We start from the raw sequence: 121896 nt of genomic DNA on the forward strand, positions 1-121896 counted from the left end.
TGACCACAATCGTTCTCAATTTTCCGGAAGTTATAGTCGACATCCGTATTCTCGTGGTATCTCTATTTCCGCGGTATTTCGATCGCGCCCCCTTAGTGTTGTTAACCTGTCAGATTTGGGGACCCAATTTCTTTCGCTGTAAGTCAACAATATTTATAGTGATAATGAGCAATATTTTAGCAAGTTGTGATAGTTATCCCTGAGAAATACGTTTTTTTCCACCTAGCTAGACAATATTCATATTCAATTTTTCAGTATTTCAGCTTTTATGCCCCCCTTCAAAGAAGAGGGGGTAAATTGTTTTGCTCATGTAGGTAGGTCGGTCCGTCCGTCCGTTCACCAGATGGTTTCCGGATGATAACTCAAGAACGCTTATGCCAAGGATCATGAAACTTCATAGGTTCATTGATCATGAGTGGCAGATGACCCCTATTGATTTTCAGGTCACTATGTCAAACGTCAAGGTCACAGTGACTCAAAATAGTAAAATGGTCTTCGGATGATAATTCAAGAACGCTTATGCCTAGGATCATGAAACTGCATAGGTACATTGATCATGACTCGCAGATGACTCCTATTGATTTTCAGGTCAATAGGTCAAAGATCAAGGTCACAGTGACTCGAAATAGAAAAATGGTTTCCGGATGATAACTCAAGAATGCTTATGCCTAGGATCATGAAACTTCATAGGTACATTGATCATGACTGGCAGTTGACCCCTATTGATTTTCAGGTTACTATGTCAAAGGTCAAGGTCACAGTGACTCGAAACAGTAAAATGGTTTCCTGATGATAACTCAAGAATAATAAGGCCTAGGATCATGAAACTTCATAGGTATACTGATCATGACTGGCAGATGACCCCTGTTGATTTTCAGGTCACTAGGTCAAAGGTCAATGTCACAGTGACAAAAAAAGTATTCACACAATGGCTGCCGCTACAACTGACAGCCCATATGGGGGGCATGCATGTTTTACAAACAGCCCTTGTTACAACTTGTTTCACATCGTCTGCTCGCATTTTCCCGATCTCATTAATATGCAAAATTTACAAGCTCCGCCGACTTGGGTTTCACAACACATTTTAAAGATTAGGCATGAAACCACTTACTGTGGATTGAACCTGAATGAGCATAAGGGTTGGGTCTTAAAGGTGTGACGATCAATTATTTATGATGACTTATGCATGTAGGCAAAGTTTTCCACCACAACTAATAGACTTTCCTGATGTGAAGTTGATCACATTGGGACAATGAGATGTTTATAAACATTGGGTGCATCTTATACACTGTACACATGTTAAAATGCTCAGAAGAGGAAGCCCCATTTAGGTGAATGCATTGTCCAGAGGAGTAGAAGTATGACTGTTGTGCAATTCAAACGATTGTTAAACTGCTTATGTTCATTTTAAAGGGGCCTTTTCACAGATTTTGGCATTTTTTAACTTATTCATTAAATGCTTTATATTGATAAATGTAAACATTGGATCGTAAAAGCTCCAGTAAAAAATCAAGAATAAAATTTAAAAAAGGAAAAGAACATTGCCCGGAGCAGGTTTCGAACCGGTGACCCCTGGTGTCCTGCCAGAGTCCTGAAGTAAAAACGCTTTAGCCTACTGAGCTATTCCGCCGAGTACACATACTTGATGTATTTTATACCTTATATAAGCAATCTTCGTAGTTTCACAAAATTTAACGACAAAAACAGAACTCTCCAAATTATTCAATCGTTTCGCGTTGCAACGCTTTATAATTTTTAGGTTTTAAAATCGTCAAAAGATGCATATAATGGCTATATTAGACCATGGTAAATGTTCAGTATTACTGTTTACTCACAAATATCATAACTAAAACGAAAATTTGCGAATCTGAAACAACTTTTTTCAATTTTGTCAATTTACCAAAGCGTGAAAAGATCCCTTTAAATCAAATTTAATCTTTAATAATTAATGTTACAATTATTGAAAGTTAAGCTTCTATCTAGATATTATGTTTTAACTGTGATTTAGTGACCTAAAGCCTGTTGACCTAAGAGAATATGAATATGGCATCTCGTACGCATCAGTGAACAGAATGGTGTATTAACTGTTTGACACGAAATAAAACATTATATGAATTCAATTTAGATGGATATCAGCAGAAAAGTTGCTTATCTTCGCAAAGGAGTCCATAATTGATAAATTAAGTATTTATTTCAACTTTAATTTTTATTTGAACGTTAAGTACCCTGAGAATACGGATGACACATGTGCACTCTGAGGATTACTCCATAACTTGAAATGTGGGGTATGCGTGTATTTGACATCCATTCGGGACAGAGGCATGTGTAAATTGTGTACACATCGAGTACTGTTTTAATTCAACCAATCATCAATTAAGTCGAAATTTAGATTGATGCAATATTTTCTGAAAATCAGACGAAAACGAAAGTAAATTTATGTGAAACATCAATGTGTGTCGGTCAGCACGCAATTTGTTTTATATAGAAAATTGGTGTTTTGACAAGTTTTTCTCTCGAAAGTTCTCTCAAAAGCACATTATTATTAACGTGTAATCCGGTTTCAAATTGTGACTGCAAAAATTCCCTATAGAACACAACTCTTTGATAATCACATAATTACAACGTGCAACATCATTAATAAAACCTGTGCCTCAAAATCTGCAGCCTGTTTTATACACTTAAAAATTGCGTCAGTTTGAAATCAAAAATCATGTGAGTGTCTATATTGAGGTTGATATTAAGGCCAATTTCAAGAGAATGTAAGCTTTAAGCTTGTAAAATTAGCATCATTTGACCATTACAAAAGGCATCAATCTATTCTTTTGAATTGGAGCAATGTTAGCACTGTCAATAGATCATTGATGATTTTGTTTTATAGAGGATAGAATGTGCTGATGTTAAGCAATGACCTGTGTTTGCTGGATTTGTAACAGGTCGTTGCTCTATGGGTATTGTTTGTAAATGGATTGACTTTAAAATATGGGCAACATTAATTTCTCCTTGCTCTATGAAGTCACCCTCTTTACAGAACCCTTAGTATGAGTATAGATAAAAAGGGCTAAAATAGCACGTAAAGGCTTTTCATTGACTTCTCCATGTTGGCATTAATAATTTTGCAATGGTTTGATTTCATGTATTCCTTTTATAATAAGACTTGTGTCATGAAAAAAGTGACCTTATGAATATACATCAGGCTTAGCTTCAGACCAGCCTGCAGGAGCTGATTGCATATGGCTGATGACCAATTGTTGCATGAGACAGAATGTAAAATACTTACTTAAGGTAACAAAAATAAGTCCCCTTAGAATGTTCCTAGATTGCTTAAAAAAAGCCGCTTTATTTCAAACATAATCTGCCATGTTTGTATGTTTGATATCAATCAATATTTCCTAAGCACTTAAATAATTGTATTTAATGTTTGTCTTTTCAGAGGATCATGCTAGTAGTTCAGTGTCTGGTTTGCAGACCGATTCATCAAAGTCTGATTTGCAAGACACTGAGTCAAGATCTACCGACTCCCCTTTTGTTGAGGATGATTTCCCTGAAGATGCTTTCATCGATACTGATGAAGAGAAAAACACAACACCTTTACCACCTCAAGACATAAAACCTGAACAGAAATTACTGGAAGAAGAATCTGTAGCAAGTATACCGACAACTATACACTGTGAAGCTCAAAACAATATTTCTGAGAATAAATCAAAGACTGAGTATTCCAAGGAGGAATCCATACCAACTGAAGATGGTGCTGGTATTGGCATGAATGCGGGTTGGAACTCAAACAAGGAAGGTGCTGCTGTTGCTAGCGGCAGTAACTCCTCAGAGAGTGTGTACCACGTAAAATGGGTGTTCTTTAAAAATGCTCAAAAGCCTATTATCACACAGAATGAAAATGGTCCTTGCCCTTTGCTGGCCATTATGAACGTGTTACTACTCAAGGACTGTGTGAAATTAGCCCCTCACACCGAGTTTGTGTCCGCTAATCAGCTGATGACCTACCTTGGGGACTGTGTGCTAAGTCATGTTCCAGGAGAAGAGGTAAGTTAGGAGAGCCTTTTAGCATTAGGTTAGTATAATACATTTTCATTTTTAGTTAATATTTTCAGTTTATTGATTTTCAGGCAATAAGCAGTATTTTGGAGTTCTGGTATGTATTTATGAATACTGGGAATTGTACATACATTGTAGCATCTGATCTGAGTTGTTAATTGGCTGATTAACAATTATTATTATTTCTGTTCTCACAAAATTTTACAAATCAGTTTGCTTGTGAAAGAAATAATCTTTGCAGTGTTATTTTTTCAACATTTTGGGAACAGGCCAGGACCCTTAATGGATTTGGAAAAATTGCTTTTGTTTTGACTAAAAATGGGGCATTGATGTTGCTGTTGTTGTTTTTTTGATTACAAATACTTTAAAATCCAGATTTAACATGTTTTAAATAATATATTTAGTTAGATACAATGCAAAAAAGGTGGATACGAAAACGAACTTAATATTGATTAAAACTTATTTATTAAGAGGGTCAATTCCAGGCATTCATTTGGGAAAATATATTTCTTTTTTGAGATTGGCGATGAGCCGAATTTGATCCCGAAATTGACTTTAAAAAACACAATTTCTTGGTTCTCTAATAATAATTTTACTGATGTATGTTTTGAATGGGAATTCTTGTTTTACTTGTTATGTCATTTTGCATGTTAGCATTTGTGATGTTTCAGTAGAGAGAAGGAAATCTACTGGTTCCGTTGGTTTTGTGTTTATATTTTTTTTAAAGTGTAATGCAGAAGAAGTTTAGCAGCCACATTTACCTTCTACAACTCCTTTTATAATTGTGTCTATGTACAATTAGCTTTTAGTGTAATCTTACCAATACCAAGAAAAGTGTGGTTGTTTTATCAAACAAATATTAGTTAGAATGTACATTGAAACAATAAGAGGTATGTTGTTGGAAACCCTAACTAAATACATGTGCATAAAATATTTTCCTGTGAAGTTATGACATTTACTGACTCAAGTGTGTATATACACTTTTAACGTCCCCATTTTATTTTCATTTTCGTTTAAACCAGCACACAAATACGAATTAAGAAATAAATTATACTGAGAATATTCATATAATTTATCATAAAAAGTGTATTAATAAATTGTAAATGGTATTATAAATAAACTGTTCTTAGGACTATTGTAATAGTGAAGTGTTTGCTGTTATTTATGGCAGAACAAAAAAGTGTGCCTATGTCTAATATCACATCTTTACTTGTTCACTTGTACAAAAACAGTGTTCATGTCATTTTGTAAGAATGGGTTTTCAACATTACTGTACAAATGGATGGGTTTTCAACATTACCGTACAAATGGAAATTATTTTCCATTGTATAAAACTAAATGTTCGTACATGTTTTGGTTCATAACTTATGTTTATTTTTCCTATATTTTATTTATATCCATTTTATCTGTCTTTAATAAGAGTAAGATCATATATACCTGCTTGAGGATAGACTTCTGAGGACATCATACAGAAGTTTTATGTAGATTGTTTGCATGTTGAGTGATACATGGTTAAATGGGAGCTCTGTTCATTGTCCAATTCTAAATTTGCTGAAGCATGCTATTCTTCAAGATTGTCTATTGATGATGTGGGTTTAAAAATTGTTCTTACAGACTTTTAATCATCATTTAATTATTTCTTTGTCCAAGTAAGCACAAAAATTAAGTAACATGTGGGTAGTGATTGCCTTAGTAAAATAAAAGGTTTTCTTATCAATACAAAAATTTATTTGTATTCTTCTTTTAAAAAGCACTTAAATGTTATTTTTATGGTCATTTATAAGTCATGGTACAGTTTATCGATATAATCAGTATTTCCGAAATACCATCGGTCCTCTGATGTTTCTGATAATTTGGAAAATTAAATCATGAAATGATTCTTATATTTCAGAACCTTGTTTCCAGTAATAAAATTATGGCAAAATTTGGAATTCCATAAGCTCTTTTCTGAAAAGTTTCAAGGCTAGAGCCAATATTTTTACATTTGATAATTTCTGACATCCAAATCTCCCACAATATATAATAATGTCATATTTAGAAGGGTTTGCAACAATGCGCCTTTTCCAAATACTCCTCACTTGTAGGGTGTATCCACGCCATCACGTCTCAACTTTGAGCAGAACATGGGAGATGCAATGGCGGTCATGTACAAACTGCAGACAGGCTTGGATGTCAATGTTAAATTCACTGGGTAGGTAGATGTTGTGGGACTTTGTGGTCAATAACATGTGATAATAATTATTAATAATTCTTAGATCCATAATCCATAAGATATTTAATGAAATTATGAATGGGGCAACTTAATTAATGGTGCAAATGAATGGTATTTTAAGCTAAAGGGGACATTTCATGTTTTGGAAAATTGACAAAATTGAAAAATGTGTTTCAGATTCTCAAATTTTCATTTAAGTTATGATATTTGTGAGGAACAGTAATACTGAACATTTACCATGCTCTAAGATGGCCATAATATGCATCTTTTGACAATTTAAAAACCTGAAAATTATAAAGCGTTGCAACGCAAAACAATTAAATAATTTGGAAAGTTCTATTGTTTTCATTTCATTTTGTGAAACTACGAGGATTGCTTATATATATAAAATACATCCTAAATTGCATGAGCAGGGATGGCTGAGTGGTCTAAGTGGTAGACTTTTTCATCAAGACCCCTGAAGTGGTTCGAGCCCTGTTAAGGGTTACTTTTTACTGGGGTATTCTTTAATTTTTACTGGAGCTTTTTAGATCCAAGGTTTACATGTATCGATATAAAGCATTTAATGACAAACTTCAAAACATGCCAAAATCTGTGAAAAGGCCCCTTTAAGTTAACCACTAAACAAAATGTCCAAGCTGTAACTTGGACATTCATAAAGCAATTTACAAATAACCTGCAACAAGTGACTACAATAAGGATACCTAGTGTTGCGTTTATAATGGTATCATAACCTCAATGGTCAAGGAAACGCTTTGAGGTCAAAAGTCAAATTTTGCTGTAAACAGCTTTTTTGTGACAAGGCAGAGTTTTCAGTGAATTTTAAAGACAAAAGTTGAATGTGGGTTCAACTGAGCGCTATGGGCAAATGATTGTCTTGTTTTCCCTTTCTTATTTTCAAATATATGCAATGCAGTCAATATTTTGCTGTTACTATGCGCACATTTTCCAGGGTGCGAGACTTTGAGTACACCCCAGAATACATCATATTCGACCTGCTGCAAATCCCGCTGTACCACGGCTGGCTGGTAGATCCACAGAACCATCTGGACAACACGGCCGTGGGCAAGTTCAGCTACAATCAGCTTGTAGAGAGAATCATCACATTGAAGACGTCAGAGGATCCCGAGCTGGTCCAACAGGGTACGCACAGAGAAATGCATGACAAAATATACGCTTTTCTCTTTGAAAAAGGGGTTCAACCTTTGTGCCTAAAGTGTTGTCCTAGATAAGCTTCTGCAGACTGCACAGGCTAATTAGGGACAATAATTTCTGCCTAAATTGGATATTTTCTTAGAAGAGATTTCCTTTCAACAAAACATACCATAAAAGCAGAAAGAGTGGTTCCTGTGCTTATCTGGGTTGACACTTTACCCCTCATGCATTGACCCTTTCCCACTCAGAGGCAAAGTGAAAATGGCTATGTGCAAACAGCATAAAACCAGAACAGCCTGCGAGTAACTGTTTGCTGCTCATCCATATCTAAGGGTTGGAAATGAAGCTGTTAAAACTTGAATCTAGTAACAAAGGTCTTTAATTAAATTTCACTTTCTTAGGGACTACAAACACGTCAAAATACGAATCTAAGTGGGAAAGGGTTAAAACCAGTGTCTTCAGAACGGGGCTCAGGTTGTTGTAAAAGACAATCTATTTAGTAATATCACACATTACTTAACTCAAATAATAGAATGTTATTAATTAAATGTTTAACTCAGTTCATCAAGGATTCTCTAAGCATAACATAACCATGAATGCATTTATTTAATTAGAATGAAATTAAGTATTCACTGTATCCAACCAAATGCTGAGCTGTTTTTAATTCATTTGCTTATGTGTTTATAATGTATATTGTTTTACAATATTAGTGGTTTATTGTGTGTTCATGATTTGTATAAAAGAATAATTGAAGAAATAGTATGAAAAAAACATATTTTTACATGACCATAATGTATCTAAAAGTGATATTATGGGCATTTTTCACTGTTGAATTGAGCTGAAAAGAATTAACAGGTCAAAACAGTTAGTTAAAATGTGGTTACTGACCAATTATCTGCAACTCATCTGACTACCAGTTGTTTATTAAAATATATTTTATATTCAATATAATTTACGTGACTGGTGAGTAAGCCGAAATGATCCGTAAAACAAAATTGTGTTTTTGTGTCGTATGAATGAATCTGCAGTATCACATCGTACATGCATGATCAGTTGTCAAACGAAAGTACGGTTGATATTCAAATGCATTAATTTTCTCTTTCCGGGATATTGTTATAGTATGTTGATGCTGCATTAACAAATATAAGTGTATATGAAGTGAAAACACCAAAAATAAACAACAGTTGCGATAGACACCTATAAACTGTTAGATGCCCATAATATCACTTTAAATTTTATTTTAAGAAATTGTACATTTTATATGTCTGAAAAAAAATCTTGTGTTATCTTGCTTATTATCCCAGTCGAATTTTTTTTCGGAGGGGATTATAGTAATTGGTCCCGTCTGTCCGTCCATCTGTCCGTCCGTCCGAAACTTTGTCTGGAGCATAACTCCAAATCTATTCAATGGATTAACTTTAAACTTAGAATATAAACAGATGGCAACTAGGAAAAGTGCACTGACCAAGAACCATAACTCTATCTACCTTAGTTTTTGAATTATCTCCCCTTTTATATCACTTTAAAGTAAGTTTTTGTCCGGAGCATAACTCTAAATCTACTAAAGGTATTACTGGAAACTTGACATATAAACAGATGGCAACTAGGAGAAGTGCAGTGACCAAGAACCATAACTCTATCTACCTTAGTTTTTGAATTATCTCCCCTTTTATATAATTTTAAAGTAAATTTTTTGTCCGGAGCATAATTCTAAATCTCCACTCAATAACTTAACTTTGGTAGATGCACTGCACTGACATTTTGTATGTATGCAGCTAACATGCTTACCTAGTCCTCACCTAGTCCAGGATAACATCTATAGAAGTGGGATCAAGGTCAAAGTATATCACAGGCCCATCAATGTGTATGTTTGATGCAGGCATTTCTTTTAGAATGTGTGACCGATAAAAAATACTCAAAATTGATAAGATTCTTTGCTATAACTCTTCATTTGAAATTCTTCCTTTTGAAAAACACAAACAAACTGCAATACTATAAGACTCAATTATACAATCACTACAAGATGAATATTGGATATGAGTAGTTGTATGCAGATTGCATTTTCAATGTTCATACAGCTATGTGGCTTTATATATTGTTATCCTTTCTAGCTCACATGGAAACAAGATTTTGAGCTGATGTTGAGTGTTGAAAAATAAAATAATAGGTATACACAAAACATCAACAAAATGATATCATTATACTGGAGAAATCCAGCTGAATGCATGTGGGAGTTGGGTCGCAGATTAGCCTGTACAGTCTACATAGGCTAACTAGGGACAATACTTTCTGCCTGGACTGGAAGTGCATTTTGAAAGGACTTCCTTTAAATGAAAAATGCCATTAAAGTGAAAAATGTTGTCTCGGATAAGCCTGTGCAAACTGTTCAGGCTAAGATGGGACAACACTTTACTAAGCTGGGTTTTCCCAGAGCCCAGCTAAAACATTTATATATTTTCCACCCATGTCTTTTAACCATTTCCCACTCAGAGGCAAAGTGAAAATGGCTATTTGCAAACAGCTTAAAACCAGAACAGCCTGAGAGTAACTCTCAGTCTGTTCAGGTTTTATGCTGTTTGCTGCCCATCAGTATCCAAGTTTTGGAGATGAAGCCTTAAAAACTTTAATCTAGTTACAAGGGTCTTTAATTATATACCGGTAAACCTTTCTAAAGGACTACTAATGCGTAATAATACGTATCTAAGTGGTAAAGGGATAATAGAATATAACATTTTCCACCCATGTCTTATAATAGAATACAACATTTTCCACCCATGTCTTATAATAGAATACAACATTTTCCACCCATGTCTTATAATAGAATACAACATTTTCATATGGTTCTTGTAATTGTAGCGTTGGTAGCCGAGCAGTTTCTAGAGAGCTCTGCGTCCCAGCTCACATACCACGGCCTGTCAGAGCTGGCCACACAGCTCAAGTGTGATGAGCTGGCGGTCCTCTTCAGGAATAACCACTTCACCACACTTTACAGGAGCAAGGTGAGGGCACAGGGGACTTTAAGAATAAAACTACTCATGCTTTGGTGAATAAATACGTATTAGTTAAATGTTGATTGTTTTCTCATCTGGTACAGATTTGTTTTTGTCAGTGCTGTATTCTAAGTCAAAGTCTTGGACTAATTTTACAATGGCTTTTTGTGTTTAAAAATGAAAAGTTAAATTTTCTTTCAGTGTGCGTGTAGCAAGACATCAAACTTACAAGTGATATGTGTCAAAATTTTGTTTAGTAATCTTCAGACATCAACAAACTAAATGAATGTTTCCGATTTTTATAAGTAACACTAATCCCTTCATACATTTTGCAAAAAGGGTAAAATTACATCCATCAACAGTAATGAAAACTTTTAAAGTTATGTACAGAACTTATAATATTTGGCTCAAGAATTTTATGCCAGATAAAAGCTTACGAAGAAAATCGTCTGCTTTCTAATATTAAAGCATAATAGAGTACCATATACTGAATTGTTTTTTAATTTTTTTTTAATTCTTAATATAATGAATAAAATACATTGTGTTTTTTTATTTTTTTAATTCTTAATATAATGAATAAAATACATTGTAGATCAACAGTAACTTTATAATAAAAATTCTCAAATAATTAATGAGTATGTATTACATATATAAATGTTGTTTTTTTTGTCACTCATACGGCTAAGAACACTTCCAAAACTAAGGCCAGAAGTAGAGTTTGTATTGGTGACAATATCCCTGTAGAGCAAGCACCTGACCTGGGTGTCGTGTCGTACTGGCCTTTATATTCCATATCTGGAAAAAAATCAACAAATTAAGTAGCGATATTTATCCACTTAATAATAGGCTTTACCGCATATTCTTGTTTGAAATATTTGGCATTTGTGTGCAGTGATAAATTGCATATTAAGGATGTTTCAAAATATTTTATCTTTTCAAATACAAGTTGAAGTCTGATACAGATAAGATGGAGAAATATTTAAAGAACTGAAAGTGCGGAAGTTTACTTCTTAAAATTAGCTTTCAAAGATGTATATAAACTCCTGGTCTTTTATTTTATCAACACATAACACATATATAAAAAGACAGTCAAGAATGCTGAGTAAGAAAAGATAAAGGGATATATTATGCATGGTGTGCTGCTAAGTTCAGTCAGACTTTTATTTGAAATTTTATTTTATTCAGATGTAATCACAATATTTATAAATAAGATTATTTTATTTTTTGAAAGTACAGTGTGTATTCACAAGTTTTTCATAGCTTCTGCAGGGTAACATAATAGTCAGAAGATTTGAAATCACGCTTATAAGGTTGCAGCATACACTGCAACTCCAATATATCGCGGTTGAAGGGGTCCAAAGATCGGACTGTGATAAATCCGGCGCGGGATATAAATGGTAAGGTTATGTATGCATGTATATGTATGCATTAGCATCGTTATGCAATCTCAAAACACGCTATTTACCTACCTTATTCAATTATGTGTTATATCCATATATTATTCATTAGTATAACACAAAACATTATTCCTTGTGAGTATTTTCAAATGCATATAATTAAATTTGTAATCCGAAAAACATTGCCGAGTTGTATTGTTCAAGAAAGCATGCACAAATTAGACCCATGTACAAAATGACGTCATTTATTCTCAGGAAAAGCATGGGTTTTAATAGTAGTGCATTTTGACAAACTGAGGGATCTTTACCTTTAAATTAAAAGCAAGTAGTTTACACTGTATCTAACGCACACAGATTGTTGAGATAGGTCAGTATTGACTTGTGACATTTACAGTTATAATTGTGTACACCTTCATGTGTGCACTGGTGCGTTTCAGCAGTTCAAAGCAAATTCAATACAGAATGGTAACACCCGAAATGACCTGTGATGTTTGACAAGAGGGGCTATTGTTTATCGCAGTGCACAGGTGTTAAAGTGATGAACAATGTAAGCAAACAATCTGGTCAAAACTGGATTATGAATGTAAGATTAAAGTTGGTGAAAAAAGAGAAAAATACTAGCTTGAAACGGATTTTAATTCATCAAATTCTCAGATTAAAACATTTTATTTGGGGATTATGCTCGTCAGATTTTTGAGAGCCATAGCCGATTCGCGATATATTTGACAACGCGATATAACGGACCGTGATATATTGGAGTTGCAGTGTACTACTTTTTCCTCTGGAAAATTCCCTGTCTCTGCATTTCAACCACCAAGTTTACATACTTCCCCCTATGAGCGGACAGTTGTGTGGCTTGCCAGTGTAGTACTGCACGATGTCTGTCTGATACAGAGTGGTCTCCCCCTCACTGAACCTGCACTGGGTCTGGAACTGCATGGTGCACGTGTTGATATCCCCAAAGTGCCTGCAGACAGAAATATTTCAGAAATAACATTAATATCTGTAACCTGAATTGTTTTCTATGTTTTGGTTAGTTTTTTTTTCCCCCGAAGGAGGGCATATAGTAATCGGACCGTTTGTCCGTTCGTCTGTCCGTCACACTTTGCATTTAGGTTTCAAAAAATGCTCATAACTTCTATGTTGCTTCAGATAGCAATTTCATATTTGGCATGCATGTGTAAATGGACAAGGCCTTTCCATACGCACACAAATTTTGACCCCTGTGACCTTGACCTTGAACTAAGGGTCTGCGTTTAGGTTTCGAAATCTGCGATTAGGTTTTGAAAAATGCTCATAACTTCTATCAAGCGTTTATAAGGGGCATAAGTCATCCTATGGTGACAGCTCATGTTTCATGTAGGTTTTGCAGGATATTATGCAGGCCATTACAGTTTACTTAGGGAGGTGTGATTCATTAGATTAAATCACTGTCAGTACAGATGTAAATATATGTATATATTCATCAAAGTAGTCTTTAAATATTTTCATGTGTCAAGGTAATGCAAAGATTAATAGTATAATAGTGGTGAGCTTTATTTACACAATGCCTTTATGCATTCAAAAGCAGGGACAGGGTGCAATTGAACTGCACTGGCATATACAATATATAACTTAAAACTTCCTACCAGTAAATATGGTTTTCACCAGGTTTTGTAAACAAGGAGTCAAAATTGTTTTGAAATTTGATAACTTAAACAATATTTTGCATCATAATAGGTTGATCAGAATTATTTTGTTAAATGTTCTGAAAATATTGGGTTCCTGTTTATGAATGTAAAGAGTACTCTAAAACATATAATAATTTATAAGTATGTTCATACATCAAAATGATACTAAGCACATTATTTGCTTTAACTTAAATTTGAATAAGTGAATAAATTAATTTACTTGCATGCATAAAAAAGCACAATTTAGATACTATTGAAATCCCTGTTTTAATCTAATAAATGTCAATACCCTAAATCACTGTTGCTAAACTGTTTGTGGATCCTAAGGTATGGCCCTACCTGCAGATGTCCTGGTACTGCCTGTTGTGATTTGCTGTCCACAGTTTGCTCCACGCCTCAGAGCAGTGAGCCTGACAGGCGCTGTAACATTGGCCACCACTGCCTTTTGTCCAGCCTATAATGTCATAGTTTGTTTAGTTGAATTTGTTGCAGTTTTCAAAAGTATTTCAGTAAAGTAATGACATGCAGTTGAGCCACTTATGCTCAATAGATCATTGGAAGCCTGGGTACTACTAAAAAGTACCCGGGGCACTCGTTAAGTATACTACAATGCATCCTGGATAAAAGCACTCAGCAATTATAAGATTGTAACTGCTGCCCTAAATCTGATGTGGGAAAACATTACGCAACAAAATTCCCTTTGAAAAACAGTTTCCTCAACTATAACATGTTATTTTGAGTATGACGTTCAATAATATAGAAGCCATTTAACAGAATATTCATATAAATATGAACCTAATTAATGTGAAAAAAATGAGCCCACAACATCCAATAAAGCTTAAGTAATGTCGGTATGTTTTCGTATATTTTCCTCACCCAGGGTATATTGTAGAATACTGATGAGTACCCGGTGTACTTTAAAGTAGTACCTGAGCTGACACTGACCAATCGAGCCCTACTAATAATTTTCTTGGAAAACTGATAAACCTTTACTTATAAGAAAATTGTATGTGGACAATCTTGAATTAGATAAAGAGTAACAATAGCTGTTTCAATGAATGTATAACCAACCCTTTTACAAGTTATATGGTCATAGGGTTAATCCAGCCCGCAATATAATATCAAGGCCTCTACTGAACGAGGTAGCGGAAACTTTTTGAGGGATCAGCTTTCACTCTGCTTAGGGCTATAATACAACTATTCTGATATGGGTGAAACATGTTTTTCTGATCTTATTGTGGTGCTCTTACATGACACTTGTATAGAAACACATTTTTCTATAGACATTTAGAATAATTTGCTGGACTCAATGTTTCAAAAGGAATTCCTGAGTGCACAAGTCAAACGATTAAAAAAGTTCTGTTTCTGAGTGCAGAATTGTCAAAAAAATTTCTTATTCTAAATGTATTAAATGTGACATTTGTTAGAATGGAAATAATTTGTCTTTATTGTTTTATATTTGCAAATAAACCACTCTTCTATGAATTACCACATTTGTATCAGATATTGTTAATACAAGAGCATCGCAAAGCGGGTGCCAATGATCGGCTGCGGGTGCAGTTTTGAATTAATGAAAGCTTGTCAGAAGTTTTATATTAGAAGTCACAGTGACCTTGACCTTTGACCTAGTGACCCAAAAAGTGGTCTGGCACGTAGAACTTATCAAGGTGCAGCTACATTTGAAGTTTCAAAGTTGTAGGTGGAAGCACTTAATGTTAAGGTTTTAGCACGGCAGACAATGAGATGGCTATGACACTGCCTCTGAAAACAGCCGAGCTAATAAACAAATGAAGATGTGTTTAATTATTTTAATTACATATGTTTTGTGTCACTTTGAAATCATCAAGTAAAATCAATATAATTTTGGTTTAAAAGAGTTATTGCATGAAGTTATTAGTTCTATACCGGTTTCACTGGAGGGGACTGTATACTTAAGCCCTGGTCTGTCTGTCTGATCTTATAAAAAATAATCTGGATCTTGCATGTATTAAAAAAATGCTAAAGATGGGTTGATGCAATTTGGTATGTGGATAAAATGCCATAATGCAAATATGCATGTTATTTTTTTTTTTCTAATAAAATATTGTGTTTAATATAGTTACAGAAATAATTGAAAACTCAAACCAAGATCAAACAAGAAATAAAAAAGTACTGAAAGTTTGTTTCTTTAACCCTTTCAGTGCGGGAACCGAATTTTAAAGGCCTTTGCAAACAGTTTGGATCCAGATGAGACGCAACAGAACGTGGCGTCTCATCAGGATCCAAACTGTTTGCTATTCTGATAGTATTCTTTGAAAAAAATAGAAGAAAATGCTCATTTTAGAAATTCTGCAGACGACATTTTAGCAGACGACAAATTTCCCAGCATGCAAAGGTTTAAGATTCCTATGTAGATCCTGTTCTTACTCAGTCAACATTAACTAGGTAGTGAAGTATGTGTATTGTTGTTTGCAAAGCTATTGTTTACATGAATGTTCAAGTGATTATTTAAAGCTACATGTAGTTTGAATGTGGCTTGTTTGGATACCATCATTGTGCAGTCAACACTAAGCATCCCAGATTAACTTACTGCCGCTGGGGGCATTTTTTTTTTATAGATTGGATAACAAAATCAATGGCAGTATGTATGGTGTCATTTATTTGCTCATTATTTTCACAGATTGTGAAAGTGTGCATATTGAAAAAAATAAACCTGAAATATGTTACACTACAATTCGGACTTGATAATAAGTTCATGATACTGTAGCAAATTTAATTGATCAGTTAGCAATTTGGTTTTATTTTAATGCCTTGTTTCTTTGTAAATCTTTAATGCCACTTGAAAAAGTCACTCCATATCATTTTTAGTTCTAGGTAATAAAATATAATAGAAATACTTGCCAATTATTTCATGCATGCTTTCCAATCAAAAATACTTGCCATTAAAAGACATTTATTCTTATTTCTACCCTTTATTCTTATTTCTACCCTTTTATAGGCAAATATTACTTCTTTATGAAATTAACAGCTTACCGGTACTAGTATTTACCTATTTGAATTCCGGATAATAGCAAAGTCAGTTGAAACCAAACAAAAGTTTCCTCCATTATTGTTGATAAAATTGAGTACTTTCTTGTGCTCAGTATTCACTTTGTTTCTTCCGTGTACATCAGCTGAAAGCTGGAGATTCATTTATGTCACTCATGTATCTTTAACAGCACTCAACCTCATTTACTAAAATCTGAAACACTTTGGTATTTTCATGAGAATATTTTTTTGGAAAAAATACCTGCTTCTTCACTTTAACAAGATGTATAAATCAACACAATGCAATCTGAATACTTCATAAATCTCTAAAATGTAAATGTTTACATGCACTTCCCTCTAATCTTAGAAATAAAAGCGCATTAAAGATCCCATCTCAAGATGATTTGTTGACAATAAAGGAAACAAGTACTTCAAACATTGTTAGTTTGCTGTTAAGTCACTTATTGCTGGCTAATTTAATTGGTACAACAGCAGTGTTGATGATGGTATGATAAAATTGTTCACAATTAAGGCCAAACCAGGAAAAACGATTACGTTTCCTGTGATCTAGTTTTTAATGCAGTCATATTGTTGTTTGCTCTCTTTAGAACAACTGGCTTTTTAAAAGCTTTTGTAACCTTTAACATTTGGCTGTACCTTATTAATTATATATGTCACAATTATTGTTGTGGCCATTTTAGGATTGGGTCAAGAAACATTGACATGTGGAATTTCACTTCATAAAATCATCAAATTAGGAAAGGAACATTCATTTTTAATATTTATGCCCCCCTTCAAAGAAGAAAGGGTATATAGTTTCGCTCATGTCGATCTGTTGGTCCGTCCGTCCACCAGATGGTTTCCGGATGATAACTCAAGAACGCTTAGGCCTAGGATTATGAAACTTCATAGGTACATTGATCATGACTGGCAGATGACCCCTATTGATTTTGAGGTCACTAGGTAAAGGTCAAGGTCACAGTGACTCCAAATAGTACAATGGTTTCCGGATGATAATTCAAGAATGCTTAGGTTTAGGATCATGAAACTTCATAGGTACATTGATCATGACTGGCAGATGACCCCTATTGATTTTCAGGTCACTAGGTCAAAGGTTAAGGTCACAGTGACTCGAAATAGTAAAATGGTGTCCGGATGATAACTCAAGAATGCTTATGCCTAGGATCATGAAACTTCATAGGTACATTGATCATGACTGGCAGATGACCCCTATTGATTTTCCTGTCACTAGGTCAAAGGTCAAGGTCACAGTGACTTGAAACAGTAAAGTGGTTTTGGATGATAACTCAAGAATACTTACGACTAGGATCATGAAACTTCATAGGTACATTGCTCATGACTGGCAGCTGACCCCTATCAGGGGTGTGATTTTTCCGCAAATCCGCGGATCGGGTTTTCCCGGGGGTCACTTCTGAGATTCACGTAAATTCGTTAAAAAATTGTGTGGGAGGAGTGGGTACCACCGATTCCGCGGACGTATTTCATAAGCGGCCCAAAATATCCGCGGGCTGCAAAATCTCTCCGCATTTTACACTGGTAGATTCTGCCTTAGCATTTTCAAAAAGAGCGATATAATTGGCTGTCGTTTCCCAATCTTCCAATTAAAATCGGTTTCTTAAAATAAGTTTGGTATTTCCAAGCAGATTCGCTTCGAAATTTAAGATTGTTGAAATGACAAATAGCAATCGAATTAACAACTGACATCATATAGTTGGATAGGAATAACTCAATGTGTTTTTCAACGAAAAAGACTATGTTTTAGATACAAGCAACACATATTTTGTTTAGAAATGTGCACAGTGAATTTGTGTCACGGAAACAACAAGTGTTTGCAAATTGGAGTTCAGTCTACTTGCGAAGTAAAACAATTTAGAAGAGTATCGTTCGAACATGGAAATAGACAAACATGATTTGATTTACATGTTAGTGGATCTTTGTATAATCAGATTCATATGCATATTCTGCTTTATTATGCCCCCCTTCGAAGAAGAGTAGGTATATTGTTTTGCTCATAGTCTGTATGTCCGTCCACCAGATGGTTTCCGGATGATAACTCAAGAACGCTTAGGCCTAGGATCATGAAACTTTATAGGTACATTGATCATGACTTGCAGATGACCCCTATTGACTTTGAGGTCACTAGGTCAAGGTCACGGTGACCCGAAATAGTAAAATGGTTTCCGGATGATATCTCAAGAACGCTTATGCCTAGGATCATGAAACTTGATAGGTAGATTGATCAGGACTCGCAGATGACTCCTATTGATTTTCAGGTCAAAGGTCAAGGTAACGGTGACCTGAAATAGTGAAATGGTTTCCGGATGATAACTCAAAAACGTTTATGCCTAGGATCATGAAACTTCATAGGTAGATTGATAATGACTGGCAGATGACCCCTATCAATTTTCAGGTCACTAGGTCAAAGGTCACTGTGACCCAAAATAGTAAAATGGTTTCCGGATGATAACTCAAGAACGCTTATGCCTAGGATCATGAAACTTCATAGGTAGATTGATAATGACTGGCAGATGACCCCTATTGATTTTCAGGTCACTAGGTCAAAGGTCAAGGTCACGGTGACCCGAAATAGTAAAATGGTTTCCGGATTATAACTCAAGAATGCTTATGCCTAGGATCATGAAACTTGATAGGTAGATTGATCATGACTCGCAGTTCACCCCTATTGATTTTCAGGTCACTATATCGAAGGCCAAGGTCACCGTGACCTGAAATAGTAAAATGGTTTCCGGATAATAACTCAAGAACGCTTATGGCTACAATCATGAAACTTTATAGGTACATTGATCATGGCTCGCAGATGACCCCTATTGATTTTGAGGTCACTAGGTCAAAGGTGAAGGTCATGGTGACCCAAAATAGTAAAATGGTTTCCGGATGATAAGTCAAGAACGCTTATGGCTAGATCATGAAACTTCATAGGTGCATTGATCATGACTCGCAGTTGACCCCTATTGATTTTTAGGTCAATTGGTCAAAGGTCAAGGTCACAGTGACAAAAAACATTCTCACAATAGCTTTCACTACAACGGAGAGCCCATATGGGGGGCATGCATGTTTTACAAACAGCCCTTGTTATGTTTGTCACGCTGTTCAGAAAACTGAAATAGCATTGAACTGTTGTTGCAATAAAACAACTCCCAGCTATTGACCCTCTGGGTCGCTGGGAGTTGCAAATGAAAACCCGATTTTCAATAGAAACTCGCCGCCGGGCGGCAGTTTAATCGGAAATATTAGCCATATGAACTATTTTCTGGCATAAATAAACACAAATAGACCGTAAATATATCCATAATGCGCAAATAAAAACAACTTGCATGATATGTTATGCTTGCATAATATTGATATTAATCCAAAGTTTGAAACACGTCAACTGTTCTTTAAATGTATATGTTTTTGCATTGGACAAAGCCGAGTATTCCAAGTAATTCCGAATTCGAAAAATATGCTATAGACTATCTCCGAAATCCTCGGCGAGATAGATCTCGTGTCTAATCTACTAATTGTAATATACCAACTATCTCCGGAACATCCTTAAGATAGATCGAATCGGCAATTCAAAACTTCGGCTTTCGGTTTGATAACGGTTTTTGTATAAAGTTTTTGTTTTGAGTATTTCTCCACAATTCACTCGCAAATTGATATGGGTAATAACAGGTATTGTGTTTGTAACGATGTATTAGGTTGATTGAACTCGATTGTATAGACATACGTGAGACATAATTTTTTACATGAAAAAATGGGTTAACAAGAAGAACTCTGAGCTGTACGTATGTACTTATAAAAGCTCAGAGCATTCAAGAAGAACTACATTGAACTGAAGATGTGAAATGCAAGATATTGAACGGTAAACAAGTAAAATATATTAATTTAACTCAGTTTAATACATCATTAACACAAGAAGAACACTCAAGTGTGTTTGTGTATTTGTTTATATTAAGTCCATTTACTGTAATTCAATACATTGAAAAACTGCAGCTATTGATCACAATAAATGCTGTTTACTTTGCATCCTTAGTATGTTAAATGTGAAGTTTAACAGGTTTTTAAAGAAATATTGTTATGAAATTCAAGAAGTTGTTTATTTTAATGTCTGTTTGAAGGTTTGTCATTGTGTTATGCGCGCCATTGGCGTAGTCAAAATCAGTTGAAAGAATTTTACTCCCCACTGACTTTGCCTCAATCACGCCCCTGCCTATAGATTTTTAGGTCACTAGGTCAAAGGTCTGCCTAGGATCATGAAACTTTATAGGTACATTGATCATGACTGGCAGATTACCCCTATTGATTTTCAGGTCACTAGGTCAAAGGTCAAGGTCACAGTGACTTGAAACAGTAAAATGGTTTCCAGATGATAACTCAAGAATGCTTACGCCTAGGATCATGAAACTTAAAAGGAACATTGATCATGACTGGCAGATTACCCCTATTGATTTTCAGGTCACTAGGTCAAAGGTCAAGGTCACAGTGACTTGAAACAGTAAAATGGTTTCCTGATGATAACTGAAGAATAATTAGGCCTAGTATCATGAAACTTCATAGGTACATTGATCATGACTGTCAGATGATCCCTATTGATTTTCAGGTCACTAGGTCAAAGGTCAAGGTCACAGTGACAAAAAATGTAATCACACAATGGCTGCCACTGCAACTGACAGCACATATGGGGGCATGCATGTTTTACAAACGGCCCTTGTTATTTAACCTGTTCAATTGTTTAAAATTAATAAAACTACCGGTCATGCTGTTTTTCAAATATATTGAGTCTCATAATGATTTTGTGTTTTACATTAAACCTGGTTTTGTTAGTGTCAATATTAATTATTTTCTTGTCTATGTATTTCACATATATTTCCATTAGATTTGCTTCTGTGACTCATTTTAGGTTAAATGTTAAAGAAAGAAAGAACAGCAAGCACACAGATATTTTTGTTTGGTGTTAAAACTATGTTGTCCAGGAATGTTTCCATCCACATTAATTCTCCAATCTTCATTAAACTTAGTTCAAGTTGGTTAAAAACATGGCTGTTTGTAGGCGTGACATTTTTATTTATATGGATTTAGTAAACCTTGTTTACACTCTAGAGGCCACATTTATTGTCCAATCCTCATGAAACTTGGTCAGAAGATTTGTCCTAATATTATCTCGGATGAGTTATTAAATGGTTCTGGTTGGTTGAAAAACATTGCCGTAATGGGGCGGGGCAATTTTCCTGTTATGGCTATAGTAAAACATTGTTAACACCGTAGAGGCCAGATTAATTGTCCGATCATCATAACACTTGGTAAGAAGATTTGTCCCAATGAGATCTTGGATAAGTTAAAAAATGGTTCCAGTTGGTTGAAAAACATGGGCACTAGGGGCTGGGGCTTTTTTCCTAATATGGCTATAGTAGAACCTTGTTAACATTCTGGAAGCCACATCATTTGTCTGATCAACATGAAACTTGGTCAGAAGATTTGTGTAAATAATATCTTACATGAGTTCAAAAATGGTTCCAGTTAGTTGAAAAACATGGCCGCCAGGGGGCAGGGAATTTTTCCTTATTTTCCTGTAGAGGCCACATTTTTTGTCCGATCATCATGAAACTTGGTCAGAAGATTTGTTCCATTGATATCTTGGACAGGTTAAAAAATGGTTCTAGTTGGTTGAAAAAATGGCCGCCAGGGGGCGGGGTATGTTTCCTTATATGGCTATAGTAACAACTTGTTAACACTTTAAAACTCACATTTATAGTCCAATCTTCTTGAAACTTGGTGAGAACATTTGTTCAAACAATGTCTTGGACAAGTTAAAAAATGGGTCTGGTCTATTGAAAAACATGGGCGCCAGAGGGCGGGGAATTTTTACTAATAAGGCTATAGTAAAACCTTGTTAACACTCTAGAGGCCGTATTTTTTCTCTGATCTTCATGAAACTTCAGAAGATTTGTCTCATTCAAATCTTGGATGAGTTCAAAAGTTGTTCCAGTTGGTTGAAAAACATGGCTGCCTGGGGGCGGTGCATCTTTCTTTATTTCCTTATTCCATATAAGGAAAAATTCACCGCCCCATTCAACCAACTGGAACAATTCTTGATTTCATCTAAGATATCATTGAGACAAATCTTCTGACCAAGTTTTATGAAGATCGGACAATAAATGAGGGCAATAACTATAGTAAAACCTTGTTGACACTCTAGAGGCCACTTCAATGGTCCGATCTGCCAGGGGACGGTGCATTTTTCCTAATATGGCTATAATATAGGGCTGTAGTAAAACCTTTTAACACTCTAGAGGCCATATTCATCATCCAATCTTCATGAACCTTGGTCAAAAGATTTGTCCCAATGATATCTTGGACAAGTATGCAAAAAGATTCCGGTTTGTTGAAAAACATCAGGGGGCAGGGCATTTTCCCAAATATGGCTATAGTAAAAACTTGCAAACACTCTTAAAGTCACTCATATTATCCAATCTTCATGATTCTTGGTCTGAATATTTGTTTTAATGATATCTTGGATGTGTATGAAAATGCTTGTGGTCTGTTGAAAAACGTGGCTACATTAGCCTTTACAGACAGGGCAAACTTATCTGTGACAACTCTTAATGTACAGGCATTTAACCACCTTTTCACAGAGCAGATCTCAAATCAATACACTTGAGGCATGTTTGCACTTACTTAAAAAGCTTCAGTAAGTTATTTCCATAAAGTGATCAACAGACTAACTTATGCAAATGAAACAATTTTTAGCCACTTTTCTCAAACTTTAAGCATTTAATGACATCTGTGATAGGCTGGGGGCGCCCTGACACACTAACTTAATTGACCTATCCAAATGGGACAGTGAATGACTACAGACATGGCTTCCACTGGGGGGCATATGGATTAATTGAAAGCAGTATCTCATATCTTATGAATATCCACCTATTTCTACAATACATAAACCAACTCATGGAAAATGTTCTCTATGAGTGAGATTTTAGATTGTTTAAGATACGGGGGCTTTAGCTTTAACTAGCCGTGGTTGAAAATAGTTCACAATTAATTTTGATTGCTAATTAAAATAATGAATTGAAGAGAATCTGCTTTTGTTACTGCAATGTTCTGTCTAGCTATTTTCAACAGCTGTACGTTTATGTATGATTTCCAGGATGAACTCTTACAACTAGTCACAGATCAAGGCTTTCTGCACGAGGCCAACGTGGTCTGGGAGACGCTAAGTAACGTGGAGGGGGACTGTCACTTTGTGGACTCAAACTTCAGAACGTACACAAAACCTGAACCCCCTCCCCTGCAAATGGAACCTTCAAGTGTGCTATTGAACAGCGAGGAACAAATAGATCAAGAGTGAGTCATTGGATAGTCTTTGCAAGGAAAGCTTATTATATTGACAATACATGTATTGTAAAAGAACACTCGTGAATTAATTCTCCTCACGCCTGTACAGTATAGTGAATGTAATTCTTACTAGCAATTATCAATTGTTTGTTGAAAGCGAGGTTAAACTCAATTTTATGAAGTTTAAGTTATACAGTATATAACTAAGATTTATTCTATATATTTTGCAATAATTTAAGATGCCCTTTTTCTAATATCGGTCGATCAGTACACCAGTTTTGTTTTCATAGTCTAGACTAATACAAAACTGTTGTTTCATCATACGTTACACAATTTAATTTAAATGTCTATCAATATAGTATATTTTCCAAATATGACAATTGTCTCAATTACTCTAGGAATTAGTAGAGTTACCTGACTTGTTTGATGAAAAATGTCCCTTTTAGAGCTTTCAGCTTATAGGGGTATTCCACTACGACCCGATTTCCCACGATTTGTCCCGATTTCCAATATTTTGAGGTCGGGGACATTCGTAGCTCAATCGGCGAAGGTCCTTACTCATTCGTAGCTAGTCGTGAGCCGATCGTAAGTGATTCCTGCAACTCGTGAGCTCCCGAAAAATCATGGCCAGATTTTAAACATGTTTTAAATTTGGCCAGGACCTCCAAGACTGAATTTAATCGCAGTTGACTCATAACAGCGTCGTAGTGCGTTCTTGGGCGTAGTAATGGAATTGTAGGTAAATCGTGACTCAATCGGGAAATCAGTGATCACGTGATCTGTCTACGAATCAGCTACGACTGTGTCAAAACTCTCACACGTTCACCCTGAAGAAGTTGCGAGTCTGCTAAGATTCTCGTGATTTAGTTACGAAACAGTTACGATTTTAGGAGAATGGGTGTGGTAAATAAACAGAGCTTCTCGGTTTTTTCATTCATTCAGTTGGTAGGGCTTTGTATGAATAACAGGTAATTTGCCTATAATCAAAAATGGCAAGAAAAGGGGGAAGATAAGAAGAATACAATCAATATACCAATACTACAGCTGCTCTTTGTCGAACTTCCATTTTTGATTTGGCGCCAAAAAAAGGAACGGAGGCCTTCTTACACATGTACATGTACACAGAAGAATGTAGGTCACATGGTAAAGAATGATCAATATCAATAGGTTTGGGTGCCTAATTAATGGGTGCGTTCGGTAAGGTCCTAGCCTTACTGAATCGTAGACTGTCACGAGTCTTCCCTATCCAATAAATGTGATAAATCGTAGCGAATCGTGGGCTTGTTTTCGTAGTGGAATAGGGCCATTAGTCCATCTATTAGTATCCAAATTTGGTTTTAAAACATTGCAGTAAGCATCAAATAATATTCTTATGTCATCACTGCTAAAGTTAATGTCTTTTCGTTCTTATTGTTTATTTCTTACAATTATTTGTTTTGAAGTTATCTGGTGGCACTATCACTGCAGCAAGAACAACAACAACAGACCTGGAGTGCTCCAGTATCTAACATGACCGAGTAAGGAATTTCCTGTTTTTAGCGAGGCTGTTTTCGGAGAAAACCCGAGCTTTTATCATAGCCAGCTTGTCGTGTCGTCCGCCAGCGTCGTGCTAAAACCTTAACATTGGCTCTAAAATCAAAGTACTTCCACCTACAACTTTGAAACTTCATATGTAGATGCACCTTGATGAGTTCTACATGTCACACCCATTTTTGGGTCACTAGGTCAAAGGTCAACGTCACTGTGACCTCTAAAGAAAAAAAAAATCTGACAAGCTTTCGCAGCCGAGCGTGGCACCCGTTATGCGGTGCTCTTGTTTGTTTATATATAATCATTTCTTGTGGGTTTACTTAGTTCATGTTAATGCCTGAGGCACAAATGATCCGGTCAACGGTCGATGTGTCCGGTCTCCAGGCATCACAAAGACTGGACACATTGCTGCTGTCCGATAAGTGACAAAGTTTAATACCTCAGTCACAAATAGACAACGATCACCGTCTGATCAGCAGACAACATATTTTTCCGTTCGTCCGGCGTGCTCTTGGTCGATGATGGCATGGACACCGGGTCATTTGGTAGCATCAAACACTTGTAGATTATTCTTTGATCTCACAATTTTTTAACTCATCTATTTTTGGAAAAAAAATTATGAGCTAATGTCATTACCTAAGCATCGGTGTCTGGTTAAGTTTTGTGTTTAGGTGCTTTTTTCTCATAAAGTATAAAAGCTATTGCATTCAAACTTGGTACACTTACGTACTTTCATGAGGGAACCGGCAGGCAAAGTTAGATAACTCTTGCTGGCATTTTGACAGAATTATGTGCCCTTTTTATACTTAAAAAATTGAAAATTTGGTTAAGTTTTGTGTTTAGGTCCACTGTTTTCCTAAAGAATCAAAGCTATTGCATTCAAACTTGGTACACTTACTAACTTTCATGAGGGAACCGGCAGGCAAAGTTAGATAACTCTTGCTGGCATTTTGATAGAATTATGTGCCCTTTTTATACTTAAAAAATTGAAAATTTTGTTAAGTTTTGTGTTTAGGTCCACTGTTTTCCTAAAGAATCAAAGCTATTGCTTTCATACATGCAACACTTACTAACTATCATAAGGGGACTGTGCAGGCAAAGTTATGTAACTCTGACTGGCATTTTGACAGAATTATGGCCCCTTTATACTTAGAAAATTGAAAATTTCGTTAAGTTTTGGTTTTGGTCCACTTTACTCCTAAAGTATCATAGCTTTTGCTTTCAGACTTGGAACACTCGCTAACTATCATAAGGGGACTGTACAGGACAAGTTGCATAACTCTGGTTGGCATTTTGACAGATATATGGCCCTTTTTTTTACTTAGTAACTTTGAATTTTGGTTAAATTTTATGTTTAGATCGACTTTACTTCTAAAGTATCAAAGTTATTGCTTTCAAACTTCAAATACTTTCACGTTAACCATGTTAATTTACTAACACTCTTTTTGCATTTGTAGATTGAAATATACATAAATATATTTGGAGAATTTTCTTTTTACTGATGTAAAATTCAACATTAGTAATAATAAACAATATCTTTTTTTCATTACATTCATTACACTGAGTCATTTTGTTAAAATATGCTACCCCCATTGCTTTACAGATTCATTATTATACCTTCCATTTTTTGGAAAATGGGCATACACTTAGATGTAGTCCTTGTAAACAATTAAATTATTTCTAAACAAACATGACTTTAAACAATCGTGATAAAATTGAATTAAATTCAAACTTTCTAAACTGTGTCTTAATTCATGTTTATACAATAAAACAAGGGTACTTGCGTTGCCACGTAGCCTCTTCTTTCACTTACATATGTGTATACAAGCAAATACATTGAGATAAAAGTGTTTCTTTTATCATCCTATCTGACAAATAAACATTTTTAATTGATTTAAATGATGCATGCATGAGTTTATGTACAAAGCGTCATCCTACAGACAAAATTGTTGCTCGTTTTAAGCTTTGTGAAAGCGTCTTTTTGCACATATTGGTGGAAAATTAAAAAGTTGTTCCCATCATTCAACACACATACCCATACATGTAACATGTGGAGCACTTTTTATGGGCAATGATTGACTTAGTCCATGCTTAAATGTGTTGTAGTGAAGAATTTGCAAAGCAGCTGCAGTTAGAAGAAGAAGAGAGGGCAGCCATGGAGGACCAGCGTGGTCAAGTGAGCAGAGATCCACCGCCAGCCAATCAGCAACAGCAGCGTCGCAACCATGGAAACAGGAGAGACGACAGAGACAGAGATGATAAAGGAAAGAAATCAGATGTAAGATGATTTATATTAGTTATTGAAACACTTTGAAAATTAATATTTATACCCAATGTTCCTAAAACTTACTAAGTACTTATTAATTATTTCTCAGCCTAGTTACAAACATGATACTTTCTGAGAACATTTGTGATACTGAGAGTTCCAAAATGGTGTTTGCCTGTTGAAAAACATGGCTACCAAAGGGTGGTGCAGTTCTCCATATATGGCTAGATTGAAACCATGTGAACACTCGTAAAGGCACATTTCTTTGCCCAATAGTGATGAAACTTGCTCAGAACATTTAATCAAAGGATATTTCGGTCAAGTTTGTAAATGTTGGTCTGTTGAAAGACATGACTGCCAGAGATAGATAATTTTGTATTACTATTATATGGTGATAGTGAAATCTTCTGAACACTAGAGCTGCAACGATACGATCCGATTCATCGAAAATCGATTCGAAATGCTTCGATTCGATTACGATACCAAACCTACCATATTCGATTTGATTCTTTAACATATATACATATATATACATAGATACGTAAAGCGCTGTATTTTGACAATTGATACAGGAAGGTGTAGGTTTTATCTTTACCTGTAATTACGACGCGCGCGATTGGTTGCTTATTACTTTAGTCATCCAATCAATAAGCCCGTTACGGTCTACTTTCGGAAAAGCATCAAAATGGCTGAACAAGTTGTTGCCAACAAATTGAAATTATCAGATGCGCCTAAGAAGCTAAAATCAAAAGTGTGGCAGTATTTTGGGTTTCGGGATGGTAACCCTACCAATAAAGCAAAGTGTAAACTGTGCTTCACGGATGTGGCGTACGCTATGTCCGGCTCAACCACTTATCTTATTTAATGTAATATGTCAAACGCAAACATAACGTTGATTTAGCAAGACAAAGAGGTCGCACAAGTGCAACTACTCAAGTCGCCAGCCAGAAAAGTAGTTCTATTTCTGTTGGAGTTTTGTTAAGTTTATTAGAGAATGTGATTTGTCCTACAGGTAACAGGTGATGCTGTCATGGCACAGTGGTAGACATGCTTATAGCGGTTTTGGGTAAAAGTGTAATAGTGATAGTACTACCATTCAACTGATTTCAGATACGTTCTTATGATTATTTATTTATTTTTTATATTATTGTGTAATAGAAAAAATCGGTATCGGAGTGTCTGAAATCGAAATCGAATCGAGCTGTTGGTGAATCGTTGCAGCTCTACTGAACACAAGATGTCACAGCTGTTTATTCAAAGCTCCTAACATTTATTTTAATGATATCTTGGCAGAGTTTAAAAATGACTCTTGTCAGTAAAAAAAAACAGCTGCCAGGAGGGGGGGGGGGGTGATTTCCTTTATTTGGCCTTAGTGAAAGCATCTTAACTTTTAAGAAGTCTCATTTTTTTTCATAATGAAACTTTCCAATAACATTTATTCTATTTATATCTGAGTTTACTTTGGAAAAGCTATAGTAAACCTTGTGAACTCTTTTGAGGTCACAGTTTTTTTTGTCCAATTAAAATACTAGTTGCAGAGAACATTTGTTCAAATACCATTATTATGTAGGTGGAGTAAGAAAACAGTTTTGTTCCTTTCAATAATCACGGTGCCTATACCACATGACTTTTTCGAATCTGTGTTGGGAGAATAAAGCGCGACCCAGTTAACATTTTTAAGGATCTCTTATTAAATATTTCACAATTTTTAATGGGATAAAGTGCAGAGCCCGCTCATTCGTAATAGTTTTCTATAGGTATCATGATTTTTTTAAACAAATAAGTATTTTTTTCAGTTAAGTGCAACCGCGCGTTTAAACGGTTAGAAAAATGTCGGATCAGTGTGGGGACTTCATATTACAAACGCGCTGTTGCACTTTACTGAAAAAATACTGATTTGTTTTAACATATAATGATACCTATAGGAAACTCTCACAAATTAGCGGGCTCTCCACTTTATCCCATTAAAAATGAAGAAATATTTAACAAGACATCATTAAAAATGTTGACTGGGTCGTGCTTTATTCTCCCAACATAGATCTTAAAAAGTTACGTGGTATAGGCACCCTGATAATTGGGTATCCTGTGGTTAGGTAGCAGTTTTTCTAATATACCTACAGATATATATTACAAGCTGGGAACAGTCAAGGTCAGTTTGGTCTCAGGTACAACATTGAAACTAAAGATATAAATTAAGGTTCAATTCAAAAATGGAATCTGCCATTATAGAAGATAAATCCACCACCTGTCTATTTCAGTGCTGTTTATTATGACATCAATGCCTTGACATGCTGTGATCATTGAACCGTGCAATACACAAGATATAGAAGACCAGAACACAAACCTTTTGTGGACATTTGAGTGAACCAGGTTTTCCCACACAATTCTGATGCATAAATAACCTGGGTGCAACTTCCTGTGTTAAAGACCTAGTATAAGGAATATCTGGGCCCTGCAGTCTTTTGTCTCAGCTGTCTGAGAAAAAGAGAGCTGCATCATGCAAAAAATGGGTCATGTGCCATATGCTGCCAGTGTAGCTTCAGACCAGCATGCCAAATCGTGCAGTCTGGTCCGGAGCTACCCTGTCCCCTACAATCACACAGTAGGGTTTTGTGTTGTTTATACTATAAGAAGGGCAAGTCATTACGTGTTTGTCACACTATTAATTGCAGAGTTATGTACCATTGACCATAGGCAAACAATTCAATAAATCAATGTGAAGCTTTTTGTCTTTTTGTTTAATAATTTTGACGAAGTGAACTTCAGACTTGTGTGATAAATTTGTCTAATAGTCAAGTTAATCACCTGCTAGAAATGAAAAATTGCAGTTTTTTTGTCATCTTAAATAAATGTTCTAGTTATTTTTACTGTGTGCTCACTGAATGTTAAAAACAACACATGATTTCATATTGAACATTTAATACAAGAATTCCAGATCACCAGTACTTATTTATCACTGTATTGCAATTATTTACAGGAGTTTATTATGAATGGAAACTGTTACAATGTTTTGGGTGTGACTGGCATTTTTATTTCTGATTTTCCAATGTAAATACATGGTTGTGTATCAGCATGTTACTAATCAAGAGTAAAACAGTGTCACTGGGATGTGTCATTCTTCACTTCCTTACTTGGAATACCTGACAATAATTGCTCACACGGACAATCGCTCTTACGCTAATTTTGACAAGGCCGACATTCGCTCCTACCTTGTTTTGACAACCCGGTCAGTCGCTCCTACATGATTTTGACATCCCGGACAATCACTCTTACATAATTTTGACAACCGGGACAGTTGCTCCTACATTATTTTGACAACGCGGACACTTGTTTCTACGTAATTCCTATCAGGACCATTCTATCCTAAATTACATGTATTGGAATAAGTGCCAATTTTCGAATGGAATAAAATATAATATATATATATGTTTTTCTGGTTTTATTTCAGAATACATTAGGCACAAACAAACCGTTTAAATAATATGCCAACAGCAAAGAATAATATTTATAAAAAAAATAATCAATAATTGATATTACCACAATGGTAGTATCAATCGATAATGACAACTTTGACATCTATAATCATAATGTGTGAACCGTGCATTACGATTACAAACTGGCATCACATTAAAATTAATTAAGATAACAATAAGTAAACAATTGGTTAGGTCCTTGTAGTCACATTTGACCCATTAAAATATGACATTTGAATATTTCTGAATTGGCATTTCTATGATCATTAAAATTTACAAAAAGAAATTTTCGTGAGCATGAATGAGCATAACAACATACAAATTAGTTTAATATGTCTACTTACACCAAGATCTGTAATTAGCGAACAGTTGCAGGAATCATAGCAACTTTTACTGCATACACATCATATTGTACACTTAGAAGTGTATTTCTTGTAGTACCAGTGACCCTCAAAGCATAACACAGGCAGACCGCGTTTTTGTTCATTAGGATTTCCATGTTGGAAGTTAAATTCAAAGTGAGGGACATTACTATATAAACACATTGTTTTTCACAGTTTGTTAAATACAATTAAATTAAAGAATCAGCAAACCTTAACCTATTTATTGAATTAGTTAATTAATTAACATCACATTGATCGGCACATGTTGAATCAGCTAACTGTTAACATTTTAGGTAAATTGAATGTCGGCTAATTATAGGTGTTAACCTTTGATGGTCAAAATTATGTAGGAGCGACAAAAATCACTTTGTTTGTTGTCATAAACAGCACATGCTTATATGTATTTGTTGCACTGTAAAAGATATTCAAAGTTAATAATGAATTTGCTATAATTGCAGCAATAGTATCACTGTGTGATAATGATGGGGTGTTCACAGCATATTGTAGAGTTCCAACATGTTCAGTTATTTCTGTTAGCACTGCCCAATGTTCAATATTGCCCTATCATCATTTATATGTTACAGTTATATCAGTATGATTGTCGTGTTGTGAAGTTCATTTTCATACAAATTCACTTTTGGCCTTTTTTTTGTCATTACATTTTTCTCTGCAAGAGAACCGCTTCACAATTTTAACCCTTTCAGTGCGGGAACCGAATTTTGAAGGCCTTTGCAAACAGTTTGGATCCAGATGAGACGCCACAGAACGTGGCGTCTCATCAGGATCCAAACTGTTTGCTATTCTGATAGTATTCTTTAAAAAAAAATCCCAAGAAAATGCTAATTTTAGAAATTCAGCAGACTACATTTTAGCAGAAGACAAATTACCCAGCATGCAAAGGGTTAAGGCGAGTCAGTGTTTCATGCATGTTTTGATGTTTTTTCATGCTTGCATAAAACTATAAAGATAAAGCTTGAGATCTTGTTAAATGAAACACTGACAGTGAAAACTCATGAATAGTTTATCTGCATGTTACTTTTTAGCTCACCTGATTACTCAGGTGAGCTTTTGTGACCGGTCTTTGTCCGTCGTATGTCTGTCCGTCCGCCCATCCGTTCGTTAACATTTGCTCGTAAACACTCTAGAGGCCACATTTCTTGTCCAATCTTCATGAAACTTTGTCAGAAGCATTGTCCCAATGAAATCTCGGTCGAGTTCAAAACTGGGTCGTGCCCGGTCAAAATCTAGGTCACTAGGTCAAAAAAAAGAGAAACCTTGTAAACACTGTAGAAGTCACATTTCATGCCAAATCTTCATGTAACTTTGTCAAAATGTTTGTCTTGATGATATCTTGGTTGAGTTCAAAAGTGGTTCCGGTCCGTTGAAAAACATGGCTGCCAGTGGGTGGGGCAGTTTTCCCAATTTGGCTATAGAGAAACCTTGTAAACACTCTAGAAGTCACAATTTTTGCCCAATCATCATGAAAGTTGGTCAAAACATTGGTTTTATTGATATCTCGGACAAGTTCCAAAATGGTCCAGATCGGTGAAAAAACATCGCCGCCAGTGGGCGGGGCATTTTTCTCTATATGCATATAGTGAAAACATGTGAACACTCTAGAAGTAACATTTTTGGCCCAATTTTCATGAAATTTATTCTAGATGTTTGCCTTAATGATATGTTGGTTGAGTTCAAAAGTGGTTCCTGTCCGTTGAACAACATGGCCGCAAGTGGGCGGGGCAGTTTTCCCTATTTGGCTATAGAGAAACCTTGTAAACACTCTAGAAGTCACAATTTTTACCCAATCATTATGAAAGTTGGTCAAAACATTGGTTTTATTGATATCTCAGACGAGTTCGAAAATGGTCCAGTTCGGTGAAAAAACACTAGGTCAAGGTCACGGTGACCCCAAACAGAAAATTGGTTTCCGGATGATAACTCATGACGCTTATGCTAAGAATCATGAAACTTCATTGGTACATTGATCATGACTCGCAGATGACCCCTATTGATTTTCAGGTCACTAGGTCAAAGGTCAAGGTCATGATGACCCGAAATAGTAAAATGGTTTCCGGATGATAACTCAAAAACGCTTATGCCTAGGATCATGAAACTTCATAGGTACATTGATCATGACTCGCAGATGACCCCTTTTGATTTTCAAGTCACTAAGTCAAAGGTCAAGGTCACGGTGATCCAAAATAGTAAAATGGTTTCCGGATGATTACTCAAGAACGCTTATGCCTAGGATCATGAAACTTTATAGGTACATTGATCATGACTTGCAGATGACCCCTATTGATTTTCAGGTCAAAGGTCAAGGTCTCGGTGACTCAACTTGATAAATTGTTTCTGGATGATAACTCAAGAACGCTTAGGCCTAGTATCATGAAACTTCATAGGTACATTGATCATGACTTGCAGATGACCCCTATTGACTTTCAGGTCACTAGGTCAAAGTCACAGTGACTTGACACAGTTAAATCGTGTCCGGATGATAACTCAAGAACGCTTAGTCCTAGTATCATGAAACTTCATTGGTACATTGATCATGACTCGCAGATGACCCCTATTGATTTTCAGGTCACTAGGTCAAAGGTCAAGGTCACAGTGCCAAAAGACGTATTCACACAATGGCTGCCACTACAACTGACAGCCCATGGGGGGCATGCATGTTTTACAAACAGCCCTTGTTATTTTTGTAAGCAATTAAGTTTGATGTTTGGTAAGTGAGGTTAACTCAAAATATAGGTAACCAGGTCAAATCTTACAAAAACAATTACACTCCAAACGCCAGAGTTTTGGTTCAATAATGATGAAACTTGTCCAGGATGTTTGTCTGGACAATATCTAGATCAAGTTTGACATTTGGTAAAGATTGAATGAACCGACTCCTCTCAGGTGAGCGAACTAGGCCCATCTTGGCCCTCCTGTTTCATTTGTAATGATTCACCCGTTTCTGAGTTATAAGCCCTTGAATTTAGCTGAGTAAGCAGTGCATGGGTATATACCCACTTTGATACGTATTTTGAAGCATTTGTGGTCCCTCAGAAAGATAAATTTAATTTAAGACATTTCTTAGTAGATTCAAGTTATAAAAGGCTTCATTTCCAACCCTTAGATACTGATGAGCAGCAAACAGCATAAACATTACCCCAGAACTAACACATTGATCTTCAATGTTGTTTAATGTAATTTTTATAAATGCATGTAAAATGTAACCTAGGTGGTGGTTTATATAATTATTGGAATACATTAAACTTAATTCTGTTGAAATGAATTTTTGAAAAAAGTTCAGACTTGTATATAATTCGGGCACTGATCTTTGAGGTTGCTGTTTTCTACATTAAGTGGTGCATGTATGTTGCACGTTGCCAGTGGTCTGATTTTGCTTAATAAATCCATGTGAGGATTGGTATTTTCTACTATGTGTTTATATATATTTAAGTATTATCACGTATGGATTATTTTGTGTTCATCCAAATGATCGCTAAAAATATAGGTTATAATATGATGTGGGTTATATCACAAAGTATTCTTACAGGCTGCTCTGTTTTAACCAGTAGGTGTAACACATTAGGTCTCTGATGTCTGCTTTGTTCCTATTCACATTCCTCCTGTTGTACGAGCTCTTTATAATACCACTTTTGTCAGAGTAGAAACATAATGTGATATCTCTACCTGTTGATTTGCTTCTGTTATGTGTCTTGTATGTGTGTATTATACACAATTTAATGTTTCTTGATTTATTTAAAAGTAAATAAAAATGTTATGGTAACAAGTGTTGTTAACTCTATTCATGTATAAATATTAATACATGTATACTCTATTGTACTGAGATGCAATACCACCAAATATCAGTGCTTAAAATTTAAAATAGAACAATTCTATCAAACCATGTTTCCATTATTTCTGAAAAGAAAACACACTGTCAATCAAATCTCATGTTCTGCCATCAATCAAGTACTTTGTTTACATGTTATTATTGTGCCACATCCTCCATACTTGAAGCAGGATTAGGAACTGGACATGTTCTGTCTCTGGGAATACCAGACTTAATGCATGTGCTTTAAGTATCTCCGGCTAGTAGCCTGTACAGTCCGCGGGCCGAGATGGGATGTCATTTAGTATCTCCGGCTAGTAGCCAGTACAGTCCTCGGGCCGAGATGGGATGTCATTTAGTATCTCCGGCTAGTAGCCAGTACAGTCCTCGGGCCGAGATGGGATGTCATTTAGTATCTCCGGCTAGTAGCCTGTACAGTCCTCGGGCCGAGATGGGATGTCATTTAGTATCTCCGGCTAGTAGCCAGTACAGTCCTCGGGCCGAGATGGGATGTCATTTAGTATCTCCGGCTATTAGCCTGTACAGTCCTCGGGCCGAGATGGGATGTCATTTAGTATCTCCGGTTAGTAGCCTGTACAGTCCTCGGGCCGAGATGGGATGTCATTTAGTATCTCCGGCTAGTAGCCTGTACAGTCCTCGGGCCTAGATGGGATGTCATTTAGTATCTCCGGCTAGTAGCCTGTACAGTCCTCGGGCCGAGATGGGATGTCATTTAGTATCTCCGGCTAGTAGCCTGTACAGTCCTCGGGCCTAGATGGGATGTCATTTAGTATCTCCGGCTAGTAGCCTGTACAGTCCGCGGGTCGAGATGGGATGTCATTTAGTATCTCCGGCTAGTAGCCTGTACAGTCCTGGGGCCTAGATGGGATGTCATTTAGTATCTCCGGCTAGTAGCCTGTACAGTCCTCGGGCCGAGATGGGATGTCATTTAGTATCTCCGGCTAGTAGCCTGTACAGTCCTCGGGCCTAGATGGGATGTCATTTAGTATCTCCGGCTAGTAGCCTGTACAGTCCTGGGGCCTAGATGGGATGTCATTTAGTATCTCCGGCTAGTAGCCTGTACAGTCCTCGGGCCGAGATGGGATGTCATTTAGTATCTCCGGCTAGTAGCCTGTACAGTCCTCGGGCCTAGATGGGATGTCATTTAGTATCTCCGGCTAGTAGCCTGTACAGTCCTCGGGCCTAGATGGGATGTCATTAAGTATCTCCGGCTATTAGCCTGTACAGTCCTCGGGCCTAGATGGGATGTCATTTAGTATCTCCGGCTAGTAGCCTGTACAGTCCTGGGGCCTAGATGGGATGTCATTTAGTATAAGCGGCTATTAGCCTGTACAGTCCTCGGGCCTAGATGGGATGTCATTTAGTATAAGCGGCTATTAGCCTGTACAGTCCTCGGGCCTAGATGGGATGTCATTTAGTATAAGCGGCTATTAGCCTGTACAGTCCTCGGGCCTAGATGGGATGTCATTTAGTATCTCTGGCTAGTAGCCTGTACAGTCCTCGGGCCGAGATGGGATGTCATTTAGTATCTCCGGCTAGTAGCCTGTACAGTCCTCGGGCCTAGATGGGATGTCATTTAGTATCTCCGGCTAGTAGCCTGTACAGTCCTCGGGCCGAGATGGGATGTCATTTAGTATCTCCGGCTAGTAGCCTGTACAGTCCTCGGGCCGAGATGGGATGTCATTTAGTATCTCCGGCTAGTAGCCTGTACAGTCCTCGGGCCTAGATGGGATGTCATTTAGTATCTCCGGCTAGTAGCCTGTACAGTCCTCGGGCCGAGATGGGATGTCATTTAGTATCTCCGGCTAGTAGCCTGTACAGTCCTCGGGCCTAGATGGGATGTCATTTAGTATCTCCGGCAAGTAGCCTGTACAGTCCTCTGGCCTAGATGGGATGTCATTTAGTATCTCCGGCTAGTAGCCTGTACAGTCCTCGGGCCGAGATGGGATGTCATTTAGTATCTCTGGCTAGTAGCCTGTACAGTCCTCGGGCCTAGATGGGATGTCATTTAGTATCTCCGGCTAGTAGCCTGTACAGTCCTGGGGCCTAGATGGGATGTCATTTAGTATCTCCGGCTAGTAGCCTGTACAGTCCTCGGGCCTAGATGGGATGTCATTTAGTATCTCCGGCTAGTAGCCTGTACAGTCCTCGGGCCTAGATGGGATGTCATTTAGTATCTCCGGCTATTAGCCTGTACAGTCCTCGGGCCTAGATGGGATGTCATTTAGTATCTCCGGCTAGTAGCCTGTACAGTCCTCGGGCCGAGATGGGATGTCATTTAGTATCTCCGGCTAGTAGCCTGTACAGTCCTCGGGCCTAGATGGGATGTCATTTAGTATCTCCGGCTAGTAGCCTGTACAGTCCTCGGGCCTAGATGGCATGTCATTTAGTATCTCCGGCTAGTAGCCTGTACAGTCCTCGGGCCTAGATGGGATGTCATTTAGTATCTCCGGCTAGTAGCCTGTACAGTCCTGGGGCCTAGATGGGATGTCATTTAGTATCTCCGGCTAGTAGCCTGTACAGTCCTCGGGCCTAGATGGGATGTCATTCAGTATCTCCGGCTAGTAGCCTGTACAGTCCTCGGGCCTAGATGGGATGTCATTTAGTATCTCCAGCAAGTAGCCTGTACAGTCCTCGGGCCTAGATGGGATGTCATTTAGTATCTCCGGCTAGTAGCCTGTACAGTCCTCGGGCCTAGATGGGATGTCATTTAGTATCTCTGGCTAGTAGCCTGTACAGTCCTCGGGCCTAGATGGGATGTCATTTAGTATCTCCGGCTAGTAGCCGGTACAGTCCTCGGGCCTAGATGGGATGTCATTTAGTATCTCCGGCTAGTAGCCTGTACAGTCCTCGGGCCTAGATGGGATGTCATTTAGTATAAGCGGCTATTAGCCTGTACAGTCCTCGGGCCTAGATGGGATGTTATTTAGTATCTCCGGCTAGTAGCCTGTACAGTCCTCGGGCTTTGATGGGATGTCATTTAGTATCTCCGGCTAGTAGCCTGTACAGTCCTCGTGCCTAGATGGGATGTCATTTAGTATCTCCGGCTAGTAGCCTGTACAGTCCTCGGGCCTAGATGGGATGTCATTTAGTATCTCCGGCTAGTAGCCTGTACAGTCCTCGGGCCTAGATGGGATGTCATTTAGTATCTCCGGCTAGTAGCCTGTACAGTCCTCGGGCTTTGATGGGATGTCATTTAGTATCTCCGGCTAGTAGCCTGTACAGTCCTCGTGCCTAGATGGGATGTCATTTAGTATCTCCGGCTAGTAGCCTGTACAGTCCTCGGGCCTAGATGGGATGTCATTTAGTATCTCCGGCTAGTAGCCTGTACAGTCCTCGGGCCTAGATGGGATGTCATTTAGTATAAGCGGCTATTAGCCTGTACAGTCCTCGGGCCTAGATGGGATATCATTTAGTATCTCTGGCTAGTAGCCTGTACAGTCCTCGTGCCTAGATGGGATGTCATTTAGTATCTCTGGCTAGTAGCCTGTACAGTCCTCGGGCCTAGATGGGATGTCATTTAGTATCTCCGGCTAGTAGCCTGTACAGTCCTCGGGCCTAGATGGGATGTCATTTAGTATCTCCGGCTAGTAGCCTGTACAGTCCTGGGGCCTAGATGGGATGTCATTTAGTATAAGCGACTATTAGCCTGTACAGTCCTGGGGCCTAGATGGGATGTCATTTAGTATCTCCGGCTATTAGCCTGTACAGTCCTGGGGCCTAGATGGGATATCATTTAGTATCTCTGGCTAGTAGCCTGTACAGTCCTCGGGCCTAGATGGGATATCATTTAGTATCTCTGGCTAGTAGCCTGTACAGTCCTCGTGCCTAGATGGGATGTCATTTAGTATCTCCGGCTAGTAGCCTGTACAGTCCTGGGGCCTAGATGGGATGTCATTTAGTATCTCCGGCTATTAGCCTGTACAGTCCTCGGGCCTAGATGGGATGTCATTTAGTATAAGCAGCTATTAGCCTGTACAGTCCTCGGGCCTAGATGGGATGTCATTTAGTATAAGCGGCTATTAGCCTGTACAGTCCTCGGGCCTAGATGGGATGTCATTTAGTATAAGCGGCTATTAGCCTGTACAGTCCTCGGGCCTAGATGGGATGTCATTTAGTATAAGCGGCTATTAGCCTGTACAGTCCTGGGGCCTAGATGGGATGTCATTTAGTATAAGCGGCTATTAGCCTGTACAGTCCTCGGGCCTAGATGGGATGTCATTTAGTATAAGCGGCTATTAGCCTGTACAGTCCTCGGGCCTAGATGGGATGTCATTTAGTATAAGCGGCTATTAGCCTGTACAGTCCTCGGGCCTAGATGAGATGTCATTTAGTATAAGCGGCTATTAGCCTGTACAGTCCTCGGGCCTAGATGGGATGTCATTTAGTATAAGCGGATATTAGCCTGTATAGTCCTGGGGCCTAGATGGGATGTCATTTAGTATAAGCGGCTATTAGCCTGTACAGTCCTCGGGCCTAGATGGGATGTCATTTAGTATAAGCGGCTATTAGCCTGTACAGTCCTCGAGCCTAGATGGGATGTCATTTAGTATAAGCGGCTATTAGCCTGTACAGTCCTCGGGCCTAGATGGGATGTCATTTAGTATCTCCGGCTATTAGCCTGTACAGTCCTCGGGCCGAGATGGGATGTCATTTAGTATCTCCGGCTATTAGCCTGTACAGTCCTCGGGCCTAGATGGGATGTCATTTAGTATAAGCGGCTATTAGCCTGTACAGTCCTCGGGCCTAGATGGGATGTCATTTAGTATCTCCGGCTATTAGCCTGTACAGTCCTCGGGCCGAGATGGGATGTCATTTAGTATCTCCGGCTATTAGCCTGTACAGTCCTCGGGCCTAGATGGGATGTCATTTAGTATAAGTGGCTATTAGCCTGTACAGTCCTCGGGCCTAGAAGGGATGTCATTTAGTATAAGTGGCTATTAGCCTGTACAGTCCTCGGGCCTAGATGGGATGTCATTTAGTATAAGTGGCTATTAGCCTGTACAGTCCTCGGGCCTAGAAGGGATGTCATTTAGTATAAGTGGCTATTAGCCTGTACAGGCCCGGGCCTAGATGGGATGTCATTTAGTATCTCCGGCTAGTAGCCTGTACAGTCCTCGGGCCGAGATGGGATGTCATTTAGTATCTCCGGCTATTAGCCTGTACAGTCCTCGGGCCTAGAAGGGATGTCATTTAGTACAAGTGGCTATTAGCCTGTACAGGCCCGGGCCTAGATGGGATGTCATTTAGTATCTCCGGCTATTAGCCTGTACAGTCCTCGGGCCTAGATGGGATGTCATTTAGTATCTCTGTCTATTAGCCTGTACAGTCCTCAGGCCTAGATGGGATGTCATTTAGTATCTCTGGCTAGTAGCCTGTACAGTCCTCGGGCCTAGATGGAATGTCATTTAGTATCTTGGGCTAGTAGCCTGTACAGTCCTCGGGCCTAGATGGGATGTCATTCAGAAGAGACTTCTTTGAAACAAAAAAAATCCATAAAAGCAGAATCTGTTATCCCTGAAGAGCATGTGCAGACATGTGCATTTAGCCCTGTTTTCCCATAACATGGCTCATATTTCAGATCTAAAGACTAAACTTTATATACATAAACTTAATTTAATACTTGCATGCAATAACTCAAATTGAAATTTGCTTCTGTTCCTTGTTCAATCCTAGTAAAATCTTCATAATATGTTATGAAACAGTATGTGTTTACTTGTACCAGTGTTGTTGTATTTTCACCTTTTGGAGAAATGTGGCCGAACCTTAAGATGGATGATTTACAGAAAAAATTTTTTTTTTATTTTTGTTGGTAAACTTTATGTTTATATTCTAATTTATTATAAAACATATTAAAAAACCTTCCTAAAATTCTTGATTATATTAAGCTGGTTTAAGAAAGTAGTTTGGAAAAATAAAACAATGACTAAAGTATTGTCAATTTTTTCATTTAAATAATGTCTTTTCGGATTAAAGCTGACATTTAGAAGGGAATGTAAAGTTATTAGAGGGGGAAAATAAACTTTTTCAGCCTAAGAATGGGTACCAAATTTGTACCAAATAATACTTGAACGAATTACTGAGTTCATTATATATGTTTGATCGTTCATAAAAATATGATAAATATAATAACAGCATTGAATTTAAGGCACATAAATGCAACCAAAATGTTAAAGATGTCAACTAAATCAACCTTCATTTGCTGATTACATATTTATACCCGTAGATACACATTTAATTAGATATTTTGGAGGCAAAATCCACGAGAATAATGCCAGCATTACCAGCAGACATGCTTGATGTAACCAAAGACTGAAACGTTTAAAAGTTGCAGATGTTAAATGTAATAGTTATCATTAAAACAAGCCCCACTTGACCATATACTAGTATATGGGCCCTGCACTGTGACAAAGGTGTTCAATGCATGTGCAAAGTGTCGTCCCAGATAAGCCTGTGCATTTAGCAGAGGCTAATATCAGGGACGACACTTTCCGCCTAATTTGGACTTGTTGCTAAAAAGAGACTTTAAGTAAACAAACAATACCATAAAAGCAGAAAGTGTCGTCCCTGATTAGCTTGTGTAGACTACACAGGCTAATCTGGGACGACACTTTACGCACATGCATTAAACCCCCTTTCCACAGAGCACCACCCATATTAAAGATATAAATACCTATAATAAATGGTCATGAGATAATGTGCACTCAATCTATTTCCCTGACAACCAAGCCCTGAATAGCCTTCTACTTATCTTTCATGTACAATGGAACTGATCTGATGTGAAATTATGAAAGAATATTCCTACATCATAAGCAAGTAAAAGGATTTCTTATTTTAATGGAATGTTGATTGTTCTTTATGTGTAATGATATAAAGAAAATTATAATGAAAAATCTTTTTGAAATAAAAGAATGCATTGAATCCATTTAAACCTGATTAATATTCACCATTTATGATAAACGGTTTTACCCGTTACCACATAATTTTGATAATGATGATAAATTGTATCATCATTATCAAAATCATGTGATAACAGGTAAAATTTCCAGTTGATAACTATCAAATATTGCAGAATTTCTTATTAATAATAACTATCAAAATTATTAAATTTTTTAGTTTGCAAGTATCACATAGGGTAAAATGATGTTCCTGCAACATTTTTATAATTTAAAATCAGTTGTTCAACTACGAAAAGTATGACTATCACATACAACTTTTAATAATTGATACTTTTTTTACCTTATTACAAAATCCTAAAAGACCTGTATTCAAAAATCCCCTTAAGACATAAAAAGTAAAATCCTCAAATTCATAAAATCTACAGTCATTTTGGCTACATGTTCAGGTATTTCTTTACTGAATTGTTTTGATCAGGCTCATCTTACTGAAATGATTAATTTGTAACTGTTAGTTACAAACAAAGGATTTCAAATAAAGAATTTGATCTTAATTTGTCAATTGAGCACAAATTATGTTAAGATTTTCTCTCATGAGAGTAAAGAATACCTGACAGAATCAGTTTTTCTCTCATTTTCAGCAAATTTAATAGGTGCCCATTACATACAACATTTAACAGGGATTTTCTTAGACCATAATTAATCCTGCTTTTCCCTCTCCTCCTCTTCTTCATGAGCCTGTTCGACAGCATCACGAGCGTCCTTGCTCAAGTTCTCATAGTGGTTCGCACAGAGGAAAAACCCAAACAATAAGTTCACATTATCAGCCAACAAACGTGCCTGGTTCCAATAAGACATGCCCCTGTAGGTCCAGAACGAAAACTTTATGTCAACAAGAACCATAAAGACAATAAGCACAAAAGTTACTGCCAGAGAAATGTCTTTGAGAAAATATCCTGAAATGAAGCACAAACCAGCGCAGGCAAAAACAAGTGTGAGGGCGTAACGAGCATAGTTCCCTCCTGGTATCAAGTCCATAATGGCTTTCTTGTCTTCGTAGCTTTCATTGAACAAGTAGGCCTGAGCACAGAGGTAGACAGCAATACAGAGTTCTCCAATGCGTTGCATCAGGGCGGATGTTCTGTCACTTTTTATGAAGGCATACAAGATGAATATTCCAAGACATCCTAGATGTCGACTACTTATTCGGTTCTGAAATTAATCATAGAAACAGTTACAGCTCATTTATATACTGGTATTACTGTATATGAGTAGCATCAAAAATCTCATCAAAATAATTTGATGTAACACCACATCAAGATTAAGAGCAACTGGTACTTGATACAATAGTTGTATTAAATATATAATAAGTTCACAAAGTATTCCTCAGTGGTCAAAGTGCAGTGTTCAGCTGTGACTAAAAGACCAGAAGTACTTTATCTTGCATAATTACAACTTTCTTAACGCATGGTAGATATTAACAGCTAAACTACTGCAGAGTCATTTTTATGAGTGTGAAACAAATGTTTGTGGTATTTGTTGGTAAACCAATCCACAAATTTATGATCACGCGAACAATTATTTCCAATGACCAATTTACTATTGACATAATAGATATGGGCGGTGCTCAGTGAAAAAGGGGTTTAATGCATGTGCATAAAGTGTCACTAAAAACACTTTCCGCTTGTATAATATTTTTTGCTTTAAGAAAGTCTCTTTTTAGCAAAAATTCAGTTTAGGCAGAAAGTGCTGTCCCTAATGAACCTGTGCAGACTGCATTAAACCTTTCAGTGCGGGAACCGAATTTTAAAGGCCTTTGCAAACAGTTTGGATCCAGATGAGACGCCACAGAACGTGGCGTCTCATCAGGATCCAAACTGTTTGCTATTCTGATAGTATTCTTTGAAAAAAATAGAAGAAAATGCTAATTTTAGAAATTCTGCAGACAACATTTAAGCAGACGACAAATTTCCCAGCATGCAAAGGGTTAAACCCCCTTTTCAAAAATTGCAGCTCATATCATCCAACTGAATCCTTACACTGAGTGTATTTCAATCCAAATAAAAGTGGGTTACACTACATACTGGGCTTACACTTGACAATCCCACCGAACGCAAATACAATACAGCTGTATCAATACCTGTAACTGCATTTAGGTTGATATGTAAGGTTGAGCGCCAATTGTCAACACTCGTTATGCCCGGTGTGTATTGTGCTTTCAGAAATATTATATTTTTATCAGCTACCATGCAGTAGATCAAAGACAACACATGACCACATAAGTGTCACCTCATAAAAAGAGTATATGTGAATTTAGTAAAGAGAACTAAAACATATTGATTTATAACAATAGGGTGTTTTGATTTAACAATAAAATAACTATTTAATTGGCATTTCATAAAAAGAACTTGCATCCGTTATTACATGGATACATCTTATTAACAATTACAACTTGAAGACTGATGCAAATTCTAATTTGTTCATTTTTTTAAACAAATCAGAAATCCACGAATCCATTTTTCCACAAACTGTCTTTTTTTAACCGTAAAATTTTCATGAAAATGGATACAAATTATTTTGCAGTATTTCTTGGGTATGACTTCATGCTTTAAATTATTTTGAAAAACATAATTTAAAAGCTACAAGAACAGTACAAAAGCACACCTCATAATTATCATTCCCTACACTGCGACCTTAAATATTAAAACAGTATTAAATAAACACTTAACAGTCACTTACTCGCACATGTCTTGAGTAGTTGAACTGTGTGTTGAAGTAAGCATTAGCAGACAGGTAGATGAGCACAAGGCAATACAACAAAGATGCATATTTCACTCTAATCTTTGCTGACATCATCATCCCAGACAGGAGACATAGGCCACACACTGCGTAGATGATGTAAGGATGCATTGGAGGGTATCTGAAGAAATCGTACATTAATAATAACATCATGATGCATGCAATAATAAATTTTAAAATAACAGATATAGCCTTGTTCTGAGAAAACTGGGCTTTATGCATGTGCGTAAAGTTTCATCCCAGTATTGCCTGTGACTTCCGCACAGGCTAATTAGGAACGACACTTTCTGCCTTAACTTGATTTTCGGTAAGGAGGGACTTCCTTGAAACTAAAAATACCATAAAAGCGGAAAGTGTCGTCCCTGATTAGCCTCTGCAAACTGCACAGGCTAATCTGGGACGACACCATTAAGCCCAGTTTCCTCAGAACTTGGCTCTTTTTTTATCAAATGCAATTGAACTTGGTAGCACCTTGTTCTATTCTTTAAGCAGCTTGGGATGTTTTGTAACTGGGCTACATTGGCACACATCATGATAAAAACAAAGAAGGATGAAAGTAAAGAAGGAACTTTGTGGTAGATGAAGAAATTAATAATTGAAAGGACAGCAGAGGTGTAAGAAGCACATTTGATCTTCTTAATAAGGTAGCTTTCCAAGGGACTTGGTATTGAGTCTATCTAAGGCTCAGGAGGTTTCAATTCAATTACCATTAGGGCTACGATTTTTCTAGCTTGATTTTATTAGTTCCCAAATAATATATAACCAATTATATCACTATGATATCTAACCTCCGCGCAGAGATTTGACTGGAACCAGCACAGCAGGATCAAATCCCTGCCTTCATAACCAACGACATGATGATAGCCAAGACTTGTTACAATAGTTTTCCCGTTGTTATTTTTACTTTTATTTAATTTAGTGTTTTTTTTATATGCCCATAAACATATACACTATTTAAAAAAAAAACAAAAAAAAACTAATACTACTTTTCATAATATAATGCTTAAACAAGACAAAAAATGTCCTGCCAAATCTGGTAGGATTTTCTAGAGATGGCAGAGATTGTAGGTGAGAGCATGGAACAATAACTCTGTGTGGTGATTGTACTAGTAACCAATTTGTTCGTCGTCAGAATGAAAATAACTTTATAAGTTATTGCTTTGTGGTGACTATTATTGCAATAATAATTTGGTGCTTAAAAACCAGAGCTTCAAATAATGGGGTATCATGCATAAATGTTCAAAATAAACAAAAATGATTTTTAAACTAAAATATTTATCTATCTATCTTTCAATACTGTCGGACTCCCCTCGCGGGTATTACTGGCAGGTGCGTGTCAGTGCAAGATAAAAGGGTTTTAAAAGCATTGAAAGGGAAACTTCAAAGCATGAAAGTGAGGTGAAGATAAAAGTGTGATAGTGTTAAACAAGAAGAAACATATTTATAGGTTAAAAGTTGGTAAAAACACTGTTTTGTGCATTTAGGGACGACTGCATAATATATATAATAATATTAAATTATGTATTTTGTTTTAACTTAAATAAATTTCGAGACAAAACATTCGATTTATGAGCATACAACAGAAAACTATTTTACACAACATACGCACACGATCTTAATAATTAAGTTATTTATCACAGGTTAATTGACGAGATCATGACTGTGAATTGTGTACAAAAAAGTGGGCGGGGCGATGCAAACACAGAGGTTTCAAGCGATATACCACACCCAAATGGCAAAATAAAGGTCCAGGTTAAACAACAACATACTTCTCCATCTTCAATGCCCTCTCGGCGAGCAGCATTAGTAGCGTGATCATCTGAACGAAAGGAAATTTTCCCAAAACAAACTCGGGGATAACCGAACCGGCTTTTGACCACCAGGAGGTCGCCATGTTGGTTAATACAAGCTCCGGATTTTGCCAAATGTCGGAAAATCGGAGACCAAAACTCACTTTCGGTTTCTGTAAAGACTTTGGTACGTCTGTCGCACTGAAAATGTTAACAATTTTGCTTGAAATAAGGTCATAATTACTTTATCTAAATTCACTTCAGCAGTCATTTTGTGGGGCTAATTTTATTTTATGCTTTCCGGTGGTTTATAGAGAACTATCAGTGAAATAAAACGGGTATTTCATTGTTTTAGGCAGTGAAAAATAACAGTGAAAAATATCGATATTTTTCACTGTTTTGCTGTGAAATGACGTCATTTTTCCGACGAAGTGAAGTCATAAATCCAGCGAAATTATCCAGTTAAACTCTTTTACAATGTAAATAAACGGTGAAATAAGCATAAAATAAAAATAAAATTTGTTGGATTGGACGGAATATCGATTTTAATTTTCGTTGATTTTGAGCGTTATAGAGGCTTTAAAGGGATCTTTTCACGCTTTGGTAAATTGACAAAATTGAAAAAAGTTGTTTCAGATTTGCAAATTTTCGTTTTAGTTATGATATTTGTGAGGAAACAGTAATACTGAACATTTACCATGGTCTAATAGAGCCATTATATGCATCTTTTGACGATTTTAAAACCTAAAAATTATAAAGCGTTGCAACGCGAAACGATTGAATAATTTGGTGAGTTCTGTTTTTGTCGTTAAATTTTGTGAAACTACGAAGATTGCTTACATAAGGTTTAAAATACGCTCAGCATGTGTATTCGGCGGAATAGCTCAGTAGGCTAAAGCGTTTTTACTTCAGGACTCTGGCAGGACTCCAGGGGTCACTGGTTCGAAACCTGGTCCGGGCAATGTTCTTTTCCTTTTTTTAATTTTATTCTTGATTTTTTACTGGAGCTTTTACGATCCAATGTTTACATTTATCGATATAAAGCATTTAATGAATAAGTTAAAAAATGCCAAAATCTGTGAAAAGGCCCCTTTAAGCATGGTACTAAGCGATTTTTAACCAATTCCTTCATGAAAAGCGTTAATTTGTTTCTTTTACCAATTTGAAAGATGAATTTCCATTTAATGAACCAATATTTTAACATTTGTATTTAGCGGTTTTAAATTTATTTCACTTATTTAAACATAACGTATACATTTCATCTAGGAAAATAATTTTGAGAGTCGTATTTTTACATAACTGTGAACAAGTAATATAAATATGCATCAAAAACTCTGCAAAATGTAATAATAAATCTTTAAATCAAAATATTTTCAACAAAATGATTCATTAGATTAAATAAATTTTCATAAAGAACGTGCACTTATTTCTGCTATTTAAATATATTATTAAATAGAACAGTTGTACATTTTGTAACATATTTTATAATGACAAAATATTGTATTTACCCCTTTGTATGTGCCTCTTTTTTTCCTGTCATTTTTGTGATGTACAAACTTCTGGACTCAATACACTATTATACTTAAACATATAGATAGCTCACGGAAGTAGATCACGGAAATTATACTACTTTACAATTACATAACCCCGGGCAAAACATCAATGACAAATGTGATATTAATATGACATGCACAAAGTGAAGCTGGGTTAATTGATTTAAGGACCGATAGTTCCTATTTATTTACAGTTTTGAACACAACTGTGTTCATAAGATATTTGATGCAACATGTACTAACATTTAATTAATGATTATTGAAATAAAAAAGCTCATAAAATAAAGGCACAAGACTGTAACTATATTTAACATTACAAATCTATTGGAAAGAATGTATGAAAACTATAAAGAACATTCGCTATTGAAATATAAAAACCTATTCTTACTTTTCGTCTGTTTTTCAAACACAGATGATGATGCGATCATTAGCATTTTTATGCAAAAACACTCAATATACTAGCTATATCAAGCTTGTTCATGTATTTGTTTATTTTTCTTACAACAGAAGTTATAGTAAAATGTACTAGTTTGATCATGGTTGCTTTAATAGTAATATATATTATCTTTTGATTTTTTGTTGTTTTTTTTAATTGCTCTTTTTAAAATAATTATACATACATAAAATTTATATTACTTATAGAAGTATTGTATGAATGTTTGTTCGATATGACAGTATTGTATAACTTGTGTACGATATTCTTTGTGTCAAAACAAGGGGAAACTTGAGGGAAAGCATGGCTCTTATCTTTTGGTTGTTTGCCCTGCTGTCCCTCTCGACTGATTATCATAGACAGGATCAATTTATTTTACAATTAAATCTATTTTTTAAACCAATACAATACTTAATAATTGATTGTGGTAAAGTTTTTTTTACAAGAACTGGAAATACACTTATGGATTGTGTTCATTATGAGCTAATGTTAAGCAACTGGCCCGTATTTCCACCTCCGGCTGATTTTTATCACCATCCTTACCGTTTTAGTTTATTGTGATTCAAATAACAGGAGCTTCTCTGTGTTTTGCGTACATCAAAACGGAAATCGTTCGACAATACATTTAAAGGGGCCTTTTCACAGATTTTGTCATTTTTTTAACTTATTCATTAAATGCTTTATATTGATAAATGGAAACATTGGATCATAAAAGCTCCAGTAAAAAATCAAGAAAAAAAATAAAAAAAGGAAAAGAACATTGCCCAGAGCAGGTTTCGAACCAGTGACCCCTGGAGTCCTGCTAGAGTCCTGAAGTAAAAACGCTCTAGCCTACTGAGCTATTCCGCCGAGTACATATTCATGACGTATTTTATACCTTATATAAGCAATCTTCGTAGTTTCACAAAATTTAACGACAAAAACAGAACTCTCCAAATTATTCAATCGTTTCGCGTTGCAACGCTTTATAATTTTTAGGTTTTAAAATCGTCAAAAGATGCATATAATGGCTATAATAGAGCATGGTTAATGTTCAGTATTATTGTTTCCTCACAAATATCATAACTAAAACGAAAACTTACGAATCTGAAACAACTTTTTTCAATTTTGTCAATTTACCAAAGCGTGAAAAGATCCCTTTAATACATCTGAAAGAACTGTGTAATTCAGCATGCGAAAAAACATAACGTGCACTACCTTTAACACAAAGACCCGACGAATTTGATTTTTTATTACACTACATTAAATGCAATTGATAATAAATAACATGCATGGAAAAGAGTTACATTTGAAGATAATTGGTAAACTAAGTGGAATATATTGGTACATAACCAGTAAGACAACATTTTGGATGCGATAAACGGCAACATAGGCAGAATATTTGTACGAAAAATCTGTGAATGATTCGACTAAGTGCAATCTGAGAAACGTGCAAAAACGTGTGTAGCAAATACGTTTATGTAAAGAATACATAAAATCAACAACTTTGGATAATTCCATATAACATAAACTGAGTAAATGAACACATCTATTTCCAAAGGAATTCCATGCTTTTTATTAGTCTTTATTTAATCAAACTCGGTTCAGCACACCATGACAGACGAACTGAAAGATGCAGACATGTCACCGCTTGATTTTGTAACAGAAGAAGAACATATCTTCAAAAATGCTGTATCTTGGTGTTTTTAAGATTAACCAATCTACTATGTACATGGCACATGAAGAAAAAAACAAGTATTATAAATACCAGGTTGGATATCCATTTAAAGACTGCTATAAGTAATGAACACATTATATATTTAATTATCCAACCCCAAATGTGTACCGTACTGTCGGCACGTCTGGAAATCGTTCATGAACGCCTTGATGGGCTGCCCTTATTTACCAGTTTGCTGTTTTGACTTCAATTATGTATCGAAGAGCATTGTGCTAAAATTTACCATTTGCAATGAGATTTTTAATATCGTCATGCCAAAATGGGTCTTTTTCCATATGCGCTCATCAACAGCCTGGTTAGAAGATACATAATGAGACCATAACACATTGAGTGATTTTATAGCGAACAGCATAGCCTCTGACCAGACTGCGCAAATGCACCGGTTGGGCTTAAGATACGCTGGCCGAAACGCATAGGACCCATTTTCGCATGACGCGGCTTTGAAAGTGTGATTTAAATGTGTCGAAAGAAAACTGCGTGTAAATAAAATATAAACATACGAAATATTTCGATGCTGAAGAAATACACTCATAATTTTAAGGCATGTGAGGACACATATGATGTGCACTCCCGTAGCGTAATTGTTATCTTTTTACACGAATGTGTGGTTTGACAGTGATAACAAACATTTCGTGCGGTGAATACCGGTATGCGACTTGCAACTGAAATAAACACAATAGTTAAACTTTAGTTGTTAATTTTTAATTATTAAGAAACGTAAATGTCAAACTTTATTTTAAAATCAGCATTTACGCCGACTACCTTTTTAAAAGATATTTCTTGTTATATTTAGTTGTTTTTTATATTCGGTTTTTGCGCTTATAAAGTATTGTGTTGTTGTCTATAGTATAACTGAAGTTATTGGTGAACTCATGTTCAATGTTTTATAAATTGAGAACTGTGAATATAAACAAACTTAACCTTCTGCTATTGCGTTGTAAGCACCCGTGAATACAAAAATTGCCGCTATCTGTTGAGAACAAACGAACGTTTCCCAGACATATAAAATTTAATCCCGCTGTAGTAGCATGCACTATAAACGAGGTTACGCAACAGTCCCACTATACTTGCTTATCAGCAGTATTTTTATTTCCCCGCATCTATTAATAGCCTCAGATTATGAATGACCTGTGCTGAGCAAAAATACTATTTAGACGCAGCAGATGGTGGACTATTTTAATCATTCATAAACATTCTCTTCCGCGATACGTATAATACAAATATTGTTAATTGATTTTTTTCTATATACGCTCCGTTGAAAAATATTCCATTTAACACGATATTCACATTATGTTTCCATTTGTGAATGAATATAGTTGAAGAACTCAAACCTCTTACATAAATTATGCAACACTCTCTCGCGCGGCAGATGCGGCAGTTATCAGGTTTAGGGTAGGAAAGAGCGAACTGACTTAAAACGCGTGGTATAAACTAACCTTATTTGTTCGCAAGCGAACAACTGAAAAACGGCATATTGAGATCTACGGGTGAACATAGATATGAGCATCTCTCTGACAAAACGAGGCTTTATGCATATGCGTCAAGTTTTATACCAGAGACGCCTATGTGAACTTCACAGGCTAACCCGGGACGATATTTTTTGCACATTCATTGAACCTCGTTTTCTCAGAGCAAAGTTCATATAGTATGAGACATAAAAACTGAACGGCAATTACTTATAATAGAGATAATCGAACAAGAGAGAAATATTGTCTGACATTTTCAATTGATACGGTATGTCTTCTTAAAATGATTTCATCCTTTTTAACCATCATGTCAATGGAAAATCTGTACTTACTGAACACATTAATTACAATTGACGGCACAGTATCTGATCACAACGAGATAATGGGTTTGTGCTGAACACATGGGCAATAAAACCACAGATCTATCAATAAACAAGATTATTAGTTAACACATTGATTAAGCGAAGAGTGTCAAACTGTGTGCAAACAATTAAATAAAAAATATACTGTAATCAAGAACATTTATTTCTTGCATAAACACTATAACGGGAATTACATATTACTGCTTATTCTGACAGTTCATATTGTGTTGACAATATTATTACGTCGCCGAATTTCAATAAAGAATGATTGATTGATAAAATCAGATGCGGCGTTGCATGGCACTTTTAGCAATGGATACACGTTCAGCCTCGTTTTGGAATCCTGTGAGTCACGTGACTTCGCAATCTTACCAATTTTGGCTTAAAGTGAAAAGGGCCTATTGGCTGACCTGCCCCTGTGACATTTAAGGCGAGCTGTACTACGATAGTATACCGTAACACGCAGTAGACTATTTTCATAAGGCAGACTCTTTCTCGGAGCGGATGCGGGTTGAGTGTGGTTTAGTGAACGGTAGTACCCAGCATACCAATTTTCGAAACACGACTACTAACCTTAGTTGTTCTAGCGAGCTGTTCGAGCACATTTCATCTAAATATTTATAATTGAGTTAACAGAAAATGATACCATTGCAAAGCACTGATACCTGAAGGGTTATGCCTAAGCATAAAAAATCTTGTAAATATCTATTTTTTCATCTAACATATCCGCGAACAAAAAGGCAGATATACAGAATCCGACCTAAACTCAGAAATAAAACTTTTTCGATTGCCTCTTACGGTTTTACATATATACGTAGTGCTTACATTAAATGACAACATTTATTAACAAAATGCATAAATGTGCATAAATGTGCTAATGTCTTGGTGAACTTAGTTGCAGAAATTAAGTGTAAATAAAAAATACATGTACTAAATCAACGAAGTTATCAAGCAATATGTGGTAAACTCATTACAAGAATATGTACCTACCCAATGCAAATTTCTTGCGTAAATCGAAACAAAAGAACACTCTTTATCACAAACAATACTCATATTATATCAAATCGTATCCTTCAAAAAGAGGCTTACATCATAAAAAAGACCTACGTGACACCTCAACCGGTATTCCCGAGTTCTGCTGTTTTGCGCTGTCTTCCGTCACACTCTTCAGTTAATAACATGATAGTTTAACATATGTCTACCTTGTACCATACATTCTAAATCTAGGTATGACCACATTATAAACAAATGTATTCAATTTTTACAAATGTGAATCAAACGCTGTAGGCATTGCAGTTGTTCGCTCTTTGACCGTTTTTAATATGACTTACATTCACAGGACATAAGTTCGACTGTTGAACGAATGATATTGAACGGTTAAAATATGCAAATACCAATTTAATGTACATGTACTTGTAATCATCTACAATGGTGAGATTTAAAAAGGAGTGAAATGACATTTATTTACAATATCTCATTATTTTAATCAGGATTCACACAAACTCCACACATGATTACAAAGATGAAATAAGAAATTCAACGTATATATAAGAGTGTGCCATGCTATATATTATCAGTGGATTATCTATTACCATAAAGGGCATTTATAGCGATAACGCGTTCAAAAAGGTACATAGTGCTCCTTTAAAGTGTATATGTAATTCAGATGTTTATTTACAGATCATCGCTTAGTCTTCACGACTACACCATGTGCAGACTTGCCCATTAGACCTTTCAAGGAAAAATATTTAAGTTTAAGCCAAAGGTGAAATTTACCTCGGCTGCTCGGGTATTCGCAAACGAAATAATTTTAATCCAAATATACGAGTGTACGGTAGCCAATGAGGCCTTGATGTGCACTGGTAGAAAATAAAAAGACCAGTCATGCCTGGTTGTCATTTAAGGGAAAAGGTTTCTCGGCATAGGTAGTGCTGACATTTAAAAAAAACATTCTTCTCGTCCCCCGCGCGCTGCGTCGCTTTCACCCCACAAGCCGTCGACCCGAAACCTAGCACGGTTTCCCCAGCACGTTGAGAAACCTGTTGAGTTCGTTAAAACTTGTATAATATAAAGATGTATTTTTAATTAATACATGCAAATTATATCAATCTCATATTCTGCCGAATAATAACGGCAAAAACAACTTGTTAAGTATACCAACAGCAATGTTGGCATGGTCAATAGGCAATGGTTTCTTACCTATTTTCAAAATTCGTTACGGTAGTATATGTGCTACGAACAAAGACCATTCAATTTACATCTATATTGATATGTCATTGGCTACGAAGTATCCGGGTTTCGGACTATATACTAAAATGTACCATGAAGTATAGTCGGATGGCTCACAGTGTATTTTTTTATCCGGTATAAATTATAGTATACTTAAAAATACACGACGTATGTAATGCACAGGGCGAAAAGCCCTCCGCTCACATCAAAATGACGGTAGATTTCATTTTCTAGTGGAATGTATCACCCCCCCCCCCCCCCCGAGAAATGTTTTAATATAGTTTCTTATTTTGAACAATCGGCGAATTAGAAGTCAGCACCAATGCTTTATATCTCAACAGACATCAAACCAGAACGCTTAATTAATGTGCCTACGTCTCAACATAAATCAACTGTCCGAAAATTAAACATGCTTTGTGGTAAAGCAAAGACCTATAGAATACATGTATACTATAGGTCTTTCGGTAAAATATGTTGATTTATTTAAAGAGAACATTGCCCAATTACAATCGTGATACATCGGCTATCTCGAAGTTCTCCGCATATTTAAGCGGTAAATCGTCTGCTGATCCAGAGTGTACCCAATTGTTGAGTATAATGGAATCCGGGTCCGTTCGCCCTAATTTCTGTTCGCCCTAAATCCTGTTCGCCCTAAAACCTGTTCGCCCTGGGTTCGTTCGCCCTAAATTTTATTATCAAAGCAGGGAAGCAATAAATATAACGAAAATTGTTATCTTTTTAACATTTTAATATATAAATGACAATTTAAGCTACAAACTTGCCTACATGTGTGAAAAAACAAGAAGGCGCTCTTTAACGTGTAAGGGTGTTTGTAACAAAGCCGTCGAATGCCAGTAATTTTCTCTTATTGTTTATTATATTAAATATTGAAAACTTGATGTTACACCTTTACATTAATCAATACATATGTACATGAAAAAAATACAGTGAACAGAACAACAATACAGAATATAGTATAATACAATGAACACATTATGCAACACATTTACATTATATTAATTAATGAAAACTTTACGTTACACCTTTACATTAATCAATACATATGTACATGAAACAAATACAGTGAACAGAACAACAATACAGAATATAGTATAATACAATGAACACATTATGCAACACATTTACATTGTGCTAGACACCAGCAATCGGCCGCCTCTTTTACTGCCGTTCTCAAGCATGGTGAAAGTTATAGGAACTTCTTCTGTCACTGTGTCCGGCAATTCAGGCTCTGCAAGTGCTGTCTCTGTCGGTTCCATTGTCACGTCGATATTGTCACGTCGCGTTATGTTGAATGTCCCATCCAACGGTTCTGGTTCTAGATCAGCGGCGGCAGATGATTCATTTATAGATGTCGAGTTGTCCAACGGCTCGAGATCAGCGGCGACGGTGTTGGTGAGAGCTGTTTCATCTTCATCCGCATCGGTGTCTGTGGTTTCCGGCCAGTGTCTTTCCTCACACTGTCTGCATATGAAATGCAACCCATCATTCCGTTGGGCCTGACGATAGGCCTCATTCGAAATTCCTTCAAAAACAAACAACAATATTGAATTAGTTATTTAAAAACGTAAATTATTTATATATCATTCACGTTCCAAACGACAGACGGTGGTTATATATTGCTGAATGAAAGAACCATAAACAACGCAAGAAGTTACACTCAAATTCTCATAATCTTAATGACTATATTACACATATTAATGTACAAATAATTTATAAATTTAAGATATACATCTAGATAATTACATCTATTATGGATCAAAGGATATTAGCGCTTAACGCTAATTCGCATAAGTCGAAGAATGGTAGCATTTAATGCTAATTGAAAATGAAATACGATAGAGACAACATTCACTAAGACCGTAATGGACAGAATGATTAATTATTAAGAACTAAATAATTTATCGTACGTAAATGAAGATCCCGTTACCAGTTACATTAGATGGAAATAATGAAATCCTCAAGGAACATTAAAATATATAGAAAAAGTACGTACGATATGTTTTTATTATATGCAATTGACAAATTAAATTAAACTAACCAGTTCCACATAGCCGATGCTACCACCGTTCACAAACGTCGCATGTAATCGCATGTTGTCTTGGTCGTACCTCCAAATTGCACGAAATGCACAACACATTATCCATTTTTGAAATAATAGAACCAGACATTTGAGCTCCATTTTATATACTGTGATAATTCACAGTTAGGTTATTCCGAACATATCAAACAAAAATGTGTTACCGAAATATAAAAGACGGCGCTCTTTAACTTGCAAGCGTATTTGTAACAAAGGCCAGTAATATTCCCTAATTGCTTATTATATTAATTAATGATGAAATCTAAGGTACAAACTTGCTTACATGTGTGAAAAATCAAAACGGCGCTCTTTAACTCGTAAGCGTGTTTGTAACAAAGGCCAGTTATTTTCACTAATTGCTTACTATATTAATTAATGAAAACTTAACGTTCAAACTTGCTTATATGTGTGTACAATCAACTGTTCATACCCCGATATGCACATGATAATATAGGGCGAACGGACCCAGGGCGAACGGACCCAGGGCGAACGTGTAACTAGGGCGAACGGACCCGATACCAGTATAATGTAACCTTTTGATTTCCCATGATTCATTGTTTGTGTACATCATGGCGGCCAAAATGAAACAATGTCGGTACATGTCTGACAGAATAATGTTTTTTGAGATTTTTTGTTTCCTTTTCCATGTATCTATAGTTTTTGCAGCGACAACAACAGAACCACCAGCAAACGTTACTAACGCAACTATACCTGCAACTACCACGGTCGCGCCTATCACTACTACAGCGGCCGTGGTTCCCAACCAAGCTAGAACTGTCATTGGGGAAACTGGTCGGTGCAGTTTGCGTAACTTTTTTGTGTATTTTTCAACTGTTCCTTCGTAGAAAAGAACTAATCAAAATCGAAAAAATCTCTAAACTTTTGTAATACTTAAATTTATAATTAAACCAACACGTGTATTACCCATTGGCCAAGTCACTTTAACACAACCAATATGTCATATAACAACATTTTTCATCATTTTGACAAAAAAAATCTGATATAATTTATACATACAAGGTAGGTATCTCTTGACAAAGGAAAATCACCTACATCAACATGTTTAAGCCATTAAGTGCCTAAATGGCGGTCGATTTTCTTAAACTATGTTCCATTTTGTTGAGAAAGGTTGCCTCGTGACGAAAAATGACCACGAACGGCTGCTTGCCAACATAAACTACAAGAAAACACTTCTTTAACTCGTAGAAATGCTAGGTCGTTATAGTTGCGTTAAACTATGATTTTAATGAATGTTTGCTCCAGTACTGTACGCATTTAAATGATGCTATGGTTGTATATTAATTATTTATGTTCTCAAGAGATTTCCGAATACTCTGGCATTTAAAATGACTCCAGGTATGGCATACCTGAAAGACATTGCATATTTTCAAGCTTATATATTATATTGATCAATTATGACACTCATTTGTTACGCTGTTTTCAGTAACTGTTTTCGGATATATTTATTTGTGTCATAGTTTGAATTAGGGTTCTTGGAATAAAGGACTTATATACAAATTAATAAAATAGAATTGTTTATGTATTATCTATATCTATTTCTTACTGACGTATTGAATACACACTTTTTTCGAAGTGTTCAGTGTTTTCGGATGTACATTTTACTGTTTTCCAATATGAAACACTGAATGCCGTTAATTTTTATTTTAAAATAATTTTGATTAAAACGTTTTAACATATTTATTAGCATATCTTTTAATTTCTATTCTTTTTCGATCCAGACATAGTAAAAAGCAATGATTTCGTCTTCATATTCAATGTTTTCATATATTTAAAAACTGTTTTCGGTAAATGTTACTGTTTTCGTGAAAACAGTTCTGTTTTTGTTATCTAGTCATACAGACTTAAATGTACCCTGGGTACTCTTAAGTATACTTAAATTTTGATGGCTAGCGTCACGCGCACCTGCTCAGTTTAGCATGTCCATCTGTTTTATTCTTGAATTAACAACAAAAACTGCATTTAAATAGGCAATATTTTGACAAAATACTGGCTAGACTTAGCTCCCTATAGTAATATGTATCATGTTCAATGGTTCACAAAATATCAGCCCTTCTGGTTCGTTGCTAACATTTGTTACTTTGTGCATGTGATTGTTCTAAGAATAGTATTTTAATGGAAAAAACGAAACTCTTGCTCATGTTATTCTTAAAGTATTTTGACATTTTATATAAAAATAAGCAGCCTATAACATTGATTCTATTAATCCATAACAGGATTTTTGACAAAAAGCTTCCTGGGCCTTCCTTCGGTGTTGCTTATTTTACAATCAGGAGTGTGATTTTTTCACCTCCTTTCAGCTGATTTTCTTCTTTTCAATGTGAATATTATTTTACAAATAGGTATTAACTTTACAGATTCATGTACAAATGAAGAGTGTAATTGAACCATGTCAGGGGGTGGCACATTTTCCTCCCCTGAGGTGGTTTTCAAATCACAGACATCCCGGTACAATTTAATCCAGCATGTAAGATGTAAAAAATTACGCTTGGAACTTATTAGCTTCCTTTAATAAATAACATGAAGGAGAAGTCCGCTTCGCAGTCTTTTAAGAACTTTACCATCATTTAACACAGCAGCAAACCATCTTAATGTAAGGGCTGATCTCTTAACCAGCATAAATTTATGTCCTCTGCTTATAATTGTGTTGCAGATCTTAAGATAAAAGCAAAACTCGTTGAAAGTTTGAACACGGTTATCCCTAAGTGTAACATTACGCACACAAAACGCACATTTGGGGCATTATTGAGTTGATATAATAATCGAAATTTGTACCAGGTTTCATACATTCTTGGATAGGCGGCCACCTGAATCAACATTTCTATAGCCTCGGGCTATCAAATCCGGCCACAAATATTTGCTTACCTTATGTGTCAATCTTCGGTCATTTCCGTATGTATTTGTTATGTGTCCGTTGCATACCTCATATTTATGTTGCAGACACGTGACTCAATAAACGGCCAATCAGAATTGTACAGGTAGACACGTGACTTTACACGGCCAAACAGAATTGAAACAAAACAATGATCAAAGCTTTCCTTGTTTATATCTCTATTGATAGAACAGCCTTGCTTGGGAAGTCGAATATAGCAGACGTATTATTGCTTGCTGTCGCGGGCGGGACCCGTTGCGGGCTTCGCATGTATCTTGTATTTGACAAACATTTTGAAAACATTGTGTTGTGTTAATAAGCAGAAATAAAACATAAAGAAAACAGAAATGGACTTTGTCTACGTTTAAGTATGTGTTATGGTACATAAGCTGCTATCAGTCAGTACTTTTCTCTGCCTTGAAGGTGGAGTTAAATATTGCATTTATATCCAATCAGAACACTAGCATTGTATACATTACCCATGTTGTAAAATGGCTATAAAAAATCGTAATAAGCCATGCTCTGTGCAGTCTGCACAGGCTAATCAGGGACGATCCTTTCCGCTTTTAGTTTTTGCTTCAATCAAGTCTCTTCTTAGCAATAATCAAGTTTAGGCAGAAAGTGTTATCCCTGATTAGCCTGTGTGGATCACACAGGCTAATCTGGGTCGATACTAAAGACGCATGCATTAGGCCCCCTTTTCACAGTGGGCTCAAATGTATTTATATACAGGTAGGCTTTTAAGTGAAACACATGATTAAGCTTGAAAAGGAATACAATTGACTCCAGTAATAAATACACTTGATAATTATGTTCTTTCAGGTCCCCAAACCTTCAAACAATAATGCAAAAATTAAGTGACTTGCAAAACTTTTCAGACCATTATAAAATTGATTTATACCATTACAATAATTGGCTTTGTTTCGTTGTTTAGTCCATAATATTTCATATCCAATGTCTGTACAATTTGTTTTATTAATCTTCCCATGTCATTATAGTTAAAAGGCATACAATAAATTAGGAAAAATATCCTACCATAACTTTTGCAATACAAATGTATTGAAGATAGCAACTTGATATTTGGCATGCATGTGTATCTTATGAAGCTGCATATTTTGAGTGGTGAAAGGTCAAGATCAGCCTTCAAGGTCAAAAGTAAAAAAAATACAATCCAAGGGAAGAAAGAAGCTTTAAAAGGTAGATAATTTCTAAACCTGCCAAATGATATATTGAAATTTTATTTCAAAGCGGCGCAATAGGGGGCATTGTGTTTCTGATAAACACATCTCTTGTATTTATTTATTTTTTAAGAAAGAAAAGAAGTATTTCAAAATCAAGTCATTAAGCTATGCATGATTGCTTGTTTATAATTATTTTCAACATAAATCTGAACTACAACATTAATGTACAGATTAAGAAATCTAACAGATTTTTTCAGTTACATATATACTTTAGAACATGTTATATTAATATTACATGTGCATGTATATACACTTCAATATTAATGCACATACAAGTTATTCAGGTATATACTAACAATAATATCTATATGTGCTTTTACATCCACGTACTTACATTTTGTATCTTTCATTTTTTATACCCAGAAAATAAATTTAAAAAAAGTTCTATAGCAATTGTGTATAGATTGCAAAAAGGGGCAGAAGATAAGTTAAAATAATTAGGAAGAGAGATAATTGATTTTAAAAAATCTTCAAAATACATTTTATGTTATTATTAAGTGCAAAGACAGATAGTGCATGGGCGCACGAGTTAAAAGATTAACTAACAAGGAGAAAAGAGGAAGAAGAAATAAATATTACAAATTTCAAAAAAAAATTCTCATAGAATAAAAAGAATATAGGCAAGATTCTTTAAGATTGCTTGATAACTTGAAAATATAAAATAATTTATTTAATGGTGTTACTTTTATCAATTTGTACCGTCTGAGTAATAAAGGTACACTATGGTTTCAGTGCTTGGACAGTGCCTATGTGATTTGACTGGTAACAAATGTGATATCAACTGTTGCTGCGACGACAACTGTACACCTGATGACAGAAAGGCTTTTGTTTGCGATCCAGTTTCAGTCATGTAAGTAAACATAAATAGTACTCAGGATATGATTGGATTTCTTAAGAAAACAAAAATAAATATCCAACATAACATCAGATGTTAACAAATTTATGTCTGAAGAAATATTCCACAAAAGTACCATCTGTACCTGTACTAGATTTTTTGTTAAATGTAGCTCACCTGATTGCTCTGGTTAAATAATCAAAACTGTTTATATATATTCATAACCTTATTTGGTGTAGATAGTTTTCAAAAAATGCATTTTCATTATTCAGTTTAGTGTAATAGTTACTAATTGTAATTAGAAGCTCTTTTATTTTGATCCTGGGTTAGGTCTATTATGGCATTTAGCCCTAGACTTGTTTTATCAATCTTTGTTAAGAACAATTTATTAATGTCATACGCATCATCCTGCCACAACCAAACATCAACGCACAACCAACGGTGTGGTTAAAGTTTTTCATGACAAAGCCTGGTAATTTAACTCTTATAGTGTTTGCTCAACTTATCTGTTGTTAACATGTGATTGCGCTTTTGAAATTGCACAACTTTTGAAATTGTATTATTTGATGTTATTGTGTTATGTATCATGGGCACAGCTCTGAAATTGTATTAAGTTATGTTATTGTGCTATGTATTATGGGCTGGAGGCCTTGATTTACTAAATAGACTGTTCTGTTCTGTTTATTGTGGAATTATAGTATTACTTTCTTCTATAATGTCTACCATACAGAGAACTACAAGCTTAATATACAATATCTCAAATAAATCTCTCAAACATGATGTCGTTGTAACAAAGATAATCTTTTCAATCTCTTATGCAGTTTCTTGACATAAAATGACCAAGTGTACGCATATTGTTAATCTAACTTATTTCATACTTTGCTTGTGATTAACATTATACTTTGTTCAGACTGTTTGTAAATATACTGGTATGGATGAAATTAAGCAAAATCAGAATAACAGTTTTTGCCCCCTCTTCCATTCTTATGCCACACCCTTTAAAAAAATGTGGCCCTCTCCCATTTTTTATCCCAATTCTTAAAAAAAATGTTCCACCCTTTTTAGTCCTTTCATTTGTCAATGTTATTTTTAATACAGACACACCCAACATGTTTCTGTTAGACATTGTTTATTATAAAAACACACACTGTCATACGTGTATGAGCATCAAATTATTTGAAATAAGAATCATTCCTAATGATATATATACTGAAAGATGATTGAATATATGCGCTTAAGTGGACACAGCACAATCGATTCACTTACATGTACAATGCACTCAGTTTGCAATAGCATTGTGAATAAACTTGGAAACTTGGTATCCTTTGAAAATTACTATTGGTAGTTGATATCTTCCTTTATCAACTACTGGTACCCGGTAGTCATTTACAAAGGGGAAAGAAGGCATGAACCTTGTGGGGCCTTGTGATATAGTTATAATAAATCATAATAATAACTTCATGTGAGAATGTTTGCATAATTGTGATGTATATGTCCATATACAAGTCTTTGTCATTCTTATGTATGGTTTTGGAATTACTCCTAAAACAGCAGTCATTTTTTTCCTATCAGACAGAACTCAAAATGATTGTTTAATGCAGGGCTTTTTTCTTGATGTGAAGCAAGTGCCAGGCCTTCTATAGAAGGGAAAAAATTATTGACCAAACTAAAAAACGGAGAAAATTCCCAAAGAAAGTAGAAAATTTTGGGAAAATGGCATCATTTACAGAAATTCTCTTAGGGGAAGGGCCTTTCTTTCGTGAGATGGGGCCTTTTTAAGGCCTTATCTAAAGAAGGAAAAACAGGCCTTGTATTTAAAATAAACAGCTTAAAATCATTGATTATTTCTGAAATAATGTGTTGTTTATGATTTTCAGTATTGATGACAAGCTTTGTTACCAAGAGAACATCTTTGTTTTTTCTAACTCACCGGCAAATACTACCTCAGATGGGGGTCTCTTTTGTATTTACTTTGACAACTGTAAGTAGTTATTGGTATATGCATTTTATTATATTACTTTTTTGGTACATATGTTGTTGTTTTTTTTCACCTACCAGTAAATATGAAAGGTGGCCGTCTTTTTCAAATAAGAAATTTTACGACAACAGGTGGTGTCATTCCTTGGTGGGCAAAGGGGCATGGCGTGGTACATTCAAAAGGGCATTTTAACACACAAGTTAAGGCAAAAAGGGAAAAACAAGTTATGTGAAAACCTGGTTTAGAAGGAACATTAAATCACATCAGTGGCAGTTGTGTGAAAATCATAAAAATATAAACAAGCACACTTAAGTGTAATTGATGTTTTTAACTGACTTTAACTAATATTAATATATTTACCTTGAAATGTCTTCCATTTAATTTCTATGCTGTTTCAGTAATATGTACAACATAACAAACATAATAAAGCAATTTATTATATACCTGCTTTATGTTCCCCAAAAATATTCAGATTCATATGCATATATATGGAATATTATGCAAGTCAATTGTTACAAGTGTGTGTATCAGTCTCTACTGATACAAACACATGGAACAATTGACTAGCGTAATATTCGCATATATATGCATATGAATCTGAATATACACAGATCCACTAACATATAAATGAAACTTAGTGGTTATTTTGAAAATAGGCAGATAAATTTCAGATGAAAATTGAAAAGCAGACAAACATAACATTAACCTGTCAAAAGAAACACTAAATAAAATATTGAATATTTCATCAGACGCTTATTAAAACAACGTTTGAAACTTGGTTAGCTATTGTAAGCATACTGTTAGCCTCAGAGTCTGCTGTAAGAATGTTCGTTATCTTTTATCTTTTCCAGTTGAAATCAGTCGATATTTAAGAAGATGTACTTGTTACATGTGAGAACTGATTTAACAATACCTAGGTTTCCCTAAGTTGTGGTTCTCTTTCAGATTACAAGTCTTATATTGACCTGCTGACTTCTAAAATAAAGTGTAGGGCACAGAGTTGAACATTTTCTATATTGGCTGTTGATTTTGTTTCATCTGTTTATTTTGTTAATATGTTTATTTGTTGTTTTATTGTTCTCAGTTTTAAACAGTTTATAAAAATACCGAAATATTGGCATAATGAGTGTTAAATTAAATTTCATTACTCTACAAAATGTGAACACTACAGATATTTTTGCCTTCATCATCAGAGGGGGTAATCAAGTGAAAGTCAATATGGCAACGTCCATGCCGAAGCAGGTATTTATCCCCATGTTTTTCAGAGAAAAAGTGGGGATATTGTATTGATCTCCGTCTTTCGTCCGTCCATCTGTCCTGGCCACTATCTCCTCCTACACTATTAGCACTAGAACCTTGAAACTTACGCCCACGGTAGCTATGAGCATATGTGCGACCCTGCACTATTTGGAATTTTGATCTGACCCCTGGGTTAAAAGTTATGGGGGTTGGGGTGGGGCCGGGTCAGAGATTTTCACTCATTTTTTTAGGTTATTTTACATTAACTTCTTCATTTCTACACTGATTTACTTCATATTGATACTGAACCTCTCTTATGACCATACGGTCAATCTCAACTATGCATGGCCCCATTACCAACCCTGGGGGGCCCCGACCACATAGGCCACACACACCCAAAATTGCCTTTTACTATAATTTTTTCATTTCTGCACTGATAAAAATTGATACTGAACCTCTCTTATGACAATACAGTCAATCTCGGCTATGCATGGCACCATTACCAACCCTGGGGCACCCTGCCCACAATAGCCTTTTACTATAATTTCTTCATTTGTGAACCAATTCACTTTTAATTGATACTGAACTTCTCTTATGACCATACGGTCAATCTCAACTATGCATTGCCCCATTACCAACCCTGGGGCGCCCCACCCACATAGGCCACACCCACCCAAAATTGCCTTTTACTATAATTTCTTCATTTCTACACAGATTCACTTCTAATTGATACTGAACCTCTCTTCTGACAATACAGTCAATCTCAACTAAGCATGGCCCCATAAGCAACCCTGGGGCGTCCCTTGATCAAACATGCAGCGTGGGGATATGCATCGACCTTTGCAGCACCATTTCTAGTTTTCTTTGTTACTATTTATTATTATGCCCCCCTTCGAAGAAGAGGGGGTATATTGCTTTGCACATGTTGGTCAATCGGTCCGTCTTCCAGATGGTTTCCGGATGATAACTTAAGAATGCTTTGGCCTAGGATCATGACACTTCATAGCTACATTGATCATGACTGGCAGATGACCCTTATTGATTTCCAGGTCACTAGGTCAAAGGTCAAGGTCACAGTGACTCGAAATAGTTTTTTTTTTTTTTTTTTTTTTTTTTTTTTGAATTTATAGCGTTTATTCACCTCCATACATTACAAAGTGTATCATTAGTTTTCATGTTATTCTGTTAGTATATAATATAGTTGTTTAACAATTCAAATGAATAATATAATAGAGGTATATAAAATCCATGCATTCCATTATATAAACACAATCCTACAGTTCACACATACACAGACACATACATGCGATGTTATGAAACAAAAAAAAAACAACAATTGTTTGGACTTCAGAAAAACATAAGCTTTAATCAAACGTTTTGACTTCAGACAATTAAAAACATTAATCAAACGACCATGGTATTAAATATTTTAAGTAAACAACACAATTTACAATAACACTGTTCTATTGATCTACAAAAAGTTTTACAATTGACCAGTTAAGTAGTTTCTTTTCTTTACATTTAGTATTAGATTGAATCTCCCATGCTACGCAAAGATAATTATTCAGCCCCCTTATTGAAGGTAATAGACCCTTTCTCTGGCATACAAATATATACTTTTTAATTTCAAGAATAAGAATATTAATATCAGTCATGTTAATACTTGTACAACCAAATAACATTGTTTGACATGAAATATCAGTACATTTTTGCACATTATGGGATCTTAAAAAGTCTACAACATAATTAACAATTCTCTTTGTAAAAATGCAGTCCCAGAATATATGTAATAGGGTTTCTTCATTTTCTTTACAGAAAGAACATAAATTGTCATGAACAATGTTCATTTTAAATAACAAAGATTTGGTTCCTAGGATTCTGTGAACAATTCTTGTCTGGAACCACAGAGTGTAAGTGTCTTTAGATATAATAAAAACAAATGCATGCACTTTTGTCCATTCAACGTTATTAAAAAGTGTATTCCATTTTAAATGGCAAGTGGGTATATCTGTATTATAGCTAAAACATTTATAGACAAGTTTGTTTTGATTATATCCAAATACAATGTTATTCAAGTAAAATGATATAAATGCACATTGTATATTTGGCTTTTTAATAAATGGAAGTCCTGATAGTCTGATAAATGCATTCACAGTTCTAATTAAACCTTCATAAAAAAGAAAGTTAATTTTAACGCCAATGAGAGTTTCTAATACAGATTGTTTTAAAAATTCTCCAGAAGTGCACATTATATCTCTTACATATCTAATTCCCCTATCATACATTTTTTTGTTATATATAATATTCCCACCTATCTTAAAATTGTGGTTATAAAATAACGGCATATCAAGGATATCTTCACACTTACTGACATTTTGTTTATTAATATACTCAATGTAACATGTAAGGACATCTCTCCAAAAACAATTTTTTAAACTTATCATAATTTTTTCTATGTATTTTTTTCCCAAATTAAACATTTTCTTCACATCAAACATAGAATATACAAGTTGGAAACATTTTCCATTACTTGATACAATTTTCCTTAACCATGTCATTTTCATAGTTTTTTCAAAAGCATATATATCAGTCATGGCAACTCCTCCATCATCATATGATTTAATAGCAATAGTTTGTTTAATTTTTGCTGGTCCATCCCATATAAAATTGGAAAAAAGGCTATTTATTTGTTTTAAAACTTTTTCTCCTGGGCTAGGAAGAGCTACAAACAGGTGTGTAAAAAGGGGAAGTAGTAGTGATTTAACAACTGTTATCTTTCCTAGGGGTGTTAAATTTCTTCTTTTCCAAAAATTTATGATATTGTGCAGCTTTTCCAGTTTACTCCTGAAGTTTATTTCTATTATTTTCTTTAAATCAACATCAAATAATATTCCTAAAACTTTAAAGTTTGTTGTGCCCCAGACTAGTTTATATTTAGTTTTTATTGATTGTATGCTAAACTTTTTGGAGCCAATCCATATAAGGTTTGTTTTGTCATAATTGATTTTCAATCCAGAACATAAGGCAAAGTTATTTAAAAGATCGAGGGTAGCATAAAGGGAAACATCTGTGCCATCCAGAAAGAGAGATGTATCATCAGCAAACTGAGAAATTTTATATTCAATATTTTCTATCACTATTCCTTTAATTTCATTACAATTTCTTATTTTAATTGCCAAAATTTCAGCACACAGAATGAAGATATAGGAACTTATTGGATCTCCTTGTCTGCAACCTCTTTGAATTGTTATAAATTCTGACAAAAACCCATTGATTTGAATTGCCGTCAAGGTATTATGTAGGAAAAGTGAAATCCATTTTTTCAATGTTGTACCAAAATTAAAATAATCTAATGTTTTTTCTATAAAATCAAATTCAAGGGTATCGAACGCCTTTTCAAAGTCGATGGTCATCAAGAGTCCAGGGATATTGTTATCTTCTGTATATTGCATAATGTCATATAAAAGTCTGGTATTCTCACCAATATATCTGCCTTTAATAAATCCTGTCTGATCTTTAGAAATAAGAGTATCAAGGATAGTTTTTAATCTGTTAGCAATAGTCCCAGATGCAAGCTTGTAAACTACATTTAAAAGTGTTAATGGCCTTAGGTTTTTCAAAAAATGTCTGGGTTTATTATCTTTAGGTATACATGTGATTATACCTTGTTTTTGAGTAATTGACATGGTTCCAGAGGTAAAACCATAGTTGAGGCTTCTCACTATAAAGTGGCCTAAATCTTTCCAAAAAACTTTAAAAAATTCTGCTGTAAAACCATCTGATCCTGGGCTTTTGTCATGCTTCATATTTTTTAAAGTAATTAATATTTCCTTAAGTGTAAGAAGGCCTTCTAATGATTGAGATTGTTCAGTGTTTAATTTAATTGTGTTTATTTCTTTAAGGTCATCATGACTCGAAATAGTAAAATGATTTCCGGATGATAACTCAAGAGTGCTTATGCCTAGGATCATGAAATTTCATAGGTACATTGATAATGACTGGCAGATGACCCCTATTGATTTTCAGGTCACTAGGTCAAAGGTCAAGGTCACAGTGACTCGAAATAGTAAAATGGTTTCTGGATGTTAACTCAAGAATGCTTACGCCTAGGATCATGAAACTTCTTAGGTACATTGATCATGACTGGCAGATGACCCCTATGAATGTTCAGGTCACTAGGTCTAAGGTCAAGGTCACAGTGACTCGCAACAGTTAAATCGTGTCCGGATGATAACTCAAGAATAATTAGGCCTAGGATCATGAAACTTAATAAGTACATTGATCATGACTGGCAGATGACCCCTATTGATTTTCAGGTCACTAGGTCAAAGGTCAAGGTCACAGTGACAAAAAACGTATTCACACAATGGCGGCCACTACAACTGACAGCCCATATGGAGGGCATGCATGTTTTACAAACAGCCCTTGTTTGCATTATATTTTTTAATGCTGCTAATTTTCTAGCCATATCAGCAAGAAAGTAACTTTTTTTTTTATTTTGTTCTTATGTTTGCACTATATTTCGACTTTACTCTCTGGAAATTTCATAGTGGGATGACCTAATTACTGCTCAACCTAGAAAATTTGCTGCAAGTAAAATCGAGATATGAGGCAAATTTTATTACAAAATAAACTCTGACCATTTTCTTACTGATGTGGCTGTAAAGAGAGTTTCATTTCAAAATTAATCAAAAGTACTGAAGGGAATAAAACATCGAAAACTGTCCGTCTCTGCATGGACATCGCCATCCTGACTATGACATGATTACCCTCTCTTATCATGCAATAGTTGTTAATGATTACATTAACATGTTATTTTATAACAAATAAACTTTGATGTAATCTTCAAGAAATTAGATTTGCCATACTTTCATAATGTGACCATTATGTATAATGTTTAATTAGAAGCTCATTGCAAAAAATGTGATGCTGTTTGTGAATTTAAGAAGGAATATTGTTTGCCTGCATTTTGCCAATCATAGAAAATGAAAATTTAATAATTTTTTCAAATATTGATCATTATTTTAGATTCGAAACGCAACTTCTATCTGGACCCAGATTTTATTCTGGACATCCCTTCCTTCAACTCATATGTAAACAGATATGCTAAAACAAGCATTCAAGGGCCCATAACTGTGGTGGAACCAACCTATGACTTGAACAGTTTCTATAAGGCCGGGGATCCGGTCTACATCGTGTTCCCAAATCAAGCTCGTGGCGAATTTGTCCTCCCGAAATCGTTGACTTCGAGTGTTTGCTCAGACCAGAATGCATTGCGTAAGTGATCAGAATTATTCTGGTATGAAGAACATTTTGCTTGCTCATTATATCAAAAGACGGCTTTGACCTACAGTCATGCAAAGTGGTTAAATGGTTACAGGGACTTTTAACATGAAAAAAGTTTTCACAGGATTTCAAGAGAACCCCTTGATCTATACCGGTATGCAGATCACTTGGGAGAAAACAGTTCCTATTTATTTTATTCAAGTTCATACAGATTGTTAATGAGTTGTATGAAGCATGAAAAATAATCCAGTATTGATTCATGTCATGTACTCCATGTACCACAGTTTTCAGTGGAATTGCACTCATGGGTTTTTGACGATGAGTATGATGAAATAAATCCAACAGTTCTTACTCCACAGTAGTCATGTGTACACTTACAAAGAACATTTTTCCTACATGTTGACTTAAATTGTTTGTTTATTTCTTTGCAGACAGCTGACTTGATAATTACTGTACAGACTTTTGTGTCTCTGTGCCTTTCAGCCTACTTACAAGCAATAACCAGTCAGTGTACCCGTATTGTGAACTCTCTCACTGCTAACACCTGTACTCAGACTGCCTCACTTAGTGCAGCCAGCTACCATGATGGGTTCCGGGTTGTTATGGTATGTATTACATAATAGAAGAAACAATTCATGAAGAACATTTTACAATGTAATATTTTACTAAAAAGATATTCACGTAAAATACAATACACTTGTTAAAAAATATAGAGAACAGAAACATTGAATAACATTACTCATCTAATACTAACATGTTAGTTTAAATAACATATTAGATAAAAGAAGATCCTTTCAACATATTTTTATTTTTTTGGACTCATTTCAAACATCTAAGGCAAATATGCTATTTTAATACATAATCCAACTCTCAATATTTTCAGCTAGCATTATTTGTGAACAATACATTCCATGATCAACAAAGAAACTGCAAATCTTGCAATTAGGAGTCATTTGTATTTACATTTCAATCACTGTCTTTAAGACTCCAGGCCTGTTTGGCTACGTTGTGAATGGAACCTTCATTGGTATATCTACCACTGCTGCGCCTGTGACCACGGTAGCCACCACAACTCCCAGCAATGAAACAACAACCACACCGCCAACAACCACCCCTGCACCACGTAAAAATCAGATGATTTAACTCTTTTCCACTCATAAGCGTAGTGAAAATTGCTATATGCAACCAGCATAAAACCAGAAAAGCCTGCGCGTCACTTGCAGACTTTCAGGTTTTATGTTGTTTGCTACCCAACAGTATCTAAGGGTTGGAAAGGAAGCTTTTAAAACTTACATTTAGCAAGGAAAGTCTTAAATTTAATTTGATTTTTGAAGGGACTACAAATGCATCAAAATGTGTATCTGAGTGGGTATAAGATTACGTCTTTGTTTGATTATTTATCTTAAAATGATTTTTTCTTAAAAAGATAATAAATGTTTGGCATTTTTCTGTGTAAAAAATAGTGAATACCTTTAGGGTGTCAGTGTGGCTTCTTATGGTGTTTCGACAAATTCGAGGCGATGTTGTTATTATTGTTTCTCAGTTTATTTCACAGTTATATTTAAATAACAGAGCATGTGACATTTATCAGGCATCAAAATTATCAGTTGGACTTGGCAAGGCAGAATTATTACCTCCCTAAACACATTATGCTTTACCTTATGATAAACTTTTGTTATCCTTGGAGGGCGAAGCATCCGTCATCAAGATTGGATTTGTGAGGATATTAGAGGCCAAAATTATGGCCCAATGTTCGCGATACTTAATCCCATTGATATCTGTGTTTACCTATGTGGGATATGAAACAAGGTAGCTCAAACTAAACAAAAATCTTTTTAATACTCTAAAGGCCTAATTAATTGCCAATCTTCATGAAACTTGCTCAGAACATGTGTCCTTATTGCTTGTAGATCATCACACATTTTATAACTCGGTTAATTTGTTGTACTAAAGAACATTTTTGACTGTATTAAAAGATTGGTGTAAAAAAAGCCCCAGAAACGCTGACAAGAACAAGAAAAGTAGCATGTGCTTTCGTTCAACTGCCCTTGTTCTCTCACCACCTCAAATCTGTACATTTCAGCGACCACAGTGAATCCAAACCTCATTCAGACCCTGTACAACAACCCATACACGTTGCAGATCAATGCCACGGCCCGACCCCACCTCTGTCAGCTGAGCGATGGCAGCCTCGTGACCTGCAACTTCACCGCACCTCGCACCCCAGCATTCAATGCTAGCACCAGTACATGCAACAACGTGGTGCAGGAGGTAAAGGAGGCGTGTTATTGGCTTCAGGCCAGGCGTGTTATTGGCTTCAGGCCAGGCGTGTTATTGGCTTCAGGCCAGGCGTGTTATTGGCTTCAGGCCAGGCGTGTTATTGGCTTCAGGCCAGGCGTGTTATTGGCTTCAGGCCAGGCGTGTTATTGGCTTCAGGCCAGGCGTGTTATTGGCTTCAGGCCAGGCGTGTTATTGGCTTCAGGCCAGGCGTGTTATTGGCTTCAGGCCAGGCGTGTTATTGGCTTCAGGCCAGGCAACTCCTTTAGTGTCCTATGTGTCGGAAAGAAAGCCATTTTTTTAAGCCTTAATTACCTTTGATCTTATGTTTTTTTTCTTTAAGGTATCATAAACGTTTTTTCAGCTTAGATATTTACTTTGAAGAAATTATTCTGGTTAGAGAACATCAAGAATCCATACTCAAGATGTCATATGAAATATTTATTGAGTGAGAGTTTCAGATTGTACTGTACATATCCATAATTTCATTTAATGCATGATTGAAACCTCTATTTGTAATTTGTATTATTTATAAAATAAATGTATTCAATCAATAAACTTACAAAGTTGTTGGTAGGTGAGATAGGTGCTGCTGTTATTGGTGTTTGCAAGTTTTTGTACATTCATGAGATCAATGAGTATTTTAATCTTTTATGTCCATGTTGTCTGTGTAATTAAACAAAACATCCTGTAGTTTCGGCTAGTACATGTTTTCCTGTATTTATTAATTAGTTTGTTTTCTACTTGTTGCTAAAATAATCTTAACCCTTAAAGCGCTGGAGCTGAATTTTAAAGGCATTTGCAAACAGTTTGGATCCAGATGAGACGCCACAGAACGTGGCGTCTCATCTGGATCCAAACTGTTTGCTATTCTGATAGTATTCTTTGAAAAAAAATCGAAGAAAATGCTAATTTTAGAAATTCAGCAGACGACATTTTAGCAGAAGACAAATTACCCAGCATGCAAAGGGTTAATCTTATGATTAGAAAAACGTGTTCACAACCTGTAAGCATTATTTGAGATGATGTCCTGTAAGCATTATTTGAGATGATGTCCTGTAAGCATAATTTGAGATGATGTCCTGTAAGCATTATTTGAGATGATGTCCTTTGTCTGGAAAAATTAAAGTTAGTTTAAAATGTTGTGTTGCATATAAATTACCAATTTTAAAATAATATATATTTTCATATCAAATTCTTCAGTTTCAAATCCTAAAAATTATTTATGCTGTTTTTTTCTTCAACCAGGTGCGATATTTCATCACGACCATTGGAACGTTTGGCATCTCTGCTGTCCAGGCCCAGTTTGTATTCAGAGACGTCACGCAAAACAACTTTCCTCTGACCCAGACGTACAGTGTGGCCTACACTACAGTATGTATTGACATTTAGTTGTGTGTATATACATATGTAGATGAAATTAAGGGTCTCACGTTTACAGTGTTTGATAAATGTTTAACCAAATTGCAATATCTGAAACTCTTTAATTTCTATGTTACATTTCTTTGTTTACTTTCAATGAAATAATATTTTTTTACCAATAAAAAGCAGTCGTTCAAATGTGAGATGTTTTTTTCAAAACTTGTGTTTGACATATCATACAGTTTTGACTATTGAATGGGCAATAAAAAAGGTTGAGAAAATGTCCTCTAAGTCATACCTATAAGCATCAATTGCTAAGACCTGATGTACAGATGATAGGTTTCTGCAGCAATTTTTTTTTAGAATTAATGGGTTTACTTGGGTTTACTATCTTCAAGCAGCTTTTAAAATTCAAAATCACAGAAAAATGTAAAGTTAAAGGTACATGTATATAAAGAAATTTTTCACATGATAATAATGTAACAAAGTGGCAATCTTTTGTTGAAATTATTGTCCTTTAAAAAAGCTGTCAACAAATCAAATCATTATTAAATATAAATAAATATCACAGGAAACTATTTTATTGATATGACTTTAAAATACTGTTTGAATTTTTTCAGATTTTTATTGTAATTGTTTGAAGGGAAAACAGAAAATTAATCATTTTAAATGGGAGACCCTAAGTTGTATGTTCCTTGCTTATATTGTATGAAAGCAATCGGCTGTGAAACCAGTATTTTTTATATCGTTAAATATACATATGTTTTCAGATATTAAAGCCTAGAGGTTTAGATTCAATTAACATGCTAAATGTTAGGAAACCACCCAATTTAATATCCTGTTCATTGGAGTTTTGATTTAGATGCACTGTGGCAAATGTTGAAGATCAAAAGAAATTACACTAAAAGATGTTTGTAATTTATTAATGATACAAGTGTATAGGCTTTTTATGCACCTAGAAGGTCCAAACTCTTGGTTGACCCAATATGACATGTAAGGCATGCTGACAAGCTGGTCTTTATGGATCTTATCTTTTATAACCCTCAACACATTCACATCACATGACCTCATAATGACCTGCTTTTGGACTAAATCTAACTCAAAATGTCCAATTAATTGATTAAACAAAAACATAAAACGTATTTTGTCTTACTTTGACAGGGCTTCTTTCCTTCTGTGAGAATGGCCGTTTTTTAACAATTTTTGGAAATTCGCGACTCAAATTTCCACAATTTCAAGAAGTTTGCGACTCAAATGTTTATAATTTCAAGAAGTTTGTGACTCTAATTTTCACAATTTTTGAAAGTTCATGACTCATGTTTTCAAAATTTTGAACAGTTCATGACTCATGTTTTCATAATTTTGAACAGTTCAAGACTTATTTTTTTCACAAAATGGAGGGGCCAAGGCCGCCTCACAAAAACTGGAGAAAAAGCCCTGTTTGAGAATGTTTTCTACAAATCTTTGATGCTTTCATGCTCAATATTTTAGACCACTATCAACACACTCACATAACTAGATCACGTTTTGACTTAAACATTTTCCCCTTTTTTTCTGAAAAAGGCTTATTCAGGAACTCCTAATTGATGGTTATCCTATAATGACTAGCATTGGCTTACCCCTTGCTACACAGCTTACATCAATACCCCTTGCTACACAGCTTACATCAATACCCCTTGCTACACAGCTTACATCAATACCCCTTGCTTCACAGCTTACATCAATACCCCTTGCTACACAGCTAACATCAATACCCCTTGCTACACAGCTTACATCAATACCCCTTGCTACACAGCTTACATCAATACCCCTTGCTACACAGCTTACATCAATACCCCTTGCTACACAGCTAACATTAATACCCCTTGCTACACAGCTTACATCAATACCCCTTGCTACGCAGCTTACATCAATACCCCTTGCTACACAGCTAACATCAATACCCCTTGCTACACAGCTTACATCAATACCCCTTGCTACACAGCTAACATCAATACCCCTTGCTACACAGCTTACATCAATACCCCTTGCTACACAGCTTACATCAATACCCCTTGCTACACAGCTTACATCAATACCCCTTGCTACACAGCTAACATCAATACCCCTTGCTACACAGCTTACATCAATACCCCTTGCTACACAGCTAACATCAATACCCCTTGCTACACAGCTTACATCAATACCCCTTGCTACACAGCTTACATCAATACCCCTTGCTACGCAGCTTACATCAATACCCCTTGCTACACAGCTAACATCAATACCCCTTGCTACACAGCTTACATCAATACCCCTTGCTACACAGCTAACATCAATACCCCTTGCTACACAGCTTACATCAATACCCCTTGCTACACAGCTTACATCAATACCCCTTGCTACACAGCTTACATCAATACCCCTTGCTACACAGCTAACATTAATACCCTTGCTACACAGCTACATCATACCCCTTGCTACACAGCTTACATCAATACCCCTTGCTACACAGCTTACATCAATACCCCTTGCTACACAGCTTACATCAATACCCCTTGCTACACAGCTAACATTAATACCCCTTGCTACACAGCTTACATCAATACCCCTTGCTACACAGCTTACATCAATACCCCTTGCTACGCAGCTTACATCAATACCCCTTGCTACACAGCTAACATCAATACCCCTTGCTACACAGCTTACATCAATACCCCTTGCTACACAGCTTACATCAATACCCCTTGCTACACAGCTAACATCAATACCCCTTGCTACACAGCTTACATCAATACCCCTTGCTACACAGCTTACATCAATACCCCTTGCTACACAGCTTACATCAATACCCCTTGCTACACAGCTTACATCAATACCCCTTGCTACACAGCTAACATCAATACCCCTTGCTACACAGCTAACATCAATACCCCTTGCTACACAGCTTACATCAATACCCCTTGCTACACAGCTAACATCAATACCCCTTGCTACACAGCTTACATCAATACCCCTTGCTACACAGCTATTGTATTGATGTTATCTTTGAACACTTTAACACACCAGCATCAGATGACTTTGTTGTGACCTTGAGGCTTGATGTTGACCTAATTTTGGACTTTTTAATTGGCCCATTCAACCAGTAATGATATCGCCTGATGTCATATGGGCTTTTTAAAAGCAGAATCTTGTGTTTATTATTAACTCTCTATTATACGTTATTGGTTCATCATATAAAAGTGTTTTCATTCTCATTTCACTAAAACAATAATTATCTGGTAATATGTGTAACAAAAAAAGTTAATGTTTTAATGTTGTCAATAAGCCAATTTACATGTGGAGGATAACAAATTTTACAAATTACGCAGATGACAACAATAATGCAAGAGTTGTTTTTGTACATTTGCAGTTGTCTGACACTACTCCTCTGGCTAGGAGTGGTAACCCAGGATATGTGATTGGCAAGCCAATACGCTATGGAACCCTCAATGAAACTACAGGGCTTGATGGCGCCAAGAAATATCCTTTAAATACTTGAATTTTGATGACATTTAAAAATGCCTCAATTCTAAGCCTTTGGGACCGACTTTAATACTTTAAAATAGCAAATGTTGGTATTCAACATTTTCCCCTAAGATTACCTAAAAAAATGTTACAGCTTCAATTAACCGTAAGATTAATGTAATGCAGGTTTCATCCATTTTAGCTCGGCTGTTTTCGGAGAAAACCCGAGGTATTGTTGTACGCCGTCCGCCTCATGCTAAGACCTTGACATTTTGCTCTAAAATCAAAGTGCTTCCTTCTACAACTTTGAAACTTCATATGTAGATGCACCTTGATAAGTTCTACACGCCACACCCATATTTGGGTCACTAGGTCAAAGATCAAGGTCACTGTGACCTCTAAAAAAAATAATTCTGACAAGCGTTCATTTATTTAAAATTGCACCCGCAGCTGAGTGTTGGAACCAGTTATGCGGTGCTCTTGTTTCAATTTTGTAATTAATGATTTTGTAAAATGATTGACAAGTGATAACTTTTGCAATATTGAAGATAGCAAATTGATATTTGGCATGCATGTGTATCTCGTTGAGCTGCACATTTTGAGAGGTGAAAGGTTAAGGTCAAGGTCATCCTTCAAGATCAAAGGTCTTAAAGAACAAAACCAAGGGAAGTAATAAGCTTTAAAAGAGAGATAATTTCTAAACCTGCCAAATGATATATTGAAATTTTATTTCAAAGCGGCACAATAGTGGGCATTGTGTTTCTGACAAACACATCTCTTGTTCATAAAGTTATTTAATAGGGACAGACCGCTCAAAAATGTTAAAAATCCAATTAGGACGAGGTATTAAATGCTACAAGCCTTAACATGGGTCACTCAGGAGATTTTGGAGTCCTCAGTAGAAGAGGGCCTGACAATTGTGCGTGCCTCAGTCACTGGAATGTGTGAGACAAGCACTGCGTCCAGGATACCTCTGAGATTTGGGGAAAACATGAGGACAGGCTGTTTCATCAGGTAGGCTTTAATGGTTAAAACAACAACAAAATCTTGATGTCTAAATGACTGTGACTTGTTGATGCCTTTTTATAAGTATCAGCAATTACATTAAAAATAATAAATTTCATGGCTGTCCTGTTTTGAAAATATCAAAGCAACACGTTTGTGAAGAATAACATAAAGAGGAAATATCATGATTCTCAATCATATTCATAAACATAAAGTCCAAAAGAGTGGCATTCGAAAATGGTAGGGAGTGGTTTTAATAGTTAAAACAAGGACCATAGCCGTATAAGTCTGAAGAAAAACTTCATTTAAGATAAATAGTTTATATTTCTGGAATTTAATAATATGGAGAAGTTGACTTACACTTACAAATGATTCTTTCAATCTTGAGCAAGAAGTTTACCATACGAGCCATGCTCTGGTAAAACAGGGTTTAATGCATGTCTGGTAAGTGTCGTCCCAGATAAGCTTGTGCAGTCCACTTGAAAAAATAGAATTTTATCCTGTCACATGCCTATAAATAAGCCCGATAACCAGGTAACCTAATATCCCAAAAGATATTAGGCTAGATGACCATGTGACCTCGAATATATGTCAGTTGCTATTCGCGCATGCGCATGCATTTACTAGTAATAAAATATACTTTTTTCTATTAATAAAATACCAAATACATGTAAAAAAAACATAATTATTTTAACAGCATAATTTCGTCTTTGTGTATTGAATTAATTACGAGTAATGTGTGTTTTAACAAGATGGAAGCTAGCCTAAGCGCTTTGCCTGACGTGACGTCACAATGTTTTTTTCGCGCGTGATGTTTACCATATTACATATTTAAACATAAAATACTCGAAAACTAGATATTTTAGAAACATTTCAACGAATGTTGTAAATGTGACAGGATAAATAGAATAATAGGTGGGTGACGTAGATGGAGAATGGTTATCTGGCTCGTTGGAGGATCTTATCGGGTTCGCCTTCGGCTCACCCGATAAATTCCACTGACTTGCCAGATAACCATTCTCCATCCACGTCACCAACCTATTATTCTCTATTTATGGGAAAGTGTTGTACCTGATTAGCCTTGTTTTCCCAGAGGGAGGCTTATGTGTTTTAAAATGTGACATCCAGGCTGAACTTGACGTCCATCAACCAGCAGATATGTCAGAACATTCAGGAGTTGATTGTTCAAACCCTGGAGGGTGTGAATGCCCGCGGGCCCAACCGCTATGTGGCCACATTTGGTAACACCAACACTAACAAGACGGGAGACTGGGTCCGCATCATAGAGAGCAACCGACCTGCACCCACAGAGGCCAATGTATGTACAGGCTTGTGTGTCATTACACAAGGAGATGTATTATAAATATCTTTTTTAATGGTACTGATACACCTGGCCCAGTGACTCTTATTTCCAAATCCATGCATTAAGGGACTGTTATATCGCCTCAGGAAAGCTTTGACTGTTTCTAGGACACACTCATGACTTCAAATAAGTATTGTTATAAAATCTACTACAACTTCTGTTTGAATTGCTACTTCTGCTGCAAGTAGTATTACTTTTGCAGCTGTTACTGCTTTTTTATGCCCCCGGATCGAATGACCGGGGGTAAATAGTTTTTGGCCTGTCTGTCTGTCATTGTATGTGTGTGTGTGTTTATGTGTCTGTCTCAAAACTTTAGCCTTGGTCATAACTTTTGCAATATTGAAGATAGCAACTTGATATTTGGCATGCATGTGTAGCTCATTGAGCTGCACATTTTGAGTGGTAAAAGGTCAAGGTCATCCTTCAAGGTCAAAGGTAAAAATAAATACAAAAATTAAAAACGGCACATTAGGGGGCATTGTGTTTCTGAGAAGCACATCTCTTGTTTGTTATTGAACATGGTGGTAAGGATTTTTTTCTGAAACAAGTTTAAACCCTTTGAAGCTATAAACCCTTGATACTGGATGAATTTGTAGAAATCAATCGGAGAAAGCATCAATATCTTTAATTCTTACATAAAAAAATGCATAGAAATGAGACTTAAGTAGTAAACCTTTTAGTGTATATATTATTTTATTGTTTTTGTACTTTGTTTATGAATAGGGTTGTTGTTATATAGTAAAATAAAATGCCTGTGAAAAAAACATGTAAAACATACAATACCGATGACTTGTGCATATGAGTCGTGTTCTGAGAAAACTGGGCATAATGCATGTGCGTAAAGTGTTGTCCCAGATTAGCCTGTGCAGTCCGCACAGGCTAATTAGGTAAGACACTTTCCGCCTAAACGTGATTTAAGGTAAGAAGGGACTTCCTTGAAACTAAAAATACCATAAACGCGGAAAGTGTTGTCCCTGATTAGCCTGTGCACAGGCTAATCTGGGACGACACTTTACGCACATGCATTATGCCCAGTATTCTCAGAATGCGGCTCATATAGTGCCTCTCTGACAGGGAGTGGATGGTACCAGCTGTCGTCTGAAGATGGGGCTGCATATCCAGGTGCTGTATGCCAATGTGGGAGCCCTGGCCCTCCCCCAGCGCAAGATCATAGGCCTTGCTCTACAGTATGACGCAGCCAGGGACATCGCCTTTGTGGTAAGATGTGTCTAAAAGGCTTCATTGAACTCCTAAAACCAGTCAAATATTTCAGTGTATTGGTGGTGACCCTTGATCAATTCACAAATGCAGCAATGCAGTATGTCATTGTTTAGTCAGATGAGAGAAAAGATATTTGAAAAATATATTTAATGATTGATCAATACACTGAGTGGAATTCCTATTTGACAGGTAAGACATTCCTTTATCTAAACTTTAAAGGTGTCATATTGAATATGGTTTTGTGATTTTTCTAATCTTTTGATGCCCCCGGATCGAATGATCAGGGGTATATTGATTTTGGTCTATCTGTCTGTCATTGTATGTGTGTGTCTGTCCCAAATCTTAAAGGTTGGTCATAACTTTTGCAATATTGAAGATAGCAACTTAATATTTGGCATGCATGTGTATCTCATGGAGCTGCACATTTTGAGTGGTGAAAGGTCAAGGTCATCCTTCAAGGTCAAAGGTCTTTTTTTTTTCCTAAAATAATTACCGTGTGGTTCAAAGGGCAGTAGGGGGCATTGTGTTTCACAAACACAGCTCTTGTTTTTACATGATAATAATGTTTCTTATCAGCTGAGATTCAGTTTGCTAATACAATAATAATATGTAATTGTTCTTTTTAAATTAGGCATATTGTTGCGCAAGTCATATACCGCATTATTGAAGGCATGTATTGGAGTCACATTGTCTTTTTGTGAGTCAGCATAAAATATTATAAGTTTGTGGAGTAAACTATTTCCCCAATTGTTAAGATTAGATTAAAACTTCATATATGTGATCACCATAAACTGTAGATGTGCAAGACACTTGTTACATCCTCAGTGATCCACATATATCCGAGTCATAAGCTGTTGAATATAGCTTACAAAATGGTGCCATAGTATCAGTCTTGTTTGTGACAAACCCCTAAAAATTGCTTTTTGCATTTATGCATTTCCATTATATTATCATCAACATTATTGCAATTACCATTACCGGGGGATATATCCTTTAAACAATTGTATAAACATTGAAAAAAAAAATACACATAAAAAAATCACTCATATTAACAGTGTACTGGTGCCTTCTGCCAAGATGGTGTGGGTCTCACACAGAAGTTTGAGGTCAGTCAGACGGTCTCATACGTGGATGCCTCACAGCCTGCCACAGGAGCCCAGGGGGAAGCTCCCATATTCGTTGCCAAAGTCCCCAACGACTTTTTCTACCCATTTTTGTTCTACACGTCCAACAGGGGAGTTTCTACGCAGCATGCGCAAACCTTCAGCAGCTCATCACTAGTTTTAAGTCTCTTGACAGTGGTGTTTTGTAAACTGTTCTTGAAGACATTATAAGGTTTGTTGATATTAGAGTCTACTTTATTGTGATATTTTTATCTTTGCTGTGAGTTAAAATGTGGGCCCTAGAATGAACTTTCTTCATGTAATATGTTTTGTCAGGTTTTCAGTTACTTTTATGCGAGTTTAGAGATTGCGTGAATCTTATATGTATTTGTTATTGTTCTTGTAATTGTATTACAATTATATTATTGCATAGACGGTTGTGCATTTGGTATAAAGACAGGATTAGAATTCAGGAATGAAAATATGGTTTTTATCTCATTTTTTTAACGACACAACTGTTTGACTATTGTTGTTTGAACTGCTGTTTCCATTGACAGTTGAATCTCTACTTCAGCTTGTAGTTACAAAAACATTCCTTACATTCATAAGATTATTTTTGCAATCTCAGATTATAGGTTTTTTGCATTTAAATGTCTTAAGCAAGTTTATATTTCTTAAATGATCAACACTGTATCTTTAGGAAAACACAAAACATGAGATTTCAGATAGAAAACTCAAATCTCAAATGTTATCCACAAGTGCAACCAAAGTTAAAATATCAGTTAAAAGCTTGGTGAACAAGGGGTCTGGTGATAACATGCCCCTGAAAATTATATCAAACACCAGTTAAGTACGTTAGATGTCATATTATTTATTATATTTCACTAGTACTTTTGAAGATGTGCACAACTTAATATCCATCTTGAACTGCTTTGTGGTGATGCTGGTATTTACTAATATCAAAATATCACTAAAACAGAGTTTTAAATTCGACAAAAGTTATTTATCACCATCTTAGCAATATTTATTTGTTTTCAAAAATTAGTGACCAAAATGTGCGTGTGCCAGTGCTCATCTGCATGGATTATCGTCTTGAAAAATAAGAAACATATATTTTCCGTCCATGAGTTTGCATGTTATGTCATTATTTATTAAACAAAAACTGAAACATTTGCATTATTAAACTTGTATGTTTATTTGTATATATATTAATGACATTTAATAAATAAATTAAGCAAAAAAATAAGCCTTTCTTCTTTTATGCAACAGTAGTATAGTCAGGTGTTGCTTTTGTCCACAGAACCTGCAATATGATAGACTGATGTCAAAGCAAGTAGTTAACCCTTTGCATGCTGGGAAATTTGTCGTCTGCTAAAGTGTCGTCTGCTGAATTTCTAAAATTAGCATTTTCTTCAATTTTTTTCAAAGAATATTATCAGAATAGCAAACAGTTTGGATCCTGATGAGACGCCACTTTCTGTGGCGTCTCATCTGGATCCAAACTGTTTGCAAAGGCCTTCAAAATTCGGTTCCCGCACTGTAAGGGTTAAATAGCAATGTCTTATAGCTTGTACAGCTAAACCATGTTATAAACAAACTAGCTGAACTGAAGTCAACACAGAATATTGACCATTGGTTCATGGATCACAGGTCAAGAAGGTTGGCAATTCTAAAGTTATGCTGTAATTTCTTAACAAAAAAGTCTGTCACTTTACCCTTTGCATGCTGGGAAATTTGTTGTCTGCTAAAATGTGGTCTGCTGCATTTCTAAAATTAGCATTTTCTTCGATTTTTTTTCAAAGAATACTATCAGAATAGCAAACAGTTTGGATCCTAACAAGAGGCCACATTCTGTGGTGTCTCATCTGGATCCAAACTGTTTGCAAAGGCTTTCAATATTCGGTTCCAGCACTGATAAGAGTTAAAAAAAACTTATATAAAGCATGTGGGTAAATTGCAGAAGTAAACATCCAGCAATTAACTGACAACTGAAATTAATTCTGGCTATTCAACACATTAACAAACTAATTCACCTATGGCTATAATTTTGCACTTTTAGCTGAAATACTGATAAAGCTAATAAATTTCACAAGTTTAGGTTGCGTTTAAATGTAAACTTTAAATACAAGTCGGTGAATAAAAAAAAATGAAAAGAAGCACTATAAAACTAAAAGTTAAAAATAAGACTTTAAATTTCTGAAATAAATAAGTGTTCTGCGGTCTGAGACATGCCCCTCCATACATGACTGAACTAGTTACCCCAATTTCAATAAGGGTCATCTACTGTCCAAGGCAAATGCGCATGTGAAGTATCAAGCCAATCGGTCAATTCGTTGAGGAGTTATTGTTCGGAAACAATACTCACACTTATTGTGACATAGTGACCCCAATTTCAATAGGGGTCATCTACTGTCCAAGGCCAATGTTATGGGAAGTATCAAGCATATCTGTCGATTTGTTGACGAGTTATTGATCAGAAACGCTGTTCCCACTTATTGTGCCAGTGACTATGACCTTTGACCTAAAGACCCCGATTTCAATAGGGGTATCTACTGTCAAAGCCAATGCACATGAGAAGTATAAAGCCAATCGGTGAATCAGTTGAAGAGTTATTAATCGGAAACCACTTAGTGTGATAGTGACCTTTGACATAGTGACCTGAATTTCAATAGGGGTCATCTACTGTCCAAGACTAATGCACATGTGAAGTATCAAACCAATCTGTCGATTTGTTGACGAGTTATTAAATGATTTTCACCCTTAGTGTGATAGAAACCATGACCCTTGACCTAGTGACCCCAATTTCAATAGTGGTCATCTACTGTTGAAGGCCAATGCACATGTGAAGTATCGAGCCAATTGGTCAATTGGTTGAGGAGTTATTGATCGGAAACAGAGCTCCAGATAAGGTATTGTGAAATTCTTAACGTTACTACCAGATTTTCAAAAATAATTCTTTACTCTGAAATTTTATTCTTAACGTTACTACTAAGTTTTGGAAAATAATTCTTAACTTTTCTAAATGACCTAAAAATAAATAATAATGGTTATTTTCATGCAAAAAATCAAAATAAACATACTAGCAACTTAATTTAAATGAGTTCAACAGTGTCTATTGAGTATTATACAATTTTATTAGCCGGATTTTTTTCGAAAAAATCTCGGCTTATAGATTGATGTTGTCGGGCGGGCGGGGGGGCGGGCGGGCGGGCAGGGTGGCGGCGTGCTCGAAAATGTTTAAGTTCTTATTTCATGGTATAACTTTGGTATGCTTGGACCTAGAGTCTTCAAACTTGACATGAAGGTTGGCCAGGATTAACAGATGACCACTGGTCATTTCAAGGTCATTCATTTGAAGGTCAAGGTCACTGTGACCTTCAATATAAAAAATGTTAAAGTTGTTATAACTTTGGTATGCTTGGACCTAGAGTCTTGAAACTTGACATGAAGGTTGGCCATAACTAGTTAGTAACCACTGGTCATTTCAAGGTCATTCATTTGAAGGTCAAGGTCACTGTGACCTTGAATGTAAAAATGTTAAAGTTCTTATTTCATGGTATAACTTTGGTATGCTTGGACCTAGAGTCTTCAAACTTGACATGAAGGTTGGCCAGGATTAACAGATGACCACTGGTCATTTCAAGGTCATTCATTTGAAGGTGAAGGTCACTGTGACCTTCAATATAAAAATGTTAAAGTTGTTATAACTTTGGTATGCTTGGACCTAGAGTCTTGAAACTTGACATGAAGGTTGGCCAGAACTAGTAAGTAACCACTGGACATTTCAAGGTCATTCATTTGAAGGTCAAGGTCACTGTGACCTTGAATGTAAAAATGTTAAAGTTGTTATAACTTTGGTATGCTTGGACCTAGAGTCTTGAAACTTGACATGAAGGTTGGCCAGAACTAGTAAGTAACCACTGGACATTTCAAGGTCATTCATTTGAAGGTCAAGGTCACTGTGACCTTGAATGTAAAAATGTTAAAGTTCTTATTTCATGTTATAACTTTGGTATGCTTGTACCTAGAGTCTTCAAACTTGAAATAAAGATTGGCCAGTACTAGAAGATGACCACTGGTCATTTCAATGTCATTCATTTGAAGGTCAAGGTCACTGTGACCTTAAATGTTAAAATGTTAAAATTGTTATAACTTTGGTATGCTTGGACATTGAAAAAAATTGAGATCAAACTTTCCTAATTGTCAATTCAAGTTCATATTTGTGACCTTAAATGTTATTGTTGTTCATGTATATGCATGCATTCAAAACATAACACAAGGTTTGCTCATGCCTTGAAAAGTACTTACATTTCATTTTGACCTTTGAACAATATTTCAGTAATTTAAGTATTGCATTGACAAAAACACGAAAGGTACTTTCCTGTCATTTAAATCAAAAATCCGGCTTCAATGCGGTCATCTCCGACCGCGGAACTCTTGTTTGTTCAAATACCTTCATATGCCCAAACTGTGCTTAGATTGCATGCCTTCGATGAATTTTTACATATTTCACAATTAAAACGGTTCTCCCCTTCAATCTTTTCAACGATTGGCCACGGGAGTTGTCCCTTCCACTTGTTCAATGTTTTTTTGTTTAAGTTTGGACCCGTCGTGTCGTGTTTTTTTAGCTTTTCCGACTGTTTCGGCAACTGAACATACAACATCGTATAAGATCTTTTCTATAATGTCTTTCTTAACATTCAACTTCGGCTCACTTTGCGTACAATATGTTAAAAGCGTGTTTTTGCACGCTTTGCAGTTTTTTAGGACGCTCTCTGGGCGCCGCCATTGTATTTTTGATGTAGAGACTGTACACGCCGCTTTATTGGAAAAAATGCGCTTTGTTAAACAAACCCGACAACCATTCTATATAAGCACCGAAAAGATCTTTAATACGCGAAAAGAACTCAATAAAAATTGATACGAACCGATGTAAAAATAATATTCGTAACTTGATTTTGTAATTCTTAATGGTACGACAAGATTTTAAAATTAATACGTATCGGACTTGAAAATAATTCGTAATTACGAAAATACGACCCTTATCTGGAGCTCTGGGAAACGATTTTCACATTAAGTGTGATAGTGACTGACCTTGGCATTTGACCAAGTGATCCCAATTTCAATAGAGGTCATCTACTGTCCAAGGCCAATGCACATGTTAAGTATCAAGCCAATCGGTCAATTCTTTGACGAGATCTTGATTGGAGGCCACTTAGTTTGATAGTGACCTTGACCTTTGACCTAGTGACCTCAATTTCAATAGAGGTCATCTACTGTCCATGGCCAATGCACATGTGAAGTATCAAGCCCATCGGTCAATTCCTTGATGAGTATTTGATCAGAAAGGATTTTCACACTTAGTGTGATAGTGACCTTTGACCTTGTGACCCCAATTCTTATAGGGGTCATCTACTGTCTAAGGCCAATTCACATGTGAATCAGTTAACTAGTTATTGCTTAGAAGCCACTTAGTTTGATAGTGACCTTAACCTTTGACCTTGTGACCGCAATTTCAATAGGGTCATCTACTGTCCAAAGCTAATGCACATGTGAAGTATCAAGCCAAACGATCAATTCGTTGACGAGTTTTTGATCGGAAACGAACTGGTCTACCGACAGACAGCCAGCAAAACAATATATCCCTTCTTCTTCGAAGAGGGGCATAATAATATTTATTTTCGTAGCAACAGATGTTGTTTACTGGTTTCACAGTTACTGAATATTTTTGTCTGCTTTGTTATATAACGTTATGTATAGATTGCCTTGCACTAGATCATTATACAATAGAAATGCATTATTTCTGTATCACGTGATATAACATCATTCTTCCTTTTGCAATCTGTCTGTGCTTGTGTTCAATCACCAAAAACTTTAGCAATTGATATCCTGAGAAATCTTCGGATATGCCTTGTGGCATTTACAGGAAATAAGTGGAAACTTAAGCGAAAACAGTGGAGGGCAACACCAGATTACTGCAACCTGACCATGCTTTTATTGATTTTGAGGAAACTTAACTTCCTGCAAACATTGTTCCTCTCAATACAAAAAAGTAAGGGCTGTGGTTGTTAGTAGCAAATCTGTTTCAATATTTATTCTTGATTTGACAAATTATCTAGGGTGACCACTGAATACAGGTCAGTTGCATGATTTACAGTGTTCACCATGACTACGCATTCTATTACATTTGTGTGATGTTTGTGAGTCAAAATAAATTGGAATCCTGTCATTTAACTATGTAATAGAAGCAACTAGTTGTTTAATCCTTGCAGCTGTAAAATAATATTGTTTACAAGTCATTTTGGTATGATATTGCTAAAGGTCATTTGACCCTTGGTGTAAGGCTGGTATTTTTGTATACATACACAAATCTGTAAAATTCTAAATAACTGTGTGACCCCTAGCCTTCAACATGGCCAGTGTTTACCCCTGGAGTATAATGAAACAAATAATTGTAGAAGAAGATGATACAAACAAAATGTAAAACTGTGCTTTCAGAGAAAGAGAATTTGATAATATATACTATCAGAAGTCACAGTTGAAAAAGGGCCATAACTTGTGTTATACAGTTTGATATAAAAATTGCATATGCAAAACTTCAGATCATAAATTAAAATGCCTGCTTGTTTGAATGTTTTATATTGATGAATAAGGATAATGCCACAAAACGTAAAAAGGCAAAGGCATTGGTTAATAGTCTGATTATGCTGATAAAACCATCTTCAATCAACTTTGACATATACACCCCCAGATCAATTTGTCGTAAGTCTACTGTTTACATTAAGCACAGTATGCAGCCACAGCACATTGGCCTATTTTCCTCACAGCACCAATTTGTACTCCAGGGTGGAGAGGAGCAAGTGTGGGATTTTTTTTGCTCAAAAAAATTGCATGGTCTAGGCGGGATTTAAACTAGGGAACCAACGATTCGTGTTACCACTAGACCACTGTCGCAATGGATAAGTTTGTGTAAAATCTAATCCATACCTTTATAATGAATCCCTCTTCTTATGGTATAAATACATGTAAGTTGAGTTGGCTTGAGTTTGAAGGATTTGTTCAAATCATTTGTATATTCAAAGCACAAGCAAGAGTAGATCTGTTGTTAACAAGAGCTTTCAGAGGACAGCGCGCTCGACTGTTCGAGTGCTTGACAGTATAACAAAAGCCATCATGGGGAAAATGTTCAGATTCAAAATTTATTAAACAATCTTTCAAAAATAAAAAAAGGGGAAAAAACAAAATGTGTGTGTGTGTGTGGGGGGGGGGGGGGGGGGGGGGGGGTTAGGGGGGGCGAGAGGGGGGTATAATGTGGGGTGTGGTAATTTATTAGATGATGTTTAAAAAATGCTTGATACAGTGGTCTGCTCTTGTTTATAGGTTGGGGTCATGTTGGTAAACAAGTATGCAAAATATGAAAGCAATATGTCAAGGGACATTAAAAATAGTTGGGGTAGTACGCAAACGTTAACATTTGCTGCATATTCTAAGTGGGAAAGGGGCCATAATTATGACAAAATGCTTGATATAGTTGTCTGCTCTTGTTTATAGGTTGGGTGATGTTGGTAAACAAGTATGCAAAATATGAAAGCAATATATCAAGGGACATGGAAAATAGTTGGGGCAGTACGCTAACTTTAACATTTGCTGCATATTCTAAGTGGAAAAGGGGCCATAATTATGACAAAATGCTTGATAGAGATGTCTGCTCTTGTTTATAGGTTGGGGTCATGATGGTAAACAAGTATGCAAAATATGAAAGCAATATGTCAAGGGACAAAGAAAATATTTGGGGCAGTACGCTAACTTTAACATTTGCAGGCTAACGCAGACGCCGGGGTGAGTAGGATAGCTCCACGATATATATTTCATATATAATAGTCGAGCTAAAAATGTATGGGCAGGAAATGTGGTTGTGTACAGTGTTACTTTATAAAGGCATTTAAAATCATAACTCTTTCAATTCTTTCAAACTTAAACAATTCAACTTTGATTTGCATTGCACGATGTTTGATCTTTATTTGTACACAATTTACATTTCTATAGAAGGAATGGCCTTGCTTATGTTTGAGTACGATAAATAGCACGATGTAACAAAGATCCATGAAAATTTTATTTGAATGTAATTAAAATGAAACATGAACAGATTTATAGAAAAATGCAGAATGCAGATGACACTTCAAAGTTTTTGACAGATATCCAAGCCACTTTCAATGCAGAATGCAGATGACACTTCAAAGTTTTTGACAGATATCCAAGCCACTTTCAATGCAGAATGCAGATGACACTTCAAAGTTTTTGACAGATATCCAAGCCACTTTCAATGCAGAATGCAGATGACACTTCAAAGTTTTTGACAGATATCCAAGCCACTTTCAATGCAGCATGCAGATGACACTTCAAAGTTTTTGACAGATATCCAAGCCACTTTCAATCCGCCCAATGCAAACATACATGTAAGATCTGTTATCTCATGCATCAACTGCTGCTTAAAAAAGTAATGTAATTACAAACTGCCTTAACACAGTTGTTACAAATTTGCAAATCAATTCACACTACCGTTTTAAAGATCTTAAAAATTATCATAATTTAAAGTATGTTCCCATTAACCACTTAAAGACATGCACAAGTCATTTCCATGTGTCACTACAAGCAAACTGAACCTCCTCAACTATATAGTTAAAATAATCCACAACTTGGTCAATATGTCTAAAAAGAATCTCTTCTAAATCCATCAACTTCCTCATCCACTCAACAGTGGTCAAAGTTCACACTTAAAGTCCCTAAAACCTGCCTCTCGAACCTCTTCTGAATCCCCGGCCCCTAAAGGGTCTACCGGAGCTACCACCTCGCGTTGACCCTGTGAATGTGCCGGCTTTTTCACTAAATTTGCCACTGGGCGGGGCATATAGCTGACGCGGTTCACGATTCATCTTCTTTGCATTTGATGCTCCGTTTGATGAACCATCATACGTAACTGGTGTAAAACGCTTTTGTCTGTGAAATAAGGAGTGAGTTAAAGAGTTAGTTAAGATGATTTTTAACTAGGTCAAAGCCTAAATATGCATACGTTCATATAGCATTCAGGCAGAGCCTAAATATGCATACGCTCATATAGCATTCAGGCAGAGCCTAAATATGTATACGTTCATGCATTCAGGCAGAAAATTATAAAAAAATTTAAATAAAGATAATTACTTAGAATACCGCTACAAAAAATAATCCTCTATTTGCTATCTTTCTATCATTTAACAGGGTTCGACATTAACTTTTTTTACAGCAAGACCGTCGGACCAGCTCCTCTTAAAATGTACTAGCCCGAACCTGATGTCTACTAGACTACAAATGACATAGCAAATGAACACAATTGTGTCATGTAACTGTTTAATCAGGATTTATCAGTAAATAATCAGTGAACACCAGATTTTTTTTGATGCATAGAGTAAAACAATAAAATAAAACATTTTTTTGCTTTTCTCCGTCAAATTCAATCCATGGGAACTGACTCGATTTTCCATCTAGGATAAAATTGACGTTTTCGTGTTTCTTCATATTTACGTTTCGTGTCAGTTTAAGCGTCGGATTCTTTTTTATTAACTGATTGTCGGACGAAAATCCGAACTTGAACAAAGCCATTCTTTAAATTACATTCTCTTGTCTGCTACGCAAAAATGTTTACATTGACGATACCGATTTTCGATAGAAGTCGTAAAATAATGCTCTACAGTTCTACGACACTGCAGAAAATCATTAATATATATAACAACTTGACCAATGGAAACAAGTAGTTTCTGCAGGAAGCTCTCCTTTGCGTCTAAAAATAGCGATGAATCATGTGAATGCTCCGCGTTTATTTAAATACACTAGTTTTGTATTAATGTAAATAACGGATACGAGAGTAATTTTACACATTAAAAATAAATGTTTTCACAGCAGTTAGTTATAGTTATATAAATCAGTATAGATTTTTTTATGTACGACCAGTCGGACAAGCTAGCCCGCAGTTTTACTAGCCCGACCACCGATCTTACTAGACAATGTCTGTCGGACGTGTCTTAGTGTCGAACCCTGTTTAAGGATTTCAGAGACTTGTGTTTGTGTTATCTCTTCAAGATATAAATCTGTGACTTACCCTGCTGTATTGGCAGGATCTGTTGAGTGCGCTGCAGCTTTGACCTTGAAAAAATATGTTCATTTACCAATATATTAATCAAGCAATTGTGTTCTGCAGGAAATGCCTGACAAATAAATCAATCAACAGAGAGACTCCATATCTACTCTATAACAGTATAACTGCGAGTGTATGATAACAATTCTTATGTAAATAACCCATACCATTCTCATTATACACATTTGAATTAAAAGTCATGAACCACAGTATAGCATTCGAAAATCGAGCAACACTTTAAAACTAATTATGGCAGAGGAATACCTTACAAAAAAAAAGTGAAAATTTTACATTTTACCATTGGGTTAGGAAAAAATGGTGTTAAGACATACTTCAATCTTTCAGTAACATATTATTTAGAAAAATCACTGAAGTCCTTTTCTGAAGAGTTCAACTATAAATAATGGCTGATATTTTGGGAGTCTTGTAAAGTACATAGCTGCAATTTTGAAAGTTCAATTGGAAAGACTTGCTGTTTATTACTCGCTTAATATTGTACAAACAATTCTAAAAGCCTTATGTTAAATACTTGAATGTGGTATACAACTTATATATCAGTTTATTTCAAGTTTCCTCAGTATTGAACAGATAAATATTTTAAAGATGTCAAATGGAACAATAAATTATCATAACTTTACAATCACAGACAAAATGGTATGTCTTAATTTTTTACTCTTTTACTCGAATATATGCAGGTAAGTGAGCAAAATCCAAGTCTAAATTACAAGCAACACAACAACTAATTATTTTTTAACAATTTTGATTCCAACCCTAACAATAAAAACTTAGCATCATTCCAATATACAAGGTAAGTAATTTTACCCATGTTCGGTGTTGTGACCATGGAATCAGTTTTTAACACATCATTTTTCCATGAGTATTGTTTGATTAAATTTGTCAATGGAAAAGTCAGGGCTTAACACTAACTTTTTTTTCAACTAGCCCATTCGGGCTAGTAAATGCAGAACCTACTAGCCCTGACTAATCTTTCATGTGCCCTGACCCAAATATTATCAAAACCTTTATATTTATCATTCAACTTGTATTTTATTGTGCGTGGAGATGCGCAATTATGATTCAATCATTCTTATTAGCTTGCCTTACTAATGCTAATGAATTCAATATTCATCTACTTAAGACATCTATTTGTAATCTTCACGCCATTTCGGGAGAAATTTCCTTGTTTTTTTTTTCCTCATACTTTCTTTTACTTTCCTCCTTCCCTTTTCTTTTCTTATCGGAGGAACCCCCATCCCCACCCGTTAAGCCAAACTTAAACAAAACATGAATGTTAAAACCTTTTTTACATAGATTGCCGCAGGTTGCCGTCTGACGACAAATGGTAAGTGAATCTTAGGTGTCGCAAAATAACGTGCTACGGTAGTCGTAACAATTGTACAGGGTTAACTCTCTACTAAAAGCCAGGATCAACCGTTAATATTAGTTTTGCTAATTGAATTGCGTAAAAAAGATTGTCAAAACACTTCTAATCGATCAAACAAATTAAAACAAGGGCTGTTTGTAAAACATGCATGCCCCCCATATGGGCTGTCCATTGTAGTGGCAGTCATTGTGTGAATACGATTTTTGTCACTGTGACCTTGACCTTTGACCTAGTGACCTGAAAATCAATAGGGGTCATCTGCCGGTCACAATCAATGTACCTATGAAGTGTCATGATCCTAGGCAAAAGCATTCTTGAGTTATCATCTGAAAATCATTTTACTATTTCGGGTCACCGTGACCTTGACCTTTGACTATGTGACCTCAAAATCAATAGGGGTCATCTGCAAGTCATGATCAATCTACCTATGACGTTTCATGATCCTAGGCGTATGCGTTCTTGAGTTATCATCCGAAAACCATTTTACTATTTCGGGTCACCGTGACCTTGACCTTTGACCTAGTGACCTCAAAATCAATAAGGGTCATCTGCGAGTCATGATCAATCTACCCATTAAGTTTCATGATCCTAGGCGTATGCGTTCTTGAGTTATCATCCGAAAACCATTTTACTATTTCGGGTCACCGTGACCTTGACCTTTGACCTAGTGACCTCAAAATCAATAGGAATCATCTGCAAGTCATGATCAATCTACCCATGAAGTTTCATGATCCTAGGCGTATGCGTTCTTGAGTTATCATTTAAAAACCATTTTACTATTTCTGGTCACCGTGACCTTGACCTTTGACCTAGTGACCTCAAAATCATTAGGGGTCATCTGCGAGTCATGATCAATGTACCTATGAAGTTTCATGATCCTAGGCCCAAGCGTTCTTGAGTTATTGTCTGACAACCACCTGGTGGACGGACCGACAGACCGACCGACAGACCGACATGAGCAAAGCAATATACCCCCTCTTCTTCGAAGGGGGGCATAATTATTTTAAATTGGTAAATAACTAATAATTTTATAGTAACTTTATGTTAATGTCGAGTTTTATACCTTCATTGATCCCTGACGATCCTGGTCGATGCCGGCTTTTAGTTTAAAACGTATTTTTATTGAGAAAACATGTCACATCGAGGAAACCAATCAAAAACAGTATCTAGCGGAATTGTTTAATAATAGATACTGACATGTTTTACCAGGAAAACCGCCGGGGATTTTCTGAATTGTCGGCCTCTTTTTGATTGCAATCAGGGGGTTCCAAATATATTTCGAGATACGATCCGTTTGTTGTCTCCAACTTCACTCTGGGATTTAATTGTCATCTGATCATACTGTATTAAGATTTCTGCATCTTTGAAAAGCTTATTTAAAACACAGTTTATTGATATAGAACACATAATCCCGCCCAAAATACACACGACCGGTTGGGCATGTTCCTGGGACATTGGCTAGCCCGGACCTAGGTACAGGCAGTGAATGTCTTTCGGATGTGTCCTTAGTGTTAAGCCCTGCAAGTTGACTGAAAAATTCATTTGCTATGGCCCCAAAATGTATTACCAGGGACAACTCTAAAATATGATTTCACCAACCCTTCTTTATTTACATTTAACTATGTTCATGGATGAGCTTTAGGTGTTTTAAATACATTGTAGTCTAATTAATACTAATTATACAAATACTGCAATTTATTACAGTTATGACAACAGTTGAGTCTGTACCAGGATGCAGGATCATGACTTTGTGGGATTCCCAATATAAACACACCGGTGAGTGGTGCTTTTTTTCAAATAACTTTAAAAATAAAAAATCTTAAGAATTTCAACTAGTGCATACAAGACAAATTGTTATGCTGCTTATGGCAATGTGAAATACATCAGAATTACTTTATTTTATAAGCCTGTGTTCTTGTTTCAAAAGTTCCTTGTGTACTGCATTGTTGTGCTTCAGGCAATGTCAATTTTGTCATCGATTTCAGACGTATTCAAGGATTTATTCTTATACTTTAAGATATCAGCCAAGACTGCCAAAAAAAAAACAAACAGTCTTTTATGCACTTGATATTTTTGAAAATGTATTTCAATAACTTGAGTTATTTTACAAATTCAAGTTCTTAACAGTGTGTTTACATTCTTTCCAGCCTGTGTGTAAACTCCTAAAAACCCTGTTTATTCTGCCCTATGTACTATCCGTAAAAGATTTGAAGTACATTGTTGTTCATATACTTCATACAATTGAAACAAAACCAGACTTGGACTGTACTTACTGCTGGTTTCCATGACAGTGTGACCATGCATTTGTACGAGGGAGGATTGTGGAACAGGTCCTTGATGAGACTGTTAATGTTGGACGTCACCTTTAATGCACACACCTTCAATTTACTCTGAAAAATAAAAACATTTAATTGGTTTGGTGTAAATCAATACTGAATATTTTGCAAGTCTTTATTTGCTGTTTTTTTTATTTGAAAACGATGTCAAACTATTGTAAAAATAGGTCTTATTCTTACAATAATTTTCAAGAAGCACATTTTTACTAGAAACAAAATAAGTCACACAAAAAAGAAGTTGCTGTTTCAAGGCCCGTGTATGGAGACATATTGCTGAACAGGCGCGTGATATCCTGGTACATTTGTATACAGATCAGATATGAGAATATTCATTTAAGTAATAAACTTGGGAATACTAGTATGGGGATTACAATGTATTGACTTAACATATTGTGCTCTTCTGTTTATAATCCTATAATGATTTTGTCTTAAAAAGTGTCTTGTTCTGAGAAAACTGGGCTTAATTCATGTGCGTAAAGTGTCGTCTCAGATTAGCCTGTGCAGTCCGCACAGGCTAATCAGGGATAACACTTTCCGCATTAATGGTATTTTTAGTTTCAAGGAAGTCCTTTCTTACCGAAAATCAAGTTTAGGCGGAGAGTGTTTTCCCTGATTAGCCTGTGCAGTCTGCACAGGCTAATCTGGGACGACACTTTACGCACATGAATTAAGCCCAGTTTTCGCAGAACAAGACACAAAAGATTGAACTGAAAGACTATCTGAATGGTATATATTGCTCTGTAATTAGTCTGTATCATAAGCCGGTTTGTTTCTGGTTAATTGTCATACTCTAACTGGAGTACTGTGAAAACTGTCATTAATGCTTTCAATGAGAAGAATACGAATTAATTGACTCTAAGTTGCAATTCTTATATATTGCTCTAATGGATTAGCAAGCTAATTGTATATTACACTAAGATTTAAATACCACATTATTTTGATTTAGACAATCAGAATGTAATAAAGGAGAAGGTAAATGTCATGGTAATGTATTCGGCTGCAAGCATTAATAACATTTACGCAAGTATGAACAGTTTCGAAGGAATTAATTGATGTAATATGAAACTGTCCTTAAGTGTAAACCTTGTATTGGCACAAGAAATAATATCCAGACCTAAACCTATATGTCTCTTGGCATCAACAAATGATGCTGACATAAAAATAACACCCAGCAACATTAACTTAGCAGTGTATCAAGGCTATTGGAGAAACGAACATATGCAGTCTTATAAAATCATTAATATGATTACTTTTACAATGTCTTTTTGTCATGTTGTTTCCTTATACTATTTGCAAACATTCATACAGACAATGATTGAACAAATAATATACTATCATAAAAAAAATACAGTGTTATTACTGGGCAGGAACATATGAACCATATGACAAGGCACTTAATTTGAAAATAACAAGACTATTGTCAAGCAATATGGTCCCCTTCCAGTGAAACTCCACCATTTTCAGCAATATTTATAGTCTATTTGTTGCCATAGCAACCATAATTCTTGACATCGGAACAAAATTAAATGACTTGCATGATCTCCATATTGTCATCTATCCATGTTTCAAGTTTCATGAAAAAATATGAAGAACTTTAAAAGTTATCGCAGGATCCACCATTTTCAGCATATATTTCTAGTCTTTTTGTTGCCATAGCAACCAAAATTATTGATGTAGGAACAAAATGAAATGACGTGCATAATCTCCATATTGCCATCTGTCCATGTTTCAAGTTTCATGAAAAAATATGAAGAACTTATAAAGTTATCACAGGATCCAGAAAAGTGTGACGGATACAGAAAAGTGTGACAGACTCACGGACAAACAGAGCGGAAACCTTACGGTTTCACCGTTAGGGGACAATTAGTATTCTCTCTACATATGTCCCAAGTAAATCTAATACAGGATGTTATTGACAATTCTCAAATGCAAAATACCTCCTCTGTTTTAAGTATGTCCCCTGTCTTCCCTTGTAGGTCCTGACGTAACTGTTTAATGTATATCTGCACTCCTCGGGCAAAATACTGTAACCTGCAATATATAAGCAGCTGATTGAGTTTGTAGCACTTACTTCTACACAAACATCTCAGGACAGTAACACAAGAGTTTTGGATTTGTAATTATGTTTACTCCTTATTTTCACAATGTGACGTCACACTTATAAGTTTGCAACGACAAAACACAAAAATGTCTGAAAAAGACCTGAACATATTTCTACTAAACACTGGGTACATATGAGACTACATTTGGTTGTTGTTTGCCAAAAGTCATCATTCAGCCAAGAATGATAAAATGATGTCATTAGTTCACCCTGTTCAAAATAAACAACACAAGATACTGGGGAAAAAACTACTTGCAAAATGAACACACATTTTTCAACAATGTGTGCATGCTTATGATATCACATCATTCATATTAAAATTTCCAGTCAGTACACAAATGTTAAACTGACTCTTTGGCTGTCTGTTAAAATGTTTTTTTTAATAGACTGGTCAGTAACTTTAATACAATGAGGACCTCAGGACTCTCTTCTATTTTCTAATCTCTCATTACTTATTTAAAAATGCATAATTTAAACATGCTTTAGTGTCCATTCTATGTGTCTCTTTCATAAAGTTTCATAATGAATTTTACTCTTTTTTTTTATTATTCTCAAGAGCAACCCTACTTTGTACCACCAGCCTACCTGAGTCTGAAGTCTTTCAGCCTCTCAGCTGCCTCCTCTGCTGTCAGGAACTCAGGACACTTTCGTCCCAGCTGGTGGAAGGTGTACATGAGGCACTCCACGTATGAGAACTGTAGTTTTGGCTCGTCTGTGGGGCTTGTGTCAGTCTCTAGGTCTGCAGGGGGCAGGGGCATGTACTCCTGGAATTTACTCCCGGATTTATTCAGGCTTAAATCTACGTTTGCTTTATTCAAATATTAGATTTATAGATATGAGCCAGGCTTTAGGAAAACTGGGCATAAAACACATCGGCAGTGCTGTAACATAAAAGTCAGCACAGACTAATCAGAGAATACACTTTCAGCTTAAACTGTATGTTGGCTGAGAAGAGACCAAAACACTGCAAAATGTCTTTCCTGATAACATTAAAAGAGTTGGTTTATTATATTGTTTTCGGTGATCTCTTACTATTAACCCTTGACCACTAAGCTACATGATGCATTTATGTCCTTAAGAAAGTTAAATCTAATTAAATACCTTTCTTACTACATTCAAGCTTTGATAGCTTCATTTCCAACACTTAGTTACTGATGTCAGAGCAGCAAACAGCATAAAACCGAAACAGGCTGGGAGTTACTTGCAGGCTGTTCTAGTTTTATTCTTTTTGCAAAAGCCATTTTTACTTTGCTTCTTATGGGGGAAAGGGTTAAGAATCAGAGCCATGTTTGACATTCGAGACTTACAGGAAACCATATATACCAATATATAAGGATATAATAAATACTGGAAAAGAAGCACTTACTATTAATCTTTCAAAAACATTTTGCAAAGGTGATTTGCAATCGTCCTGTGTAAATCCATTATGTTCTGAGATCTCTGCTAACAGTTTTAACATGTCCAATTTCACATCCACTCCATCCCCTGGCGGAGACATTCGACCCAATCCTGGCAGCACATGATTGCAATATGTAACTCAAGAACACTTTTGAATGAACATTTTTCTGAAATAAAAAAGGGCGGTCAAAAACTATTATAATATACATACATAAAAAACTATAATTTTGACTTTGTATGACTACTGATGAAAACAAGTAGAAATTGTGAAAGCCATGTGTCTGTAATAGCTTCGTAACAGCTTATCATTACCATGTTTTCATTACCTTTTATTTGTTAAAAAAAAATTATTTCTCAATGAGTAAATGTTTGAGCTATTCAAAATGAAATAAGCAAAACATTGTATGATATTCTGTAGGTATGTCAAAGAAAATAACCAGAAAAAAAATATTGAAACAAACAATGTATAACCCAGAACTCACAGAAAACAATGGTACGGCCTGCTTTGCACATGACAACAGTCTATCCACAATGTCTGTGTCAGAAGCCTTAAAGCAAACAATTCAAAACACACATTGCATAATTTTTGGAAGAAACACATTTTTTTCATGAACATATGCATGCAATCTCTTGGATTCTTTCGTTAATGACACTCTCTAAAGATATTCATTTGTTCTTTATGCATTAAATGCATATACTGTACTAAGAATTCTATCACTTGTGACTTGTTTTCTATACACTAAGACTATAAATAAATGTGGTTCACTCTGCAGCAAACCATATGGAGAGGCTAATGATTATGTTGCTAAGGAAAAAATAGTTCCAGATCCTGAAGGAAACTTTTCAGTAAAATATACTTGCTTAGAGATTAAATATATCACACTTATATAAATAAGACATATAAATACATTTTGAATTATGCAGCCAGATAAATCACATTTATATAACAGTTGTTAAATTGAAGTTCATATTTTTTTATACATTCCTCTCATTTGGCATTAAATTAGAATTTGTTACCATAATATTTTGAGTGAACTTACCAATACATATAATGTAAATGTGATAGCTCAGTTAATGTTTATGAATGCAATGTCTTTTTGAATTATGTTTAAGAGTTGTTCACAGTTTGTTAGTACAGTATTGATCAATATAGCTTTCTTACTATCCAGGCAAATTTTATATAAATGGGTGCTAGAATCATTTAATTTACAGCTACTAACCTTCATTTACATGTAAATCTTTTTTTTTTATAAATAACTTATGTTTGGAATAGTCTTAAATACTTATAATAGCAAAATTTAAATTCCGACGCCAAAAATAAACCATCCAAACATGTGAAAAAATGTTTCCCTATTAAGAACAGCACTTGCCAAAAAAAATCTAAATATGTAGCACATGCAACTTAACTCACCTAAATTGTCCAACCATTTCTTACGCATAGTAATAAAACACTTAATTACAGATGTTTAATACTAAAGAGCCTTTGTACCTCAAATGCCTGGTCAAGTTCGGCCTGTTCAGTGACTATCTCAAGCAGCTGCTGTCGCCCTATCACAGTGTTCATACTGGGCACTGACTTGAGAATCTCCATAATGAATATAAACTCCTCTTTTGTAACATCATGCAACACCTGCAGTACACAAACATTTCACATTTATACCCGACATTGATGATGGATTTTGAAAGTCTGTAGTTAATTTCTAAATGTCTCGGACGATTACATTTTGCCTAAGAAAAACTTGAGATTTTACAAAGCCAAATTTTATAAAAAGCTCAGACAGCATGTTTGATTTATCACTAAAAGGTCCAGCCAAAAGTTAATTTCTTTACAAGAGTAGCCATAAAAGAGCTAAGGCCCTAAAGCTCTCACCGGAGACTGAAAAGGAACCGAACTATAATAAGCTGGTAATGTTTCACGAATAGACATTAAAGGAAACCTGTCATCCGACCATAACTTCTCTTTTCAACCCATTTTTTTACTTAGCCTAGGTTTCAGTAAAGCAGATGAGACTATTTCAGTAATCGGAAAAATGTGACTTCTAGAGTTGCCACAAGGTTAGAAGAGCCATATAAGGTACAATACCAGATGACAAAGACAAATACTCTAAATATCATACGAAGCACAAAAAGAAAACAGCCGTTTTCTCGGCCAAAACTGGTTGCGATCATAACTCCATTCTCGGCAGTCATATAAAAGGGAATCATTAGTGTCCTAGATCAACGAAGAAAATAATATCTAAGACATGTTTGAAAATATTGATCATTTATCAATAGTGTCCTAGTTCAACTGTGGAAATTAATTATTGTAAAAGGGCAATACCTCCCTTAACAAGGCCCTATGGTGCTCACCTGATTCCCAAATGAAATTAACTGTTGAGCAGATAGTATTCACAAGGAATCGCAATAAAACTGCCCCAACATCTTACAGCCTTGTTTTTAACCATTAGTAAACAAGATTTCTTTGAGAAACACAATGCCCCCCAGTAAGCCAAATATGAAGTTGCTATGTAGTTTATCAGGGTTGCCACCAACCTGATGAAATAAAATTCCCCGACTTTTCACTGACTTTTCCCTGACCAAATCCGGAAACCATTTTACTATATTCGGGTCACCGTGACCTTGACCTTTGACCTAGTGACCTGAAAATCAATAGGGGTCATCTGCGAGTCATGATCAATCTACCCATAAAGTTTCATGATCCTAGGCATATGCGTTCTTGAGTTATCATCCGGAAACCATTTTACTATTTCGGGTCACCGTGACCTTGACCTTTGACCTAGTGACCTGAAAATCAATAGGGATCATCTGCGAGTCATGATCAATCTACACATGAAGTTTTATGATCCTAGGCGTATGCGTTCTTGAGTTATCATCCGGAAACCATTTTACTATTTCGAATCACCATGACCTTGACCTTTGACCTAGTGACCTCAAATTCAATAGGGGTCATCTGCGAGTCATGATCAATCTACCCATGAAGTTTCATGATCCTCGGCCAAAGTGTTCTTGAGTTATCGTCTGACAACCATCTGGTGGACGGACCGACCGACCTACCGACGGACCGACCGGCCGACATGAGCAAAGCAATATACCCCCTCTTCTTCGAAGGGGGGCATAATAATATTACCATAAAAAAGGGCAATAACTCCATGGAAAAATCACTGAATCAAAACAAAAAGAAAAGGATGGGCATACACACCTCAGTGGAATGCTGCATATAGTTTTGTTTAACTTTGATTATTAGTGTGGAGAACAAATAACAATTACCTTTGAAATTCAATACAATCAAAATCAGAATTCTGCAAGGCAGCAACTATACGCTTTCCCCTAATAGACATGAGAACAGTAAGCTCTGTTTACCTGATTGAGCCAATGAAAAATGAGCATTCTGTATATCATTACTGCATATAGAGTTTTGAGGGCAAAACTATGGTTACCTCATATACAAATGTGTAGCAGATTAAACAGTTTCATGCTGTACCTTTTTACATTCGTCCACCAAGTAATCCTGCGCCTCTTTGTTCAGTGTTTCATCAGGCAGTTTGCGAAGATTCACAAAAAGGAATTTAATGGCCTTCTCTCTGACACCATCATCTTCTCCATTGATCTGTGTGAACAAGCCATGAAGAACACCTGCAACAAGCAAACAAGGAGATGAGAAACATGTTAAAACAAGAGATGTGTTTGTCAGAAACGCAATGCCCCCTATTGCACCGCTTTGAAGCCATATATTGAACCTTTGACCTTGAAAGATGATCTTGACCTTTCACCACTCAAAATGTGCAGCTCCATGAGATACACATGCATGCCAAATATCAAGTTGCTATCTTCAATAATGCAAAAGTTATTGCAAAACTTTAATCAAGGTTAAAGTTTTGGGAAACACACAATGAATAACAGACAGACAAACAGGCCAAAAACAATATGTCCCCGATCTTTCGATCAAATGGCATACAAATATTCTAATAAATTAATGGAGAATCATAAATTGTGATGCAAGCAATGGGTAAATTACCTTTTTTTAATGGAGCTCATGAATCTGCAGCAAATAATTTTGATGCGCCAACTTCAAAAGCAACAGTGGACTATCATCAGTAAACATAATGCACTGATTCAATTAGCAATGGCTGGCAAAACAACTGTGACTGTAATTCTTAATGCATAGGTATACTTTGTTTCAGAAAAGACATAACAATTCTCTTAAACATCACACTACCTTCATGGCAATCGACTAATACCATGTCGGTCCCAAATTATTTTACCTCCTCCCAAGCTATTGTTTATGGATTTATTTCCGCTCACAAACATCAAAAATATGTTATCCACAAAATAAATCAAAAACATAATGCACCACATGATCTGTTGTATGTTTCAGGTTTATTCTTGAAAAAGTTTGTATCCATGCTTTACCCTGTTTCCCATGTAATACAGCCAGTACATATTTTTTTATATTACACATGTGTAATACAACATTTTTTAGCGTTTTCATTGGCTTAGTTTTCGTTTATTGACCAATCGCATTTTGTTATTTTGCTGAAACAATGACGTTGCAACGTCAAATGACGTCACGAAATGTAAACAACATTCGGGATTTATCATTATGTTCGCGTAATATTTATTTAATTTGCTCATTTAAAAGCATGTGATAAAAAAGATCTGACACTCGTTGTCATATCATACCATATTTTATTAAACTCGTCCAGGAAATTCGTTAGTAAGCTCGCCAAAGGCTCGCTTACTAACAAAATTCCTGAACTCGTTTAATAAAATATGGTATGATATGACAACTCGTGCCAGATCCTATATGTATGGCATTTCAGATTTAATTAACTCAACAAGAAACATGGCTGAAATTGGCATTGCCATGAAAACAGGCTTTCAATGATTTAGTTAATTATTTGATTCAATATCAAGATAAATCTGCTACTCATATTTATGCAGCACAAAACCTTCAACTAAACTCAAGTTATTTAGGGATCTTTTATGCATTTTCTCTATTCTAGCCATTAGTGATCTTGACCTTCCCAGCAATTTCTGCATGTTAGCTGTCAACATACAGAACTTCAAAACAATACCCATATACAATGCAAATAAAAACAGTTTGTTATATTTCTAAAAACTAGGAATCACGAAAAGGGTTAGCGATCTTTAAACAAGGGCTGTTTGTAAAACATGCATGCCCCCCTATATGGGCCATACGTTGTAGTAGCAGCCATTGTGTGAATACGTTTTTTGTCACTGTGAACGGTGGTGGTGGTGGTGCTGGTGGTGGTGGTGGTGAGTAGTAGTAGAAGTAGTAGTAGTAGTAGTAGTAGTAGTAGTAGTAGTAGTAGTAGTAGTAGTAGTAATAGTAGTAGTAGTAGTAGTAGTAGTAGTAGTAGTAGTTGTAGTAGTAGTAGTTGTAGTAGTAGTAGAAGCAGCAGAAGTAGTAGTAGTAGAAGCAGCAGAAGTAGTAGTAGTAGTAGTAGTAGAAGTATGCATTACAAAAATGCAGTTAGCCTTACATTTGGTAAAATTTAAATATATTACAAAGGAGGCAAATGCTGTAACAATTACCTCCCCTGTCCTGCTTATATTTATATTAATCAACAAAATTAAACATTAACACAATATTTAATATACAAAATAAAAAATCTCATATTCTGATAATATTTTACTGATCCACTGTATTTAACTAAAAGGATGATGTTTCATTGGACTGATAATTATAGATTTAGGATTACAGACCAGTTGCTTCAGTAATATTGTTCAGAGTGTGCCCTGTTGGCCGTGTATGCATTCTTGAGTTATCATTCAAAAACCATTTTACTTTTTCCAGTCACGGTGACCTTGACTTGGCCTTACATTTGGTAAAATTTAAATATATTACAAGGGGGGCAAATGCTGTAACAATTACCTCCCCTGTCCTGCTTATATTTATATTAATCAACAAAATTAAACATTAACACAATATTTACAAGGGCTGTTTGTAAAACATGCATGCCCCCTATATGGGCTCTCAGTTGTAGTGACAGCCATTTTGTAAATATGTTTTTTGTCACTGTGACCTTGACATTTGACCTAGTGACCTGAAAATCAATAGGGGTCATCTGCCAGTCATGATCAATGTACCTATGAAGTTTCATGATCCTAGGCATAAGCGTTCGCGAGTTATCATCCGAAAACCATTTTACTTTTCAGGTCACCGTGACCTTGACCTTTGACCTAGTGACCTGAAAATCAATAGGGGTCATCTGCCAGTCATGATCAAACTACCTATCAAGTTTCATGATCCTAGGCATAAGCGTTCTTGAGTTATCATCCGGAAACCATTTTACTATTTCGGGTCACCGTGACCTTGACCTTGTTACCTGAAAATCAATAGGGGTCATCTGCGAGTCATGATCAATCTACCTATCAAGTTTCATGATCCTAGGCATAAGCGTTCTTGAGTTATCATCCAGAAACCATTTTAATATTTCGGGTCACCGTGACCTTGACCTTTGACATAGTGACCTCAAAATCAATAGGGGTCATCTGCGAGTCATGGTCAATCTACGTATCAAGTTTTATGATCCTAGGCATAAGCGTTCTTGAGTTATCATCCGGAAACCATTTTGCTATTTCGGGTCACCGTGACCTTGACCTTTGACCTAGTGACCTGAAAATCAATAGGGGTCATCTGCGAGTCATGATCAATCTACCTATCAAGTTTCATGATCCTAGGCATAAGCGTTCTTGAATTATCATCCGTAAACCATTTTACTATTTCGGGTCACCGTGACCTTGTCCTTTGACCTAGTGACCTGAAAATCAATAGGGGGTCATCTGCGAGTCATGATCAATGTACCTATGAAGTTTCATGATCCTAGGCCTAAGCGTTCTTGAGTTATCATCCGGAAACCACCTGGTGGACGGACCGACCGACAGACCGACCGACATGTGCAAAGCAATATACCCCCTCTTCTGCGAAGGGGGGCATAATAAAAGTGAAAACCTAAAATCAGAACAAGCCTGCTTCATTACATTGATAATTGCTATGGGAATCAACCATCACTCAGTTTTGACATACCTTTAGCATTGATTGTGAGCAGCTGGCTGAGAGAGGAATGGATCAGTGATAGCTCATTTTGGTCCTCGCACTGCAGTAACTGAGTGAGGGCCTCAGCAATCTTGGGGACATGATCCTTGTCCACCTTACAGAGACTGGGCAGGTCCTTTATGGCTTGCTTACGAATCTAAAAAGTGTACAAAGACATGTGAAAACTTCTTAAACAACTGACAAAATGGAAGAAAAATAAACACTGGCGTTAACAAGAGGACAAAAGGCCTTCAGGCAGGCATCTGAGACCAACGTTAACTTAAGTGATCTGATAAGTTTAGATATCATTAAAGCACAATTTCAGCAAGTTTCATGATTATAAGTTAGTATGAGAGCATTTTTTCTAAAGTAACCTAGAAAGTTAGCTAGCTGTATAGTCAATATAAACCAATAATTAGATATCTGTTAATATAAAGACCCCATTCTTACATTTATGTCATCATCTTCGCAGAGATCAAACAGTGCGTTGATGGCTTGGTAGGCAAGTTTAGGAAAGTATTTGAAAAATCGGGTCACAAACTGGGATGCCAATCTCTTTTCTCCAGGCCCTCCTTTAACTGCGCTGATTATGTACAAAAACTCTGCTTCATGCTGAAATGTTCATAATGCGAAAATGAGTACATAATTTTACCTTAATAATCATAATTTATTTCTGGAGCTGATTTTCTATCATTTACAACAACAGTTTTAAGACAAAAGATGCTATCAGGTTATGTTATCATCATAAGTCAACATCACTGCACGACATTACTTTTCTCTTTTGGTTATTTCATCAATAAATTGTTCAGCAAAGTTCGATATTTTAAAAAAGTCAAATAACTGCACTAAATGGAAATGTAAGAATGAAGCATACTATTTATTACTTTCAACATTGTTATACCATATGTACCTTATGACTCACTTCAGGGGAAATAAAATACATCTCCTTTATTTGCTATTTTGTAAATAAATATAGAATTCCTCCAGGGCTCGACACAATGGTGGCCCGTTGACCCGGGGTCAGTAAAATATAGAGGACCAGTGAAACTAAAAATTTGGTTCATCCGTCGGACCAGTTAAAAATCCTGGCCAGCTTATTTTGAAATACTGGTGAACAGCATTTTTTTTTATACTTTTTTCAACATACATCTCAATGACATCATAATTGTACATATTAACAAATACAACATATTTTGTCAGTTAAATATATACTTTAGTATTATTTACATTCACTATTAATGCACACATAAGTTATTCAGGTTTATTCTAAGCCTTTTTCATCAATAAAACAACTCTATATGTTCATAATAACCGATAATTTTATCATTATTTTATAGGCCGACTCGAGACCAGGATAAAAATAGCAACATATTGGAAATTCCAATTTTTCAAGATGCCCGGATGACAAAAACCTGCTGTCGGATCAAAAAATTGATTTGCGTTCCGCAAATTCTCCGGACTTCGCCGTGATTAATACACTAATTTACATAAAATTCTAAGCGTTCGGATAAAAAAAAACACAAAATGGTATTAACTATTTTGAAATAGCATCAATAATCAGCATTTTATCGATCTCAGTACCATCAGAATATACTTTGTTTACCGTGCAAATTTTTATTGGAGGGCGCCGAATTATGTTTTGATATTGCCGGAGAGTAAACGTGTATATTTTTTAAATTTCAACTTTTCGCAATGTGGAATTTCATTTCGGAGGTGGTTGAACCTACCCCTGAAAAATTGGAAGCTAATGAAGCGAAGCTTAAAGTACAGCAATAGTATGAATGAAATAGTAGTAAGCCTTTGTGCTAGAGTTATGTTATTGTACCATGTGTACAATGAATATTAAATTAATACAGTGTAGTTTTCTTTTTCTAAATGCACAATGCATTCTGGATAGTCCGGAAAGTAAATTGAAATTTAGGTAAAATAACATAGACATTGTCGGACCACTTGAAATCTTGGAGGACCACTAATTTCTGAAAGCTGGTGGTTCTTTGGGTCAGTAGGTAAAAAAGTTAGTGTCAAGCCCTGATTCCACTTGTTAATGTATGGTGCAGAGGTTTACTGTTGATTGGCATTAGAAGCCAAATGCAACAAATGTGCGATCATGGCAACATTTGATTAAGTGGCAAATAATTGCAGACTTTGCTAATCTGCACTATAATTATAGGCAATATCAATTGCTACATTACTGCAAGTAGGGATGTTTTGATTTTGTCGTATGTTTGCAACTCTACAAAAGTTAAACTGTCAACAATTTTGACAGTAATTAATGTGTTACAGGGCCCACATCATAGTATACTTTTTTCCCCTATTTCAGCTAAAAATTCCCCCCCTCAAAAAAAGTTTTTATTTTTTATTTTATACCTATGTATGTTGCCAGCTAGTATCGTGCTATTAACCTTTGATTAAATGTATATTTATGTAAATTACATTAAAATATAGCAATTTTAAGTGTTGAATGGTTGGTGAAAAGGTCTTCTAAAATTCCCCTTTTCACCAAAAACGACGCAAAATTGCCCCCTTTAAGGGCCCAGGCCCCAATCCCCAAAAGTGTAGCAAGGGCCCTGCTGTTAAAATAAGATGTTGTAAATTTTATCTCTTCTTAAATAACTAAAGTGATGCTGAACTTTAACAACAAGTTTATGTTATTTCATGGTGACAATAATGTAAACTTAGCCTCCTAAAATGTGCTTGTGTAATTTATTATCATTATTATGGACAAAAATCGCATACAACTTAATTAAAGTGGCTTAAACTTATGTGCCAAAGTAAACCTTGATAGCGGGGCTATAATACTGCAAAAATTCAAGATTAAAGAAATAATCAAAAGCAAAAGCAGTTTCCATCGGAAGACATATGCCCCAAAGAACGCTTTTTTGAAACCTACACGCAGATTTCTAAACCTAAACATGGACCCTAAGTTCAAGGTCAAAGGGGTCAAAATATTTGTGCGTATGGAAAGGCCTTGTCCATATACACATGCATACCAAATAGGATGGTTACATGTACATCTGAAGTGATAAAGAAGTTATGAGCATTTTTCGAAAACCTAAACGCAAAAGAGTGACGGACAGACAGACGGACAGACAGATGGACAGTTCAATCACAACATACTGTCTTCATGTGAAGTTCCATAGCATGGCCTCATTTAATAGTGGACAGGGCAGCTCCTGATCAGACTGGGCAGTTACCTTTCCGGCTGTAAAAAGGTTGTCCTTACTAAATTTCAACAAGACTATTGTCAAGCAATATAAGTCCCCTACCGGCTCCACCATTGTCAGAAATTCCAGATTTTATATATATATATATTTGTTGCCATAGCAACCAATTTTTTTTATTTAGGAACAAAATGAAATGACGTGCATTATGTCCATATTGCCATCAATCAATGTTTCAAGTTTCATGAAAAAATATTAAGAACTTTAAAAGTTATTGCAGGATCCAGAAAACCACCATTTTCAGCCGTATTCCAAGTCTATTTGTTGCCATAGCAACCAGAATTTTTTACGTCGCAACGAAATGATGTGCATAACGTCCATATTGCCATCTATACATGTTTCAAGTTGCATGAAAAAATACTAAGAACTTTAAAAGTTATCGCAGGATCCAGAAAACCACAATTTTCAGCAGTATGACTAGTCTATTTGTTGCCATAGCAACCAGAATTTTTTGCGTCGGAACGAAATGAAATGGCGTGCATAATGCCCATATTGCCATCTATCCATATTCCAAGTTTCATGAAAAAATATTAAGAACTTTTTAAGTTATCGCAGGATCCAGAAAAGTGTGACAGACTCACAGATGCACAGAGCGCAAACCATAGGTCCCCTCCGGTAAAACCGGTAGGGGACAATTATGATAAATTATGTTGACATACTTCATGAATTGTAATAAAAGCAGCTAATTGTTTCCCAATAAGGATAACAACCTGTACCGCATCATTGGGAAACTTGCGAAAAAAAACTAAAATTGCAAAATGTGTGTTGTGAACTTGAAATAGACATTGCATTTTTTTGTGTCACTTGTGAAAAACTATCACATTAAAGAATATTTTATGATAATACTTTTTAAAAAGGCAGTGGCTAGTCGTACGGCCCCGTACGGCTAGACAAGAGGCTAGCCGTACTGACCCATACGGCTAGACAATAGGCTGGCGGTGTGTCTCTGTACGTATAGCCTTTCCTATGGAGATTGTCTAGCCGTACTGCTTATAAAGTATAGAACTGTCATTTAGTGCTGTTAACTATTAATAAGTTTGTTTAAGCTCATAAAAGTTTAAAAATTCTTTATCTGTTACGGCTTCCTTTCATGTAATACGGTTGCTTATTTGATTCTTTTATTAGTCAACGCTCTAAAATAAGGTGTGAAAAACTGTTTTAATGAGTTGAGGCATCGATATTATGAAAATCAATGACGTCAGCCGTCAAAGTTAGGTCCTAGAAATTGAGTAACACAAATAATTTAATTCGGTTTCTAATATGATTCTTTAATTAGTTGATGTAATTATGAAATTCTATGACGGCAGCCGTCAAAGGTAGTTCTCAGAAACTGAGTTACACAAATATATTAATTATCTTTAAGACAATTGATAAATAGATGGTTTCATACAAGCCATATATCTGTTCACTGAAAATGGCCGTGTCTGTAACTGTTCTCCACTTATGGTGCATTAATAGGCAAAATTAAACTGTACCAGCGTTCAAATGGTGTACAGTTTTACAAACGTAGTACAAGGAAAATTGAGGCTGCTAAAAGAAGATGCCCTAAGAAAACTTTCAATGAAAATCTTAAAGTGTCGGAAATTACATATAGTTGTATTCATGGAGGGAAGAACTTCAAATCGGAAGGCAAAGGCAAGCGAAATCAGAGGTAAATAGCATAGGATCCGCACTATTGATATTCCTTTATTCTGTTAACTTAAGCACATTATTTACTGGCTAAAAGAAATTTTTTGCTGAGTCTGGCCATAGTCATTGTGAAGTCCGACCGCATTAAGAAAATGTAGACATTAGTTATGCAGATTTATTTAGGAAAGTTGTTCCCCTCGAATAGTTACCTGTTTGAAGTTTAAAAAGTATCAAATCAACATATTTTCATGAGTATTAATGCATTCTATTATTATTATAATGAAACATGTTATTGAGGTGTTTATTTTTTTGTTTAAATAATTTGTGTCAAGTGATATAAATTTTTCATTAAATGCATATTTATATACTCCATAACTGTGATTTCTATTGATTGCTGTAATTGTAGTTTGGCTAAATAAATTTACATTTTCATATCTCCCTTGTTTACACCCTTTATATACTATGCACAAATCGGATTTCCAACCACGACGAAACATATACCAAACTGCAAATTCTGTGATGACGACTACACAAGCTAGTCTAAAGGCTAGAAATTTCGGAATCTGCACGTAGATCAATAATTAATCAATATATTAATGTGTTATAACAGCCGTACGACAAGACAATCTCCATAGAATAGGCTATACATACAAAGCTGTACGGCTAGCCTATTGTCTAGGGGGCTGTATGGCTAGCCTGTTGTCTAGCTCAAAGACCTATCAATATACAAAGATTGGTAACATCCATCAGACCAATAGAAATTATCGGAAATTCGAGCGGCGGAATCGAGATCTAGATCACGTGACATCAATCGAGCAGACGACGCCATTTAGAAGCCGAGTCGTGTAAACAATTGCCATCATCGTTATCGTTTTCACACCTGTCTTTATTGACTTTAAGGTTAGTATTATCGAATATCAATTAACCACCCATCGCTGTATTGTATCAATAAGTGTAAACGTCAATAATTAATCTAATTACGATGTAACTGTGCAGATAATTTGGTTATTATATCGCTATATTGAAATACAACGTAGTGGCAAGCGGGTGGGGGATGTTTCGCAAATCAGCTTCTTTCGACTAGTTTCCATAGTCATTTACGAGTAAGCTTAAAACAACTGAAAACTAAATAATGTCTTGAATGTATTTAACTTAATGTCTTCGCCATAAAAAGCCTTTGTTATAAATTTATATAATGTTCGTTTTTCAACTTTTTGTGAAAGAGTATTTAATATAAACACACACACACACACACAGTACATATCTGTTGAGTGTAAATAGAAATTAAACAAATTGCAATATTCAGTTATTTTTTGGATAACAGACAGTAATTTCAAGCATAGATTTATTTATATTGAGAATGATTTATTTTTTGTTGTAAAACATATACTTGAAATTTAAGTTAATGTTCTGAAAGTTTTTTTGTAGTTGCAGTTTTGCATGCAAATACCTCAGAAATATATTTGCCGCCTTTTTGTATAACTTTGCTGTTTATGGATAGATTTGGTTCATTTTGGACTTATTTCGTTTCATGTTCATATTGCTACATTGGTAGACTAAACTCATAGCACTATATTTAGTACACACTTGAATATCTCTTCTTGTAAGACATATACTTAAATGTTTCGGACATTGAAACATTGAGACGGGAAGGTTCAAAAATAGCTTGGACGCCTTTTTGTATAACTTTGCTATTTGTGGATAGATTTGTTTCATTTTGGACTTATTTTGTTTCATTTTCATATTGCTACATTGGTAGACTGAACTCTTAGCACTATATTTAGTACACACTTGAATATCTCTTCTTGAAAGACATATACTTAAATGTTTCGGACATGTACACATTGAGAAGGGAAGACTTCAAAATTAGCTTGGACGCCTTTTTGTATAGCTTTGCTATTTGTGGATAGATTTGGTTAATTGTAGACTTATTTTGTTTCATTTTCATATTGCTACATTGGTAGACTAAACTCATAGCACTATATTAAGTACACACTTGAATATCTCTTCTTGAAAGACATATACTTAAATGTTTCGGACATTGAAACATTGAGAAAGGAAGATTTCAAAAAAATCATGGACGCCTTTTTGTATAACTCTGCTATTTGTGGATAGATTTGTTTCATTTTGGACTTATTTTGTTTCATTTTCATATTGCTACATTGGTAGACTGAACTCTTAGCACTATATTTAGTACACACTTGAATATTTCTTCTTGAAAGACATATACTTAAAGGTTTCGGACATGTACACATTGAGAAGGGAAGACTTCAAAATTAGCTTGGACGCCTTTTTGTATAGCTTTGCTATTTGTGGATAGATTTGGTTAATTGTAGACTTATTTTGTTTCATTTTCATATTGCTACATTGGTAGACTAAACTCATAGCACTATATTTAGTACAGACTTGAATATCTCTTCTTGTAAGACATATACTTATATGTTTCGGACATTGAAACATTAAGAAGGGAAGATTTCAAAAATAGCATGGACGCCTTTTTGTATTACTCTGCTATTTGTGGATAGATTTGTTTTATTTTGGACTTATTTTGTTTCATTTTCATATTGCTACATTGGTAGACCAGGGCTTTTTTTCCTTCTTTATGAGTGGCCGTGGAAGGACATTTCACAATTTTGAAAAGGACAATTCACAAACCTAACATGGCCGTGAATTTTTACAAAATGGGCCGTTTTTCACAATTTTAATAATTTCACGACTCGGTTTTTCACAATTTTAAGAAGTTCGCGACTCAATTTTTCACAATTTTGAAAAGTTTGCGACTCAATTTGTCACAATTTTGAAAAGATTGCAACTCATTTTTTCACAATTTTGAAAAGTTTGCGACTCATTTTTTCACAAAGTAAGGGGGCCAGGGCCGCTTCACAAAGTCAGGAAAAAAAGCCCTGTAGACTAAACTCTTAGCACTATATTTAGTACACACTTGAATATCTCTTCTTGAAAGACATATACTTAAATGTTTCGGACATGTACACATTGAGAAGGGAAGACTTCAAAATTAGCTTGGACACCTTTTTGTATAGCTTTGCTATTTGTGGATAGATTTGGTTAATTGTAGACTTATTTTGTTTCATTTTCATATTGCTACAGTGGAAGACTAAACTCGTAGCACTATATTTAGTACACACTTGAATATCTCTTTGTGTAAGACATACACTTACATGTTTCATACATTTACACATTGAGAAGGGAAGACTTCAAAAATAGCTTGGACGCCTTTTTGAATAACTTTGCTATTTGTGGATAGATTTGGTTAATTGTAGCCTTTTTTTGTTTCATTTTCATATTGCTACATTGGTAGACTAAACTCATGGCACTTAATTTAGTGAACACTTGGATATCTCTTCTTGTATTACATATACTTAAATGTTTCGGACATGCATGCGTGTAGTGTCATCCCAGATAAGAATGGTCAGTCCGACAGGCCAATTAGGGGTGACCATTTTCGCTTTAAAGTAATATTTCGATTATAAAGGACCACACTTAACGCACACGCATTAATCTCATTTTTCCCAGAGGTTTCTCTGATATTGTCATAATAAGATTGTTTTGAGCTTGTAAAATGTTTGTTTTACTTCAATATGTTTTGCTTATTAAGGACTGAAGGACTTATTTCAATAAAATCGTCTTGAGAATTTTGCGAGTATATTTTGAATAAATGTGCACTTTTACACTCTTTTTAAAGTAAACAAATAACTAAATTAAAAAAAAATCATTTGGCTTTGATCATTGAACCGGAAAAAAACACATCGCGTCTAATGCATAATCAGATAAATAAAACAAACGTCAGCATATGCATGTAACAACATTCGATATGGAGGTAAAAAGTGGATTTAACAGGACACAATAAGAAAGATGGTCTCGCTGGTTCAGTGAACTCTGATCTTCACAAAGGTTGTAATAAAACCTTTCCAATCAAATACGCCTATTGAAGGTTTTTTTACATTGGCAATCAGCGATTAAAACGAATTTAGTCAAATAAGAAAATAAAATGTCTCTTTAAAAGTATTGTTAACAATACCAATACTAAAGTTTTATGGTGCTAAGTGAATAACAATGCATGCGTAATTTTAAATGTCGATTCAGCAGACGGTTCATCCAGTGGGTATAATTTCCGATAATTTCCGATCAAACAGATATTACATGTAAATGAACTATAAAACATAAGTTTCGGACCAGGATAAAAGATCGGCCTTTAAAATGTTTACACTTTATAACAATGTTGATTTTAAATTATATGTAGTGGTTGATCCTCGTAGATTGCATTTTATGATACAATTTACTCTTTATCAAAAGCAACGCTTTGTTATATGGTACGAGCGAATCGGAGCGATAGGTCTTTGCGAAACACCGTTATGGTTTATTGAAATCTGTGTTATATTGTTTTAACCTTGGTCAATAGTAAGTTGCTTCAATTGCTTATTCATCAATAATTTAAAAGCGCAGGCCTAACCATTAAGTATTTAATAAGTAACCTTTGCTAAAAATCATGAATCGTCAGAATTTCTTCTACAATTATTACTGCAAATATGTTTCTTCTGCTACTGCTGCTTTGCTGCTACAACTACTACTTCTTCTACTATTTATAAATAGTTCTTCTTATGCTTCTGCTAAACATGAAAAACAAAACTGTTTATTGTGAATAAATGAATAAGTTCTGTTCTCATTTTTGTTTAAGAGGATACTAATGTTATTATTACGATTAGTATGTGGACGATTATTATTACATGTTCATACTTCAATTTCTCTCACGCATACTTTATGTTGATGAAACCATATCTGCACATATAATATGTACATTTATATGAACATTTATTTTTTGCAGGATGCCGCGGAAGAAACGCAGTAAGGGCTTTTGTACACAGAAGTACCTATGGAAAATACCTGCTCTATCGAAGAAAAAAACCCTGCTCTATCGGGATTGTCAAATGATTCATGTTCTGGCAACAGTCCAACATGTAGTAATGTTTATGTCCAAACCTGTGATGAGGGGAATACTGTGTTCGTTTAGATGATGATTCAGGGTTGCTGAATACAGGATTCATTGATAATGGTCCAGACATAATGAACCTGGAAGATGAGACGGACATTTTGAATTGTGGATTTTTGGAAGACTTTGAACAGAATGCAAATGGGAGAACGACACTAAATCATCAGGAATGTGACATTGAGGAGGTGGAGGTTGATTGTGTTGACTTTTTAAAACTACAGACTGAAGTTCAGGAAAATATCAGTCAGGATTTCATGGTTCGTAAAGACAGAAGCAAATTGACATTGATGCAGATGTACTCGCACGGTGATGCTGCCTCCGCAAAACTGTCCATAGAGGTGCACTCTGACTTCAAATGCAATTTGTTCGTGCATAGAAAACCAGTGCCTCGTAGTCATGTCATTTGGACAGATCTGCCATTGTTATTTAACAGGGTTTCTGTGATAATGGAACTTTGTAGGAGACTTGCTGTGAACTCTTTCTGTAGTCTGCAGCTGCAAGAAGTAATTAATATGAATAAACTATATGTATTAGACTTGACCGTATTTATTTTGTTTTAATCTGTACAGATCTTGCAAAGTATCCACGTTGGTCACCTGTTTAACACAAAAAATGTTACAGAAATGTTGTTCTTTCATTTTATGAATCTCGTTCTGAGAAAATTGGACATAATGTTTTTGCGTAAATTGTCATTCCAGATTAGCCTGTGCAGTTCATACAGGCTAACCAGGGACGACACTTTTCGCTTATATGACATTTTTCGTTTAAATAAAGTATCTTCTTAGTAAAAAACCAATTTAGGCGTAAAGGGTCGTCCTTGATTAGCCTTGGTGGACTGCACAGGCTAATCTGGGATGAAACTACGCACAAGCATTATGTCCAGTTTTCTCGAAACGCGACTCGTGAAATGAAACAACATTTCTTCAATAAAAAGGTATTTCGTTAATTTATTATTAACTGTTGTGTAATGTTGTATGTTGTTAAATATGCTATTAAACTATCAAATAATTTACATGCGTTTTTTCGTTTGTTAATTCTATGCAACGTTTACCCTCGATGGGGGATACGTTCTGCTTAGGTACTACGGTATACTTTTGCTCAATGCAATTCAGCATGGACACCTTTTATTGCTTTTAACGTATATAATAATTTGAATTTCTACAGAGAATTTAAATGTGTGCGTAAGGCTACAAAATGCGAAAGAAGCATAGGAAAACGGGGCTTAACTTATTTACGTAATTTGTCCGTTTTTCCAAAGACGTATCAGTATATTGTTAGGTATTTAATTTTTCCTGTTTTCCTTACTTTAATGGTCTATTTCCTAAAACAAGAACTATTTTAATAACCGCTGTTTCGACTTCTGAATTTTAAAGAGATACATGGAAACCCGTTATAGCGTACCTTTGAGATTTGTGTCATGCTTTTTCAAGACGTGACCCCGGAACCCGGAAATACTTTTATACTCCATTTTTCACTCTGGACAAATATAAATTGCAATTTGCTTCCCATTTGAATTATCAATAGCATCTTCGTCTGCTGTATATTCTCCTAAAATTTCATCGAGGTCTAAATCATCATCCCATGAAAAAAAATCGGTTTTGTTATATTTTGCCATGTGAATATGGTGTACATGAAAAATGATATGATATTCTTATGTTAAAACTAATACGTTTGTAGGAATGTTGTGTAGGTTAACCCGGGGGTCTGTCCCGGGGTCACGGGGCCTTATTTTGGGCAATCATGTTAAAAAAGGTGCGAAATCTGTCAACCTAATATGCAAGTGTACTAATCTGACACCTGTTGAAGCTACACTGGCCTGCTAACTTCCCGAGATTCTCCTTCAGTAGACGTTCAACTGGCGCCGGTTTTAATCTAAACTACCGTGAATGCTCCTTCAATATGTCTGAAAAGTGATTTAAATAACAAGAATTTTTAACTACTCGTTTCGTTTTATTACAATATTCTAGGCGTCTTCTTTGTTTAATCTCGGATCTTAAATAAACATGTTTATTAATAGATCAATGAATCTCTACGGAAATATCCACCAATAAACATTGTTTAAGGATAGATCTGTGCTACTAATAACTACAACAATTACTAATGTGTTATAAGATTTTTCTTTTTAGCGTACATACAATATTTCCCGCATGCATGACTGCAAAATTGGACGCTTATTTGACTTAAAACTTTTGAATAAATAATTTTTGATGATTCTTTGAACCGATGAATTAGTGACATTAAAATTAATTAAATAATTTTATTACCATACAGATTATTTTTATTGCATCGGTCATTTAATTATTTAAAGCAGTATTCTGTACCACCAAAGACACCAGCAAGTTACGTTCATTTGATTTGATAACCGTTCATATTTTGCGAATCAATCGACACGTTACTGACGATCTCGTTACAGACGAACTATTCGTTGTACCTAGCCTTTGGCCACGTGACTAAATCTCGTTCCCTCCGGGAGAAAATCCGCGATAACCCGATAACGCTTATCTTTGTATATTGATAGGTCTTTGTCTAGCTGTACAGGGCTGTGCGACTAGCCATTGCCTTTTAAAAAAGTGGCACATTTGAATGCATCACCATTTTTAGGCTTGGTATAGCAATATAAGGCATGACGCCGTGTTTCTAATTAACGTATACATAATTACAGAAAAATAATAAAAGCCACGAAAAAATGTCTTGCAAGTTTTATGCAAAATAATAAGAAATGAGTTATCATTTATTTTGTTTACATTCCCCACCCACATTTCAAAAAGCATGATCCGAAAGTAGCGCGTCAATTTCATGATAATATGGACGCATACCTCTCCGGCTTTATCTTTTGCGTCTGCCAAGACCCCAAATTTTTGATAAAGTTCTTCGACTGTCACCATTCTTGTCTATTATCACTTCTTTGAGTTAAATTTGCTTAAAGATTCATTCCTCACACAGAAGCCGACAAGCTGCGCACAGGAAGTTGCGCTTCGGAAAAGTACGATGCTCAATAATAAAGGCAAACACCTACTATATACATTTTTGGAATATATTGTTGAGAGTAGATCTGTATGAAACATGTCACAGCGGGATGCATTTAGGAGTGCACTTGTCCAATCGTCTTCACTTATGTATAATGACTCCTACTTGATTTTAACTGCTGGGTACATTTCTCTCCAATAGTCCGCTCTGAATGACCTTGATTTGTAGATGACCCCAACGTCCTTTTGTTTGTAAAGGTCCCTGATGACCCTAAAGAAAGAAATTTTTGCTACGGCTAATGCGGCAGAATTAAATATTAACACTTCGAATATTATGTCCCCGAAATTATAATATTTCAACTTTATTTTATCTGTTGCAGAGATTGTACGGAAACTTCCACATTAAAGAGCCTATACATGTAAACAAGATTTGCGGTTGCGATTTATTTCACATAATTATTGCCCGATGTTTTCCCAATAAAGAAGATATTATATTCTACATCTACATCGTACGTCGCTACAATCACACATGATCATTATGCGACGGACTGTGAAAGAATGGGGATAAGGATTTTAAAAAAAAACAGTAAAGTAAGACGAGCTTGCTAGTTTACAGACAGAAGTAAAGTAAAGCAGAGTCAGCAGCTATGTTTCATCCTTCTCCCTCATGCATCTCCGGCTACGGTGGCCGCCAAGAGGTTTGAACCTCAACCGGCACAGCCATGAGGGATCATTAGGAGTTACGTTGTAGCTGGCAACTTATTAAGATTCTGGTTGTTGCTAGCCCCGCTTAAAGGATACCAAGACGGGGGCTTCAGCGATGGAGGCCGGTATGTTGTTCCAAGTGGTGATTATACTTGGAAAAAAGCTGTGGCGATAGTATAAAGAAGACGTTGATAAAATGTCCGTGTCCAATCGAATCATTGGAAAGGTATTTAGTTACTAGTGTATACACAAGGTCGTTGGTCATCTTGTAGACCATTGTCAGTTTGGCTTTGGTCATTCTTGACTCTATAGTTTTCCACTGTAGGTCGTTAATGGAGACAAGGAAGAGGATCGGTCCCAGAACACTCCCCTGTGGCATTCCACTGACCACTGGTGCGGGATCTGAGATTGTTCCGTCAACAGCAACTCTCTGTGTCCTGTCTGTCAGGAAGGCTCGGATCCACTCCAGGGTCTGGCCGAGTATGATGTAGTGGTGCAGCTTGGTCAACAGACGCTGGTGTGGAACTTTGTCGAACGCTTTGCTGGAGTCCAGAATGGCAAGGTCATATGTTGTTTCCCTTTGTCTAGGGACTTCAGGAGTTCATGCGATAGGGTTAACTTAGGAGTTGGGATTCACGACTCCGCCTCCTTCTGAATCCATGCTGGCAGTCAGTAAGGATGTTGTTCCTGTCCAGGTGTCCCATGACATTACTGACGATGATATGCTCCAGCATTTTACAGCATATACAAGTGAGTGATACTGGGCGGTAGCTGCTCGCTTTGTACCCGTCTCCCTTCTTAAATATTGAAGACACTGTCGCAGTCTACCATACATCTGGGGTGGATCCTGCTGTCAGGCACTTTTGGTATAGACAATACCAGAATCGATAAATTGACCGACGCCATATCGGCTATCACGTGACCCCGCCGCCATCTTGGTACTGAAGAATTTGAAAGAAAACAGTGTTCTACATGGGTGACATGTGGAACGCTGTTATATGTCAAATTCTTCGCGTAATGTTTAAGGCCGAATTTGCTGTATTTTTTAAAAAGAAATCCTTTCAGTAATGCTTTTGCTTAAAGCGGCCCATCCACACACAATATCATTGTCAATTTTATTATCAATAATGAAGATTGACAATAAAATTTATAGTGAATGGATGATATTGAAGACACCGTCAATGTATTGATGAAAATCAGAGAGCTCAAATATTTATTGACGCATTGTCAATTTTTATCTTGTTTGAATGATGACCAAAGTACAAATAAACAAAATATTGATTAATACACTTAAGGGTAAAAAGATTCTGTCAATATTATTGAGTCAATAAAACTGACAATGATATTGTGTGTGGATGGGCCGCTTTAAGTGATATTCTGGGCATCTAACAGTTTATAGGTTTCTATCGCAAACGTTGTTTAGTTTTGATGTTTTCACTTCATATGCACTTATATTTGTTAATGCAGCATCAACATGCTAAAACAATATCCCAGAAAGATAAAAAATAATGCATTTGAATATCAACCTTACTTTCGTTTGACAACTGATCATGCATGTACGATGTGAACCTGAATTTAGTTTTAGTGCAGATTCGTTCATACGACACAAAGGCGCAATTTTGTTTTACGGATCATTTCGGCTTACAGGACTGGGTGGGTCATGTAAAATATCGAATATAAAATACATTTTAATAAACAACTGATAGCAAGATGAGTTGCAGATAATTGGTCAGTAACCACATATTAACTAACTCTTTTGACCTGTTAATTCTTTTCAGCTGAATTCAACAGTGTTAAATGCCCATAATATCACTTTAAAACACAATTATTTCTTTATTGGATTTTATTATTCGAAGATAATTATAAAGGTCATTTCCGCAGTCTGAAGGAAACTTTGTGATTTTTATCGTTAATAATTCGGCAGATGTTAATTAGCGAAATTTTTAAAGATTTATG

General features: G+C 35.7%; 5 protein-coding genes and 1 long non-coding RNA gene across 7 annotated transcripts in view; 3 read left to right on the plus strand and 3 right to left on the minus strand.

The window, feature by feature from the left end:
- Positions 1–31057, plus strand: part of LOC127833781 (ubiquitin carboxyl-terminal hydrolase MINDY-1-like) — a 32611-nt gene extending 1554 nt beyond the window's left edge. The window contains exons 2-9 of the mRNA XM_052359238.1: positions 3431–4038; positions 6135–6241; positions 7215–7405; positions 10274–10416; positions 23652–23848; positions 25282–25356; positions 27476–27647; positions 29894–31057. Of these exons, the coding sequence (XP_052215198.1) occupies positions 3431–4038; positions 6135–6241; positions 7215–7405; positions 10274–10416; positions 23652–23848; positions 25282–25356; positions 27476–27647; positions 29894–29908 (1508 nt within the window). The 3' untranslated portion in view covers positions 29909–31057. The remainder of the gene's footprint in view (positions 1–3430; positions 4039–6134; positions 6242–7214; positions 7406–10273; positions 10417–23651; positions 23849–25281; positions 25357–27475; positions 27648–29893) is intronic.
- On the minus strand, positions 10693–16866 carry LOC127833803 (uncharacterized). Its single transcript, XM_052359256.1, has 4 exons — positions 16503–16866; positions 13814–13928; positions 12632–12771; positions 10693–11202 (listed from the first exon to the last, which is right to left on the minus strand). Exons 1-4 carry the CDS (start codon positions 16558–16560, stop codon positions 11081–11083), a joined length of 435 nt encoding a protein of 144 aa, XP_052215216.1. The 5' UTR covers positions 16561–16866; the 3' UTR covers positions 10693–11080.
- Positions 31058–42434: 11377 nt separating the features above from the next.
- LOC127833796 (uncharacterized) lies at positions 42435–48391 on the minus strand. The gene is made up of 4 exons (XM_052359243.1): positions 48329–48391; positions 46800–47021; positions 44971–45151; positions 42435–43443 (listed from the first exon to the last, which is right to left on the minus strand). Exons 1-4 carry the CDS (start codon positions 48358–48360, stop codon positions 42931–42933), a joined length of 948 nt encoding a protein of 315 aa, XP_052215203.1. The 5' UTR covers positions 48361–48391; the 3' UTR covers positions 42435–42930.
- An 8846-nt stretch (positions 48392–57237) lies between these two features.
- LOC127833810 (tectonic-3-like) lies at positions 57238–83210 on the plus strand. Of its 2 annotated transcripts, XM_052359268.1 has the most exons (14): positions 57238–57470; positions 61542–61659; positions 63522–63625; positions 64568–64609; positions 69890–70138; positions 70631–70752; positions 71132–71270; positions 72231–72418; positions 73673–73798; positions 77178–77287; positions 78149–78286; positions 79406–79595; positions 80715–80858; positions 81917–83210. In XM_052359268.1, exons 1-14 carry the CDS (start codon positions 57248–57250, stop codon positions 82193–82195), a joined length of 2172 nt encoding a protein of 723 aa, XP_052215228.1. In that variant the 5' UTR covers positions 57238–57247; the 3' UTR covers positions 82196–83210. The 2 variants fall into 2 exon arrangements, with proteins under 2 accessions (XP_052215228.1, XP_052215238.1); XM_052359278.1 differs by lacking the exon at positions 64568–64609.
- Positions 83211–90059: 6849 nt separating this feature from the next.
- LOC127833943 (apoptosis inhibitor 5-like) lies at positions 90060–119247 on the minus strand. The gene is given in 13 exon segments (XM_052359471.1): positions 90060–90961; positions 92097–92140; positions 95790–95906; positions 97790–97883; positions 98539–98717; positions 99320–99481; positions 99483–99518; positions 99834–99899; positions 100841–100981; positions 102833–102984; positions 106403–106568; positions 106862–107023; positions 119086–119247. Coding segments are annotated over 13 exon segments (1602 nt in total). The 5' UTR covers positions 119155–119247; the 3' UTR covers positions 90060–90747.
- On the plus strand, positions 111965–117281 carry LOC127834012 (uncharacterized). Its single transcript, XR_008027760.1, has 2 exons — positions 111965–112161; positions 116105–117281. It is a non-coding gene; the product is annotated as an uncharacterized LOC127834012 (long non-coding RNA).
- Positions 119248–121896: the final 2649 nt, after the last annotated feature.

Source organism: Dreissena polymorpha, chromosome 1 (genome assembly GCF_020536995.1).
Source record: "Dreissena polymorpha isolate Duluth1 chromosome 1, UMN_Dpol_1.0, whole genome shotgun sequence".
Lineage (NCBI taxonomy): Eukaryota > Metazoa > Mollusca > Bivalvia > Myida > Dreissenidae > Dreissena > Dreissena polymorpha.

Excerpts from the sequence above, each read along its gene's own strand:
- LOC127833803 (XM_052359256.1), bottom strand. The coding sequence starts at position 16,560 with ATGGAGGAAACTTTTGTTTGGTTTCAACTGACTTTGCTATTATCCGGA. Across the intron at positions 13,929-16,502 it reads ATTATCCGGAATTCAAATAG|GCTGGACAAAAGGCAGTGGT; the intron begins GTAAATACTAGT and ends ATGACATTATAG. Across the intron at positions 11,203-12,631 it reads CTGTCCGCTCATAGGGGGAA|ATATGGAATATAAAGGCCAG; the intron begins GTATGTAAACTT and ends ATTTTTTTCCAG.
- LOC127833796 (XM_052359243.1), bottom strand. The coding sequence starts at position 48,360 with ATGACAGGAAAAAAAGAGGCACATACAAAGGG. Across the intron at positions 45,152-46,799 it reads AGGGCATTGAAGATGGAGAA|ATACCCTCCAATGCATCCTT; the intron begins GTATGTTGTTGT and ends CGATTTCTTCAG. Across the intron at positions 43,444-44,970 it reads ACTACTCAAGACATGTGCGA|AACCGAATAAGTAGTCGACA; the intron begins GTAAGTGACTGT and ends GATTAATTTCAG.
- LOC127833810 (XM_052359268.1), top strand. The coding sequence starts at position 57,248 with ATGGCGGCCAAAATGAAACAATGTCGGTACATGTCTGACAGAATAATG. Across the intron at positions 71,271-72,230 it reads AACAACCACCCCTGCACCAC|CGACCACAGTGAATCCAAAC; the intron begins GTAAAAATCAGA and ends TGTACATTTCAG. Across the intron at positions 73,799-77,177 it reads ACAGTGTGGCCTACACTACA|TTGTCTGACACTACTCCTCT; the intron begins GTATGTATTGAC and ends GTACATTTGCAG.